Raw genomic sequence first — 144,179 nt, 5'->3', positions numbered from 1 at the left:
TGTATATTTATTTATTTATTAACAGTTTCTTATATAGCGCAGCATATTCCGTTGCGCTTTACATGTATAATAATAATGCCATGACACCACAGGCTGCTCCCCCTGTATAATATAAAAGTAATGCCATGACACCACAGGCTGCTCCCTCTGTATAATAATAATGCAATGACACCACAGGCTGCTCCCCCTGTATAATAATTTGTGTCATTGCATTACTATTGTTATATTATACAGCGGGAGCAGCCTGTGCTGTCATTGCATTATTATTATACAGCGGGAGCAGCCTGTGTTGTCATTGCATTATTATTATACAGCAAGAGCAGCCTGTGGTGTCATTGCATTATTATTATACAGCGGCCCTTTGAGGGTGACCAAACTGCTGATGCGGCCCCCGATGAATTTGAGTTTGACACCCCTGCTTTAGACATTAGGAAATCTACAAATCCGTGATCCCTGAACACCTTATATAGGGAGAGATTTATCAAACCTTGGGGAGAGAGATACGGTGGAGAGAGATAAAGTGCCAACCAATCACATTCTGTCACTTTGTAGGCTTATGAAAATTACCATCAGAAGCGGATTGGTTATGACTTTACCTCTCTCCACTTTATCTCTTTCCACAATTTGCTTAATCTCTGCTGAGGCCTGAAATTGCAATTTCACTAAATACAAATCACAGCGACTCATTGAACTTCAATTCATAACTGTTCATCCTGATGATGTTTATAATATGAACAATTAAAATAACATGTAGTGCATCTCTATATATTAAATGCTAAATCCTCAACTCTGAGGTGAAGTACTGCCAGTGACCACTAGAGGCCACTCGACTGACCAAATTATTCCTTAACAGAATGAGAAAGCAAAATGATCTGTTTCAAACTTGCAGGATATTGAGAGATGGGAGGGCATGTGGTCGGTAGATCATCAGTAATTAGGTTGACCACTATTGGTCAATGGGCCATGGGTGGACACCTCAAAAAGGTTGACATACCTAAGATCGATATGGCTAAAAGGTTGACACAAGCAGTATGTAATTAGGTCGACCTCTATTGGTCAACGGACATAGGTTGACACATGAAAGATGCTGACATACCTTAGGTTGAAATGATTAAAAGGTCTACATAAACAATATGTTGTCATGAGTTGTGTTTTTTCATACTTTACCATCCAAGTGGATGTAGTTAGATTCTAATAGTGTGCCGACCGTATCGACCATGTTGATCTTTTCCGTGTGTTGACCTATTTTCTGTTGACCTTTCTACCCACACCCAGAAAGGGAGATGTGATGACAAGGCCAGAAAGCTTCAAAAGTGATAAAATGGAGAGTGATAAACAACCAACCAATTAGCTCCTAACATTTTTGAAACACAGTCTGTGACACGACAGGTAGGAGCTGATTGGCTGGCTGTTTATCACTCTCCATTTTATCATTTTGACTGGAGGTAGGAGCAGATAGGGACTGGGGGTGTGTACGCATGGAGTGGCTTGGTCGCTGAGCGATTCTTGCTTAATATCGCTCAGCAATTTATCACTCAGCCACCGTATCGATAAAGTGTCTCGTTTCTACCTGCGACCAGCCTTTTTATTTCAAAAGTCAAAATGAAAAAGTCATCATCACAAATCACAAGAACATGCTTGGTGATCAGCAAACACTACCGGGCTGCAGTGTGCTTCTAGCGATTTCTCACCCAGTACACTCAGAAAATCGTATTTGTGCGTATGAGAGATATAATGAGTTTACACAGTGTTTGCAGATTGTGAAGCAATATCCCCCCTTTGCTAGTGTAACACAGTTGTATCATTTCCTGCTCTTTGTCTCCTTCTTTTCGCTTCCTATTTCTCCAGCAATGTCTTTATTGCTAAATTTCAAGATATCCGGTTAATAGATCTACAGTAATGATAGTCAGTCAGTAGGCCGTCATCAAATAGTCGACACGCAAAATGTTGTCAAGGTGAAACGGTGTTTAACCCTTTGAGTGCCAAGTGAATTTGTCAAAATAGGTGTGAACATTGGCAAGCAAACCTTGTTACTCATCATAATGAGCCGTAATGTTACCTGATATAGGAAATAAAACTTTATGAACCTAACCTTTGTTTATTTGAATTTATATAACACATGTGAGCGACGATGGCATTTTTATCAGATTTCTTTTCTTACAGAGATGTTGACACTCAAAGGGTTAAAGTTAGCAGGTTAAAAGTGTCAACTCAAAAGGTTGACGTAACTATGGCCGACATTTTTTTTCCCCAACGTTTCCACTGATGCGTTTTTAAATATGGTGAAATATGCAAATTAATCAAACAGACGTCAAAGGAGCTATCAAAAGCTGTTATTCAAAAGAGGGGTGTTGCACCCCTTAAATAAACATAAAGTCAACAAAAAGAAGGAAATGAACTACAACTAGTTGAAATAAAATAGCATCTATTAAATGCACAATTAAAAGATTTTTATATCCGTGTTTAAGCTGTACAGATGAGTCCCAATGTGTGGGCATGTAATAACTGCATATGCTCTAATGCAGGGGTGGCCGGACTTTTACAATCCGGGATCTACTTTTTCTACACTTACTTACCGGGGATCTACCGGCATCTAACCCTGTGTAAAATATACCCCTCCAAATGCAATACGTCCCTTACACATTATGCAACACGGAATGAGACAAACTTCACATTACAGTATGCCACACATGATGAGCTAAAATTCACATTCTGACACAGGGAATGAGGCCGAAATTCACATTCTGACACAGGGAATGAGGCCGAAATTCCCTATCTGACACAGGGAATGAGGCCGAAATTCCCATTCTGACACATGGAATGAGGCCGAAATTCCCATTCTGACACAGGGAATGAGGCCCAAATTCCCTATCTGACACAGGGAATGAGGCCGAAATTCACATTCTGACACAGGGAATGAGGCCGAAATTCCCTATCTGACACAGGGAATGAGGCCGAAATTCACATTCTGACATAGGGAATGAGACGAAATTCCCTATCTGACACAGGGAATGAGGCCGAAATTCCCTATCTGACACAGGGAATGAGGCCGAAATTCCCTATCTGACACAGGGAATGAGGCCGAAATTCCCTATCTGACACAGGGAATGAGGCCGAAATTCCCTATCTGACACAGGGAATGAGGCCGAAATTCCCTATCTGACACAGGGAATGAGGCCGAAATTCCCTATCTGACACAGGGAATGAGGCCGAAATTCCCATTCTGACACAGGGAATGAGGCCGAAATTCCCATTCTGACACAGGGAATGAGACGAAATTTCCTATCTGACACAGGGAATGAGGCCGAAATTCCCTATCTGACACAGGGAATGAGGCCGAAATTCCCTGTCTGACACAGGGAATGAGACGAAATTCCCTATCTGACACAGGGAATGAGGCCGAAATTCCCTATCTGACACAGGGAATGAGGCCGAAATTCCCATTCTGACACAGGGAATGAGGCCTAAATTCCCATTCTGACACAGGGAATGAGACGAAATTCCCTATCTGACACAGGGAATGAGGCCAAAATTCCCTATCTGACACAGGGAATGAGACGAAATTCCCTATCTGACACAGGGAATGAGACGAAATTCCCTATCTGACACAGGGAATGAGGCCGAAATTCACATTCTGACACAGGGAATGAGGCCGAAATTCACATTCTGACACAGGGAATGAGGCCGAAATTCATATTCTGACACAGGGAATGAGGCCGAAATTCACATTCTGACACAGGGAATGAGGCCGAAATTCACATTCTGACACCGGGAATGAGGCCGAAATTCACATTCTGACACCGGGAATGAGGCCGAAATTCACATTCTGACACCGGGAATGAGGCCGAAATTCACATTCTGACACCGGGAATGAGGCCGAAATTCACATTCTGACACAGGTTATGAGGCCGAAATTCACATTCTGACACAGGTTATGAGGCCGAAATTCACATTCTGACACAGAGAATGAGGCAGAAATTCACGTTCCGACACAGGGAATGAGGGGAAATCATTCTGACACAGGGAATGGCACAAACTTCAAATTATGCGACAAGGAATGGCGCAAACTTCACAATATGCAACATGGAATGGCGCGAAATTCTTTTATGTGGCCGGAGGAAGATGAGCTCTGTTTACAAATGTAAGTTCATCAGAGTTGCTGCCTGTGATGGAGTTGTGTGCCCTCTTAAAAAAAAAAATATATATATATATATATATATATATATATATATATCTGTGTGAGGACTGGCACTCCGCCCGGCTGTTCAGGGGTTACTTTGCCTGGGTGCCTTCCTGGCTCGCTCAGCAGAGGAACAGAAGATAGCAGTTAGGTATGGCGGCACTCACAGGACGTCACAAGAGAAATAAATCCACACAGGGACCCGCTGACGTGGTTCAACGTTTCAGTCTATAATGACTTTTTTCAAGAATACGAGGTATGCCTCTGTTCTTGAAAAAAGTCATTATAGACTGAAACGTTGAACCACGTCAGCGGGTCCCTGTGTGGATTTATTTCTCTTGTGACGTCCTGTGAGTGCCGCCATACCTAACTGCTATATATATATATATATATATATATATATTTTTTTTTTTTTTTGAGGGAGCACGCAACTCCATCACAGGCAGCAACTCTGATGAACTTACATTTGTAAGCATCCCCCCACTTGCAGTGCACTTAACTTACTGTGATTTGGGTGCAGATTCTCTGCAGACACTGCGTTCTGCGCTCCGAGTCCTGCCGCTGCTGAGCCTCCAGTCCCTGCTGCCATTGTGTTCTGCGCTCCCAGCCCTGTCCCACCGCAAACGCTGAGGCACCAGTCCCTGCTGCAGCTATGCGCGCGGCGCTCCTAGCCCTGTCACACCGCCGCCGAGCCAATGAAGCTAAGCTTCCAGTCGGCTCAAACATGGGCTTCCTGCTTCTCACGTGCAGTGCGCGGGTGACGTCACACTTGCACCCGCGCACTGCATCCCTGGGAACGCTGAAGCCTCTGTTCTATGTCAGAGGCTTCAGCAACTTGTTTGTGTGCACAGGGAACTTGATTGCGATCTACCCGTGGGACCACCGCGATCGACGGGTAGATCGCGATCGACCTTTTGGCCACCCCTGCTCTAATGTATGCGATTATTAACGCAAAGGACTGCTCTTCCGATAAGATCTTTGGGATGCGGCTCCGGTGCTAGAATTGGTAGTATCACAGGTATGTAGCGCGTGACCTAAGATCACAAGAGAAGCACCGGGGCCACTTAATGTGTCTGTCACTGAATCAGTAACAAGCGTCTACACCAAGCGTGTTTACAGAGGATACAAACAGCTAACACACATATCATTACTGTATGTAATCAGTCTGACACGCATGTGAGAGGAGAAAGTGATGTTGCAATGCATTTTTTTGCAAACGAAAAAAGGGAAATGAACAGAAGAGCTGCAGATGAGAGCTGATGAGACTGCTGCCATCCCACATACACTGTGCTGGGCGCGTGAGGGTGATATGTGAGTATAGTGTGGTATTATTATGTATTTATAGTGTTTATATACAGTGCTAGCAGAATGGACGCATGTATGTATAACAGCGGTATCATTGCCATATGTTACATGGCTGCTAACGAGCTGTTTGCCCTGGTAAAGGATTGTGCTGATATCAGGACAAGTACAGTACGGATGGTGTAGTGCAGTGGTGGCCAACCCGAGGCTCTCGAGCCTCATGCGGCTCTCCCCCTTGTAAAGTGCGGCTCCTGCTCCCACTGCTGCCCGCCGCCAACCGTCCGTCCCAGTCCCCACTGCTCCCGGTTCCCTGAATCCCTTCTCCTTCTGAGGGGAGGAGAGCGCGCATTGCGCATCTCTCCTACCCCTTACTGTGCATCCTTGTGACTGGGCCGTGGCCAGCAGCCAATCAGTAGCCGGCCAGCGAGCTTTGATTGGTGGACGGACCAGTCACAGGGAAGTGAGGAGGGAAGGAGACGTGCACTGTGCTGTGCTTGTGTGCTCTCCTCCCCTCCCCTCGGTGACATGACAGGAGTCAGACTGCAGGGGGACGCCAGACTGTCCTCTCCCTGCCCGGCAGCAGCTGCAACAATGGTAAGTGCTGCTGCTGGGATATTTGCACTGTGGGGGCATAGCAGTTTGTGGCACTGTGGGGGCATACCAGCTTTCTGGCACCGTAGGGGCATACCCGGCACCGTGTGGTGCATACCTGGCACCATGGGGGCATATGTATATATGGCACTGCATTATTGGAGGCATATTTGTATCACACCCACCCAAGGGGTCAAAATAGACCACCCCTTTTTTTGGCGCATGCGCCTTCGGCGCGCGCATGATGTCGGCTCTTTAGCTTGACTACCGATACTTTTCGGCTCTTTATCTCTGACCGGTTGGCCACCCCTGGTGTAGTGTTTAGCATTACTGCCTCATAGTGCTGAGGCCATGGGTTCCATTCCCACCATGGCCCTAACTGTGCAGAGTTTGTATATTCTCCCCATACGTTGGTGGGTTTTCCTCTGGGTACTCCCACAATCTAAAAATGTACTGGTAGGTTAACTGACCCCTGAGAGAAATGAACCCTAGTGTGTAAGTGTGTGTAGACTAGATTCAAGTGGTTCTTATCTGTCATCATCTTCTATATGTAACACAGGGATTTCACTCTGTGCTTCTACTGTATTAATATAATCATCGCTCCAGACTTAGATTAAACGGGAATAAGGACGCTGGCGCAGCTGTGCACGTTCCAGAAAAGGGGGTTTGGCTTCATGGAAATGTCTGCAATTTCGAAGCCACGCTCCTGTGTGAGAGCTCCTGCCCATGCCCCATGCCCCTACATATCCTGTGAATAGACGCAGTGCCCATGCGCACAGCCTCTATTCACTGCTGTTACAAGAGGACTTCCAACTTCTTGTCCCGGGCAGTACCCAGAAGTGGAAGTGCTCTGTCGCCTGTATCCACTTGACAGCCCTGTGCATGGTATAGTGCAGTGGTTTCCAAACTGTTCACCGCGGCTCCCTGGGGAAGCAGGTGTATGAGGAATAACATATAGGGCAGGATGTACTAAAGAAAAAATGCAGTAAAAACTCTGGATTCTGGGTTTTTACTGCATTTTTAAATGTACTAAAGCCTCTCCTGGCATGGCTTTGCATGCAGAGGCTTTGCGCTGCTTGTCGCATATGCCAGGCAGTACATATGCGTTGAGCGGTAGGATGTACTGGCTGGTACATCCCACCGTTAGTGTTGTATTATTGTATCGGTAATTATGTTGGCTTAAGGTTGCCTTGAAAAAGTCGAAAGACCCAAAGGGGTGCCTTGGACTGAAAAAGTTTGGGAACTACTGCTCTAGTGATTCCCTTAGTGACACCCCTTCCTCAACACTAAGGGGGTTATTCTAGTTCACTCTTTCTGACAAATTCCTTCTTAGATGGACAAAACCATGTGCACTGCAGGTGGGGCAGATGTTACTTGTGCAGAGAGAGTTAGATTTGGGTGGGGTTTTACTTCAAAGTGAGATCTATATTGCAGGGTAAAAATAAAGCAGTCGGTATTTACCCTGCACAGAAAAAAAATAACTCACCCAAATCTAATTATCTCTGCACATTTTACATCTGCCCCCCTGCAGTGCACATGGTTTTGTCCATCTAAGAAGGATTTTGTCAGAGTGAACTAGACTAAGGCCCAAAGTGTCCTCATACACTGTGGCTTCATCACACCAAAAAGCCCTACTTAGTCACCCAAAGGGCTAGATGTACTAAACTTGAAAAGTGATAAAATGACGAGTGATAATGTGTCAGCTATTCAGCTCCCAACTGTCATGTTACCCAACTGCGTAACTACCATAGGTGCAAGTGATGCAGCTGCTATGGGGCCCAGAGCTGAAGGGGGCCCATCTTTACTGTCTAAGTAATATGTTTATAATACATTTGTCACCATCAGTTGTTAAATAGGGGGCCCTTACGAACCTTTGCTATGGGGCCTACGAATATCTGTGGTTTATCACTCTGTTTGCATAAAGGGTTGTGGCCTTACCTCCCTCAATTAGGCCACACCCTCAAAATTAGATGGGCCTACCACAGCTCTCTACACACCTGTTTCCACCTTACTGGTGATACTGGCAAACTGGGGTAGCATTCGTTCTGCATGCGCTACTTAGTGCTCTGCCAAGGAAAGGAGAACAGTGCTTATAGGTAATATCCATTCAAATAAAGTGAAAATGTTTAGAAAATATAAATGAGTCTGACTAAAGTAATAAAAAAGAAAAGGAACTAAAAATAGCAAACAGCATTCGGAGGATACAGCTGTGTCCTCATACACTGTACATGTTGTGTCATAATTGTGCATTACTACTAGCTGTATACAACGTCACTTTCTAGATACGTGCAGCTCTGTCTAAGCTCTGTAAGGATCTTTGTAAGGCTATTTATATGCCTGTCCCAAGCATGTTACATTGCCTTCATCATCTCTGATGAGAGGCTGTTCCATTGATCCACTTATCTCTCTGTAAAGTCATTTTTACTTAAATGTCCCGCGGACCTCCCTCCCCCCAGTGTCGTGTTCTAACATATCTCTTCCTTTAAAGAATGTTTCCCTCCTGAACCTTATTCATACCCTTGATATATTTGAAAAGTTCTATCATGTCACCCTTCCCTTCTCTGCTCTAAAGTATACTTGATAAGGGGCCAGATTATCTAAGCTTCAAAAGTGACAAAATGGAGAGTGATAAACAGCCAGCCAATCAGCTACTACCTGCCATGTCACAGACTGTGTTTGAAAAATGTCAGACAGAAGCTGATTGGCTGGCTATTTACTCTCCATTTGATCAATATTGAAGCTTAGAGAATCTGGCCCAAGATCTTTTAGTCTTTCCTGGTACGTTTTGTGATGTAGGCCATGCACCATTTAGTTGCCCTTTTTGTACACTCCCTAATGTATTCATATCCTTCTGGAGATATGGCCTCCAGAACTGGACACAGTACTCTAGGTGACGTCGTACCAATGACCTATACAGTGGCATTATTACTTCTTTCTGCAGCTGATTCTTTAGCATCAAACTGTAGTTACCACATTCTTGACTATTCCTCACATCTACCTACAGTAGCTCCTTAATCATTTGTTTTACACCTTCGGGTGTGTATACCCCAGTGTTTTTCAACCACTGTTCCGTGGCACACTAGTGTGCCTTGAGCTGTTCTCAAGTGTGCCCCCAGATCTAGAGATGCCCAAACCAGTTTACAGCCACCACCAGTTTAACTGTTATTTACTGGTCTCAGTACTTGTGTATTATCTGGGCGCCCGATTTTTTCATCGCATGCCACTACTTAAGGCATGCGATGTGATTTTTAATTGTAAACACTCGATTTTTAATTGTATAGTCACCCATGGGTGATTTCATACCCCCACTATCCAACTCCGCATGGAGTTGACTTTATTTAGTGTGGCGAGAGCAGCGAGCCACCGAGCCCGAAGCGTGGCGAGCGGACGCGGATAACTTTACATGTATTCTGCGTCCCCTCGCGGGGCTCGGTGCGCTCGCCACGCTTCGGGCTCGGTGGCTCGCTGCGCTAGCCACACTATATAAAATAAACTCCATGCGTAGTTGGATAGTGGGGGTATGAAATCACCAATGGGTGACTATACAATTAAAAATCGGGTCTTTACAATGAAAAATTGCATTGCATGAATGGTATGCCACTATATTGCATGCGATGCGATGAGATGCAATACAATAAAGAAATCGGGCGCCCAGATATTACACAAGTACCCTGGTCTCTTCTTTTCATGTAAAGGGCCAATGTATTTTATTTTTGTTACCTGTGGGGACCAGTGGGATTGTTTTTTATACAGTATGTGGGCCAATAGGTTTTTTTTTTTTTCTCTGTGGGAGTCAATGTGTTTTGCCCTGTGGGGATCACATGGTGTGCCTTGGCTATTTTAAAATCAATTTTAGTGTGCCGCAAGGTAAAAGGGTAAAGAATCACTGGTCTACCCTGTTCATTTATCTTTGTGTCATCTGCAAAAAAGGCATACTTTTACTTTAATACCATGTGCAATGTCATCAACAAAGATATTAAATAGCACCTGTGTACACATCCCTTTGGCACCCCACTGGTAAAATTTCAATCCATAGTATGAATTCCATTTACTACAACTGTCTGTTTCCTATTGGCAACCATATTCGTATCCATTTAACAGTTTTATAATCCAATCTCAAGCTTTTGAGTTTATTTCGCAGTGGGACAGTGTCAAATGCCTTACTAAAGTCTACATATTCTACATCTATGGCTCCCCCTTGATCTATTAGATCAGCTGTGCAGTCAAAATAGGAAATAAGATGTGTTTGGCCTGATGTCTCCCTGATACAATCCATGCTGTTTGGGATTCTGTTGCTTGATTTAAGATATTCTACAGCTCTTTATGTTAATATGGTTTTCATTACTTTCCATACTACTGATGTAAGACTAACTGGTCTGTAGTTACATGCTTCGTCCTTGCTTCTACTTTTGTGCAATGGAACTACATATGCTCTTTTCCAGTCCTCTGGAATTGCACCTGTATCTAGTGACTGTTTCATTAATTCTGTTAATTGTGCTATCAGCGCATCGTTAAGCTCTGTTGGTATCTTTGGATGTATCCCATCTGACATCGTATATTTATCCAGTTTCAGAATTGAGAGTTCTGTTAGGACCTTCTGCTCTGTAAATATACTTTCATCTACCTTATTTTTATAATTCTCCTTGCAACTTTTCTGTGGCCCCTTCCCCTCTCCTTCTGTAGCGAATACTGAGCAAAACATAACTATTTAGGTGACCTGCTATTGCCGTGTCTCGCTCCACCACACCCTTACTCTCTGTCTTAAGTGCTATTAATTCTTCTCTTCTCATTTCACTTTTTTATTTTATTTATTATTTTGCCCCCTTCATCCTCTGGTTTGGCCATTTTTTCCTCTGCTTTTGCATGCTTGATCACCTTCTTAGGCTACTTCCATCTGGCAAGATACACCTCTTTGTCATTATTATTTCCTAAAGTCCATCTTTTTCGCTGTCACACTAGTTAATAGTTTTTTTTTTTTGTTAACCACAATCACTTTCTTTTCCTGGTGCTTTTACTAACCCTTTTCATACAATAGTCTTCTTGTATTGAGCGTTTTAGTTTTAATTTATATTCTGTAGGTAATTGTGACTGTATCAGCATAAAGAAATGTGATGCTACGGTGTTTCCAAGGCAAACAGTATACCATTATTTGGTATGCACATACAGTAGCATATGATATGCAGCATTCCTATATTTTCTGTGTACTTACGACAGTATATGCAAACCAAGTTATACATATAAAGTTGTTTGGCTGAAAATGACATACTGAATATAGGCATGCTATATATCATTTTAATTACAATACGCTGCTTGTGCTTCCAATTTGCATCACGATGCACATACTGTAGGATGAATTTAACAGAGGAAATAAAAATAACAAAATGACATGAACTGTATAGTACATGACCTATTTTGACAGTTTAAATAATATTTTGCATTTATAAGGTTGTTATTTTTAACTGTAAGAATTCCTCACATTAATTACACATATAAGCAAACATGTTAATAATGTTGATGTGTTATTATGATGTTTATCCCTAAAGATATAATCAACATTTTAAATTTTTTTATTTCTTAATTGCGTTATTGAGGAGGATTTTTACTATCACTTTTCCTTCACTTACTTACAGGATACACATTTTGCTGTTCTTTGAGTATCTCTGGTCGGCATTTTGCCTCTCACATAAATACTATAGTATTTTATATACCGGTATGTATTTCAAGTCAACATGGTTAAAATGTCGACACAGTCACAATGCCAAAATCTAACATGTCGACACTAGAATTTCAGTATAACTTGTTTGTAAAAAAAAACATTCTGATGTTGACATGTTAATTTACATTTTATTTGTGTCTGACTACAGGGATAAATGTAATAGGTTGGGAGTTTGTCTGAGAAGGGCATATTTTTAAAGCAGCAATAGTCTACAAGGCAAAACCAGGCTGGTTAGTGATTGCCGCTTTAAAAATATGTCCATATTTGGAAAAAACACCAGAACCGAACGGCTTTTAACACCCTACTACATTTACTCCAGGACACTGCAGTATAAACCGAGATTCCCATTAGAACTGTTTACATTTATGAAGATACAAATTCAGGAATCAATCTTGAAGATTATAAATTATATTATCACAGGTATGTAGCGCGTGACCTAAGATCACAAGAGAAGCACCGGGCCACTTAATGTGTCTGTCACTGAATCAGTAACAAGCGTCTACACCAAGTGTGTTTACAGAGAATACAAACAGCTAACACACATATCATTACTGTATGTAATCAGTCTGACACGCATGTGAGAGGAGAAAGGACGCCTCGGATCAGTGATGTTGTCATTTGTTTTTTGGAAATGAAAAAAGGGAATTGAGCAGAAGAGCTGCAGATGAGAGCTGATAAGGCTGCTGCCGTCACACATACACCGTGCTGGGCGCGGGAGGCTGATCTGTGAGTACAATGGGGAATCATTATGTATTTATAGTGTTTATATATATAGGGGGTTATTCTAAATCAATCGGTCCACCGGCCCTTCACATGGGGGACCGATTGTTTGCGACCGCGCACAGGTTTTTTATATGCATGTGCAGCCGCTGTGTGTAAGAGCCCATAGAGATCGCACACAGAAGTATTATGGGCGGGGAGCTTGGAGGAGCGTGGGGAGGGGGGCTGGGGAATCTGCCTATGGGAACACCCAGAGTTTGAACGCTGGGCGTTCCCATGGTAATTCCCAGATGATGGTGGGCGCAGAGCGGGCAGCTGCCTGCCCTGTCCTCGCACAGGGCGCCAGCAGATCAGAAACACCATTGAGGTGTCAGATCTACGAGGGGTAAAGAAATCATTTGATGGTCGCCAATCACCAAATGATTTCTCCCCGCAGCCAAGGCTGCGAATGGATGATTATGCAAATCGACCATTCGCATGCCTGCAGGGGTTCAAGGGGGGCAGGCATCCGTGCAGATGGCGGGCGGCTTCTGGGGGACTCGCAAGTCTGCAAAATCTTGCAAGTTAACCAGAATAAGGACCATAGTGTTGGCAGAACTGACACATATACGTATAACTGCGATCATTGCCATATGCGATGTGGCTGCTAACGAGATCTCTGCCTTGGTGACACACACAGGCATACCTCCTGACATTGAGGTGTTGAAGATTGTGTCGCTCTTGTGGCACAGCTGCGCATGTGCACTCTGCAAAAGCGGGATTGACTTATATGGAAGGGGCGTGCCCTTGCAGGATACTGCAACTGCCAGTCATGTCACTGTCACTATGGGGGCATGTCCAGCACTGTGTAAGCATCTATTCACTCCCTGAATAGATGCTGTTCGAATCCCATAGGACAATGCTGGCCTCGGACAGGATGCAGGACAGTTACAAAACACAGGACTGTCCCATACAATTCATTCCCCTAGCAGCCGGGCAGCTCCGGCTTCCTCCGTGGACTGAAGAGATGCCGTGCGCATGCAAAGCTGAGCATTGGTGAACTCTAGCTCCTCTCAATTGCCCCCTCACCCCTGGTACATCACCACACATGGGAGGGACAGCGGGACAGTCTCCAATTAGCATGACTGTCTTGCTGTAATTGGTAGAGCTGGGAGATATGAATGTGATGTGCGACATTTGTACATCTGTGCCGAGCAGACCCTAACTAATTTGTTGCCTTAGGCAGGATTTTGGCTTGTAGACCCTCTAGGACAACCACCAGTTTCGTTTCTGGTCCAACACACATCAAAGCGCCCAACAGCACAGATCACAGCAGCATCACCCATCACCCCTCACCCACAGCAATACTCCTCCACAGAGCCTTCTCTAAGCATTTTGATGCCCTGTGCCAGCAAGGCCCCCCATACTGTATTTTATGTCACTTATTCATGTTATGCCACAGTGATAGCCCTTTTCCTTATACACATTACATCCATCCCATTCCCACCGCTGTACACTGTCAAGGTGAGCCGGCCCTAGGTTTGCATGCCCTTTGATATTCCAAATGTCCTAGGCTTTTCCCAGTTTGCCTGTGTCTAGGGCCAGCTGGGTATCCGGTCAATAGGTTTACAGTCTCTAGTCTAGATAGTTAATCGGTCAACACCATAAAGCTGACATGCACAAGGTCAACTTAACAAAAGAGCGACATGCACTAGATTGACACCAACAAAAGGTCAACATGGCAATGGTCCCCATATGAAAAGGTCGACATGAGTTTTTCATGAATTTATATAACCTTGTTCTACTTCCACAATGACTATGATTGGGAGCGGTAGAGTGTGCTGGGTGCAGAGATAGCAGACCTGGTCCTTAGCATGGTGTGAGAAAAAAACTATGTGAGGGTACGCAGGGCCGGCTCTACCATTAGGCAGCTTTAGGCAGCTGCCTAGGGCACCGTGATCTGGGGGGAAAGCCACCAAGTCTACTAATTAAAAAAATAAAGGAAAACTTCTAAGACCTTACCTCCATACTTTCCCTTGAGACCCACTTTCCTACTTTGCTGCCACCTCATCCTTGTGGGTGGCAAAGGGAAGTGTGCAGAGGGTCTCCAGGGACAGCAGGAGACTTGCCCACCTTCCTGGGGGGCTGGGAGGACCACATGCATTTTTCTTTGGTGGGGGGGGGGACTAGGTTAAAGTTTTGCCTAGGGTGCTGAGAAGCCTTACACTGGCCCTGTGGGTTCGTGCTACACTAATTGGGGCTCCTCGGGCTCAGATGTTGACATTGACACAAAAAGGGAAAAACTCCTGTCGACCCATTCACGTGTCACCCATTTCTATGTAAACCTATTTCTTGTGTCAACCTTTTGTCACTGTCAACCATGTGTATGCCTTTTGACTGTCTATCTAGACACTGTTGACCGTTTAACCTGGTATTTGCATTAGACTATACAGATTACAGAACAGCATAAAAACAAAGATTCCAATCAATTTGCATTATACAAAAATGTCCCTCAATGCAGCTTTCTTCCTCTGCAACGCAGCAGCTGTGAATAGGACATATCCCCCCCCCCCCCCCCCCACACACACACACACACAAACCCTAATTTTACCATAGGTTGGGGAACAATCATATATGTTGCCAGAGAGTCCCACAGATTCTGGACTGTGCCATGTGAATAATTTTGGCTGTATCCATAATCATGTACGTCTCCCAACATTGGGACCCCCCTCAACTGCCCCTACTCCCCATAAAGGGGCATGTCCCCCCCCCAAAAAAAAAGGAGTGAGGCTTCATTGCAATTGTGAGGTCAAGCCCTGTTTTTGATGTTGTGGGGGCAATACCAGCGTTCTGTGCTACTCTGCCCCCACCGCAGGACACGGGTGGGATTCCAGACAGTCCCAAAAAACAAGGCTGTCCTGTGAAAATGCAAACAATTGGGAAGTAGGTCCATAATAAATGTGCAGAATTGACAGGTTTATCACAGAGGTACTTTAGGAGTGTTCTCAGCACCTTCTTTCATTGTTCACAGACTTTATCCAAGATAAAGGTTACCTGGGGAAAGCTTCAGCATGTGGGTCTATCCTGTGCTTATTACCCTGTCCCTGCTCTGGCAAGGTAAGTGTCCGCAGCTAGTGCAATCTGTTGCAAATGCAGGATTTCAAGATGGGAGTTTCCAAATGCAGTTCAATATCTCCCACTCAGCGGAATTTAGGAGCTAGTGTGGTAGTCTGGGGGAGAGGTAGAAGAACCTAATAATGACCCTGGACATTTATATACATATTCAGTATTGAATCCCGGCGTTCAGAATCCCGACGCCGGAATCCCGACAGCCGAAATGCCGACAAGGGGGGGACGTGGATCGCCCCCCCTTGCGGGCTCGCTGCGCTCGCCACGCAGCGGGCCCGGTGCCTCGCTACGCTCGGCACACTAATTTATTCTCCCTCCAGGGGCGTCGTGGACACCCACGGAGGGAGAATGTGTCGGCATTTCGGCGGTCGGGATTCCGGCGTCGGGATTCTGAACGCCGGGATCCCGACCGCCGGGATTGTAACTGCATCCCTTATATACACCTAGGTCTTTTTATACACTGAATGCTGTATGGGATACAGTATTTATATTTAACACAATATATGGTCTATACTATAGACCATATATTGTGTTAGATATAAATACTTTTTCCTGATCACTTATGTTTGATACAGCCTATACTATAGACTCTATAGTATAGGATGTCTCAAACATATTTAAATAATATAAATAAGATAAGTGGTCCGGAAAAAGTTAAACATACTCCCACCGCATGGTAAGGCTCCCGTTTCTTCTTCTTGGTAGCTGCTCTCTGGTCCAGTGCACTGATTGAGCACTGAGTTAACCTTTCCATCTTTTTCCTAAAACACTGCAGGGTTTAACCTCATTTACACTTTCCATTATTCATGCGGACATTGCGACTATCTTTGTTGCATGTACATTTGTGTTTGCACAAATTGTAATATATATATTTAAAAATAGGCGCATGGCTCCATTAGAAAGATCTATAGTCTGCACCATAGCAATATTCTGCTATGTAAATGACCTCCAGCACGCTACAGTATGTGCTGTCTGTATTATACCACTGATCAACTCAAACAGTTCTCTAAACTAATGGTTGTCCATAGAGTATTGTATATTCATAAATACTAGTTATTTAATGGTAGGATAAATAATTGTACGCCCATAAGGCCAGGGGATCTGTACTGAGATAAGACACCTAGAACCCCGTTAGTTTTCCTTTGTATAAACACTCATCAGTAGAATTGTCATGTACACAAATACCCAGAGGAAAAGTCAGAAATATGGATAAGAGATATACTGTACATGCTGTTTATTTTTATTTTACCGCCTAAAAATTGCACACTCCCTTTACTAAAATGCCACCTCTACTAAGAATTGCACATTCCCGTTACTAAAAAGTCACCAAAAATCATCACCCTGGGTTTGTGTTTCAACAGGTGGGTGGAACATGGGTGCAACACCCCCCCCCCCCCCCCCCCCACACACACACACACACACACCTTCTTGTGAGATCCAGTAAGCATACTAGTGCCAGAATCCTGACTGTTGGCATCTTGATCATAAGTATGATGTCTGGGGATGTAAGGGTTAGACACTAAAGGGGGATGACTAGGGTTAGACACTAAAGGTGGGATGGGTTAGGAGGGGTAGGTGAGGAGGACTAGTATATGTACCTATGATCCTGACCACTGGCATCCCAAGCACCAAATTACCGTGTAATAGATACTGATAATATAGTGTTCAGTGTAACGTTAAACCGTTTATTGTTACTACTTAATTACCAAGGAACTGTTTGTGAAAATCCAGAGTTCCTGAAATATAAGAAGAAACCATTTTCTTTATTTATAAATAGGGGGGGATTGGGGGACACTAGCCATTGGGTAATCCCACCAGGATAGAGAGTGTCAGGGAGGGGGATTACACAGTTGTTGGGCCATATATATAATCTGTGAATGTAAGTATCATATAATATATGTCTCCACAGATACAACATGTCAGGAATCTCCTGGTTATTCTCTCCTGGTGAACAGAAGTGTCAGTGTAGAGGAAGGTCTGTGTGTCACCATCAGTTGTTCTTTTGTTGCTGAAAATGTGAAAAGCTTCAGTAATGCCATTGGATTCTGGAGATTTGGCAATAAAGTAATCACGGCCTCTAAATTAGCCACGAAAGAAGGAAAACAAAAGTTCCAGATTACAGGAGATCCGAATAAGGGGGGATGCACACTGGTAATATCTGATGCCAGTAGAGGAGACACAGGGTGGTATTTCTTCAGGATTGAAGCTGGTAAAATAAAATATACCTATTCGAAAACCGGTATATATGTGAATGTAACAGGTAAGGTTTACTTTTATTTACACTCTATACATTAAAAAGACAATATAGAATTAATATTCAGCTTAACGCTTACCCCAGAAAGCCATACATACCCCCTCTCCCGGATCAGCTGAGAGACCCTTGAAAATTCAGTGCCTTCGACCGTCCCATTGTCGACCTAATGCTTGTGTTGACATTCCGACCCTGTCCACATTGGGCCTGTCGATCTATTTCATGTGTTGACCTTTAGTTATAGAAGCAGTTGGGATTCTGGCAGCCAGCTACCCAACCATTGGGATTTTATCGGAATAGCAACATCCCATGTGAAATTGACCTCCTATCTAAAGGCCCATACACACTGGGCGACTTTCAGCTCAAAGCCGCCCAGTGTGTATGGCCCGGCGATGAGCGCTGCTGCGCGCTCCTGCAACAGCGCCGGGAAAGCCGTTCATCTGCTGGTTACACCAGCAGATGAGCGGCTTTCAGGATGGCTTTGCATAGCGTTCCACTATACAACGCCGTCCTCCCCCCCCCCTCCACCAGCGCCGGGCAGGGGGAAATCCTCTCATTTTGTATGCACTGAGCGGCTTTCCCCGCAGCGATGATTGGCATAATCGCTGTCCATACACGCTGGGCATAGTCACCCAGTGTGTATGGACCTTTAGTAAATTTCCCCCAGATGATCTACGGTCATACTGCACCTGCTTTGATATTTACTAGCCATGGCCTTCAAATTTGATCTGCAGTGATTTCTGAAACCCAATGTTGAACTGGGACATGAAGGGCACAAGGGAATGCTGGGTAGTCAGTCTCCGGAACGGCGTGTGGCAAGCCAAAACAATGTTTTGTCTGACCCAGTGTTTTCCAAACTTTTTTTTTTTAAACCTGGCGCTCTAGAGTATGATAATTTTTTTTGAGCACCTCTAGGCCAAATGTTTCTTATTGGGAAATAAATGAAAACAATATAACATTAAGAAAGTTAGGGTGAGGCACATGATTTGTTCACATATTTTTATGATTGTCAGCCATTAACTCTGGCTTCGGAACACCAATCCAAGGTTCCTGGGCACCGGTGGCACACAGTTTGGAAACCACTGGCATATCCATTAGAAAATGCATGGGCTGGTCCAATTGATAAATATATAAAAAATATAGGTACTGCTTTCCTAGCACGGCGCTCGTCTCATTGATTGTATGCCTTAAGTTTAAGGTACTTAAGGCATACAATCAACGCAATGGACCCGATTTTTTAATCTCATGGATCTTATGCATCCATTTGATGCATGAGATCCATGAGATCCATTAGATAAAAAATTGTGAGCACCCAATATCCATTGTTAACGCCACCAGCACTATCAACGCCAACCCAAAGAGTGGCGAGCGCAGCGAGCCCTCTAGGGGCGGCGGTAAGCGTCCTCCGATCTTTTCATACCCCCACTATCCACGTCGCGTCGGCGTGGAGTTGATTTTATATAGTGTGGCGAGCGCAGCGAACCGCCGAGCCTGAAGCGTGGCGAGGGGATGCGGACTACTTTACATGTATTCCGCGTCCCCTCGCGGGACTCGCTGCGCTTGCCACGCTTCGGGCCGACGTGGATAGTGGGGGTATGAAAAGGTCGGAGGACGCGTACCACCACCCCTCGCGGGCTCGCTGCGCACGCCACGCTTTGGGTTGGCGTCAATAGTGGGGTTAACAATGGGGGGGATGATTTCACCCATCAGGGGGGGTTAGCAATTAAACTTGGGGTTTTGGGGCCTTTTTACATTGATTCCAATGTAAAAATCTCGTCGATTGCGTCATCTCATGCATCTTATGCCGCACAAACACATAAGATGCATGAGATGCTTGAGATATCAGCCCCACACATACAATCTAGATCGTGGGTGCCGTGCTAGGAAAGCAGTACCAAAATATATTGTAAATACTAGTAGTGCATGTGTAGTAGTGAAATAAGTATACGGAACATGGCAGTCAGCATGTTTGCAGAGATATGTGCATGCGCAGTAGACTGACTGACACTACTGATGCGTGGACAGTCTGGAGCTTGTATATTGAGGGTATTCAATCTGTTACCATCAGCATTGAAGGGTGCCAGATCTGAATTTAAAAAAAAGAAACAAAAAACACTTTTTTGGCAGAAACAGCCGCATGGCCAATTTTGCCAATCCTTGGACTTTTCAACACTCAACAGTTGGTACATTGATTTCCGACTGTCGAGTTACTGTCAGATTGGACGAAAACGGTACGGAATTTCGACTGTCGGGATGTTCCAACAATCTGAATCCTAGATTGAATACCCCCTTATGTCTCTTTTTTAAAAAAACTTTTTCTATCTTCAGGTGAATATACAGTACATTATATTATCTGTAAATCAAATCAGAAATGGAAAATAACTTATACTCACTGTTTGCAATCTGTAAATCAGATCTTACATGGATGCCAGAAATCTCCAGTTCTGAGAAGATCATTTTGGGCCAGGAGGTGACGCTCACTTGTTCCTTTCCTGTGGACTGCCCTGGAACGATTCCACTTTTCCAATGGTCAAGGAGTGATCAGGATAGAATTTGGACATACTCATCAACTGTGACATTTACCCCATCACAGGGTGATCACAATGTATCTGTAACCTGTAAGGTGACCCTCCCAGCTGTGATGTCTTCTGTCCAGAGAACTATCACCCTAGATGTTTACTGTAAGTACATACATATACATTCTCATATACACAGTGGTGTAGATGGGTGCCATGGTGCCCGGAGCAAGGGCATGTTTTGTGCCCCCCCCCCATTTGAAGTAGGCGGGGCTCTTGTGTGGCAAAAAGGGGGCATGGCCTAACATTATACCACACACCGTAATGCCCATTGCACATTTTAGCGATTTGTAATACCCATTACACATAAAGTCACATGCCGTAATGCCAATTACACAGGTCACACATGATGCCCATTACATACTATATAACAAACCGTAATGCCCATTACACATCTGACACATAAGTGCCACTTACCTACATGCTCATTGCAAGGAACTCTATGCCCGATGCCAGGGGCTTCATGCTCAATGTCAAGGGGCTTCATGCTCAATGCCAAGAGAACTAAAACAGCTCGTTGCCAAAAGGGACTGAAATAGCTCATTGCCAAGGGGGACTAAATTAGCTTGTTGTCAAGGGGGACTAAATTTGCTCAATGCCAAGGGAGGCTTAATTTGCTCATTGCCAAGGGGGACTAAATGTGCTCATTGCCAAGGGGGACTAAATGTGCTCATTGCCAAGGGGGACTAAATTTGCTCGTTGCCAAGTGGGACTAAATTTGCTCGTTGCCAAGGGGGACTAAATGTGCTCATTGCCAAATGGGATTAAATTTGCTCATTGCCAAGGGGGGACTAACTTTGCTCAATAGGCGCTTGCGGTCTAACTGTCATCAATGCTGCTTCTGATTGGCTGCTGGACTGCAAGCGCCTATTGGCTAGCGGTCCAGCGGGAGACTTAATAGCAGCAAACAGGGCAGCTGAGCTCAGCCGGGCAGAGCAGGGAGCGAGCGGGGGAGCGGGCTGCACAGCTCTGGCACCCTTTGATGTCTCGGCGCCTGGATCTTGTGCTCCGCCAGCTACGCCCTCCCTACGCCCCTGCATATACAGTATATCTTTTTTTACCTTTGAACTGATTAATTTGTACCATTGGGGCCAACGTTGTGAATGACAGATAATTTTTTATTATTTCCATTGGTCAAACCATGGTAACATCCATTCCAGGATCACTAATAATAGGAATGACCATCAATTACCATGCATTAAGAATGAAGCCCTATATGGTACAAGTTCATCTACTATGGGGTAAATATACTAAGGTAGGAGTTCTATTGAAGATGGGAGGTTGCCCAAAGCAACCAATCAGATTCTATCTATTATCTTCTACAAGCTGCTAAATAAAATTGCAGAATCTGATTGATTACTATGGGCAACATACCATCTTCAATATTCTCCCGTTTTAGTGAATTTAGCCCTATTAGTCTGTTTTTATTTATGTGAGGAATATGGGTTTGCGTTGTGTGTCTATAATACGAAGGACTTCTATATTCTGTGGAGGGAGCCTGGTTAGGAGAAGGGGTTTAATTTTCAAAGCTATTCAATAAAACAGCCTTTTCCCCCCATGCATAATACTGGGTCAATGGGCGCTAAGCCGCTGATTCCCATTGAAAGTGTTTTAGTAAGTTACAATATTTTTCTATGTCTAATTGCTGTTATTATTACTCCAATAGCTCCCAGGTGTTGGAAATAGTCCTTGTGCTATCAGCAGGGGACCTGGTTTGTATTTTATCCACAAGTACATCTACGGTTTTGGGAACAGTGACCTGTGACGAGTTTGTACTGGCGGTGGTCAAACTATATGAAATATACACTGTCAGCCTTAAACACTGTTAACCTGCCATCTGTCAAACGTTTGTACCTCTCATGCTTGTTGACAATTTGGTGTGAACTTAGTGACCGTTGACCATAGTCAACAGTCATTAGCCCATCACAGTCCAGCAGTCTCCTCCCTCTCCCTGCCTTATGCACCACTAAGCCAATATATCACCCCAAATTGCACCACAGACCCAAATTCCACCAAATTTCAGCCATTTTGAACTCATTTTTGTGGGCATCTAATGTTGCTCTCTCTTTGAATGCCTACCAGTGCAGTTCCCATTTAAGAGACAATTTTTATTTTTAGTAAATGTTTTTTTGTACTGAATATTAAACCAATACCATATCAATATATATGTTTTGGTCCAGTAACCGGAAACGGTTTAATTTTTGGGGGTGATTTCATGAGCAATGGCTCTATTTGTCCCAATTAAGAAACTTTTAATGACATTTGTTGATTTAATAAAATGATATTAAATTGCTCAGTAGAAGACTACCCACCAGCTCATAAACAGGTTTTAAAACAATAAAGGTATAATTAAATTTTTAACTTTTTTTTGGTAAATAAACATAAAATAATCAGATGACAGCTAAAAATCGACAATATAACTATTTTCTCCACTAAATATAAACATTACCAACCAACCAAATGATTACCGCCGCTCACAGGCACCATGAAGATTTTTTCCAAATACAATATAATACAAAAGTCATATATGGGGCTGGATGTAATGCTGCCCAAGTTTGGCAGACGTGCTGGACGCTGGCCGGACTCAGACATTTTATTTAAAGGGGCCATGATAACTTAGAAGGCGTAGTCTTGCCTTGTAAGTGATTGCCCTTTAAAAACTGTCCAAGTTTGTCCGGCAGCCTGCACTGCCTTCGAACTTGGGCAGCATTTCCACCAATGATGGTTTTTATCAAGTTCACTGCTATCTTTGCTTTCATTTATCTTTTTAATAAAAAAATATTGTATAATAAATGTCAAACCCTTATATTGGAAATAAAACTGATTTGTCAAATGAAATGGAAAGCACAAACCGACAAGCGATAGTTTATTTTACAAAACCATTCTCTGTGACCCTGTCATTGACTAATATAGAATAATACATCAAATCTCTAACTATAGTGTATACTCTGTTTGTGTTACAGATCCACCATCTGTCAATATTACAGGAGAGATCAATGGTAATTCTAGATTTCATAAATATAAAAGATTATAAATTTGAAGCATCAATTGAAAAGACAGAACACAGGGACATTTGCTAAGGCTGTAGTCAGATGTTTTGTGGTCTTGTGACCTCATTCATTAAATAACATAACACTGTGTGATGTCACTAATACAATCGGCTATTACTAAAGTTGATACAATGTAATGACTGAGATGCATACAGGATTTTTTAAACAATTATTTTAACTATGTTATTAGACATTAACTGTTATTAAAATTAAGTAATTATTTACTTACATTTCCTTGCCCATTCCAACAGATTTGTAGACTGTACACTTGTGTCTGAACATTAACCTCGCTTACAGTTGAGGTCTTTCGCTATTCTCCCCATTCAATAATTATCTACCGTATCCCCAAGGATGAAAGAAAGTTTTATCCTCTTTGGCGCACTAATAAATCATTTACTATCCAAGTGGTCATACTGTGAGAATATAATAGTGTGCCGAGCATAGTGAGGCACCATGCCCAAATCATGGTAATAGAAGCGAGTCATGCGAGGGGACGTGATACACTAATACGGTGTCCATGTCGGCTGCATTCGACATAGACACCAAAAAAAAAACATGAAAAACTCATAATGACAACCTTTTTTATGTGCCGACTTAGTGGCTGTTGACCTATAGTGGTTGTCCTAATTACTGCTGACCCTATGACTCATATCCTAAATCAACATTTAGCCCTTATTAAGAACAGCTAAAATATAAAAGCTTAATCAGTGACATTAAAATATCAGGTAACTGTATAAAGAGATGAATTAAGAGACTTTAACTAAACCACATTGACCCATTGTGTGTATCTTTGTTGTTTTGGCGGAACAACCTCCCGCCACCCATCAGGCTTTCTGATTCCCTTACCTCCTTCAAGCGCTCCCTCAAAACCCACTTTTTTCGACTAGCCTATCCCTCCTCCTAACCTCTTTTGATCCTCCTATCCTGCCTCCGTTCCTACTTATCCTATTGTATTTCGTTCGTCCACCCACCTATTTTTTGTATGTTAACTCTTATGAGTAGGGTCCTCCTTCCTCACGTACTCACCCTACCTCTTTACCTCACCTGTCCTCCTGTCCTGTTCTTCCCTTCCTCTACTTCATCTTCAGTCTCCTCGACAATTTTGACACCTACTTCAGAACTGATGCTGATTTTATTTCTACCAGCTATACCCCTATTTATACTGTATTTTTCAACACACCCTGTACGTTACCTTGTAATTTGTTTTTTGTTTGCTATGTACGGAGCTGCGGACACTTTGCGGCGCCTTATAAATAAACGTACTACTACTACTACTTTTATATTAGCATTTATGTTATATAGGGTGTTACTTGATTCAATGCTGGCAATCCAGTTCAGTAAAAATATTTTAATATATTATACCTAATAGTTATTAATACGAGGACTACATTACACATCAAGTGCTATTGTGGCAGCTTTTTCTCCGGCAATAATCTCATAAGTGTCATTTGTATACAAACTGTACTGTATGTACAGTATATTGAGCTAGATTCTGAGCACAGAAGAATGGGATGCAGGCAATGGTATAGTGAATGCTGGCATCCCTAAGATTGGTGACCAGAATCCGGACTACCAACTGAAGACCAATGCTAGAATCCTGACTACCCCGGGAGACTGGCGCCAGAATCCCTGCTAGCATCGGGAGACAAGTGCCAGAATCCTGACATCAACTATAGGCAGATTACGGTCAGACAGCCAGGAGAAGGGGGGGTTTAGGCACTAGCGGGGACTTAGGGTTAGGCTGTCAGTGGATGGGTAGGAATTTCTGTTAGGCTGTGGGGTGGGAGGGTTAGGCACTTAGAAGGGGGTTAGGGTTAGGCTGCACGATGGAGGAGGGGTTAGGTTTATGATTGGGAAGTGGTCCTAATGATAACAGATAACAGTTAGAGTTAGATACCGGGGGTTTGGGGTTATGGATAGGCAGAAGAAACTTTACCTAACAGAATCTGTGCCCGAAGTGACATCTCATTATCATCAAGACCTAGAAGCTGAGCGAGCCGCTGGAGCCACCCAAACCAGGTAAGTGACCATTGGGCCACCAGTCCAGCGATGTTAAGTTGACATTCTGTCATGTCGACATGTCGTTCATGCAGATATGACAAAGGCCCATATGATGCATTTCATGTTGAAATTCTTACAACGACATATATATGCATATAGGCATAATAACTGTCAACCTAACATACCATGCCCATCTGAGTAACTAGGCACACACCCCCTCTGAATCACTAGGCACACACCCCTCTGAGTCACTAGGCACACACCCCTCTGAGTCACTAGGCAGACACCCCTCTGAGTCACTAGGCACACACCCCTCTGAATCACTAGGCACACACCTCTCTGAGGGGCAGATTTATTAAGCTTGGAGAAGAGATAAACTGGAAATAAAGCTGAGAAAAGGTAAAAGGAGATAAAGCACCAGCCAATCAACTCCCAACTGTCTTTTTCAAACACAGCTGATTGGCTGGTGCTTTATCTCCTTTTACCTTTTCTCCGCTTTATCTCCAGTTTATATCTTCTCCAAGCTTAATAAATCTGTCCCTAAGTCACTAGCCGGACACCCTGTGATACTTCTCCTGTACAATGAGAATTGGGAATAGGCAATACATAAATTATATATCATTCCCCTGTAATGTGAGGTCTCCTCTTATATAATTGCACATTTGATATACTTTTATATAATCATAGTTTTGCTTTCCTAGGAAAAAAGGACAAGATAACAGAAGCTGTGGATGTGCTGGAAGGAGACTCGCTGAGAATACTCTGCTCAGTAGACAGTAACCCCGCAGCTAATGTGACCTGGATAAAGGGAAAAGTCCTTGCTACCAGTAATGTGAGCGGAACAGCTAATGTGACCTGGAAGAAGGGAGGAGACCGTGTCACCAGTAATGTGACCAGAACAGCTAATGTGACCTGGAAGAAGGGAGGAGACCGTGTCACCAGTAATGTGACCAGAACAGCTAATGTGACCTGGAAGAAGGGAGGAGACCGTGTCACCAGTAATGTGACCGGACAAGGGCTGGAGCTCAGTCTGCCAGACATAACAGCTGGTGACGCTGATACATATTACTGCATAGCAGACAATGAATATTGGAGAGTGAATAACAGTGTCACTATAACGATACAATGTAGGTTTTGGTACATAATAATGAAACCATGCCCCCTCCTGGTGGCCATGCCCCCTTTGTTTTTAACCAGGACCCGAATGTCCTGTTTCTGCCCCTGTGTGTACATTATATATATGATAGAATTTTTTCAACACTTTGTGAACATACTAAACAGTTTTAACCCTTGAAGTGCCAAAATCCACAAAAACCCCAGCTCTGTGAGAGATATGCTAAATATCGGCTATAAATGCCGGCGTTGCTCATATTTATTTTATAAATTCAAATAAAAAACGTTGTGCAAAAAAAGATGACATTTCCAATATAAGGTAACAATACAGGTCATTATGATGAATAAAAATGTTTGCTGGGAAATTTTCCCACGTATTTTGACAAATTCACTTGGCACTCAAAGGGTTAATCTATCAATGACATCAAATTATTCCATGCAGGGATATTTCTGCCTTCTGTGCTACTATATCAACTTAATCAACTTTAAGAAAAATAAAAATGAAGAGTTAACACAAAAAATAATTTAATCACATTTTCCGCCAATGTTGTCTCATTACAGATCCGCCAAGAAAACCAGAAATCACAATGTCTTCCTCTACGGGTATGAGGCTGTCATTTTACTGCTGACGTAGGGAATAATTTACAGTAGCATGGATTATTAATTTGCTAAATTGCAATTCACTGCAAGTAGACAGCCGCCACCCACACCTAAAGAGAAAATGCCCGCGCAAATCAAAAAATTTATTGTGATACTATTGCAGATCGCTTGTGGCTTTTCTGACACTCCCATAAAAAATATCAGATTACCACCCCCCAAACGGCAGCTTCCTATCAAGAGATTGGGGCAGATGTATTAAGCCTTAACAAGAGATAAATGCAAGGGTGATAAGGAGAGATAAACGTCCAGCCAATCACCTGCTAACTGCCATGTTACAGGCTGTGTTTGAAAAAAGTCAGTAAGGAGCTGATTGGCTGGACGTTAATCTCTCCTTATCACCCTTGCATTTATCTCTTGTTAAGGCTTAATACATCTGCCCCGTTGTGTTTACAATACATATGCAGTTTCTTCTGCTATTTAGCCCTTGCCCATGTGCAATGCATACAGAACACACACGCGATAGTATTTCGATAATCACTCTATTTGCAAATTTGCTGATTAGCTATCTATACTGAATAATAAACTAAACTCCCAAATCATTTGTTCTGTACATTTTGCCAGTGTTACTAAGGCCCTTATTCAGATCTGATCGCAGTACAAATTTGTTCTCAGAATGGTCAAAACCATTTGCACTGCAGGTGTGGCAGATGTAACAGGTGTAGAGAGAGTTAGATGTGGGTGGGTGTGTTGAAACTGAAATCTAAATTGCAGTGTAGAAATAAGGCAGTCAGTATTTACCCTGCACAGAAACAAAATTACTCACACAAATCTAACTCTCTCTATACATGTTACATCTGCCCCACCTGCAGTGCACATAGTTTTGCCCATTTTGAGAAAGAATTTGTACTGCAATTAGATCTGAATAAGGGCCTAAACCCTGTGCCATTTACCAATGAAATAGACACAAACAATAGATGTGACATTTGAATCGTAGATGATGATGATAAATTGGCAATGGCATTTAAATAAGGAACATGACAAATGTACAAATATAGACAACCAAATATTTTAGTTTCCAAATAAAGAAACCATCCTGCCAGCAGCTAAATTTACTACACTTTCTAAAAACATAAAGAGTTGATGTAGCGCATAGCAACCAATCAGATTCTGTCGGTCATTTCCCTATGGCATCCTAGAAAATGATAGACAGAATCTGATTGGTTACTATGGGCTTTTGTGCCAAGTGTGACACATAGCACCATGGGATCTATTTACTAAGCCCCGGATAGAGATAAAGTGGACGGAGATAAAGTATCAACCAACTAACTCCAAACTGACATTTTTAAAACAGCTTCTGACATGGCAGTTAGGAGCTGATTAGCCTGTACTTTATCTCCAACCACTTTATCTCCATTTAAGGCTTAGTAGATATCCGGTCAACAGTAATAAATTTAACAATCAATAATTCGACCACTATTGGTCGATAAGTAATAGGTTGACACACGAAAAGGGTCAACATGGTAGGTCAATGCAAGGGTCAACAAAAGGTCAAAGCAAGCAATACAGATGCAGCCGCTCTCATCATAGCGGCTCCCGGCGTGCCGATCGCCACCCGCCAGCTCTGACCACCATCACTATCAGCCGAATGGGGTGCGCGCACATCGAAACGCTCATGCGCCCCATTCTCGGCAATATCCGCTAGATCTCACCATCTCCAGATACCAGCGGATGGGGCACTGGCAGAAACACAGAGACTGGCTCCATCTGTAGGTCGATATGTTCCTTAAAAATGTTTCTCAAAAGGTTGATCAAAGTGTAAAATATGGTGAAAAACCCAGAAGACTAAAACCAGATATGGGGGCAGGAAATACCTTTCCTTCCTTGACAAGACCCAAGGTCTGAGTTACCAAGCCCAGATGGTTCAATTCAAGATTTTTATTGTCAATCAGTAGGTTCTTAAAGTCCATTTCCAAACTCCTTATTCCATATACAGTACACCTGCAGATGTTTTTTTTTTAACTCGTTTACATATGTTTACTTAATCAGTAGATTTTCTTGTGGTTCTAGGTAGAAGAGTTGAAGCAGGTCTGTCTGTGACCATAAATGAAGGAGAATCTCTAACTCTAAACTGCACTGCGGACAGTAACCCAGCAGCTACTGTCAGCTGGATAAAGGGAGAATTTAATGCAGACTTGAATAACCTGATTGGAAGCCGATCATTGGGACCAGTGATCAATATATCCGCCCCAGATGCAGACATTTACAGATGCTTTGCATGGAACATACATGGTGTCATTGAAAATCGTATCCAATTCAACGGCAATCAAGGTACTGCATGGTACAACTATTGTAAAGAGTACATAGTGAATACCCAAATGTACGCCCCAAAGTGGATTCTTTTATCATTTAGTGTTAGGACCACCATATCACAGATGTCTTGAAGTGGTTCGTGGCTTACTATTTGCAAGTATATGTACAATCCCTGAAATCCCTACATTACTGCTATCGGTACTCTTTACCTAGAATGGCGCCCACGATTTTGATCTTGGTCATCGCAAGGTAAAAAATTGCGTCGGTCGCATCGCATGCGGCCAAAAAATCGCATGTGATTCGACCGACGCGATTACCGTGATTTTACATAGGGAACAATGTTAAATGGACCACAGACCCCAAATAGCCACCCTGAAGTGTGAAATTGCCCCCCCAATTGTTAATGCCACCCCACGATCAACGTCAACCCGAAGCGTGGCGAGCGCAGCGAGCCCGCGAGGGGCGGCGGTAAGCGTCCTCCGACCTGTTCATACTCTCACTATCCCCGTCGGTGTGGAGTTGAGAATAGAAAGTGTGGCGAGCGGACGCGGATACCTTCACAAGTATCCGCGTCCCCTCGCGGGCTTCACAGGTATTCGCGGCCCCTCGCGGGCTCGCTACGCTCGCCACACTTTGGGCTCGGTGGCTCGATGCACTCGCTACACTTTCTATTCTCAACTCCACGCCGACGTGGATAGTGGGGGTATGAAAAGGTCAGAGGACGCGTACCGCTGCGCTCGCCACGCTTCGGGTTGACGTTGATGGTGGGGTGACGTTAACAATTGGGGGGGGCATTTCACACTTCAGGGTGGCTATTTGGGGTCTGTGGCCCATTTAACATTTTTTGGCAGCATGCGATGCGACCGACGCGATTTACATTTTAACATGGATTTCTATGTGAAATCGCGGGCATCGTATCGGTCGCATCGCTTGCCATTATAATGGCATGCGATGTACATGCGATGCCCGCGATGGGCGCCCTTCTAGGTAAAGAGTGCCCTACTATCATATACAGTAGAAAGTAAATCTCATTAATGATCAATTATAGTTTGCTTGGGCAATTTGTGTTTTTTTTTCTTTGTTGGTCTAGAATAGTCCCTCCCTTGCAAGCACCTGTAATGGACCCATAAATTGAATTGAGTAAGTTGACATTTTTGTGTAGTACTCTCACACACAATCTAAATATAGCTCTGCACATGCTCAATAAAAGCCCTGGTGGCCATCATGGTACAGTGAATGAACCATTCCTTAGGAGTGACAACGCTGTGCCTGTGCACTCAACTTTCAATACCCCCCCCCCAATGGGACATGGGATGGGCTAATGTATGTGTCCCAATCAGTGGTAGCTGATTGGAATACAGCAGTGTTGCTGATCCCCGGGGAAGGCAGCCATATATTCCATGTAACATTACATGTGTATTTATATGTATTAACTAGTAAGCCCACTCTAAGCAAATGTAGTTTAACTTGTTAGATATAGTTTCACTTGCTGCCAACAGATGGCAGTGTAAGCCCACTCGAAGCAAATGCTTTAAAAGCTAGATGCAGTTTCAATTGTTGTCAACAGATGGCAGTGTTTCGGTGACACACGGACACCAGACATACATATAGATGATATTCACCCCCCCCCCCCCCATCATTTTGTTTTAATGAAATTTTTTTTAATAAAACAAAAGTAATAACTTGCTATGACATTCTTTGCAAAGTAATGTTTGCTGGCCCTTATATGAGAATATAGAAAAAAAAATACTCACAAAAGTATAATCAGGCACAACTAATTTAGAAAATTGATAATAATTAAAATTAAAAATTCTAATACCTAAAAGTCTAATAAAAATCCAAAGTAATAAAACAACTATACAAAAGAGAGCGCACTGTGTTGATCTTATTTAGAATTTATTCTTATTAAATTCAATATAAGAGAATTTAATTAAATTCTCTTATATTGGGTTTACTAAGAATAAATTCTAAATAAGATCAACACAGTGCGCTTTCTTTTGTATAGTTGTTTTATATGAGAATAGGCAGTATTTTAATTAGCGGAATTTTTAAAAAGTCCAGAGTAAATTTGAATAATTTTTTTTTCCCTGTAAATACCAAAATATATTTATGTCTAAAGAGCAAACTAATCCCAAAAAAGTAAAGACTGTGTTCCTTATTACAAAAAGAAAACTGTAAAATAAAAAAAAATCACACAAATAAGTTATTCAATATATTTTCAAAAACAACCATTATGTTGTTAACAATAATATTATGTTAAAAAAAACAAAAAAAACGAAAGTAGTTAGAAAAGAAAATAAATGGTAAGGGAAAAGCGAGAGAAATGTTAAAAAAGAAGGAAAAGGAGAATTGAGGGGAAAGTACAGGACAAGGCGTTCATGAGCAGAAATATACCACCAGGGCAAAAAGATAGCGATACTAGTCAAGAGCGCTGAATAGATCTCGGAGATGAGGTATAAAATCTGATCCAAAAGTAAACCGAATTTTGGCTTTGACCATATGAATGGATTAAGTGAAGGACTTTTTTCCAGCACTTGGCTAAGGAGCATCTACAGTAGCAGTTTGGAACAAATGAATAATACATTTACTGAACCGTTACACAGGTAGCCCCATCAAAACCAACCAACCAACCAAGGACTCAGAGGAACTGATGTTTGTAAAATATCCATTCAAAGGGTTCTTGACTTCACCTCAGTAAGGGGTAATCTTAGGACTAGTTAAACAAATGTGTGAAAATCACTAACCTGACCACATACACATCAACAAAAGGGAAAGGAGGAAGAAGAGAACATTTACTGTATGTAATCTGGTCTGAACTAAGAACCATCTGGAGTAGAGTTTGAAGAAGTTCTATTTAACCAAAGAGGAGCTAGATGACCCTGCCACATTCTTTCTTACGATACTCCATGAGTCCTCACCAAAGGGAGGCCCCAAATACTTAATACAATTATAAACATGATTGAGAACAAATTCTGAAATATATGATTGGGGGAATGTTTTATAAAATTGAGATACCATTTATTATAGGAGAGGAAAAACACAATCTGTCAAAAGGCTTAAAGTGTCTAAAGATTAAAGCTCTGAGGAAGGACGTTAGTTTCTGAGAGACAGAATTTTGTCTATGTGATCATTCGAACCTGGTGTTGTACAATACACGTTTTCTCATGAGACCTTAATTCTAGTGTGTTACCTGCAGTGCTGTCCACATGTCTCAAGCTGACATCTTCCGATGGGTTCTAGAGTATATTTGTTGCTCTGGGTTTCGACTGACAATGGGATCCACAGTACTGTTACGTTTCACAGTCTCTCATGCTTCAATATCATTTCCATAGCAAACTTACAGGTTGTATATTTCTCTGCAACTTTAAGCTTGATAAACCCCATTATGGATGTAGCTCAGTTATGTCGATCTGCTTCTTGTCTCGAGAAAAAATATTGATTTAGAATACATTTCCTAATAATAGACAGCATGAAGTCATGCAGTATGATTATCTATGTCTAGGCTTAGTTCTGCTAATAATTAGGATATATTATGTGTCATAATTCATGTACTGTAATATATTTTTCAGGTACTAAAACAGGGACAGAGATTACTGGCACCTATCCCAGAGGTATGTTTTTGTTTTCTTTTTGGGGGTTTATGTTAATGCTCATTTGTGTTGACACCCAACTAAATAATATTTCACAAATAGGGGTAATGGATAAGTTTGGTTTATTCCATGACTGTCAGAGATTCACTGTACTTCATCTTCACTGTAATGGGTACAGGTGACTCCAATCATGTATTCTAGAGACAAGTTCAGGTAGAGAGTATTTTGTCCCTCCTGGAATGGGTCATATTTGGTGGTACGATCTAATAGAAACCCTCTTCCCCCAAGGCTTTATCTAGCCCTGCCCTGAATGGGGTGTTTGATCCCCCAAGTAAATTGCAGATTCCTGATTTATAACAGCAGCTTCCCGAAATATTAATATCACGTTGCCCTAATTTAGGTTGTAGAAGCCGTAATCTTTTTAGCCAATTTATTTTTGTTTAGAATAAGTAGGAGGTATGGGAGCAGCAGGATCTTCCACATTTATATACAGACTTCATGCCTCATGACCCTAATTTGGGCATTTTTTTAGGCCAGGCAGCTGAGGGGGTTTGATCTATTTTGTCCAAATTGTCCAAAAAATTTTGAACAAAAATAATTTAATTTATTAATTTCAGTAGGCACGTTTTTGAAATGATGTAAAACACAACCCAAAATAAAAACAATGCTGTTAATAATTGATGTAAAAATGTTTTTCAATTTAAAGCGCTGCTTGTTATCTTTCTTTGAAAGGCGCAGAATACACGATCCGTGATATAATGATTGGAGTTGTGTGCGGAATTGGCATTATCGTTATTGTTCTTATAATTACAAAATTCATTAAAAGGTAAATCTTAGTAATATTTGTATGTGTGTACTATACAAGTAAGATTATTATATACCATAAATGCTCGTGTTGTTCATCATTCGTTGCGTACACACTGGTCAATATTGTAAACAATATCGCTCAGAAGAGCCAAAATTAGTGAAATCATTAAAATATTGCATTGTGTGTAGGCATCTTAAGTCAGGCTGTGCATGTCCAGATAGTATCAGAGTTGTGATTGAGGCGCACAGGGCACAAACAGAATTGTTCAACTTATACCCCTTTCACACTGCACTTTTAAAACGGTATATTGCAGTTTTTTTCACATTTCAACACGTTTAAGGCTGCAGTGGGAAAGCACCAGAGTTGATTTACCGATTAAAGATAATCGGTATTTCAAAACGTTTAAAAAGCCGAGTCCTACGCGTTTAATTTTTTATGCAGTGAGAATGGCTCTGAAACGGTATTTAGCAAAAAACAACATATTACAGACCTGTGATAGGCTGTCCCCTGCATTCTGTCTTGAAACGTGTTGAGGGGATTAAAACGGGTTGACTGATGTGAATGGTATTTAAATGGTATTTAAAACAGTAATCTACTGCAATGTCAAGGCTCAGACCCGTTTTAAATACCATTGTAAAATACTCTGAACCTTCCAAGAGACTAGTGCAGATCTTGGAGCAATCAATTATTTGCCTAAAGACATGTTGTGGTATGACAGATCTATAATTAAAAACTTGCTGTGTGGGGGCTTGATGAGGATCCAATGCGGGTGCCCACTGGTCATTCATCGAGTCTACTGATCCCTTTGAACCAGGTGAAAAGGATCATGGCCACATCGTTCCATGTGTATGCATGATGAACAATGTGGCCATGTCCCGGCACCGGCATCTCCCACTCCCCCACAGCACCTCTGGCACTGGCAGATGAAGAAGGAGGCTGCCAGTGATCAGGAGACTTTAAAACTCATATTTAAATGTATAGGGCAGTCACTGAGTGGCTCAGAGAGCTCTCTCAGCCAATTAGCAGCTGCCCTTTCAAATGAATTGGAGATTTGAAATCTCCTGACTACCACCAGCCTCTCTCTCTGTCTGCCAGTGGCGGGGGTGTGGAGGATGGCTGACGGAGTGGAAGCAGAGGCGAGAGCAGGCGGGGGGAGCCCAAACACCCCTGATCATGGCTAAACAGAACGATTGAGTACACCCTATAATCATTTACACAATTGTTCTGTTTGTGTCCATGATCAGGGTGTTCTGGATTGAAATTGGATAGACATAATGGGTGAAATTTAATAGGATGAGAGATTCAGAAAGTGTTTTTTTTTTAAAGCGGCAATCATTTACACTTCAAAATGAAACTGGTTTTGCAGTGTAAATGATTGCCGCTTTAAAAAAACTGGAGATTTCTTACCAAATCTCTCACTTTCTGAATCTCTCATCCTATAAAATTTCCCTCCATATTTGATCTGATATCTATCCGTGTGACCACCTAAAATAGGATGTGAACATATATTGCACATGCATTAGGTTGACATGAACAAAATGTCAAAAGACAAAAGGTTGACAGTGGTTATAGTCAACATGGACAAAACGTTGACAGGATTAAAAGGTCACCATGACAATAGTTGACCCAAAAATGGTTGACTCAACTTTTTTGTTGTCTTAGGTCAAAACTTGTAAATTCCATTTGATGTTACCACCATCAGTAGAAATGTGTACCCCCATGGAGTCGCTTTGCTCACCACGCTCCGGACAAGCTGGCTCACTCCACTACCGCTGAGCTCGTCGCAGGTTACTATTCCCTATAGATATCTACATGGATAGTAAATCAAGAAAATGTTGTGAAAACCCCACTTGTACCTGTTGACCTTAAACGCTATTGACCTTCAATCTGTCAACCATTTGTACCTCTTGAACTTTCTACCTGTTTAACTAATGCATGTTGTTTGTATGGTTTTGATCTGTTATCTATCATCTGGGTGCGCCAAGTGGTATTTCAATGTTTATGGGCACAGACATTGGGTGTCTTAATGCTTGGTCATTCGTATGCACCCACGGATGTACACCATGGAAGGGCCTACTAGGGGTATTTGCATAAAGTCATAGACGGGTGACCGGAAAAAGATACAGACAAAGACCATGGTGCATCTGACCCAGAATTAGGACCCAGTGTGTATTGGACTGAATTTGGTGCATTATTTATATCAATTATGGAAATTAGAATCAACTTCAAAGATAATCTAAAAAACATGTATTTGTCTTAGTTGATTAATATAAAAAAAATCCTTTCACTATAGAGTTATTGAATATGAGTATTGAATTTGTTCATTGTTAATCAATGCAAGGTCACTTACACCAGATATACTGTAGGGACTCTATATACTTTTTACGTACTACAGGGATGAAGAAAATCCCTGAAAAGTGCAATTCTTAGCGATGTTCACCATGTGGCAGCAAAGTACAACAATACCCTTCTTTGTTATTTCAAGGAAAACACAACAAAACCTTGGAGTATTTAAGGAACTTACAAATTGAAACTAGATTCACTCTAAGTAATTGTGTTTCTTCTAAACCGCTCAAACCACTTTCTAGTATAAAAATAGCGACACATACTGTACCTATCAGTTTCCTGAACTCAAATTTTAGTTATCCCTTACCCTCCATTCTTTCCATAGGGTAATGGGGTAATATGGTATTTTGTTCATGCTTCTACCAGTATGGGTCACTGAGTCGACAAATAATAGGTCGGCATACATTAGGTCGACCACTGAAGGTCGACATTGCTTAGGTTGACACACTATATTGGTCAACATGCTTAAGGACAGCATGGATGTCGTCACAAACATTATGTCGACAGTGGCTAGGTCAACAGTCAAAAGGTCGACATAGGTTATTCACTTTGTTGTCCCAAATGTTGACATGGTCGACACGGACACCGTATCGGTGCACCACGTCCCCTCGCATGGCTCGCTGCGCTCCCTATGCTTCGGGCTCGGTGCCTCGCTATGCTCAGCACACTATGATATTCTCCCACCACACCCTGATGGTAGGGCATGAAATACCACCTGTCGGCACATATTGGCTGAAAATAAACGTGAAAAACTCATGCAGACCTTTGACTGTCGAGCTAGCCACTGTCGACCTATGGCTTGTATCGACCTTCCATCCATGTCGACCTTAAGCATGTCAACATTTTTCTGGTGTTGACCTAAACCATGTATGTCGACCTTCATAGTGTCAAACTAGCGACTGTATCCCTACCAAATAAATTTTCCCTTATATCGTTATGGTTAGAAGATGATATTCTTACACTTGAAGCCTTGGCAGAAAAGGATTTTTGTTGCACGGAATTTAAAATGAATGAAAAATTAAATGTTTAGATCTACAATGTCTAGGTCTACAGTCATATGGTCGGCCACTATAGGTCAACAGTCAAAAGGTTGACAGGGTCCAATGGTCGACATTAAAAAGGTCGACAGGGTCCAAAGGTCAACAATCAATAGGTCAAAAGGGTCAAAAGGTCGACATTCTAATTGTCAACATGGAAAAGGTCAACATGAGGTTTTCGTGCTTTTTTTGTCTATGTCGACATAGGTCAACATGGGCACTCGCATGGCTTGCTACACTAGCTATGCTTCGGGCTCGGTGTCTCGCTGCGCTCTTCAAGTAGGGCATGAAATACCACCTGCCGGCACAAAATTTTGTTAAAAAACGTTCATGTCGACCTATTGACTGTTAACATTTGGACCCTGTCAACATTTTGACTGTTGACCTTTAGACACTGTCAACCATATGAATTTCAATCTAGAGTCAATCTTCCATGAGTCCAGATGCCAAATTAAATATACAAATAAACAAAAATTGCCTTTTATCCGCAATGCATCTTAGTCTGGTTAGATTTAATAAAGGTTAACGTGAATGATAATAGAAACTGTGATTGTCTGTTCTAATGCATCAGTGCTGTTATTGGTAGGAGGAAGGTACCTAATAAAACAACGTATCAGCCCACTGAGGATCCACCTGCCACCGAGGAGCCAACAGAGGATCCCAACCATTTGTATATGAATTTTGATGACATTAAGGAAAGAGCCAAGGTGAGCAGAGCAATGGAAATGCCCATTATTAACCAACATGTTCTGTAACAATGAGTATCGAGGACAAAAAAGGCACTATTCAATCCCGGAGGCTATTTCTGAAGGGGAAATAAAGCCCACCGCCTATTCAATGCTGCCGTTTCCGACAACAGTGAAGGTGGATTTCGATAAAACAGATCTGACTTTAAAACAAGTCGGACCTGTTTTATCAGAAATGGCTGTGGATTGTCGAATTCACAGCCGTTTCTCTAAAATCCACAGCCGTTTTCACCAACATGTCCACTTTTTGCCACTCGAGAAGCGGAACATTGAATTCTACCGGACGAGTTGCAGCGGAAGCTGACCAAAAAAGGTCTGGGATTCCGACTGTCAGGACGTTCCGACAGTCGGAATCGCACATTGAATACCCCCCACAGTATGTCATGAGGAAATAGCAGTAGTAAAGCAAATATATGTATAAAACATAAGTTTCAAAGTATATTCAGAAAAAAATAAAAAGAGTAAAAAGGGACAGTTTCTTCTAAATGAAATAATAAAATTATACAATGCAAAAAAATGGAATTCCATAATGCATAGTTCTGTGGTGCTCACATGGGGGGGGGATGGGGGGGTTTGATGGAGGAGGGCAGGGGCTTTCGCATGAGAACACCCTGCATTTCCGGGGCATGCACACGAAAACACTGGGTGCTCCCAGGACCAAAATGACATATAAATATATACACGTATCTTAGACATATAAAATCAAACAATAGTGATGCCACTGGAAATAAGGATTTTGGTTTGGGTTCGCTGGACTATTCTGCTCCTGATGAAGATGGGAGGATTTGATCCCAGGAAAACGTGTGTGGATGGGCTATATTTCTTGAGCTATTCACCACTGAAGTTCTATCGTATTGGTTTCTGGACATTGCGGACCTTTGCTTTTCTCGATTAAGAACTCTTACAATACTTCCGGAGGATCTCCGTGGCAGCAATTGACTCGTACGATCATCCTGGTCTACCCAACACCCCTATTTGTGAGCCTGTTGGAAAACATCTTCTGCTCCATAACTATATATCGCGACTCTGTTGGTCACCTGGTAAATTTCTGCTGCATCAAGGTACTGGAGATGTCCTAGTTCAGTTACCCCAAACCAAAATCCGTATACAGTATTCAGTGATATCACTATTGTTTGCTTTTATGTCTAAGATGCATGTATGTATTTATATGTAATTTGATGCATTATGGAATATTGTATAATATTTACATTGTATAAATTACATTGTTTCTTTTACAAGAGAAACCATTCCTTTTAACTCCTTCTTAAGTTTTTCTTAACCATTTAAGGTCCAATGTCTAGTTAAACTCAACAGGTTGCCATCGATGGCAATTCTGCAACAGGCCATCGATAGTGCTAAACTATGCAATGGATGACCATCAATATTTTTACATATCGATGGTCATCCATTGTGTTTGATTGATTGGCCTGTGGGCCAATCAAAACACGGGGGTGGGGCTTTGCGGGTGTCCGGGGGCGGAGCTATAGATATATATATTAAAAAAAACATCGTATTGCTGTTCCATCAATTGAGGGAAACCATCTGGTTCTCCCCCACCGATGGCAAAAGTATTCGACATTGGCCATGAACCATCGATGATTTCGAATCATCGATGGTCGATGGCCATCCCTACAATGTAGACCATTTTTGAATAAAAAAAAAATGATCATTTTAATTAATTTAAAACAGACTGTTTGAATTGCAAAAATAATTTGGACTGCAAAGGGTTAATATAAATATTTTCAGCCAGCAATGGTACATACCTGTTTTTATTTTTTTTGCTGTATATTGTTGGGGACTGACAACCCTCATACCAGCTGCAGTTATTAGCACACATCTCTTCCCTTCTATTCGCCAAAGTTCTATCCAGTAGAAGGTTAGCGAGTGACAAAACCATTAGTAGCCTGGATTGGTTGTGCACATTCCTCAATGACGGGTGGTATAATATCACTGTGTGGTTCTACTGATAATATCATGTGTCGATAGAAAATGTACATACGTTCAGTACATTTTTATTGCAGAACAACCTCACGCATGCGTATTCTGAGCCGTATTGATGTAAAGTCGATCATTTCGGCCTGCAATTTCGCAACCGTGCAATCAGATCTGAATAACCCCCATAATTTCCGTTTTGATGCCCTTAATTTACATTTGAACTTATGCACCATACCACCTATCTGACAGAAATATATATACATTTATCAACATTTTGAATGCTAACATTGGTATTGTCTGCGTTTACCAGCGAAATGTCTGTATAGTATGCAATTTTACATTCAACTTTTAAATGTTCAATGTTTTTATTAAGTGGGTAACTGCAAATGTAACAGAAATAATAATAAAAAATATTGAATTATAAGTATTAGCGATGTAGACAAGGCACGTTAATACATAGGATCCGTAGAGCATTGCTGTACTAGATTTCATATGAAGAGGGCCTACCATGTATATACTTTATATAATCCGATCTCAAACAGATTCTGTGATCAAGATGATCAGGTATGGCCAGGGCCAGCTCTACCATTAGGCAGCTTTAGGCAGCTACCTAGGGAGCCGGGATCTGGGGGGCACCATCAAGTCTGTCTATAAAAAAATCAAGAATGTCTATTAGGATACTTGTTGTACTTAATGCAGATGGTTGCTGTGGAACTTCTAAGACCTCACCTCCATTCTTTTCCTCGAGGCATACTTTACTCCTTGTACTCTGTGTTATGGGTGGCAAAAGGAGGCCTCCAGGGAAAGCAAGGGACTTGCCCACCTTCCTAGGTGGCTTGGAGGACCACCCAATTTTTTGGAAGACTCCGTGTCATTCTGGAATGTTGGACAAGTATGGCTTAAGGGGTTAAAACATGGGTATAGGTGGCAGTATATGGGGGAGGGCCAGTAGGTTGAAGTTTTGTCTAGGGTGCTGAGAAGCCTGACACCGGCCCTGGGTATGGCAAGGACCACAAAAGGCATTTGAAGGCCACATACAGAACGTCTGAGGACAGTTTAGTGATCCCACCATAGAGTGTAAAAGACAAAATGAACCAGATGCACCAAGCTTCAAAAAGTGATTAAGTGGAGAGTGATAAACAACCAACCAATCAGCAACTAACTGTCACTTTCAAATCCAGCCTATAACATGGCAGGTAGAATCTAGAATTTTATCACTTTGTGAAGCTTGATACATCTGACCCAATGCTTCTTAGTTTACGTTATTTTATGTACTGAATTATTTGAATCTTTTAACATTTTTTTTGTTCAGTAGATGAAAGATTCCAATGTACAGCTGGATAGAAATAGCATCCCAGCCGGCCAAGAAGAGCTGCATTACTCCACCTTTGACTTTAGCACTGCACCCTCCGGAGTGTCCTCAAGGGAACCGGAAACAGAATATGCTGAGATAAAAAAAAGCCAGGGATCCCCCACTCATGATCCTTCTGAGCCTCTATAACAACGGAATCTCTGGGTGATTGGTTACCCATCATCCTAAACATCCGTCGCACATTATGTATGACATCACAAAATGATGCGTGTGCTTTAATACAACGGAGTTACTATGTTCTCAAAGTGTTTATGCTGCATAGAAATATCCTTGTATCATGTGATAAATGCAACAAGGTCTGAAAATTCAAACACAAATCAATTTAAATAATAAGGGGTACATTTATTAAAGCTTCTAAAAATGAAAAAAGGTGGAAAATAGATTCTGTCTATTATTTCTCATTTAGATCCTAGAAAATAATAGGCAGAATCGAATTAGTTGCTAGGGGAAACATCACTTCTTTATATTTTTAGAAGCTTTAAGGCGGTATTCAGAAAGTCCCGACAGTTGGAATCTTGGCCCGTTTTCGCTCCACTCGACAGATATTCAACAGGCAGAATTAAATGTTCTGGCTATCTAGTGTCAAAAAGTGGACGTGTCAGCGAAAATGGCCGCAGATTGTCAAAAAACTATCTGCGTCCGTTTCCGGCAAAACAGATCCGACTTGTTTTAAAGTCGGACCTGTTTTGTCGGAATCCACCTTCAATGCTGGCAGAAACGGAAGAATTGAATAGGTGGTGGGGGGGGGGGGGGGGGGGCGCTATTTCCCCGGTGGAAACAGCAGCCAAGTTTGAATACCCCCCTTAGTACATTTACCCCTAAGGCTGTAAAGCAGAGAAAATTAATTTGTCCTGTTAAGAATACTTTATTACAGTCTTATTCCCAAGACCAAAACCAGATAGTAAATTATTCATTTTGATTATTTATATGGCACCACCACTGTAAGACAACAATACCAACCACTGTGCAACCATTCTGTCCCAGTAAACATACTATAGGTTTATGGAAACATTTAGTTCCTAGAAACGTCCATTTTTCCACAAAAAAAAAAAATATATATATATATATATATATATATATATTAGGGGTAAATTTACTAAGATGGGAGTTCTGTAAAGATGGGATGTTGCCCATAGCAACCTATCAGTTTCCATCTGTTATCTTATAGAAAGTGCTAAATGAATAAGAATTTGATTGGTTGCTAAGGGAAACATCCCATCTTTATAGAACTCCTACTGTATCTTAGTAAATTTACCCTTCAGACTCAATATGCAGAATATATCCTTATTCTTTAAAATTTACAAAAAACAAACCTTTAAGCAAAATTGTTAATATAATTCAAAAATAATGCAATAAAAGTAAAAAATAAAATGCCATAGTAGCTCTTCAAGGTTGCCTCACTCAACCTCCCCCATCCCCACAGAAACTATTTTTGAATGTTGGCACCTGTACATTTTAATTTATTACTGTACTTTTTATTATTTTTATTATTATTATTATTAATATTGTGATTAGTATGTTCTTAATACTTTGCCTCTCAATTTTAAGAGCACAGTTGTTTCATTATGTATTGTAATCTCTTATACTGTATATTTGGCTACATCTGTCACTCAAAGTGTGTCTGGAGCTGTAACGCTGGGTTGTGGACTTCCATCTTAATTTATGATTGTCATCACCTGTTTTAAACAGGGTAATTGATAAAGAAAGGTGTTTAAGCACAGTTGATGTTAATCCATAAATTAAGAAGAAAGTCCAGAAACAGAGCAATGTGTCCCTCCTGGAGAGGGTCATGTTGGGAGGTATGCACCTCCCTCCCTCCCTCCCCCCCCCATTCACGGCATCCCCAGGATTAAATGGCACATGCAAAACACTGACATGGCTATGGTCGACAATGAAAAAGGTAGAAAAGATTATTTTTTTCACTTTTTCAATGTTTTCATATTCATTCTCATGTGTCGACATGGACACCAATGAAGTGCCACACTTATGTCAACATTTACATGTGTTGACCTTTCTGAGTTGATTTTTTCTTGTGGCGATTCGCGGCACCCCCCGCGACCCCCCTCCTGCGATTTGCAGCACACCCCCCGCAATTCGCGGCACCCCCGGTGACTCATGCGATTCGTGGCCCCACCCCGTGACACCCCCCCCCTCCTGCGATTCGCGGCACCCCGCGACCCCCTCTCCCACGATTCGCGCCAACCCCCCGGGCCCCCCCTCCTGCGGTTCACGGTACCCCCCACGACCCCCGCTATCGCGATTCCCCACCCCTGACCCCCCCTCCTGTCATTGCGGCAACCCCCCGCCCCCGCGACCCACCCTCCCGCGATTCACTGCAACCCCCCGCGCTTCCCCCCCTCCCACAATTCGCGGCACCCACACCCCCCCCCCCCCCCGCAATTCACGGCATCCACCCACGACCCCTCCTCCCCTGATTTGCGGACACCCCTCACCTCCTCCCCCCCCCCACCCCCGCGCACGATTCACGGCAACCCCAGGATTAAATGGCACATGCAAAACACTGGCACGGCTATGGTCGACAATGAAAAAGGTTGACATGAGTTTTTGAAGATTTATTTTTCTTTTTTTGAATGTTTTCATATTCATTCTCATGTGTCGACATGGACACTGATGAAGTGCCACACTTATGTCAACATTTACATGTGTTGAAATTTCTGTGTTGATTTTTTCCTGTGGCGATTCGCGGCACCCCCCGCGACCCCCCTCCCGCGATTTGCAGCACACCCCCCCTGAGTTTCGCGGCACCCCCGGTGACTCCCGCGATTCGCGGCCCCACCCCGTGACACCCCCCTTCTGCGATTCGTGGCACCCCACGACCCCCCCTCCCACGATTCGCGCCAACCCCCAGGGCCCCCCTCCCGCGGTTCACGGTGCCCCCCACGACCCCCCCTACCGCGATTCCCCACCCCTGACCCCCCCTCCTGTCATTGCGGCAACCCCCCGCCCCCATGACCCACCCTCCTGCGATTCACTGCAACCCCCCGCACCCCCCTTCCACAATTCGCTGCACCCACACCCCCCCCCGCGACCCCCCCCTCCCGCAATTCACGGCATCCACCCACGACCCCTCCTCCCGTGATTCGCGGACACCCCTCACCTCCTCCCTCCCCGCCCCGCGCGCGATTCACGGCAACCCCAGGATTAAATGGCACATGCAAAACACTGGCACGGCTATGGTCGACAATAAAAAAGGTTGACATGAGTTTTTGAAGATTTATTTTTCTTTTTTTGAATGTTTTCATATTCATTCTCATGTGTCGACATGGACACCGATGAAGTGCCACACTTATGTCAACATTTACATGTGTTGAACTTTCTGTGTTGATTTTTTCTTGTAGCAATTTTTTTCCAGTGACAACTATGAACTATGTGCACGTCAACCTACACATCATCAACCAATTGTTTGTATAATATATAACACCTGTTCTGTTTTACTGTAGGTGTTTTAAGTCAGACCTTTTTCTGCTACTATTACTGTTTATGTAAATGCATTCTGAATGACAGCAACATCCTACCATCCTTCTACAAGAATATATAACCAACTAGGTGATTCATCGCGCCCCGTGCCTCCCCCTCCCGCAATTCACGGACCCCCAACGCACCCCCCCCCCGCGATTCGCAACCCCCCCTCGCGCAATTCACGCCCCCTCCCACGCTTTGCGGACCCCCGCCCTCTCCCGCGATTCGCCGACACCTGCGCCCCTCCCTCCCTTGATTCACGGCACCCCCCGCGCCCCTCCCGCAATTCACGGCACCCCTAAGCCCCTCTTTAGTCCCCCGTATACTCACACACCCCTATCACTACCCAGCCTCCTGCTCTCCTGAACCGTAACTTCCACCACTGGGGAGTCGCTGATGCTGTTTTGCCCACATGCCCCTATCATGCCTCATAGCCCAGCCTCCTGCTCTCATGCACCCGAACTCCCACCCAGTAGGAGGAGACACTGACTAAGGGCCACCATCCTGTACTCCTGTACTGCCACACTGTACCCTCACCCACTGGCAGAAGCTGCACAGTATCTCCCACCCTCCTCTTTAGTCCCCCTTATGCCCACACACCCCTATCACTACCCAGCCTCCTGTTTTCCTGTGTCTTGACCTCCGCCAGTGAGGAGCCGCTGACTCAGAAACACCCTACTATACTATTGCACACACACACACCTAAACAACATGCACACACAGCCCCCCCCCCCCCACACCCACAAATGTCACTGTACCATCCACACTATCAATGTACATCTTACTCTGTAACCGCTTTTTAATTAAACAAAACAATACACACCCCCTTCCACATCATATGCTCTCTATTTAACACATTTCACCTTTAACTCAAGTTGCAATACAGGCCATCTTTCATACAATTCTAACCATCTTTCTCATATGCAAATGTTCACAAATTAAGGGGGCGCAGCCCCTTACGACGGTGTGAAGAGCGCCCGTAGGGCGCGATGAATCACCTAGTAATGACAATATAAGACCAATACAGAAGGTATATATTTGTATTCAAACAAAACTGACTTTTTTGGAATTTTGGCCAATTAGTCATTGTCCAATTTTATAGTCCATTTTTTTTTTTTGCAACAGAGGTTACCTATTTACCAGCGTATAGATATTTTAGAAGTTGCAGAGATCCATTGCAGGCGAAGTTCCATAAAATAAAAATGCCCATTTTAAATAAAATATAAAGTAAATTAGTTTTATAAAATTTACTATGTCAGCCACAAATCATATGTAACTATATTGTAGAAATTGTCTAAAAATACTGTAGGTATCCGGTCAACAGATGGACAATGTCTAGATGACGTCGTTGACTAACAATGGCCGGCCATAACTAGTTAGGTGCCTAAAAATGGTTGGCCATTAGTGATTAAACAATACACTAGATCGACATTGACAGACGGTTGACACAAGCAAAAGGTTGACATGAACATACAGTAGATGACAATGACAAGGTTGATTCTTTTTTTTAAACCAACTTTTTCATACTTTACTATCCCAGTTGACATAGAGGGAGAATAAAATATGTCAACAAACAGGAAACAAAAAAAATGTGAAAAACTTGTTTTGTCCTTTTCACTGTCGACCACGTCCTGTCGACCTCTTGCTTGTGTCAATATTCTGTAACTGTCGATATTAGGCATCTACCTGGTCACGGTTGACCATTAGTGATTAAACAATAAATTGCCAATCTAAACATTGATGATATACCATAACCAATACTGTATATACTGTAACAAGGCTACTATTATGAACCGGAAATCTAAAGGTGCCCATACACGCACCGATCCCGGGGGTGCGATCTGTGCTTTGAGGTGAGCGCTCCCGTGGCACCTCATCGCACAGTACAAAAAGTATGTGCTGCCCATACTTTTTGTACTTGCTTTTCATTGCATTGCATGCACAACGCATGCACAAGGCATGCGATGTGATGCGTGCTATTTAAGCCCAGAATGCACGCCCGCATCGGGACGTGTATGGGCACCTTAAGTGCTGTTTTGTCCACAACTCGATGGCTCAAACCGGTTGCTAAAAAAGTGAGCAGCAAAAGATGTACTTGTTTCCTATCTGGGCGCCCAGGTTTTCTACGTACGGCACCGTAATGAAATCGGATCGCATCGCATCGTACACATACACGATATTGAACGATGCGATGCGATCCGATTCGATTTCCCATAGGAAACAATGTGAAATGGCTCAATTTAGCCAAATTATCATAGGAACAATAGTAAATGGGCCAAAAACACCCCTGAACATTGAAATGTCCCCCCAAAAGTAGTTGACGCCACCCCGCCATCAACGTGAACCCGAAGCGTGGTGAGCGCAGCGAGCCCGCGAGGGGCGGCGGTACGCGTCCTCCGACCTTTTCATGCCCTACTATCTACTAGGGCGTGGAGTGAGAATAGAATAGTGTGGCGAGCGCAGCGAGCCACCGAGCCCGAAGCGTGGCGAGCGCAGCGAGCCCCGCGAGGGGACGCGGATACCTTCACAGTTATACGCGTCCCCTCGCGGGCTTCCCAGGTGTCCATGGCGACGCGGACACCTGGGAAGCCCGCGAAGGGACGCGTTTACCTGTGAAGGTATCCGCGTCCCCTCGCAGGGCTCGCTGCGCTCGCCACGCTTCGGGCTCGGTGGCTCGCTGTGCTCGCCACACTATTCTATTCTCACTCCACGCCCTAGTGGATAGTAGGGCATAAAAAGGTCGGAGGACGCGTACCGCCGCCCCTCGCGGGCTCGCTGCGCTCGCCACGCTTCGGGTTCACGTTGATGGCGGGGTGGCGTCAACTACTTTTGGGGGGACATTCCACTGCTCTGTGGGTTTTTTGGGGGTTTCTGGCCCATTTACCATTCTTCCCTATGCTGATTTGGCTAAATTGATCCATTTAACATTGTTTCCTATGGGAAATCGAATCGGATCGCATCGCATCGCATCGTTCAATATCGTGTGTGTGTACGATGCGATGCGATCAGATTTCTCTACGGAGAATAGCATGGTGCACAATTAACTTAGCGGGCGCCCAGATAGGAAACAAGTACCGCAAAAGATTTATGTCGATTTTCATTGAAATCCGCAGATATATCTAGAAATGTGCATGAATGTGGCCATTTCTGGTATATATTCTGTAACAAATAGGGATATACTAGTAGTAATGTGTAACCTTTAATAAAATGACAAAGCTTTTGGTGCGTTTCATCTCAAGAAGTTGTCAAAGAGCAATTATGGTGCATAGGGTACAATTAATTGTTATTGCAAGGTACGCAAGCCAAATGACAAACATTCCTTCTTCCCCGTGTAACTCTTTCTCAATATGCATATGTTAGTACTTATTATATATTTTTTCTGTGCCGGCTTTAATCTAATAATAATTATGTGTAAATATTGTTTCTGAAGTGTCCAGAATTCTTTTTATGCACTGACGGACAATATGATTGGGTGGTGCGATCAGGTACCAACCACAGCAATTATAGCATGCACTAAAAGACATTAAGGTCAGGACCCCCAAATGCCACATACACTCCTAGACATAGATCAGAGCCCCCCACCTGCAGCGTACACTGACATATATGGAGATCAGAGCCCCCACATGATGGGCGTACTCTGTCGATGGGTGTGGTCATATGTGCAGACCCCGCTGTGAGCGCCTTTGGCAAACTTTTCATTCTCTGCGGTGCTCACTGCCTGATTGACAGACAGGGGGTGTGGCCACAAAAACAGCGGGCGCCCATAGTGATGGAACACAGGCATTTCCCTGCCTGCTCAGGGCAGGTGGATGATGTCTGTGCAGCAAAAAGTAAGTCCTGCGCTTCTTTTTGGCTTGGAATAGAGGAAAAATTATTCAATGGTAAGTAACCATCAAATTATTTTTCATCTGTGCGGGCCCTTGCAAGTGGATGTGAAAGCGTACACATCCATTTGCAGTGTAGCGGGGGATTCAGGCGGTGGGGGGGGGGCTGCATTTGGCGGGATTGCGTTAACCTGCTCTCTAGGATACAAATAAGCACATCTCAGCGAGCAGGTCTGAATTACCCCCATAGAGGGAAGAGCATTACATATTTACCCTGGTTTCTTATTACCCTGCCAATAATCTTTCAGGCAGAAATGCAGTCTCCCTGAGCACAAATGGAAGATTGCAATGCAGCCAGTAATACTGTGTAGATGCCGTGATAACCCCACAGGAAGGAGGTGGAGCCTCACCGAGGAGGTGGGAGCAGAGAGTTAGGACTGACTTATCTGAGAGGTCAGTGTGTAAATGCTCCTCCCCAGCTTGCTCTGCCCCCAAGCTGCATCTCTAACCCTGAGCTGTCCATGGTGCTGAAAAGGGCTTCTATGCCAAGCTATGGGCTGCTGTTGGGGCCACTCTATAGGTTTATAAAGAACTCTTCTCATGGAATACAAAGTTTGCAGTTCATTATGCTTTTATTGGATGCTTGGGAATTACACATGTGCTTCATTAATATAGAAATATCTTATTGCATTTTTCTCCACTGTATGGTAATATAGCTATATTCAGCCCTTCCACGGTGCATGTAATAAGCCAAGTTTAAGAATCTAGATTGATGTTCTGTAGAGATATGTTTTCAATAAATGAACAACTGCTGCTGTTCTTCTATCATACTCCAGCAAAACCACACAAATGCCAAAATACAAAACATACTATATACCGTACATACAGTAGCACATGGAAATGGACAATTACCAGCACTGTTGGAGAAGTGTAGAAGTGTATAAATAGGTTGCTCTTAATTGCGCATGAAATGGAAAGCCGGTGTTAGTCCCGGTGTTGCCACTGGACCTTCTGGATCTTCTATTGTCCTCCTCTGATCTAAATCCTGCTTGTCTCCATCCAATGTATCCGGGGCCTTTCTGAAGATTTTTTAGCTTTGATCATTCTTTAAAAATGTATAACAATATATACCGTCATTTATCTCTCTTCTGTGGGAAAACTCGGTGCAATATTGAGCCTGCCCATCCACTTGAGATGTATGAAGGGTCTACATGAAGAATTGAGCAATTGAGCTATACAGATCAAGATTAGAGCTAGAGAAGTGGATACGTCCATCCCTCTTTTAGGGATGTGTGGTATCATACTTTGAGTGAGCGCCGGTGGAATGAACACCCAATTTGTATTTTATACAAGACTTGTGTTGTTTAAATTTCTGGTGTGGGGTCACCAGTGGCGTGTACATTCCATAGGCTGCCATTGGTTGTGCAATTGACATTAATCTCATACTGTATAGTAATAATTTTACAATTGACCATATCGACATTTAGCAAGTTGACAATGTTGTAATTCCAAAATAGTTGAAATGCTAACAATGTAATTTATTTGTTATTCTATTCCTAACCCTACCCATAACTAATTTTATCCCAAACATAACCCTAACGGCAACGATAATGCTATCCCAAACCCCAACATTGATCCTGAACGTAATGGTAAACTTAACAACAATAGCAATCTTAACCAGGACAGTGACCCTAACATAACTCTAGAGTTAACCTTAACGCTTGCCCCAGCAATAAACCGTAACGCTAATCCAAAAAGTAACCATTAACTGAATGTTAACCCTAAACCAAGCAGACATGTCTACATCATGCAATGACGGCATTTTCTACAGTATGTCGACATTTCATCAATATTGCCATTTTGCAGGGGTTGTCATATATGATGTCATCATTTTTACCTGTCAACATTATGAATGTTGGAATTCTTTTTTTTTAAATATACTTTTTATTTGGATTTTCAAATATTACATAGCATTTAAACGATCAATAAGATGCGAAATAGTCAAAATAAATATCAACAAAATGATTGTTAAGTTGACAGTGACATCTAAAATATTAAGGATTTTCTCTAATCAGACCTAACAAGGTGCTTATTAATAACATAGATTAAACACACATTAAGCTCAATGCAATAGCTTTGCCTAGGGATAATACAAGTAGGGGGAGTAAGACAGGGAAAGTGGAGGAGGAAGGTGGGGTAAGAGGGGGGAGGGGTCAAGGTAGGCATACATTCAGCTGTTAATATAAGGACAATCAGCAGTTTACATTAATGTGATTAAGACATAATGTAGGCATATTAAAATAGGATTCTATGAAAGGTCGGTGAAAACAGCGGTGAAATGGTGTCATTCTTTTGGGGCACTTCTGTGAGAGAGGTAATGTAATTAGTCCACATCTTAGTTCCTATAAGTCTCGGAGAATCACTACATTTCCCTTATTAATATGTAGTTGCTTTGTCTAGGGACAAACTGCTGATGAAGGAAAATTGCGGTTCAATCCTGCTGTATTAAAGTCATGTGATTCGTAGGCCTTAAGGATAGTAGGGATTGATCAAGGTTTTGCTTCTATGTATGGGCTGACCTTGGACCAGTGATGAGTTTCGAAGTAGCTTAGTATGGTGTGTTTTGAATTATCATCCAAAGGAATTAACAAAATCGTCAAAGATATCAGCCTTCATTGCATAGTAATAGTTGTGTAGATATCGTTTTTCTGTCCTTTTAGGTTCTTAAAAAAAAAAAAGGAAAGTATTTAATATAGAAGCAAACATAAAAAAATGATAACGTATAATAATAGTATAGAATTAATATTCAAATTAAAGTGTCCTAATAACAACATAGAGAGGATCCTTGTTTTAGAAACATAACATGTATATGGAAATATTGGGTTTCAATAAAAACATGGGTACTTGTTTAGTTTCACGGCACCCGATATATCGGATGTGAAATCGGCCAATATATCAGATGCGATATCGGCTGATATATCAATGCGATCCGATGCAATTTATTACCTTTTCATAACCCCACTATCTACTATGCATGGAGTTGATTTTTTATAGTATGGCGAGCGCAGTAATCCGCGTACGCTCGCCGCGCTTCGGGCTTCGGGCTCGGTTGCTCACTGCGTTCGCCACACTATATAAAATCAACTCCATACATAGTCGATAGTGGAGTAATGAACAGGTAAAAAATTGCATCGGATCGCATCAATATATCATCCGATACTGCATCCGATATACCGGGCGATATCACATCCGATATATCGGGCGCCGTGAAACTAAATAAGTACCAAAACATGAAACACCTAAAAAAATATATATTTTGTTGAGCGTGGAAAACCTTTATGGATTTGGATGTGTAATCAGGTACTGACGAGGGTCACATGACAACATTGTACAGTACAATAGATTATCCCCAAAGAAACGTCAGCTATGATAGAGAATAAGAGACTGTTAGGGCAGGACCATCTTCTAACTAGCAGAGATAGATAAGAAGACGAGGGAGACCGATTTATTTTACAGTTTACAAATATTTGTTATTAAATGATTTGACTCCTATAATGGAAATGAATCCTTCAGTTTTATTGTATTCGCCAATATGTATAAAAATATATGTAAGTACAGTACAGTACATGATGTTTGACTACAAGGATTTAACATTGTGCTCTCTAATTTCATTTATTGGAAGTGTTAGAATTTGTACACTGATATTGATATTCTATAATATTAATCATTTATATAAATATATAGTATAAAAGGACTATAATACTGTTCCAATCATTACGACTATATTATACTATATATTGTTTCATTATCTATTTATGCTCTTTTTGCATCAAATTATTTATATTTCCATTATGTTTTTATTGCAAACTCTTTGATATTAATTGTTGCGATTTCATGTTTTGTGAAAAGGTGTATTATTTAGTGAGATATATTTTCTACTATTTGGCCTTATTATGTAAAGATTTACTTGAAATAACAAAGTTTCCCAAATATAACTGAATGATAGAATGTCACTGATTATTAACCAATGGCTGCAGCTCACATGGGCCTCTCCCACCAGCCTGGGTAAGTAGTACCCAGCCTCTGAGCACCCCTCTATATAGGATCAATGGTATTTAGGGCCTTATTCCGATCCATTCACAGCCAGCGTTCATTCACACGGAGACCGATACCTGGCGCATGTGTATACACCGTGTGCGTGCCGTCATGGCGAACAAACTGCAAGCACCCAACATTGTAGGCGGTGGGCAGGGGGGGGGGGGGCATAGGGCGGCAGGCAGGGGTACTCGCCCATGGGAATGCCCAACGGTTCATGTGTGTTCCCATTGAATCACTGGGTGACTTGGGCGCCGGGGGTGGGTAGCACCACATCTTTCAATTGCCACCGATCATCTAAAGATGTGGGAGTTTGCCTCAGGTCTGCGAATGGATGTTTATGTAAAACATCCCTTCGCAAGCCGTGTGAACGTGCACTGCGTGCGACTGGAGGGCGGGTTCTGGTGGACTCGCAAGGGTGCGAATTCGCATCTGAGCAAGTCAACCAGAACAACCCCCTTAATGTAACAAATACATTTCTCTCCTGGATAATTATCCAAATCACCTTCTCTTTTATAGCTTTCCACTTTCTATATATCTTATTTATTATATTCCAAATACTCTCTACAATTATAAATGTAGTTTTTTAGTTTTGCACACATATAAAATCCAACATAAGCATTCTAATATGCAAATAATGATACTAGTTTTACAATTCTTCATATATTTAATTCTGAGCTCCTTTGGAACCATCAGTACTATAATCCCCCCCCCCCCCCCCCCACCCCCCCAGAAAAATTCTGCAGTAAAATGTTTTTACAGAATGTTTACTACATAGAACCCCAGGAAGTGAGCAAGTCGTGTACAAGTGAGTTAGTGTCGCAGCCTCTGGTCTCATCTTACTGTGCTGGGAACAGAATTGAATTTGAACCTGAGCAGACAACTAAAGCGGCCTACACATAGGGCGACGCTGCTGAGCAATCTGAGCAATGTAAATCACTCTGATTGCTCAGCAAGATCGCTCAGCACGCTGCTGCACAGCCATGTATCAGCGCTGTGTGCTGAGCAATCTTTCAGGGCCAGTGTTCTCCGCTAAGAACACTGACAGGAGGTATTACTAGATTTATCCAGCAAGTTGGATATTAATTCCTGGGTGATAACAAGTCAGATCACTTAGAAAAGGCTCTGAAATCGCCCCGTGTGTAGGCCCCATAAGGAAGTATCTCAATGTTGCAAAATCGGGGAGATGGCTACATTGTATTACTAAAGATTCATTGTAATCCAGTCTGAGATGATGCCTGTACATAAGAATATTCACATGATGTATAACACTGGGTAATACTGTAGTAATATGAAATATACAGTATATATATTATCATACCTGATAAGTAGGTTCTGCTCCTTCAGTTTCTTCATGTCCGGGTACTGGAAAACATAAATCACATTCAGGAAAAGTTTGGTATAAGACACCCAGCAGCTATAACAGCTGATAATCAATAATCACCAATAGTCCTAATTAGAGATGTGTGGTTTATTTCTAGAAATCTTTACATCAGTCCTTATATGGGGGGGGGGGGGGGGGGTTTCCCACAATTGTCCTGACCACTGGGTGGAGGGAGTGTGAGTGTAGGGCTTCGGTAATATCCTGACTGGAGGGGGGGGAGTAGGTGCCCACGAATGTACTGACTGCGAAAGGGGGGTTGGTTAGCTGAGCTCCAATATCCTAACCATGGGGGCAGGGGTTCAGGCTCTGGTTATATCCTGACTGCAAGGGGGTGAGGGTCTACAGCAATATCCTGAGGGGGGTAAGGGAGTGGGTACTGTAATATGCTGAACGCAGGTTGGTTTATGGGGGACTGGTAATATCCTGAGTGCAGGGGAGTGGGGCTGACAACCTCCAGTGCTGTGGATTGTTTGATGAAAGGGGGCCCCAAACTGGTGCCTTTCTTAGAGCCCCATGAGGTAAAAATCCGCCTCTGTCCCTGATGATGTATTTTGGATGGCACGGCAGCAAGTTATCCATTATTTGACACATAATATATTTATATATGCACACACCAAACACAAACACACACACAAACACACATAAATACATACATACATACATACATACATACATACATACATACATACATACATACACACACAAATAAAGAGATAAAGAAATCCTGGAATATAAAATGTCTATGATTACAAATCATCATCATTCACCTAATTGTCTTTTCTCAAAGTATCTCTTTAGAAAGCAGAACAGTCCCAGAGAAATCAGGATCAGGATAATGACGTTACCAGCTACAATCCCAGCAATGACTTTAGAATCCACATTCTTGCAATCTAAAACAGAAAAGAGTCATTGCATAAACACAATCACTGTATATAAGGTTATGGTGTGAGAGGTGTAAATTAATCTCAGTTGCCTGGAGACAAGTTGGAGATGGATGCCCCACCCCCAAATATGGTGTGTGTCAACATTCACCTGTGCGTATCATCTCAGAGTCCAGCAGCATTGCTTGCTGCAGCGCAGGCTGAGTGGTACCAGGCAGGAGCCATCCTGTCCTCTATTGCAGGTGTTAGCAGGGCTCCTGGTATAGGTGTGCCCCACATTTGCTGTTTTATATGCAGGTGCCCTTTCAGGGCTTGGAGCCCAGAGGCTGCAGTCTCCATTGCATCTGGGAGTTACGCCCCTGTATGGTGTAGTAGAGAAGCTTCCGCCTGTTATTTTTTTACTAGCGCACTCAGACTCCAGTGCGCATGTTCATATCATGGGAAAAATAGCCACCACACTATTTTCCTGCGATATTTGCAGCCATCTTGCTGCTGAACTCTGCCAATATATTTACTGTTGACCATACACACTTGCTGATATTGTTCACGATACTTCTTCTTCTCTTGAAGCCTGCCCATCTCCACTTCAGGGAGATGGGCAGGGTTAAGGTGGAAGCACGGAGGTGGGGGCGAGCATCAGGGACCACCGCTGAGGTGGTGGGGACCGTCAGGGAGCTCCGTTGCAAGGGACCCAGTAAATGAAAAACTAGAAGAATATAGTCCTCATATAAGCATTTACAATGAAGGAAACACACTGGAACCTGAAACTAAAGGCTGAAGGTAATTACCAAGTCTAGGTGAGAACTAAATGGCATCAGTTTTCATGAGATCTTAAGATTGTGAATACTGCAAGAGTCCAGTTGTGCTGTGCTTATGGTAATACCCACGTCCTCCAGGTAGATCAAAGTAGTGTTCTCCTGCTCGGGCCAACACATTTCAACTATGTACTGTAGTACATACCTGCCTTTTATGCCTTGAAAAAGACTTCAGTACGTAGTTGAAACGCGTTGGCCCGAGACAGTAAAGATATAGATTGCTGTGCAATGTACGAGACATGGGAGACACAGGGTTACATATTGCTCAGTGCACAGTTCCTAGGCAGCCATTTGCAGAGCCATTTTGAACATGCTACTCACAGCAGCAGAGGGGCTTAACAAGCCATCTTCCTCACAGCACACAGCAGAATGAATCCTAAGGCTGTTGGGGGGGGGGAGCAGTGTTTCATGGCCCTGGCTGGAGCTGCAGCTGGGACGGGGGGTGAGAGAGAGCCAGCATGAAGGGAGAGGGGGGTAGTCAGGAAGAGTCCGTGAGTGTGTGAGGGTGGGGGCCAGGAGAAGGAGCTTGGGCCCTCCCTGGGCTGGATTCCACCGTTTCTGGCCTGAGACAGAGCCATACTTCCTCTCCCATGGGTTTCCTCCTCAGGTCATGCTACTGTAGGTGTTCGTGGCCAGGCGTAGTCCTGCTGTCTTGTATGCCAGGGGTGCCGCACCATGCTGCTGGGGGCCGTGGCCTGTGCCGTGGGCCATCCTCCTCCCTTCTGTCTTATCCCTTCTCTGCCTGGGGTCCTCTGGGCCAATGAGGTGGGCCGCAGCATCCTGCTGTTGCCGCTGAGGGGCCGCTGCCTCATCCTGCATGGGGGGGCGCAGCCACATCCTTGCGCCAGGGGCCTCTTCCGACCTCACAACCTCACCTTCTGCCACTCTCTCTGGTGCCCCTTCTCCGCTTCTCTGCTGGGCCAGAATGGGGCTCCAGGGGATGGAAGCCAGGAGCACCGCAAGCGTGCAACCATCTCCAGCCCCCACCGGAAGTCAAGGATGTTAATATGGGATGTTGCCCATAGCAACCAATCTGATTCTACCTATTAGCTTCCAAATAGTGCTTCTATATAATAAGTTGAAGAGAGAGTGTGTGTGTGGGTGTGTGTGTGCGCGTGAGTGCATGTCTGTTGCATTGCGGGCACACACTATAGCACTCAGCAGGGCCGGCGCTAGCCGCTCAGCAGAGCCTGCAAAGCAGGGAGGCGCTGCGCTGGAGAGGCGCCCTCCCTGCCCTGCTCCTTAGTGCTGCTGCTACCGCGCCTGTCAAACTGTATAACAGCGCAAGCAACATCTGCGCTCTTTATTCCGTCCCCCCCATCTTCCGGAGAGCTGAGCAGCTGCCTCTCTCCTACCCTACACACAGGGACCGGCGGCTCCCCCTCTCTGTCATGGATTCATGGCCGTTGCCACCTGTGCACTTTATTCCGCCCCCCCACCGCCAGGTAAAACTGAGCAGCAGCCAGGTCTCTCTCCCTCCCTACAGGCATCGGCGGCTCCCGCATCCGGAATTAACAGTACATGATGCTTGTGTCAGGGATCCCTGAGCCTTCAGCCTGGTGGAATATAGGTAGGCGCCCACTTTACTTTTTAAAGTACAAACACACACACACATATACATCCATAAAGAAAGACAGTGGCATTTACATTAGTTAGTGCAAAAAAAAGATTTTTAGTGTCAAAACATCACCAGAAAACCATTTTGTTTCACTACTGTCTTTCTTTATGGGTGTATTTTATCTTTATTGATGGCACCACGGGCCTGCTACAATGTATTTATTTATATATATATATAGCATTCTGCCATTGAATACACTAGAGGTTACTTCCTGGTCACACACCATTATTTGACCTGGATGTTGATATCTGCCACTGAGTGGGTGTACTCAGTGCAATTGGGACAAAAACTTTGTTTATTTGTATGGGCCAGCCATAACAAGAGCGCTGTTAACTGGTGAAATATATATTCCTGCAAAAAAACTGTTTTCTGTACCCATTCATTTTGAGATACTGCATAAAGTGCACTTGTACCTTTGTCAACCAAGTCATCGAATGCCCCTGATGAAGTCACGTAGTTGACGAAACGCGTTGGGCCAGCTGTTGTATTGGAAAAATTGTACATTACGTTAATGGTTATCTTCAAAATGACTATATGCATTTGTGTATTTTATATGAGCCGAATTGTTAAGGCTTTTATTGAATACATTTTTTAAAAAAGTGAGGAATAAGTTGTGTACCTTCACCTATAAGCGCACTCTGTTCCCTTTTCTTTATCTCTATCTGTCTTAAGTCCCGGCTAACAGGGGACTTTCAGAGTTGCTGCTAGCCACCACTAAGGCGCGGACGGTTAGGTATTCTCCATTTTTTCATATATATATATATATATATATATATATATATATATATATATATATATATATATACTAGCTGACCCGCCTGGCATTGCCCGGGAAAACCTTGGGGTTTCTTTATTTCCAAAATAGCTGAAAAATGTCATCTTACAGTATGCTGTGACAAAGACCTAAGATTGTAATTTGTTATCGATTTTACCATAATGTTAGAATGTGTTTGCATTGATACTCAATGACGGCAATGAGGTGTGGTGTTGTTGTTTGAAACACAACGCTCCTGAGTTGATAACTTGTATGTGTTGATGAATTCCACATCCACTCCTGAGATTTAGCACCTACTGTATGACATATCCTCCAACATCTGAGGGTCAGAAATGGGTACAAAATCAGAAAGGGACGTGGCCACACCTCCATTTCTATACTTTCAATGGTACAGTTTGTAGGGTGTGTAATTACAGGCGCTGAGTGCGTGGGGACTGGGGTGGGCGTTACTTACCGCACCATAATTAATGAAAAATGTAATGTAATGCACCACTGGGAATGGGTGCAATGGGCCAAATTCTTCCCTTCACCCGCCGGGCCAATCCACTGATCCAGCCATCACAATCATCAATGGATGCATTGATAAGGTTTGGAGTGTAAGAAGTTGAACAATAAGACTGAGAAAAAGAATTGCCATGTTATAAAGTGTACAATTTACTCAATAAATCGTGAAAAAAAATGTAAGTGTACATACAGTAGAAGTACAATCAAGAAATGAAAGTAGGATTAAAAAATAAGTTCTGATTCAAACTGATAATTGTTTGGATGGGGTGGAACAAATCTATAGGTGGGGGTATAGATATTGTGGGCATAATTGGTGTTTGTTACACCTACAGGGGGCCCTCAATTGATGGGATTTTCACTACAGTGTCACGATCACAGTGTCACCATAGGGGGATTCCCAATTGGGGTCCAGGTGGTCTTTTAGGGACCCTTTACAATCTTGTACGTCTCTTCTCCTTGAGCTTACGGTCTCCCTTAATGATAGTCAATCACTGAGGGAGACCGTAGGCTCCAGGAGAAGAGACCAACGGGATTGTAAAGGGGTCCCTAAAAGACCACCTGAACCCCAATTGGAAATCCCCCTACGGTGACACTGTAGTGAAAATTTCTCATCAACTGGGGACCCCCTGTAGGTGTACCAAACACCAATTATGCCCACAATATCCATACCCCCTCCACCTATAGATTTGTTTCGCAACCCACCGCCATCCTAACAATTATCAGTTTGAATCAGAATTTATTTTTTAACCCTACATTCATTTCTTGATTGTACTTCTATGTACACATATTTTTTTCACGATTTATTGAGTAAATTGTACACTATAACGTGACAAATCTTCATCTCAGTCTTATTCTTCAACTTCTTACACTCATAACATTCAAACAAATGCATGCAGCGCTCATGCCCATCGACCAAACATTATCTATGAACCAAAAGAGTCTGAGAAACCCTTAAGGCAGAGCAGTGCCTGATATCCAACTGACTAACAGGGTGAGTGCAGTGTACCCACTTTGTATTGATCAATGGGTGCATTGGCCAGGACAAAGATTTCTCAGTGCAACTGGCCAGGGATCGCAGTGACAGGCTGGAGGACTGGAGAGACGGATATGGGGAACAAAGTAGAAACGGTACATTAGGTACAGTTTTTATTTGCCGGTGCAGACTGTTAAATAAACGGCAAATTATTTTTTATGTGTTCTGTGTGTTTGTGTGTGTTGTACTGTTTTTGTGTGTGTTGTAGTGTATGTTGTTGTGTGTGTTGTATGTATCTGTCCAATGCGTAAGTGTGTGAGGTGTGCTACGTATATTCAGTATGTGTGTGTTGTGTCTTTGTGTATATGTGCAATGTTTAAGTGTGTGTTTTGTGTGTGTTGTACTGTTTTTTGGGTGTGTGTGGTGAATGTGGGTGTGTGTTGTGCTGTTAGAGGTATGTTATGTGTGTGTATCTGCCCTATGTGTAAGTGCGTAAGGTGCGCTATGTATAAATCTGTGTGTAGTGTGCTGTGTGTATCTGTGCAATGTTTAAGTGTGTGTGTTCTGTGTATTGTACTGTTTTTGGGTGTGTGTTGTAGTGAATGTGGGTGTGTGTTGTACTGTGAGTGTTGTGTTGTGTGTATCTGCCGAATGTGTAAGTTTGTGAGGTGTGCTACGTATATATGTGTGTGTAGTGTGCTTTGCGTATCCTGGCAATGTTTAAGTGTGTGTTTGTTGTACTGTTTTTGGGTGTGTGTTGTAGTGTGCATGGATTTGTATTGTACTGCATGTGGTGTGTTGTGTGTGTGTGTGTATCTGTCCAATGTGTAAGTGTGTGAGGTGTTCTACGTATAAATGTGTGTGTTGTGTGCTATGTGTGCGTATGTGGTGTACTGTGTGTGCGTGTACAATGTGTGTGTTATGTGTGGTCTATGTATATGCTCAATTATTTCCTAATTGTTTAAAGCCTTCACCATAATGTTAGAATGTGTCTGTCATACTCAATGTCAGCAATGAAATCAGGAGTTGTGTGTAACTTCCTCAGAGGAATTCACACAGACGAAACATGTTGGGAAGCTTTTAATCTACCTCACCTTCTGCACATGAGCTAAGCACTTTATCTTTCTTACTTAATGTTTGACCAATAGACGCCTTTTATTCAGCGTATGCATAGTGTTTTTTAAAAAGAATCCACGGACGTTATTTTTTTTTTTATTCAGATTTTTTTAACTTTTTTTTCTTATAACCCTGAATTTTATTACATGCATTGTGAACTTGTTATCCCTCTTAATGTGTAAACCCCCTCATTGAATAAATTCTTTGTATTATTATATACTAGCTGACCCGCCCGGCGTTGCCCGGGAAAACCTTGGGGTTTCTTTATTTCCAAAATTGCTGAAAAATGTCATCGGTACTCTTTATCTAGATGGGCGCCAGCGATTGAAATCGCGGGCGTCGGGGGTAAAAATCGCGGTCATCGCGGGCATCGCGGGTAAATCGCGGGTACATAAAAATCTGCTACCCGCGATGACCGCGATTTTCCCATAGGGAACAATGTTAAAAAGGCTGATTGAGCGCGATTTTCATGTAAAATGCCTCAATGCCCGCGATTTGGCTATAGGAAACAATGTTAAATGGGCCACAGAGCCCAAATAAGCACAATTAACCCTTAAATGTCCCCCCAAATTTTTAACGCCACCCCACGATCCACGCCAACCCGAAGCGTGACGAGCGCAGCGAGCCCGCGAGGGGCGGCGGTACGCGTCCTCCGACCTTTTCATGCCCTACTATCCACTAGGGCGTGGAGTGAGAATAGAATAGTGTGGCGAGCGTAGCGAGCCACCGAGCCCGAAGCGTGGCGAGCGCAGCGAGCCCCGTGAGGGGACGCGGATACCTTCACAGGTAGACGCGTCCCCTCGCGGGCTTCACAGGTGACCGCGTCGCCACGGACACCTGTGAAGCCCGCGAGGGGACGCGTATAACTGTGAAGGTATCCGCGTCCCCTCGCGGGGCTCGCTGCGCTCGCCACGCTTCGGGCTCGGTGGCTCGCTGCGCTCGCCACACTATTCTATTCTCACTCCACGCCCTAGTGGATAGTAGGGCATGAAAAGGTGGGAGGACGCGTACCGCCGCCCCTCGCGGGCTCGCTGCGCTCTCCACGCTTCGGGTTGGCGTGGATCGTGGGGTGGCGTTAAAAATTTGGGGGGACATTTAAGGGTTAATTGTGCTTATTTGGGCTCTGTGGCCCATTTAACATTGATTCCTATGGCCAAATCGGGTCCATTGAGGCATTTAACAGTAAAATCGTGTCCATCGGGCCTTTTAACATTGATTCCTATGGCAAATCGGGAGCATCGCGTCGCGGGCATCGCGGGTACATTTATGGACGGCCGCGACGCGACCGACGCGATTTCCATGTTTAACATGGGTTTCAATGGGAAATCGCGGGCATCGCGTCGGTCGCGTCGCGGCCAGACATAAATGTACCCGCGATCACCACGACGGGCGCCCTTCTAGGTAAAGAGTACCATGTCATCTTACAGTATGCTGTGACAAAGACCTAAGATTGTAATTTGTTATAGATTCCACCATAATGTTAGAATGTGTTTGCATTAATACTCAATGATGGCAATGAAATCAGGTGTGGTGTTGTTGTTTGAAACACAACGCTCCTGAGTTGATAACTTGTATGTGCTGATGAATTCCACATCCACTCATGATATATAGCACCTATGACATACCCTCCAACATCTGAGGGTCAGAAATCGGTACAAAATCAGAAAGGGACATGTCCACACCTCCATTTCTATACTTTAAATGGTACAGTTTCTAGGGTGTGTAATTACAGGCACTGAGTGCGAAGGGACCGGGGTGGGCGTTACTTACCGCGCCATAATTAATTAAAAATTCACTGCTCCCTGCCACTGCCACTCCCCTCACCGAACCTGCCTGCAGCAGTCTCTGAGGTCTGGGGATCTGTAAAGCACATGCACCGAGCATCTCTACCAAACAGTGGGGCAGCCCCTGAGTGTGGGAGCAGGTCCGCGGGCCTGGCCACATGATGTCATGATGCGACGCACACTATCCGCACCACTGTAATGCACCACTGGGAATGGGTGCAATGGGCCAAATTCTTCCCTACACCCGCCGGGCCAATCCACTGATCCAGCCATCACAATCATCAATGGATGCATTGATAAGGTTTGGAGTTTAAGAAGTTGAAGAATAAGACTGAGAAAAAGAATTGCCATGTTACAAAGTGTACAATTTACTCAATAAATCGTGAAAATAATGTAAGTGTACATAGAAGTACAATCAAGAAATGAAAGTAGGATTAAAAAATAAGTTCTGATTCAAACTGATAATTGTTTGGATGGGTTGGGTTGTGAAACAAATCTATAGGTGGGGGTATGGATATTGTGGGCATAATTGGTGTTTGTTACACCTACAGGGGGCCCTCAATTGATGGGATTTTCACTACAGTGTCACGGTCACAGTGTCACCATAGGGGGATTCCCAATTGGGGTCCAGGTGGTCTTTTAGGGACCCTTTACAATCCTCTAGGTCTCTTCTCCTTGAGCTTACAGTCTCCCTTAATGATAGTCAATCACTAAGGGAGACCGTAGGCTCCAGGAGAAGAGACCAACGGGATTGTAAAGGGGTCCCTAAAAGACCACCTGAAGCCCAATTGGAAATCCCCCTACAGTGACATTGTAGTGAGAATTTCTCATCAACTGGGGACCCCCTGTAGGTGTACCAAACACCAATTATGCCCACAATATCCATACCCCTCCACCTATAGATTTGTTTCGCAACCCACCGCCATCCAAACAATTATCAGTTTGAATCAGAATTTATTTTTTAATCCTACTTTCATTTCTTGATTGTACTGTACTTCTATGTACACATATTTTTTTCACGATTTATTGAGTAAATTGTACACTATAACGTGACAAATCTTTATCTCAGTCTTATTCTTCAACTTCTTACACTCATAACATTCAAACAAATGCATGCAGCGCTCATGCCCATCGACCAAACATTATCTATGAACCAAAAGAGTCTGGGAAACCCTTAAGGCAGAGCAGTGCCTAATATCCAACTGACTAACAGGGTGAGTGCAGTGTACCCACTTTGTATTGATCAATGGGTGCATTGGCCAGGACAAAGCTTTCTCAGTGCAACTGGCCAGGGAGAACAGTGACAGGCTGGAGGACTGGAGAGACGGATATGGGGCATAAAGTAGAAATGGTACATTAGGTACAGTTTTTATTTGCCGGTACAGACGGTTAAATAAACTGCAAATTATTTTTTATGTGTTCTGTGTGTTTGTGTGTGTTGTACTGTTTTTGTGTGTGTTGTAGTGTATGTGGTTGTGTGTGTTGTATTGTATGTATCTGTCCAATGCGTAAGTGTGTGAGGTGTGCTACGTATATACATTATGTGTGTGTTGTGTCTTTGTGTATCTGTGCAATGTTTAAGTGTGTGTTTTGTGTGTGTCGTACTGTTTTTTGGGTGTGTGTGGTGAATGTGGGTGTGTGTTGTGCTGTTAGAGGTATGTTATGTAAGGTGTGCTATGTATAAATCTGTGTGTGTGTAGTGTGCTGTGTGTATCTGTGCAATGTGTGTTTTGTGTATTGTACTGTTTTTGGGTGCGTGTTGTAGTGAATGTGTGTTGTACTGTGAGTGTTGTGTTGTGTGTATCTGCCGAATGTGTACGTTTGTGATGTGTGCTACGTATATATGTGTGTGTAGTGTGCTTTGCGTAACCTGGCAATGTTTAAGTGTGTGTGTTCTGTGTGTTTGTTGTACTGTTTTTGGGTGTGTGTTGTAGTGTGTATGGATTTGTATTGTACTGCATGTGGTGTGTTGTGCGTGTGTGTGTATCTGTCCAATGTGTGTGTGAGGTGCTCTACGTATAAATGTGTGTGTTGTGTGCTATGTGTGTGTATGTGGTGTACTGTGTGTGTGCGTGTGTACAATGTGTATGTGTGTGTGTGTTAGGGTTACCACCTAGTCCCTTTAATTCCGGACACATATTAATTACACAGGTTCTGTGGCTGGCTGACTTCCAGACTCCACTTCACCTGATTTTAAACTGCCACAGAACCTGTGTAACTAACATGTGTCCGGAATTAAAGGGACTAGGTGGTAACCCTAGTGTGTGTGTGTGTGTGTGTGTGTGTGTGTTGTGTGGTCTATGTATATCCTCAATTATTTCCTAATTGTTTAAAGCCTTCACCATTATGTTAGAATGTGTCATTCATACTCAGTGACAGCAATGAAATCAGGTGTGGAGTTGTTCCTTCGCAAACGGTTTCCCAGATCATCGATCTTTTCCCCAGAACATCAATGAAGGAAAATTACAACTTGGTGTTTTTTAAATTTCTAAGTAAAATTTCCCAAAAACGGCTTCGAGGTGCACACCACCGGGTCCAGAGGTATCTTGTTGCTGAATTTGGTGTCTCTGAGTGCCACGGTGTGTCCGCAATGCGACGGACACGCACACACACACACACACCCGCACACAGACTCTTCAACTTATTATATAGATTTATTCATAGTCCTAATTTATAACAAAAGTCGCCGAGTTCAGAGAGTAACCCTCACCATATCCTACCTCTCTTAGACGGCCCACCACCGTTTTTTCTCAAAAATTGAGCTGACACCCCGACTTTTTAGGGGGTATTTTTGTTATTTGGGACAACCCACTACACATTTTTTCGCACTGTCTTTTTATATCTTGGCGCTAAATCCCTTCTCTTTTTTATCCACATATAAATATATATATATATATATATATATATATATATTTATACGTCAGCTATATGCCCACTAGTGTATACAGCTCTCACGTTTAATGTGGCTCCCCCTTTGTCACTGGATATGCAATCCCTTGTCGCCACCCTGGCTTTTGTTTGTAGGTACCCGCACTCTTGCCTGGTGGCAGTGTCTTAACACCCCCTCCCCCTGCTCTCCCCTACTGCCCACAACTATTTCTCCTCTTTTTCCTGCTCTCCCAACCAGAGGCTGTTTCTGTATGTCTGCGCCATGTGTCAGTGTATATTTGTGTCAGTATCTGTATGTCAGGATGTCAGTGTCCATGTGTCAGCATGTATGTGTCAGTATGTTAGTGGCTGTCCGAGTCATCGTCTGTGTATCGGAATCTATGTGTCTTTATGTCAGTGTCCGTGTGTCAGCATATATGTCTGTGTCAGCGTCTGTGTGTTAGTGTGTCTGTGTGTCCAGTGGCGTAACTTGGGGTCCGCAGCCCCAGCGATGGCGGGGGGGGGGGGAGCAGGCTCCACCAGGGAGCAGGTTAACTTGTACACAGCATTGTACATTTGCCACCTTGGGTCCCGGAATACACAGCAGCGCTGCGCGCAAGCTGGAAGGGCAATGGGCATTGTGGAAGGGGGAGCGCTCTCTGGCTGTCTGCGTGAGGACACAGTGACAGGTTCACTGAGCGTCCTCACACAGACAGCCAGACTCGCCAGAGAGCACTCCCCCTTCCACCATGCTGTCCTTCCAGCTTGCGTGCAGCGCTGCTGTGTGCAGCGATACGGCGATTGTACAATGCTGTACAGTTTTTCCTCCTGCCTCGCCGCCCCTGGCCACAGCGATCAGATAGGCTGTCTGATCACTGTGGCCAGGAACAGCGTGGCAGGTGGAAAACTCGGTAAGGACCTGGTAGGATGCGGTAAGGAGGGGAGAGGGGGAGAGATATCGCACTCACCTCCGCTGGCTATTAGCCGGGGAATGTGTGACACATGTCAGTGTCCAGCTTCCCCTGATCCCCACAGGGGAAGCTGGACACTTTGCCTACTCCGCTCGATCCTGGGTGGCTGCTGGAATTTTTTTTTTAAATGAGGGGGGGGCGCCAGAATTTATTTTGGCTGGGGGGAGAAAAATTGCTAGTTACGCCACTGTGTGTGTCCACATCTGCGTATCACTGTCTGTCAGCTCCTGCACCACAAAGATTACTGAGCTTGGCCTACACCCCTGCTCCTGCCTGCATGTAATTGCTGACTATCAGCTCCCAATCAGCACCTACTGCTCAGTCCATACTTGGAGGTGCTGAATGCAGGTTAACTTCAGTGGGGGGTTTGGTTCTCGGCTCTGACTTGGCATGTCCTGTGTGCCCAGACCTCCCACCTCATTGAACATTCTATATCTCTCTCTCCACCATATCAAGAGGGGCCCACACAACTTCTAGAAAGTGTCACTACTATGGTGGGCATTGTGTTCATAGGTTATTACTGTGTAGCATCATATGAAAAATGGGTACTACTGTGTGTGGTAATAATGTGAAAAATGTAGACTGCTATGTGGTGTGAAAGAGATTGCGCTACTGTGTGGTGTAATATGAAATGTTGGTACTAATGTGGCCATTCTACTTGTGAGAGCAAGCACTTTTTCTGGCGTGCGTGCCGAGAGGTATTTGAGGGCGCAATTTTTTTTTTATTTTGTACGAATGCAAACACATTCTAGCATTATGGTGAAGGCTTTCAACAATTGGGAATAATTGGGGAAATACATAGACCACACATCACACACTCACGTACACATTGTACACACACACCCACACACATCACACACACAGTACACCATATAAGCACACACAGCACACTAAACACACATATACTGTATACGTAGCACACAACACACATTTACACATTGGACAGATACACACAACACACACATACATGACACACCACAAGCAGCACAACACACACCCATATACACTACAACACACTCAAAAACAGTACAACACAAACAATCACACAGAACACACACACTTATACCCTTTTTACACCAAAAAACCTGGATCCGACATGGCATTTGGAACACGGATCCAAGCCAAGTCGGATCGGTGATTTGCACCGTTAACACTGTTGTGCCTACCTGCAGTGTAGACGGAGGTGGCGCTTGAAGATGACATCATCTCCAAGCGCTGGGACCGCGATCACCCCTGCCAGGACCGCCGATCATCACCCTGGAGGCAAGCCCAGCACCAAAGTAAGCTGCTGGGCTGCCCCCAGCAACCGTGCAATCTGCGAGGTGAATGGATGCCGCACACAGACATCCATTCACCTCCTCCCTGACTCCGCTGCGGTCTGCAGAGTACAGCAGACAGCAGCGGAGGCTGTGTGTGACCCCCGTCCAACATCCATACTGACCACAGAATGCTGCGGTCTGGAGGTTGGGCTTCCCCCATTGATGTAAACAGGAGCCGGGTCAGATGAATGTGACAGTTAGCAGGTGGGAAGAATGTGACATGTAGTGTGACATAGAGGTGCATGTCCCTGCGTCACCCCACCATCTCTGTCCTTGCATCACCCCGCCATCTCTGTCCCTGTGTCACCCTACCATCTCTGTCCACGCGTCACCCCACCATGTGAATTTTGGCTCAATCTGGTTGGCATAATGTGAATTTTTGCTCAATCCGTGTGGCATAAAGTGAATTTTGGCACTTTCTGTGTAGCATAATGTGAATTTTGGCTCAATCCGGGAGGCATGATGTGAATTTGGGTTTATTCCAGGTGGCATGATGTGAATTTTGCCTCAATCCATGTTGCATAATAAGAATTTTGGCTCTTTCCGGGTGGTATAATGTGAATTTTTTTGCTCATTCTGTGTTGCATAAGGGGAATTTTAGCTCTTTCCGCCTGGCAAAATAATTAAGGGGCAAGTGTAACGGGGTCTACTACTGTTTTGCATAATGTGTAAAAGTGGCATACAGCATGGTACACTACACTCAAGGACATGCCCCCTTTTGAGTGGCGGCATCCTCTTTTTCTGGAGTGTGCACATAACTTCAAAATTTCCACTTCGCCCATTGCACACACATATTTATACGTAGCGCACCTCACACACTTACACATTGGACAGATACAACACAACACACTAAACCACAGTGCACACACCCACATACACTTCAACACACACAAAAACAGTACAACGCACACAAAGACACAAAAATAAATGCATCATAGGTGCTAAATCTCAGGAGTGGATGTGGAATTCATCAACACACACAAGCTATCAAGTCAGAAGTGGTGTGTTTCAAACAACAACACCACCCCTGATTTCATTGCTGGCATTGAGTATCAATGCAAACACATTCTAACATTATGGTGGAGGTTTTAATAAATTACAAACTTGAGCCATAAACGCAGCATAAGACAAAATTATACAGCAATTTTGAAGAAGAAAAAAACAACCAAGGTTGTCCCGGGCAACGCCGGGCGGGTCAGCTAGTAATAAATAAGAAGTAGAATCTTATTGGTTGCTATGGGCAACATCCCATATTTAATAGAATATTCTATCACCTGTATTATGTTTTCGCTACACACTTACCAACTGTAAGGGGTAAATATACTAAGATGGGAGATCTTAGTATATTAACCCTTTACAGTTGGTAAGTGTGTAGCAAAAACATAATACAGGTGATAGAATATTGATAGCAGTTAAGATAATAAGGTATCACTATCTCTTGGGTTAAGTACTGCACAGATGTACAGTACTGTGTCACTCCAATAACACAGTGACAGGCGTGGGCACACACATAGATGTGATGTTAATGAGGCTGATCAATCAGTGCTAAATAAATAAGAAGCATAATCTGATTGGTTGATATGGACCTATAAAAGTAGCAGTTTTCTTTGTGATGATCACTTCCAGCACCACATCATTCTTTATGTATACACACACATTTACCTGAAGTAGGGAAGACTCTGGAGGATTTATCTGAAAGACAAACATATCAAACATAAATGGACTCTGTCTATTAAAGCATTGTTACTTTAGGGGATCACAAACCATTTGCAAACAGCTATTGAGGCCAGCAAACAAGCAGTGTATTGTATGCCACCTCGTATTCCCATGTGCTGGAGACAGCTGGAATATGGATGCTACAGTAAATGCATTCATGATGTTTTCCTTAATGTCATCCAATGTATCAATAAATACATGGACAATGCCATTAAGGACCACACCCTCAAACCTCTGTGTAAAAGTTACCACTAAGAACATATTGCTGTCACCATGACTATGACCATATCTTGTCCTCTTGTTGAGGCCCTCAGTGAAGAGGCCTTTTTGCTAACAGCTTTCCCACATAACATGATACCCATATTTGGCCGGGCAGCCCATCAGCTGACTGCACACAAATCTGGCCAGTATAGAAATATAAATTTTTATGTGACAATAAAAAAAGCTATCCTTTTATGTATTTATACATTTGATACATTTATTATCACTTGTTTCCATAAGGCCACCATTTTAGGCAGCATAGTCAGAGACTATTTGTTCATTAACATCAGGTAACGCCCCATTGGAGGTTTTCCTATAAATATTGTCTGGAACAACACCTGACAGGTCATGTTGGGAGATAATTTGAAATAATAGAAGAGATGTACATTGGTGTAATTTGGTTGATTGCCTTATGTATGAGTAACATTATTTTATATTGAATACTGTAGAATACAGGTAACCTGTAGAATACAGAGTGGAAACGCAGTCAATGAATGTCTAACTAGGAAGATAAGCCTCGTAGATGCCTACAGAATGGATTGCAGTGTTGAGAGTCTCTTCTTGGTAAGACCAGTAAGGAGACTATTGCAATAATCAATGCGTGATATAACGAAAACTTAAGGAGCGGTTAGATAGGTAGGATAAGAACCAAGAGAGGGCAGTGTCTAAAAGACCAAGGGAGTGTAGTGTTTGTGTGAGTAGAGAATGGTCAACAATGTCAAAAACACCTGCGAGATCTAGAAGAATAAGTGAGAAATGGCCTTTAAACTTATCAGTGACCAGATCATTCACAACTTTAGTCAGTGCTGTCTCTGTGGATTGTTTGGAACAAAAGCCTGACTGAAGTGGGTCCAATAAGTTGTGTGAATTAAGAAAGTGTGCGAGGCGTGTGTAGGCAAGTCTCTCAAGTAGTTTGAAGGTGCATGGAAGCTGAGAGATGGGACTGTAATTTGGGAGAGCGTTAGGGCCAGAATTTTGTTTTGTTTTTAAAATGGGAGTTGTCTCTGCATTGCACTGCACTGAAAGAAATATACCAGTAGAGATAGAGAAATATTGCAGATGATAAATAAGGTTGGGATGAGCACAGCAGGTAGAGATTTACTAACTGAAAGGGTACATGTTTAAGAGAAAAGGTAGTAGAGTAGAATGATGAAAATGATCAAATGAAGAGAGATTGCCAGAGGATTCAGGTAAAGAATTGAGCAGGTCACTGGCTAAGGAAGAGCGTACCATTATATACTGGTTTCTATCAATCTTGTCCTTGAATTAGGAAGCAGGATCTTGCACCTTGATACTGGCAGGTGAGTTGGGTGAGTGAGTATTGAGAAGTGCGTTAAATGTATTCAAAAGTTGTTTGGGGTTTGCAGCTTGTGCAGAGATGAGAGTTTGGAAATATGTTTGTTTGGTAGTGTTCAGGGCATTACAATGAGAGTGGTAGACAGTCTTATACTGTGTGTGTGGAAGTTACCTGGACTATGAGATTTACACCAAGTGTATGACCAAAGTGTATGAAATACAGCACAGTACAATTCTGTACTTTGGTTCATGTAATCAGGGTGGATTGGGAACTAAAAGTGGCCCTGGAAATATTTCTATAAGTGGGCTTAAATGGGCAGCACCAAATGAAATGTAGGCGGGACAACACCAAAATAGGTGGGATTAATTCATTACTACCCTAGTATAAATGCTAATTACTCCTCACCTTTTTTAAGGTGAAGTACTGCCAGTGACCCCTAGAGGCCACTGAACATACCAAATTACTCTTTAATAGAAAGTGAAAGCAAAATGATCTGTTTCAAACTTGCTAGATATGGAGACAGAGAGCTGTGAAGACCACACACAGTGGAGGTACAGATGGAGCGCCTCTCAGTCAGCTCAGGGAATCGCCAGTTTTGGTGCCGGCTGGCAGAGAGGTGCTTCATCTGATGGGGATGCACGAGCGTGTGAGACACTCCACGGCAGGGAGTGGAATTCCTGCCCATCTCTGCTTCAAGAAGACGGGCAGGGTTAGGGGGAGTGCGGGCAGCTACGGGGAGGATGGGGGAGCAGTGGAGAGAAGGCAGAGGGCTCCATCTGAACGGAGTGTGTGAGTGTCTTGTGTGCACGTGCCTCCTTCTGGCGGATGGCGAAACGCAGCAGTTGACAATAGAATTGCCAGGAGCAGCTCTAATAATTGCTGCTCCATCTTTAGGAGCAGGTAGGGACTATGCTTGACAGGCTATTAACTAGTTTCACATAATACCCCACCTCACCCCAGTGAGACTGACCACAGACCGCAATACTTTCAAACAACTCTTTACTATAATCCCCTGAATATCACAACCATCCCCACCCCTCCCCCAGTGGAGCCCAGAAAACACCCCAGAAATTGTTGCACCCCCAGAAACCACCCAATAGTCCCTTTACACTTGTCAGCGTGGTATTATTTCAGTGGTCAGTATTATTTATAAAAATATAAGTATTACAGGTACCTGTTTTTTTGGTGATTTGGATGCGGGTATCATTGGACCCTTGCGTGTTCCTTGCTGAGCACCAGTAGACACCTGACTCCGACGATGTTATTTTTACCAGTGACCACATCACTCCTTCACCAATCGTAGTGTTTGATCCGGTGACTTCCTGCTTTATCCATCTCAGAACAGCTGCTGGGTTACTGTCCGCAGAGCAGTTTAGTGTTAAACCTCCATCATCATTTGTAATCATGGACTGGTTAGCTTCAAGCTGTCCACCTAGACACAGAACCAAACTGGCTTTATAATGAATGGACAAAATAGTTTGGTTGTTTAGTTTCACGGCGGCAGCATGGCCGCCGGCTACTTCCTGGTTGTGCGCTTGCCAAACTATCTAACTATCTAAAATAAATGTAACTCCAAGCCAACATGGATAGTTCGTACCCCCACTATCCACGTTGGCATTGAGCTGATCTTAGATAGTGTGGCGAGCGTGGCGAGCCACCGAGCCCGCAGCGTGGGCGAGCGAAGCGAGCCCCGCAACTTGACTCAGATGCATGGCCTTGCTGCCGCGAAACTAAACAAGTACCAATAGTTTTATTCTGTTGTACCCATAGCAATAGATAGAAAATTTTGTAGGGCCTGATTCTACTCAAAAAATTGCTGCGATGCAGGGGGGGGGGGGGGGTAGATGTAACATGTGCAGAGAACCTTAGATATGAGTGGGGTGTGTTCAAACTGACATCTAATTTGCAGTGTAAAAATAAAGCGGTCTAACATCTGTGTACTACGTCTCTTTTCATGAATATCTGCCCCAAACCCTTTAATCCGTATATTTTTAGTAACCATACAGATGAAGCCGCGATTATTCATCCCGCCATCGCGCCTGAGCATCCCCCTTGGCGCACCATTTGTGCGAGTGTCTCACACACACATGAGTCTCATTCTCGGCGAGCCTTGGCAAACAGCGCCCCAAGATGGGATGCTTTCGGGATAAACGAGCGTGGCTCTATCTATATATGTGCCTAATGGGAAATTCACCACCGCCCAAGGGTAAACGTTATAGTTATACCCCTTTCACACAGAAAATTAATTTCCCGGGTGAAGCAGTTCCACCAAGGAATTTCATTAAAAACACAGGTCATTTCTTGAGTGTGAAAGGGTCGATCCGGATCATGAACTCTGGGTCTCCGACCCTGCAAAAGGCTCCCGGAGTTTAAGATCCGGATTGACCCTTTCACACAGGCGAAAACTCTGAGTAAGGAAAACCCAGTGTAATAGAGGAAATCTCAAGGTCTAAATTTTAAATCCGGAGATTTCCTCTCCTGTGTGAAGGGGAATCTGACAGCGGCAGAGGAATAACCTGGTGCTTGAAAAGCGAGGTAATTGCCAGGGTATTTGGCCGTTGCTGTCTGAATGCGGTATTAGGAATAGATACCTTTGGAGGTCAGGAAGAGATACTTGTGTTTCACTAATAGCCAGGGAAGTTTTAATGTATCAGTTTTGTCTGGCTGAGAGCTACAAGTTGTTACCATTCAGGAAGGTGGAACATCAAAAGCTGTTTTTGCAATCCTATAATCCAGGGGTTCCCAAACTTTTTTGAATCACGGTGCCCTAGAGCATCAAAATGTTTTCAAGGCACCCAAATGTTTCTTATTGAGAAATTCAGGAAAAAATATAAAAGTAAGTGTATTGTGTTTTTATGTCACAGTTATGTATACTGATGAAACTGTAAATCGTCATTATATTTTGCAATGAATTCATCATAAAGCAGAAGTAAAACATTTCTCTGCAGGATTGTGTGTTTTTGAGCAAAGTGCAACTGTTTAAGTGTAATAATAATGTATGCCACTTAGCCAGTTACAGTATTTCACCTCCAACAGTCCATTTTCCCGAGTTCCATTTGAATAAATATAAAACCACCTTGACTTTATTGATGTGATTATTGGGGCAGGTTCCAAGTCAGTGGCAAGTGGACAAAAATAAACTGGAGACTGTATGAACCAAATTGGGCTCCAGTTTATGAATGGACCACACTTTCCATGAAATGGATGTTTTTGTTTCTGTGTTCCGTCAGTTCCATTTTGGAGGCAGAACGGTTCCGCCTCTGTCCGCTCACCTTGCCCCGCTATCTGTCCTTTTCTGCAGCCTTCTTTGCTATAAAGGGACAGCCAGGCAGAGTGGTGGGAAACCTGGCAGTCTCTATCAGCGCAGGTCCACCCATCCACTACTCTGCGGCACAGCTATTTCAAATGATGCACCGAGCCTGGCTCATGACTCGAGAGCTAATTGGAGTTAGCAGCACTGCAGCCAATCAGGAGCCATGCTCCGATTGGCTCAAACCCCCTCGCATTGAACAAGAAACCCCTGGCACTGAGCATGTAAACCCTGGCATTGAGCAAGAAAACCCTAGTAATGAGCAAGAAAACCCTAGCATTGAGCATGTAGGTAAGTGGCACTTATGTGGCATAATATGTAAGTTGCATTACAGTGTGTGACATAACAGGGGCGGATTGGGATGTAAAACCAGCCCGGGAAATTTATGGAAGCAGCCCTGGGGGCGTGGTCTGCTGAGGGGGTGGAGTCTGTCAAGAGGGGGCGGATCCCTACTAATAGAATCTGATTCAGAGTTGCATGCAATTGTGGTCTTCCTTGTATTTTTTGATGCAGTTGCGTATGCGACTTTATGCTAATGCTGCTACGCTGCTACCATTGGCTGCATTATTGAAACTTTCACCAGCCCTATCCTAGGTGCAGATCATCCATATCAGTATAGCCTCCAATGCGTGCAAATCAGCTTCTCTGTATGCCACTACTATCAGCAACTTGCCCATATCACTCTGATAACACGCCCATGCTGTGAATAGCTGACCCCCTATAACCCCAAGGAAAGCATAACACAGTTATAATAGACTTGTTGGTGTCACAACGGCTCACACATATATATAATCTACGGACTGCTGCACTATGGTCTGATTGAAGTGTTCAAATGAAGACTCAAATCATGGTGCATCAAAACCATGATTTGGTTCATTCAGACTGGAGACAAGACCAATTGGAGACTTCAATCAGACTGGAATGCCGCAGTTCGTGGAATATATATATATATATATATATATATATATATATATATATAGATACAGAAGTACCAACACACTTGCCATTCCTAGGAATGGGGTGCAAACAGCACCCACATCCCAGGGTGGGGTGCGGTGGCCTGTGACCACACACTCTAGTAAATACAAACACAGGGGGCCCAGCACTCACTACAACAAACTAACTCACCTTAACATTCAAATAATCAATAAATAAATAATGGGGTTTTAGTTCATGAATATATATATATATATATATATATATATGTTCGGTCCGGCATTCAGTACACAGAAGTCAATGGTAGACTGCGTGCCCTGCCAAGGGACAAATAGCCAACGTGGTAACCAAACGATCCAGAGACCCCAGGATACAGACCGGCACTGCAGCAATTTTCAAATAATCATTTATTCAGCTCAACGTTTCGGGGGTTGAGCCCCGTTTTCAAGAGCAACACATACGCAACGTTGAGCTGAATAAATGATTATTTGAAAATTGCTGCAGTGCCGGTCTGTATCCTGGGGTCTCTGGATCGTTTGGTTACCACGTTGGATATATATATATGCATGCTCATTACGTAACCTCCCCATACATATATATTAGAGCAAAGCTTTAACCTGGTCATATGTTTGGCTCTAAAAAAAAATAGTATGTATAGTGACACCGCATAATTCCCACAGCAGTTGCCGACAGTAGTGACACTGCATAATTCCCACAGCAGTTGCCGACAGTAGTGACACCGCATAATGCCCACACCAGTTGCCGACAGTAGTGACACCGCATAATGCCCACACCAGTTGCCGACAGTAGTGACACCGCATAATACCCACACCAGTTGTCGACAGTAGTGACACCGCATAATACCCACACCAGTTGCCGACATGTGTTGCACCGCATAATTCCCACACCAGTTGTCGACAGTAGTGGCACCGCATAATACCCACACCAGTTGCCGACAGTAGTGACACCGCATAATGCCCACACCAGTTGCCGACAGTAGTGACACCGCATAATACCCACAGCAGTTGCCGACAGTAGTGACACCGCATAATTCCCACACCAGTTGCCGACAGTAGTGACACCGCATAATTCCCACACCAGTTGTCATCAGTAGTGGCACCGCATAATTCCCACACCAGTTGCCGACAGTAGTGACACCGCATAATTCCCACAGCAGTTGCCGACAGTAGTGACACCGCATAATGCCCACACCAGTTGCCGACAGTAGTGACACCGCATAATACCCACAGCAGTTGCCGACAGTAGTGACACCGCATAATACCCACACCAGTTGCCGACAGTAGTGGCACCGCATAATTCCCACACCAGTTGTCGACAGTAGTGGCACCGCATAATGCCCACACCAGTTGCCGACAGTAGTGACACCGCATAATACCCACAGCAGTTGCTGACAGTAGTGACACCGCATAATGCCCACACCAGTTGCCGACAGTAGTGACACCGCATAATGCCCACACCAGTTGCCGACAGTAGTGACACCGCATAATACCCACAGCAGTTGCCGACAGTAGTGACACCGCATAATACCCACAGCAGTTGCCGACAGTAGTGACACCGCATAATACCCACACCAGTTGCCGACAGTAGTGACACCGCATAATTCCCACACCAGTTGTCGACAGTAGTGGCACCGCATAATACCCACAGCAGTTGCTGACAGTAGTGACACCGCATAATGCCCACACCAGTTGCCGACAGTAGTGACACCGCATAATACCCACAGCAGTTGCCGACAGTAGTGACACCGCATAATTCCCACACCAGTTGCCGACAGTAGTGACACCGCATAATTCCCACACCAGTTGCCGACAGTAGTGACACCGCATAATGCCCACAGCAGTTGCCGACAGTAGTGACACCGCATAATTCCCACACCAGTTGTCGACAGTAGTGACACCGCATAATTCCCACACCAGTTGCAGACAGTAGTGACACCGCATAATGCCCACACCAGTTGCCGACAGTAGTGACATCGCATAATGCCCACACGAGTTGCCGACAGTAGTGACACCGCATAATTCCCACACCAGTTGCCGACAGTAGTGACGCCGCATAATGCCCACACGAGTTGCCGACAGTAGTGACACCGCATAATGCCCACACGAGTTGCCGACAGTAGTGACACTGCATAATGCCCACACGAGTTGCCGACAGTAGTGACACCGCATAATGCCCACACGAGTTGCCGACAGTAGTGACACTGCATAACGCCCACACGAGTTGCCGACAGTAGTGACACTGCATAATGCCCGACATGACTAGTGCTGCATAATGCCAGCACCAACATTTTATTTACCTTAAAAACTGGCTGGCAGTGGATCAATTCTTTCAAATGCTTTCATTGCCTGTGCTCCCCGTGTAGCTCCGCCCCCTTCAACTCGTGTAGCTCCGCCCCTTTAGATCGGCTGACATCAAAGGGGGTTGGGACAGAGCCAGGAGGGAGCTCAGCTCTGCCTGAGTACAGCAGCGGGGATGGACAGCAGGGAGGGCGCATCTCATGGCAGGTGCCTCCCTGCACGCAGGTACACAGTGGTGCACATGCACAGTGACAGAACCGCGGGAGGGCTGGTGCGCATGTGCGGCCGCACGCAGCTGCTCCCGCGGCCATCTGCACTCTGCAGTAAGAGAGCTGTTGCTGGCTGCGGCCATATTTGTTTTGGGAAAACTGCTGCGGCCGCGGCCGCTAGCTGCAAAGATGACGGCCGTGCGGTCCGCGGCCCAGCCAGGGTAGTAAGCAGCCTCTTTATGTCTATTTTGGGCCGGCCCACCGGGAAAATGCCCGGTTTCCCGGCAGGCCAATCCGCCCCTGTGACATAATGTGTAATGGGCATTACGGTGTGCATAATCCCCTGTCCCACAAACCCATGCCCTAATTTTTTGCTGTGCACCTTAGGTGCCCACTGTTCCATTTATTTTAGGTGTTGGGTTGTTTTGCACTGTGGGGCATAATTTGAAATAGGGGTGTTACTATGTTGCCCACAATCTTCATTTCATGGATATGTGGGAAACACCCTAGCACCCACCCCGGCTGTGACATATGGGGGGGGAGGCATGGTAAGTGAGTTTCACCACCTTACCAGCACCACTTTAAGCACTGGCAGTAATTGGGTATCAAACATGAGGTCGCACAGAACTAACCCATCTCAAGAGACCAGAAGTGGCTGCAACATAGTCCAGATTCGAATAAATGAGATACACCAACTGCCACTCAACCAATTGACACCAACTGACACTCTAAATGCTTATTGTTCTATGTTACAGGAACTGGTCAAAACACTACGCTACTTGTTTCCTAGCACGGCCACAATCGTGGGCATCGCGGGTAATTTTTAGTGGTCTGCGATGCGACCGACGCGATGCCCACGATTTCCCATTGAAATGCATTGAAAAAAGTCAAAATCGTGTCGGTCGCATCGCAGGCGGCTAAAAAACCATTAAACTGTCCCAACGCGATGCCCCCGATTTCCCATAGGGAACGATGTTAAATGCCTCAATTTACCCAAATCATCATAGGGAACAATGGTAAATGGCCCAGAAACCCCCAAAAACACCCCTGAACAGTGAAATGGCCCCCGAAAATTAGTTAACGCCACCCCACGATCAACGTGAACCCGAAGCGTGGCGAGCGCAGCGAGCCCGCGATGGGCGGCGGTACGCGTCCTCCGACCTTTTCATACCCCCACTATCCACGTCGGCGTGGAGTTGAGAATAGAATAGTGTGGCGAGCGCAGCGAGCCACTGAGCCCAAAGTGTGGCGAGCCCCGCGAGGGGACGCGGACAGCTGTGAAGCCCGCGAAGGGACGCGTTTACCTGTGAAGGTATCCTCTTTCGCTCGCCACGCTTCGGGCTCGGTGGCTCGCTGCGCTCGCCACACTATTCTATTCTCAACTCCACGCCGACGTGGATAGTGGGGGTATGAAAAGGTCGGAGGACGCGTACCGCCGCCCCTCGCGGGCTCGCTGCGCTCGCCACACTTCGGGTTCACGTTGATCGTGGGGTGGCGTTAACTAATTTTGGGGGGCCATTTCACTGTTCAGGGGTGTTTTGGGGGGTTTCTGGGCCATTTACCATTGTTCCCTATGATGATTTGGGTAAATTGAGGCATTTAACATTGTTCCCTATGGGAAATCGGGGGCATCGCGTCGGTCGCATCGCATGCGATTTTTTTGCCCGCATGCGATGCGACCGACGCAATTTTTTTACCTGCGATGCCCAAGATCATGATCGGTGTGGCCGTGCTAGGAAACAAGTACCAACACTACTATAGCAGGATGGAGCCACAATTCTCAATATACCTTTGGAGGAGGAGATGGTGACATCTGGATTTCCAGGTGGATCTGTAATGAAATGACATTGGAATGTTTACAAATTGTTTTTGATCATTTGGAAAAAAAAAAAAAGTATGAGGAAGAGACAGTAAGTACAGTACGGTGACTAGCTGGGCGGTTTCTAGATGATTCAGCTTCCAGTGCAAACAGTTACAAATCCCCCTCCCCCCATAGATAAACTGGAACTGCAGAAATTGCTTTTTGTAAAAGGACCAAAACCACATTATGTACTTAGGGTTGATTCAGGTTGGTTTGGAAAGCACATTTGGTTTACCAATGGACAAAACTATGCTGTACTGCAGGTGGGGCAGATGTAACATGCAGAGAGAGTTCGATTTGGGTGGGGGTTGTACTTCAAACTGATATCTATATTGCAGTGTAAAAATAAATCAGTCAGTATTTACCCTGCACAGAAACAAAATAACTCACCGAAATCTAATAAGGCATCCATACATTTCTTGAGTTTGAACCTGAACACAAACCTTAACCCCTTCCCGACATTTGACGTACATGTACGTCATGGTCGGGAAGTACTTCCCGACATTTGACGTACATGTACGTCATGGCTTCTAACTGTCACTGCGTCTATAGACGCGGTGACAGTTAAGAGATGTCTGCTGTCCCTGAAAGCAGACATCCCCCCTCGCCGCCCAGGGGGGGCAGGGGTGCCCCCCCCGGTCGGCGATCGCTGTGATTGGCTGTTCAAATCTGAACAGTCAATCACAGCGCTTCCTGTGTTACCGGCGGCTAAGCCGCTCGGTAACACAGAAAACGGTGGTGATCGGTGCAGCACCGATCACCACCGAGCGGCAGCACCCCCCTCCCACCCGCCGGGCACTCACCCGGCAGCAGCAGCAGCTCCCCCGGCTCCACCGCTACGTCCGGAGCGCACGCTGCGCTCCCCTTCTCCCCCCTCCCCCCCGCAGCAGCAGCAGCAGCAGCAGCAGCAGCATCATGCTGCTGCTGGAAAAGTTAAAAATAAAATAAAATAAAAAATAATGTGCAAATGTGTATATATATATATATATATATATATATATATATACACACACATATATATATATATATATATGTGTGTGTATATATATGTATATATATGTATATATATATATATATATATATATATACACACATATATATATATATATATATATATATATATATATATATGTGTGTGTGTGTGTGTGTGTGTGTGTGTGCGTATACCGCACCGATCACCAACGATCGCCAGCCCCCCCCCCCCTCCCACCCGGCAGCCCCCCTCCCTCCCACCCACCCGGCTGCCGCAGCGCCAGCACCCCTCCCACCCCCCCGCCAGCCGCAGCGCCAGCCCCCCTCCCAAAGCTGGTGACCAAAATGGGGTCACTTGTGGGGGGGTTCCACTGTATTGGTGCTTCGGGGGTCTTGCTAATGCGACATAGCACCCGCCATTCATTCCACCACCAAAAATCACTCCTTCCCTTCTGAGTCCTGCCATGCACCCAACTGGTATTTTTTGGTCACATGTGAGGCATTGCCGTACCCGGGAGAAATTGGGGCACAGATTTTGGGGTGCTTTGTCTCCTTCATTCCTTGTGAAAATTAAAAATTTTGAGCCAGAACTGCATTTTTGTGTAAAAAATTAAATTTTTTTACACAAAAATGCAGATCTGGCTCAAAATTTTGCATTTTCACAAGGAATGAAGGAGACAAAGCACCCCAAAATCTGTGCCCCAATTTCTCCCGGGTACGGCAATGCCTCACATGTGACCAAAAAATACCAGTTGGGTGCATGGCAGGACTCAGAAGGGAAGGAGTGATTTTTGGATTTTGCAGCACAGATTCTGGTTGAATGACCCCCGAAACACCCATACAGTGGAACCCCCCCACAAGTGACCCCATTTTGCAAACTACACCCCTCAGGGAATTCATCTAGGGGTATAGAGTACATTTCAAACCCCCAGGGGTTTCACCAATTTTGATACAACTGAGCTGTGAAAATGAAAAATTATTTTTTTTCATTTTCACTGCCCAGTTGTACCACAATTGGTGAAACCCCTGGGGGTTTGAAATGTACACTATACCCCTAGATGAATTCCCTGAGGGGTGTAGTTTGCAAAATGGGGTCACTTGTGGGGGGGTTCCTAACTTTTAGCATCTTATGGTGCCTAGAAACCTACATGGTGCCTAAAAAATAATCTCATAAAAAGGAGGCTCCAAAATCAAGTAGGTGCTCCTTCTATTATGAAGCCGGTGGTTTGGTCACCGTGCACACTAGGGCCACATATAGGATATTTATGAAAACCAAAGAATTGGGGGAATCAATTTTTAGTCACATTTCTCTAGTAAAATCTACTGTGTTCCTTAGAAAAATGTATTAAAATTGAAAATCCGAAAAAAAAATGAAATTTTGAAATTTCACCTACACTTTGTTTTAATTCCTGTGAAACACCTAAAGGGTTAACAAACTTCCAAAATGCTGTTTTGAATACTGTGAGGGGTGCAGTTTTTGAAATTTATGGGGGTGTCTCACATACAAGTCCCTCAAAGTCACATCAGAACTAAACTGGTCCCTAAAAAAATCGGTGTTTGAAATTTTCTTGAAAATTTGAGAATTTGCTAGTCATATTTGAAGCCTCCTAGTGTCCAAAAAAATGAAAAGGAGGTTGAAATAATAATTGCAACATAAAGTAGACATATGGTCTTTGTTAGTTATTAACTATTTTGAGTGGTATGATTATTTGTCTCACAAGCAGAAAATGTGACATTTTGCATATTGCTAAATTTTCCATTTTTTCACGATATTTTGGTATTTTTCACAAAAAAACACAGACTGTATCGACCCAAATTTACCACTAACTTGAAGTACAATGTGTCACGAGAAAACAATCTCAAAATCCCTGGGATAAGTAAAAGCAAAAAAAAGTTATCCCCACTTAAGTGAGACATGTCAGATTTGAAAAAAAGGGCTCTGTCATGAAGGCACAAACTGGCTCTGTCATGAAGGGGTTAACCTAACTTATCTAAAATAAAACACGCAGATGCAATAAGGACTCGGACACCTTAGCATTAGATTTAATGGTCATACCTGTAGTTATTAATTACTTGGTATGACCCCTCATCGTAAAGGGCTGGCCATAAGGCACCACGTGATGTCCAGCTCTAGCCACATAACATAGCGGGAGACTTAAACGCCCCAACTATTAAATATGGTGACGACTGAGACGCCCCATCTGACTAAAGCATAACCTGACACTGGAAAGTCTCACCACCCCATATCTGGCCGGTGTGGGCACTCCCATAAAGGAGTGTCCAAATTGTACCCCGACAAAGGCAGGACACACCCACCGTCTTTCAAGGGGCAGTGCCTTCCAACGCCCTCTTATGCCACAATGACCTCTGGACCGTTACGGCTTACCGCCTAGTTTTAGAGAAATGTTAAATGTACCAAAATCAATTTGGATGCCTGACAGGCAGGGGAGGGTTGGTGGTGCTGAAACTTCTGAAAGACAAAGTAGCTCCTGCAGGATCCTACCTATATACCACTCTCCTAAGGTCACGCCCTGTTTCTCCCTGATAGGCTACCAGCAAAAATTGCAACTGTAACCAAACGTTATACAAATAGCAGTCATCAACTTCTACTGCAAAAATAAAAATATAATCCTCTTAACTCCGCTTTGGCATAGGCAGCCCTCACTTAATGTTCTCTCTGCACGCAGGGCTGGTGCTAGGATGTTCAACGCCCTCCTGCAAACTTTAAATTTGCTATAATGCTTAACACTCTGAAAAAAAGACGCGTTCTGACAAGGAAGGGGCGTGAACACACAATAGTACTCCCATTTCAAAATGTGGCACTCAATAGAATCAGAATCAGCTGTATTGGCCAGGTATATTTGCGTATACTAGAAGATTTATGTGGATTGCTGTGCAACAGCCGGTTAGGTAACAGTTAAACAGTGACAGTACAGATATACATAACACATACAGGTATACGCTAGATGTATCATAAACACTCAGAGGGTACTCACCATACCTCCTTCCCCACACGTGTTCTCCACCACTCCCCTTCCTTTTGGTTTCTGTTGTTTTTTGCAGAGTGTAACTCACTTACTTTTTGTATTTTGTGTCACCTCACCTACACCAATTTTCCTTAATCCCCCCACTGGGACATAATAGACAGGCACCCTAATCATCATGAAAGACTTCACTCTTCTACTATCACAAGTTACCAATACTTCATTTACTATCATGATCCAATCACACCCTAAACCTAATCCTCACCCACACCTTAGTGTGGGATAACACTTATATGCATCAACACCAATTACATAATCCCTGTATTAACACACAAGGATGTAAGTACACCGTATTACGGTGACACTATTGAATTTTATTCCTAGTACTGTAATCTAGTACAAATCTAGCACCATTCCTACCACCACCCCTAATCCCTACCCTAACCCTAGCCCTAACCCTAACCCTAACCCTCATCCCAACCCTAACCCTAACCCTTACCCTAACCCTAACTCTAACCCTTATTTGTATCACTATTATTCAATCACACTCTTAACCTTATCCTCACCCACACCCCAGTGTGGGGCAACACCTATACACTTTAACACCCATTACATAATTTGTGTATTTAAAACACAAACATACTAATACACCTGACAACGGTGACACTACTGAATTTTATCTCCAGTATTGGAATGGAGTGTTAATTAACACTTATACATTTTCCTTAAACCAATTATTTTTCAGCAAATGTCCGAATTATTGTCTTTAAGGAATAGATTCTCGACTAAAATAATTTATTTTAAGACATATACAAACCATTAATTAATCATTTCCTATTTTCCTCAGCAATTAGATTATATCAATTGCGTTATTATCACCAGCATCTGTATACATAAACATTAGACCTAGATTTAGTGGTCTTACTAGCATCAATTAATAAATAAGAAAATATTTAAAGTGGCGGTTTGAGCATAATAAAATCGCTCAGTGTGTATGCAGGAATTGATAAAAAAGTTGTTACAGACAGCAGTTTTTCCGATATTATTACAACCTGCTTATTTCTAATTTCAGCTGTGATCTTTCTTTTCACCAGATGGGCATATTACATGCCCTTTCTTTACCAAGAGTTATTCCCAAAAATAATAAAAAATAAAAAATAATAAAAAATAATTAAAAACAACATAAAATAGTTCTACTTACCTGTGAATGAAACAATCCAGAAATCCCCCGGTGTGTACATAATGGATACGATCAGGGAACACACCCATCAGTAACCAATGGGAGGAGACTCCCACACGCCAGCAAAGGTCATTGGACGACTTTTACATTTGAATTTAGAATTTAAACCCCATCAAGGCAGCAGAGCGGCTTGCCTTGAAAAAGCGGGGAGCGAAACGCGCGCGCCGGCAGCACGGCCGTGTGGGTGTACTTTTGTGTGCACTGTCTCTAACTCATTTACTAATTGTGTGTTTAGCATCTACTAATGTTAGCCCTTTTCAGGGCTGTAATGTCAAGACTATATCATATGTGAATCTCTCTAGCACGTATCTATAACAGAAGCGGAGGTATATGCTGTACCGCAACTGTCAAACTCTCACTGTCAACTCACGGGCAGGCACGCAGATTACTAGCGCTGCCTTACCCGGTGGCAGCTCTGACAGCTCTGCCTCGCAGATATTGACTCTACCTAAGCACTCATTTAAACAGAAGCGGGTATACATACTGTACCGCAAGTGTTAAACTTTCAATGTCAACTCACGGGCAGGCACGCAGGTTACTAGCGCTGCCTTACCCGGTGACAGCTCTGACAGCTCTGCCTCGCAGATATTGACTCTATCTAAGCACTCATTTAAACAGAAGCGGGTATACAGACTGTACCGCAAGTGTTAAACTCTCACTGTCAACTCACGGGCAGGCACGCAGACTACTAGCGCTGCCTTACCCGGTGACGGCTCTGACAGCTCTGCCTCGCAGCTATCGATTCCATCTAAGCACAATGTGTGACAATTTCCAGCATTTTACTTAAAACAGAAGCGGGTATACAGGGTGTCCCGCAATTGCTAGTGTTTCAGTGTATAATTACGGGCAGGCACGCGAATTTACAACGCTGCTTAAACCCGCTGACAGCTCTGGTTCAACACTTACCAATCAATCAGAATAAGGTTCAATTGTATCAATAAAGTATTTGTACCAGTGTCATACTGTCCATATACACACGCTGCTTCAGACGCTGTTGTATCAGTGCTGTTGCCTTACTGCGAAACTACAAGCAGACACGCTTATTGTCAGTACTGTTTTACTCACTGAAGGCTTGTTCCACAGAATTGTCTTGCCATTTCATGCTAACTGATTGAGATACAATTATATGATTGAAGGCAATTAAAGCCCAGTATTGTATCAATTTAATATCAACATCACACAACTGTGTGATAGGCATGAGAAATCGACACTCAAGTGTCGACATATCTATGACTAGCAATTAACAATTAACCTGGTGCTATGAGACAGGCGTCATTACAGTGACAAATCCACTAACATATGTGAAGAAAATTCGACTTCAACTTAGTGCTAGAGGTATTCCACACAATATGCTGATTGATTGAGACATAATTAGATGATTGAAGGCAATTAAAGCCCAAAATTGTGTCAATTTAGTATTTACACGAGCCAACTGTGTGTTGAGCTTGACAAATCGACATCCAAGTGTCGACACACCTAAAATCAACAGCAATTAACTTGTTATTTTGAGACAAGCGACATTACAGTGATTATTCCACTAACATATGTTAAGAATATTTGAATTTAATTCAGTGCTAGAAGCATTCCATGAAAAAACAGCTACAAGTGCAATAAGAGGTTCTCGACCCACATTTGTAGCAGAGATTGTTTTCCAGAATACGCTAACACAAAATTATAATTAAAGAGACACATTGAAAACACACAAGCAAGTCCCCACATGTTCTGTTTTTAACACGCACTATCTTGCACTTTGTTTGTCAATTTTTGTGTTTTGGTTTTATATTTCGCAGTTTTTTAAATAAATAAATTAAAGGTTAATTTTTATTGACTCTAATTAATTCTCTTTGGTGCACCACAAACAAGACACACGTTCTCTTTCTCTATATTCTGATACATCATTTTGTGTCAGTGGTAGCACACCCCTAAGAAGTACTACAATATCAATCAATTATTTCAATAAGAGGGGGCCTTCATTCATATCTAAAATACATAACTACCAATCCTGTGCGGAAGACTACCCAACTCTGTCTTATACGCTAGATGTACCCTGGTGAACATAGACATATGGAACATATATTCACTGAGCTGCATAGTGCCTAGGCAGCCATCAGCGGTGCCAGTGGCCATTGCAGCAGCCAGATAGGTAACAGATAAGCAGAGACAGTACAGTGATCACACAGTGCCTAGGCAACCATCAGTGGCACCATTGGTCTTTGCAGCAGCAAGGTAGGTAACAGATAAGCAGAGACAGTACAGTGATCACACAGGTAACACAAACCCTCTGAGTTGCACAGTGCCTAGGCAACCATCAGTGGCACCATTGGTCATTGCAGCAGCCAGGTAGGTAACAGATAAGCAGAGACAGTACAGTGATCACACAGGTAACACAAACCCTCTAAGTTGCACAGCGCCTAGGCAACCATCAGTGGCACCATTGGTCATTGCAGCAGCCAGGTAGGTAACAGATAAGCAGAGACAGTACAGTGATCACACAGGTAACACAAACCCTCTAAGTTGCACAGCGCCTAGGCAACCATCAGTGGCACCATTGGTCATTGCAGCAGCCAAGTAGGTAACAGATAAGCAGAGACAGTACAGTGATCACACAGCGCCTAGGCAACCATCAGTGGCACCATTGGTCATTGCAGCAGCCAGGTAGGTAACAGATAAGCAGAGACAGTACAGTGATCACACAGGTAACACAAACCCTCTAAGTTGCACAGCGCCTAGGCAGCCATCAGTGGTGCCAGTGGCCATTGCAGCAGCCAGATAGGTAACAGATAAGCAGAGACAGTACAGTGATCACACAGTGCCTAGGCAACCATCAGTGGCACCATTGGTCTTTGCAGCAGCCAGGTAGGTAACAGATAAGCAGAGACAGTACAGCTATAGATTGCTGTGGGGTTACATATGGTTGAGTGCACAGTTCCTAGGCAAACATTTCTGGCACCATCTTGATCATGCTATTTACAGCTCAACAGGCCATCTTCCTTACAGCACACAGCAGGATGTAAGTGGGGGCAAAGTGTCAGGGACATGGCTGGAGCTCCAGCTTGGGGGGGGGGGGAGAGAGCCAGTGTGTACGGAGAGGGGGGTAGTCAGAAAGATTCAGTGAGGCTGTGGGGTCGGGGGCCAGGAGTTGGAGCTTGGGCCACCGTTTCTGGCCTAATGCCGAGCCATACCTCCTCTCACGTGGGCTTCCTTGGCAGGGCACACTGAATGTTCGTGGCCAGGGGTTTTGCTGTCCTGTATGTGGGGGGGGGGGGGTGGCGCCACACCATCCGCCTCCCTCCTTCATCTTACCCCTCCTCTGCCTGTGGTCCTCTGGGCCGATGGGTTGGTATGCAGCTTCCTGCTGTTGCCACTGGGGGGCGCTGTCTCATCCTGCTCCAGGGGTCAGAGCCACATCCTTACTGGGGGCCACAGCCACATCCTCACTGGGGGCTTCAGCCTTGCCGGGGGTCGCATCCTTGCCGGGAGCCACATCAGTGATGATCGTCATCAGTGGCCGCAGCCGCATCCTGCGCATCTTGTGCCAGGGGCCATGGCCGGGGCCTCCTCCGACTTCACCTCCTGCCACTCTCCCTGGCATGCCGTCTCCACTTCTCTTGTTCTCTGGGGGGCCAGGGATGGGGGCTCTGGGGGATGGAAGCCATGAGCATGGCATGCTTGAGACCATACACAGACCCCACCTTATTTCTTAGCACAATCTTACTCACTTTACACAGCACCAGTGTCGTAACTAGACATTTTGGTGCCCTGTGCCAGACAGGGAAGTGGTAACTCCCTATTACCACAGCTAAAACAGAGAGCGTTTCTTCATGTGTAAGGGACGTGGCCACATAATAGTACCAAAAACACAGTAATGCCCATTACACATTATGCCAGATGCCATTGTGCCCATTACACAATATGCCTCACAGTAATGCCTATTACATAGTATGCTACACATTGTGATGCACCTTACACAATATGCAGCACACCGTTATGTCTATTACGCATTATGCCACACACCGCAGTGCCCCTTACACACTATGCTGTACACTTTTATGCCCATATGATATTATGCCCTACATCATGCTATGCATAATGCCCCAAGTACTCTTGCTTATAGACATTATGGGGGAAATTTACCAATATGAAAAACCTAGTTTTTCGTATTGGTATTTTCCCTACGACTGCATACGACTGTTTAAGTCGTATGCAAAGTCGTGTTCCGGAGGATCAGTTACAAAGCAGTCATATACGACTGCTTTGTAACCCTCCGATGTCGTAGGAATTCGTATTAGCAGCCGTATATACGGCTGCTAATACGAATTATTTGTAGGCAGTCTGCACGGATCAGTCAGATCCGTGCAGGCTGCAAGGTGTAAAAAAAATAATAAAAAAAAAATAATAAAAAAAAAAAACGACGTGGGGTCCCCCCCACAGCCGAAACCAGCACCAGACTGACAGAGCCTGGAGCTGGTAATTAAAAATCAGGGAACCCGACAAATAGGGGTTCCCTGATTTTTAACAACCAGCCCCAGGCTCCTGCTCTGGGGCTGGTTCCCAAAATACGGGGGACAAAATGACTAGGGGTCCCCCGTATTTTAAGAACCAGCCCCAGGCAAAACCAGCCAGCAGGGTAATGCCACAGCCGGGGGGAGACTTTTTATGCAAGTCCCCCCGGCCAAAGCATTAACCCTACCGACCAGTCAGCCTGGCCAGGGGCCCTGGGGGAGTGGGGACCCCCCCAATAAAGGGGTCCCCCCCTCCAGGACTTACCTGACCAGGCTGAAGCCTGGTGCTGTCCTCGATGCCCCTGGGCGGTGGGCATCGAGCTGATAGCGGTGTAAAAAATAGAACAAACGATTGTTTTTTACTGTGGCACTACAAGTGCCAGCAAGCCTCCCCAGCAAGCTGGGACTTGGAGAACCACAAGTCCCAGCCTGCTGGGCATTAAAGGGCCCGCTGGGTCTTGTAGTGCCACAGTAAAAAAAATAGTTAAATAAAACACACTGACACCCATTTTAAATAAAAGTTTAATACACACATTACACACATACTGATACTTACCTATCTTGATCCCGTTGGTAGGTCGCTGGCTCCGGTGTCGGCGGCTCCGTGTCGGCGACTCCGTGTCGGCGGCTCCGTGTCGGCGGCTCCGGGGACGGCGTCCTGTCCGAGGATAATCCATGTTGGACCTGTGGAAGGAAATCCTACTCACCCAGGTCCTGCATGGATGGTCTTCTTTCTTCATCTGTCGACATCCAGGTCTTCTGACAGCTGCTGGCGACTTCCAGCAGCTGTCGGCATCTTTCGCTACGCTCCCCGGCTTTCAGAGCCGGAGAGAACCTTCCTCTTCGGCGTCTGGGCTCAGAATGAATTCTGGCCAATCAGCAGCCGCCTAGCCGCCTAGCGGCCAATCAGGAAAGACCTTTCCTGATTGGCCGCTAGGCGGCTCCTGATTGGCCAGAATTCATTCTGAGCCCAGACGCCGAAGAGGAAGGTTCTCTCCGGCTCTGAAAGCCGGGGAGCGTTGCGGAAGATGCCGAGAGCTGCTGGAAGTCGCCAGCAGCTGTCATAAGACCTGGATGTCGACAGATGAAGAAAGAAGACCATCCATGCAGGACCTGGGTGAGTAGGATTTCCTTCCACAGGTCCAACATGGATTATCCTCGGACAGGACGCCGTCCCCGGAGCCGCCGACACGGAGCCGCCGACACCGGAGCCAGCGACCTACCAACGGGATCAAGATAGGTAAGTATCAGTATGTGTGTAATGTGTGTATTAAACTTTTATTTAAAATGGGTGTCAGTGTGTTTTATTTAACTATTTTTTTTTACTGTGGCACTACAAGACCCAGCGGGCCCTTTAATGCACAGCAGGCTGGGACTTGTGGTTCTCCAAGTCCCAGCTTGCTGGGGAGGCTTGCTGGCACTTGTAGTGCCACAGTAAAAAACAATCGTTTGTTCTATTTTTTACACCGCTATCAGCTCGATGCCCACCGCCCAGGGGCATCGAGGACAGCACCAGGCTTCAGCCTGGTCAGGTAAGTCCTGGAGGGGGGGACCCCTTTATTGGGGGGGTCCCCACTCCCCCAGGGCCCCTGGCCAGGCTGACTGGTCGGTAGGGTTAATGCTTTGGCCGGGGGGACTTGCATAAAAAGTCTCCCCCCGGCTGTGGCATTACCCTGCTGGCTGGTTTTGCCTGGGGCTGGTTCTTTAAATACGGGGGACCCCTAGTCATTTTGTCCCCCGTATTTTGGGAACCAGCCCCAGAGCAGGAGCCTGGGGCTGGTTGTTAAAAATCAGGGAACCCCTATTTGTCGGGTTCCCTGATTTTTAATTACCGGCTCCAGGCTCTGTCAGCCTGGTGCTGGTTTCGGCTGTGGGGGGGACCCCACGCCGTTTTTTTTTAAATTTATTTAATTTTTCTATTTTTTTACACTGAAGCCTGCACGGATCTGACTGATCCGTGCAGGCTAAACGCTAATACGACATGAAAATGGTGTTCTATTTTCCTGTCGTATTTGCGTGGGTGTTTTACACCACTAAGCAGCCGTATTATCAGTACGGCTGCTTAGTAAATCAGAAACCACCATTCTTTTGAATGGTGATTTCTGTCGTATTCTATCGATGGTGTAGACATTCGTATTTGTAAATACAAATACGAATGTTCCATCTTTAGGAATACGAATTGTTGTATTTTTGGGATTGTAAATCCCGAAAATACAAATTCGTAAAAAAAAGGTGTATTTCTCCCTACGAATACACCTTTTTTCTACGAATCCATTTTGGTAAATGTCCCCCTAAGTCACCAAAGTACCCCTTACAAAATGCCACCAGTAGAGCCTATTAAACATTTTGCCAACTGTAGTGCCCCTTACACAATGCCCAGAGTAGTGCCCATTGCAGTATGCCCCCAGTACTGCTAACTGTGTAATCCAGTCCAGTCTAGCCCTGAGCCCAGCATCTGGCATTCTGCCATTGCCGCTTCTTCACAGTAGTGCACCTTGCACAAAATGTCCATAGTAGTAGTGCTGCTTACACATATAGGGGGAAATTTACCAATATGAAAAACCTAGTTTTTCGTATTGGTATTTCCCCTACGGCTGCATACGACTGTTTTAGTCGTATGCAAAGTCGTGTTCCGGAGGGGAAATTACAAAGCAGTCATATACGACTGCTTTGTAACCCTCCGATGGTGTAATGATTCGTATTAGCGGCCGTATATACGGCTGCTAATACAAATTATTTCTAGCAGTCTGCACGGATCAGTAAGATCTGTGCAGGCTGCAGAGTGTAAAAAAAAAATACAAAAATTAAATAAATAAAAAAAAAAACGGCGTGGGGTCCCCCCCACAGCCGTAACCAGCACCAGGCTGACGGAGCCTGGAGCCGGTAATTAAAAATCAGGGAACCCGACAAATAGGGGTTCCCCGATTTTTAACAACCAGCCCCAGGCTCCTGCTCTGGGGCTGGTTCCCAAAATACGGGGGACAAAATGAGTAGGGGTCCTCCGTATTTTAAGAACCAGCCCCAGGCAAAACCAGCCAGCAGGGTAATGCCACAGCCGGGGGGAGACTTTTTATACAAGTCCCCCCGGCCAAAGCATTCATCCCTGTGACCGGTCAGCCTGGTCCCCCCCCTCCAGGACTTACCTGACCAGGCTGAAGCCTGGTACTGTCCCCGATGCCCCTGGGCGGTGGGCATCGGGCTGATTCAAGTGTAAAAAAAATAATAATCTATTGTTTTATACTGTGGCACTACAAGTGCCAGCAAGCCTCCCCAGCAAGCTGGGACTTGGAGAACCACAAGTCCCAGCCTGCTGGGCATTAAAGGGCCCGCTGGCACTTGTAGTTCCACAGTTAAAAAAATAGTTAAATAAACACACTGACACAATGAAAATAAAAGTTTAATACACACATTACATACATACTGATACTTACCTTTCTTGATCCCGTAGGTAGCCCTGGTCCTGATGTCCTGTGTCGTCCTCCAGGTCCATGTCGGCTGTCTGCGTCGTCCTCCAGGTCCATGTCGACGGTCCGTGTCATCCTCCAGGTCCATGGCGGTGTCCGAGTCCGAAGAAATCCATGTTGGAGCTGTGGAAGGAAATCCTACTCACCTGGTCCTGCGCTGAAGAAGTCTTCTCTTGATCCGACGTAATCCAGGTAATGTTGAAGCTGTCGCCGGTCCCATGTAGCTCCGTCCCCTTTCCAGGCCCTGCTTCCACTCATGCAGTCAAAGGAGGTTGGGAGCTGGGAGGGAGCTTCATGCTGCCGGCGCCGCTGACTGTCATGCAGTGTGACAGGTGCAGCAGCAACCATAGAGGACAGCAGGGGATGTAGAGCAGGCAGTGTGCCTTTACTGTGCCTCTATTGCCCAGCGCCTACCTGCTCTGCATCCTTTGCTGAGAGGGTAACGCCGGCGCTGTGTTACATGTGCCCCACCTGCATTGCACATGGTTTTGTCCATTACCAAACCAAATGTGCTTTGCAAGCCAACCTGAATCACACACTAAATTAGGGTTACCAACTAATCCCTTTAATCCGGGACACATATTAATTACACAGGTTCTGTGGCAGTTTAAAACCAGGTGAAATGGAGTCTTGAGGTGTGGCAGTTTAAATCCAGATGAAAGCCAGCCACAGAACCTGTGTAATTAGTATGTGTCCCGAATTAAAGGGATGAGTTGGTAACCCTACCCTTAATGCACAACTGACTGAAACACTTTAGAATCTTGGACCAACAATCATTTTGATTTAGATGTGAGCGGATCACTGTGTTTTGGATTTGGTTTTAAATCATTAATGTGTTTTATTTTTAGTTTTGTAAAACCACCCTCAATTGTTTTGGGTTCAGTATTGAGCAAGGCGGGTCTGAGCCTAATTTTTTCGGTAAGCAAACATAGATTTTAGCAACCCTTATGGTGGATATTGTGGGTGGAGCTACAATGCGGGTGGAGTACTAATTTGATATAAAAAATAGGGACAGTGAACACTGGAGGTGTGCAGCAAAAATTTAGGGCATGGCAACATTATAGTACCAATTCATACTACATTACACAATAGTGCCCCTTAAGGTGCCCAAACACTAGTCCAATTTGGGCCAACAAATTATCCCAAATCGGATGTGTTTGAAGTCCCCCTCAGGTCTGATGCACAGCCCCCTGGACCTGAGCCGGAGGTCGGAGCTACGAGGTCGGACCTACTGCCCTTTCACATGTCTCCTGGTGGCGGGAATGGGATTGCAAGCGATACATCTAGGGTGGCCAATCCCGGGATCGGGATCGGCGGGATCCCGAGATTTGGCCCTAAAAATGCCGGGATTTGAATCCCGGGATTGGATCCTCCAATCCCGGGATTGCGGGATTGTCCTGCGCATGCGCAAATCTAATGTCGGGCAGCGCTGAGACCAGCTCAGACGCTGCCCGGCTTCTCCCAAACCCCGGTGCGCTGCTCTGCGGCTGCATGCAGCGTGACCTGATGTCAGAGGTCACGCTGCGCAGCCTGTCTGCGGCTCCGTGCCCGCCCACCGCCCGGTACCCGTGCCGCCTTCACTGCCGCCCGGCTACTCCAAGTCCGCCTCCAGTCCACCGCTGCCTGGCTCCCGCACATCTGCAGGCCTCCAGACCACCCGCACACGGCCCCCAATGAAAAGCCGGCCTCTGAACATCACTGCCCGGCTCCCGCAGCAATGGCCGGGTGAGTTAGACTGGGTTTGGGGGGGGGGGGGACTAAAGTTTGTCATTCTATTGACAAACTCAATCCCGGGTATCCCGGGAATCCCGGGATTAGGCATTTTTCAATCCCGAATCCCGGGATTGAAAAATAGCCCCAGGATTGGCATCCCTAGATACATCTCATGACTAGAGCCCCCTAGACATACTGCACCAGCTATAGCGCCTTAGATACACTGCCCAATTACACCTTTTGACACACACATAATGCCCATTACACATTGTGCCACACACCATAATTCTCATCACATATTGTGCCACACACTGTGATCCCCATTACACATTCTGCTGCACATCTTGATGCCCAGTAACATTATGGACCTTATTCAGGTCCGTTTGGATCCCCGTGTGTTCGCACAAGGGACCGATGATGTGTATTTCTGTGCATATGCAGACGCAGGGTTTGTGTGGCCATGTTGTACATGGTGTTTGCCAGGCACAAGCACCCAAGTTTGTGGGAGGGGGGCATGGGGCAGTGTGCCAGGGGATTTCCACATGGAAACGCACAGCATTTCATGGGCATTCCCATGAGAATGCTGGGCATTCCCATGCCAATAGCCCAGTGACATGGGTGCAGGGGACATGGCAACTGATGTCACCGGATACAAGCTCCCTCCCTACTTCCTTGCCAAGCGTGCACATATATCTAAGTGACATGAGAGTCACTTAGATATGCGTGCACCTTTAACATCATTTAACATGGTTGAATGATGTGGGTGGTTCCCCCTTAGCCTGCGAATGGATGTTTATGTTATGCAGGCAGTGCGGGTGAACCCGCGGTGCAATGGGGGGAGTCGGGTGGCCTGGCATTCGCCGGGCAGGGTTCGCAGCCTTCCGAATCAACCAGAATAAGCCCCTATGTCACATACCATGATGCTCATTACATATTTTGTTACACAACGTGATGCCAATACACATTTTGTCACACACCCTGATGTGCATTACATATTATGCCACATAAGTGCCACTTACCTACATGCTCATTGCTAGGCATTTCTTTCTCAATGCCAAGGGCTTTATTTTTGCCAAGGGGGTTTCATGCTCATTGCCAAGGGGGATTACATGCTTGTTGGCAATTGGGAGCAAAATGCTTATTGTCAAGGAGGAGTGAAATGCTGCCACTCGGGGTAATGAGGAAAGCTGCCAGCTGCGCAGAATTTAAAGTGGTGACAGCCTGGCAGAGAGCAGTGGGCTGTTTGGCTGTATTCAGAGCAGGACCGTGGCTATTACTAAATCATGAGCCAATTGGAGCTCGTGGTCTGGCAGCCAATAAGGAGCAGCCTAGTTGTTTCTATGATCCCAGTGTCTGCTAAAAAAATGGATGCTCCTCATAACATTTCTGTCAGATGTCAGCAACAATAAGATTTGAAAATTAAATGTTGCAGCAAGTTATGAGCAAACAAAATATGAATCCTTGATTTGACAAGGAGGAACAGCATGTGTAAGGGAATTTATATACTCACATTGAACATTCAACTTTATAGACTTCTCTGTAGATGACGTAACCTTTGGTAGGGTCACCTTACAGGTAAAAGGTTTGTTGTGATCACTCGGAGATGGAGTAAATGTCAGAGTTGAGACGTTACACATTTCCTGACCATCCTTTATCCATTTGAAAGCTGGTGACAGTCCAGGGCAGGTCACAGGAAAGGAACAGGTTAGTGACACCTGCTGACCTGCAGTTATCTTCCCAGGTTTGAGGATTTCTGGCTTTTGGGAAAAATCTAAATGGTAGATTGGAACAGAGAGAAAAAAAAACGATTTACTATTTTAGTTTATAATTCACAAGAAAGCAATAAATAATTTCCTTCTCTTGTAAAATAAATTATTATAAATTATTATAAACTGCTGTAGTTTTTTTTTCCATTGTTACAGTCTGTTGCACTCTTTTTCACATTGTTGTACCTCATGTGATTGTAATCTATTATGCATTAGCATACCTTCCAACTGTCCCACTTATCGCGGGAACGTCCCATTTTTTTGGGACATTCCCGCATCCCTCCCGTGGCCGGCAGCATCTATTCCTACAGCCAGTGGGGCTGGGGGCATAGCCAGCAGCTCACGGATCTGCTGGGCATGCCCCCACAGCGGCGAAAAAGGGCCTTGCATAGGCCAGGCATAGGCCACACCCCCTTACATCCACTGTTATAGGCCACGCTCCCAAAATTTCCGGGTCCTCCGGAGTAAAATTTGGGAGGTATGCTTTAGGATTAATGACCTTTTTTTTTATCACTGCTAACTTCTTTTACTACTCTCAGGAGGAGACTTGTATAAATTTGAAAGCACATGTGTCATTTTTAATAATAATTAAAAACATTAAGAGTGCCCCAACAAAAAGAATCTTCTTTCTTTCTTTGTTGAGTCATTGGGCAGGGCCATCTTAATAGCAGTGTGGGCCCCTGGTCAAAGCAATGCACTGGGGCCATTACCCATTCTCCCCTTCTAGGGGTAGGGGGTGCTATCAGCAGCAGCTTTGATGTCCCACGGGTGGCAGGGGGTGCTCTATCTTCCATTCAACATGTAGGACCTGGAGCAGTAACTTCTGCTAATTACTCCTTTACTGCACAGGTGGTGGGAGGGAGAACACTAACGTGTGGAAAGCGGCACTGAGCTGAATGAAGGGTTCCTTGTAAATGACTTCCAGGGAGGTAGGGGGTGTTTTATACGCAGGGGAGGGTTGGATAATGGAGTGGGCTTAATATTCGTCATTTTCCGGTGGAAGGGCAGCTTGTTTGACTGCAGATATCATATCTCCATTATCTGGAAATAGATTTCTTAGCCTACAATAGTATAAAAACCTAGAGTCCCAACTTTCAGGAGGTGCTGGGAACTTGGGGATCAGAGATCAAGAGCCAGAGCAATCCATTGACAAAAATTTAAAACTGTACACCAGACGTTTTGAGCTAGAGCAGGGACCGGCTGCTGGAAGGCTGATATCTCTGGTTCTGGGCATGATAGAGACAAGCCGCTAGTATCGACAGAAAGGGGAGAGTCCCAGCTTTTGGATTTTTTTTTTTCAGAAAAACTCTAAGTCAGAGAGAACCTGAGAAATATGACTGGGAATTGCAATTAACAGGTTGGATGTGGACAGCTGCTTTGAAGTTGGATATCTCCAGTTTCCCAGGGCCGATTTTCAAAATTCTGGTATCCCTGGAAAAAGGGGATCCTCAGCTAACAGCATATTAGCATACACTTGGGGACCCTGGGCAAGTGCCCATTAAGCCCATACGAAAAGACGACCCTGTCGTTGGGTCTTATTCAATACCTCGCCGTTTAACCCCCATGCCGGCCACTCACCCTATTCAACATCCCGGGGGAATCCTTGCTGTCAGAGGACGGCAAGAATTCCCCCAAACGGCGAGGTTGGAGTCCTCTGCATTTAGCCATGAGCCTTGCTGTTTAGGTGGCTGCACATGCTGCTTACACGTCTCTGTAAATACCCAGCGAGGTGGAAACGGCGTGTGCAGGGGGGTCAGTTGAATACTGCCCAATATATGACTCCTGGGAACACCACCAGTAAAGTAATTAACTGGGAATGTGCTCAGGTTTATCCTTATGGCCTCTTCTCTATCCTTATCCAGCTTGATCTGTCGGCTGCCTTTGACACTGTTGACCACCCTCTCCTGCTCAACACCCTCCGCTCCTTTGGCATCACTGGCACGGTCTTCTCCTGGTTCACCTCATACCTCTCCGATCGCTCCTTCTCCGTCTCCACTCCGAGCTCCTCCTCTCCTACTACCCCCCAGCCAGTCGGTGTTCCCAAAGGGTCAGTCCTTGGCCCTCTCCTCTTCTCCCTCTACACCACCTCTCTGGGCACCCTCATCAGCTCCTATGGTTTTCATTACCACCTTTATGCTGATGATACCCTAATCTATCTCTCCTCCCCCGACTTATCCCCATCACTCCTGTCCAAGGTCTCTGAATGCCTCACGGCCATCTCAGCCTGGATGACCCAACGCTTCCTGAAACTAAACATGGCTAAAACTGAACTTCTAATCTTCCATCCCCCGAACATCCCCTCTTCTCCCACTATCTCCATCAGCATTGGTGAAACCGAGATCACGTCCACCGACCAAACGCGCTGCCTCGGTGTCATCATTGACTCCTCCCTCTCTTTCACCCCCCACATTCGTGCTCTCTCACAGTCTTGCCGCTTTCACCTACGCAACATCTCACGCATCAGACCATTCCTCTCCACTGACGCGACCAAAATTCTCATTCACTCTCTTGTCATCTCCCGCCTTGACTACTGCAACATCCTTCTCTCTGGGCTACCTTTCACCCGCCTCGCACCTCTCCAATCCATTCTTAATGCTGCTGCTAGGCTCATCTTCCTCTCCCGCCTCTCTACCTCCGCCTCCCCCCTCTGTTTATCTCTTCACTGGCTCCCCATTCCTTTCCGAGTTCTCTTTAAACTCCTCACCACCACCTACAAGGCTCTCTCCTCCTCCACAGCTCCCTACCTCTCTTCACTGATCTCTATCCACACTCCCTCCTGTCCTCTTCGCTCCATCGCTGACCGCCGACTGACCTCTCACCTAATCACCTCCTCCCACTCCCGTGTCCAAGATTTCTCTCGCGCTGCCCCCCTGCACTGGAACAACCTCCCGCCACCCATCAGGCTATCTGATTCCCTTACCTCCTTCAAGCGCTCCCTCAAAACCCACTTTTTTCGACTAGCCTATCCCTCCTCCTAACCTCTTTTGATCCTCCTATCCTGCCTCCGTTCCCCTCCGTTCCTACTTATCCTATTGTATTTCGTTCGTCCACCCACCTATTTTTAGTATGTTAACTCTTATGAGCAGGGCCCTCCTTCCTCACGTACTCACCCTACCTCATTACCTCACCTGTGCTCCTGTCCTGTTCTTCCCTTCCTCTACTTCATCTTCAGTCTCCTTGACAATTTTGACACCTACTTCTGAACTGTTGCTGATTTTAGTTCTACCAGCTATACCCCTATTTATACTGTATCTTTCAACACACCCTGTACGTTACCTTGTAATTTGTTTTTTCGTTTGCTATGTACGGCGCTGCGGACACTTTGCGGCGCCTTATAAATAAACGTACTACTACTACTACTACTATGGATCATCACATGGGGAGATTTGCTGAGCATTCTGAGCGATGCTAGATTGCTTTGAAAACTTAGCAAGATTGCTCAGTACCCAGCGATTTGTCAACGATGTGTCAGCGATGTGTCAGGGTCAGTGTTCTCCGGTGAGAGTGAGACTGGCCCTGACCGGCGAGTAAGGAGATTTAACAATATTAATCATCAGGTGATAACAATGGGTGGGGTCACACATAGCTATCGCTCTCTTGTTAGATCACTTAGAATATGCCCTGCAATCTCCCCATTTGTAGGCCTCATTAGTTATATTGGTCACATAAAAACATTATTCTTAGGCCTGAGTCTGTGCTAAATCACAGCTTCTCTAGTATATTATACACTAGCTGACCCGCCCGGCGTTGCCCGGGAAAACCTTGGGGTTTCTTTATTTCCAAAATTGCTGAAAAATGTCATCTTACAATATGCTGTGCCAAAGACCTAAGATTGTAATTTGTTATAGATTCCACCATAATGTTAGAATGTGTTTGCATTGATACTCAATGACGGCAATGAATTCAGGTGTGGTGTTGTTGTTTGAAACACAACGCTCCTGAGTTGATAACTTGTATGTGTTGATGAATTCCACATCCACTCCTGAGATTTAGCACCTACTGTATGACATTTCCTCCAACATCTGAGGGTCAGAAATCGGTACAAAATCAGAAAGGGACGTGGCCACACCTCCATTTCTATACTTTCAAATTGTACAGTTTCTAGGGTGTGTAATTACAGGCGCTGAGTGCGAAGGGACTGGGGTGGGCGTTACTTACCCCGCCATAATTAATTAAAAATTCACTGCTCCCTGCCACTGCCACTCCCCTCACCGAACCTGCAGCAGTCTCTGAGGCCTGGGGATCTGTAAAGCACATGCACCGGGCATCTCTACCAAACAGTGGGGCAGCCCCTGAGTGTGGGAGCAGGTCCACAGGCCTGGCCACATGATGTCATGACGCGACGCACGCTACCCGCACCAATGTAATGCCCCACTGGGAATGGGTGCAATGGGCTAAATTCTTCCCTACACCCGCCGAGCCAATCCACTGATCCAGCCATCACAATCATCAATGGGTGCATTGATAAGGTTTGAGTGTAAGAAGTTGAAGAATAAGACTGAGAAAAATAATTGCCATGTTACAAAGTGTACAATTTACCCAATAAAACGTGAAAAAAATGTAAGTGTACATAGAAGTACAATCAAGAAATGAAAGTAGGATGAAAAAATAAGTTCTGTTTCAAACTTATAATTGTTTGGATGGGGGTGGGTTGTGATACAAATCTATAGGTGGGGGTATGGATATTGTGGGCATAATTGGTGTTTGTTACACCTACATGGGGCCCTCAATTGATGGGATTTTCACTACAGTGTCACGGTCACATTGTCACCATAGGGGGATTCCCAATTGGGGTCCAGGTGGTCTTTTAGGGACCCTTTACAATCCTGTAGATCTCTTCTCCTTGAGCTTAAGGTCTCCCTTAATGATAGTCAATCACTGAGGGAGACCATAGGCTCCAGGAGAAGCGACCAACGGAATTGTAAAGGGGTCCCTAAAAGACCACCTGAACCCCAATTGGAAATCCCCCTACGGTGACACTGTAGTGAACATTTCTCATCATCTGGGTACCCCCTGTAGGTGTACCAAACACCAATTATGCCCACAATATCCATACCCCCTCCACCTATAGATTTGTTTCGCAACCCACCGCCATCCAAACAATTATCAGTTTGAATCATAATTTATTTTTTAATCCTACTTTCTTTTCTTGATTGTACTTCTATGTACACATATTTTTTTCATGATTTATTGAGTAAATTGTACACTATAACGTGACAAATCTTCATCTCAGTCTTATTCTTCGACTTCTTACACTCATAACATTCAAACAAATGCATGCATCGCTCATGCCCATCGACCAAACATTATCTATGAACCAAAAGAGTCTGGGAAACCCTTAAGACAGAGCAGTGCCTGATATCCAACTGACTAACAGGGTGAGTGCAGTGTACCCACTTTGTATTGATCAATGGGTGCATTGGCCAGGAGAAAGATTTCTCAGTGCAACTGGAGGACTGGAGAGACGGATATGGGGAACAAAGTAGAAATATTACATTAGGTACAGTTTTTATTTGCCGGTACAGACTGTTAAATAAACGGCAAATTATTTTTTGTGTGTTTGTGTGTGTTGTACTGTTTTTGTGTGTGTTGTAATGTATGTGGTTGTGTGTTATATTGTATGTATCTGTCCAATGCGTAAGTGTGTGAGGTGTGCTATGTATATACAGTATGTGTGTGTTGTGTCTTTGTGTATCTGTGCAAAGTTTAAATGTGTGTTTTGTGTGTGTTGTACTGTTTTTTGGGTGTGTGTGGTGAATGTGGGAGTGTGTTGTGCTGTTAGAGGTATGTTATGTGTGTGTATCTGTGCAATGTTTAAGTGTGTGTTCTGTGTATTGTACTGTTTTTGGGTGTGTGTTGTAGTGAATGTTGGTGTGTGTTGTACTGTGAGTTGTGTGTTATGTGTGTTGTGTTGTGTGTATATCTGCTGAATGTGTAAGTTTGTGAGGTGCGCTACGTATATATGGCGGGGGGGCGCCTCCCCCCTCCCTGCCGGCCTCCCCACCCCCACCGTTAATGGGGGGGCGCCTCCCCCCCTCCCCACTCCGGCCGCCGGTGCCACCCCCCCTCCCCCATCGCCGCAGGCTTACCTGTCTGCGCGTCCCGGCTCCCCTCCTGGCTTCAATTAATAATTCTATGCAGACGGACCACGATAAAATGGCCGCCCCCATACCGCAAACAGTTTCAGAGAACTGTCTGCTTTATGGGGCGGCCATTTTATCGTGGTCCGTCTCCATAGAATTGATTGAAGCCAGGAGTTGTGTGTTTGTTGTACTGTTTTTGGGTGTGTGTTGTAGTGTGTATGGATTTGTGTTGTACTGCATGCGGTGTGTTTCCAGCGATTTCAGCCCCTATCTCCCCCGTGTGTACACAGCTTAAGTGTGTGAGGTGCTCTACGTATAAATGTGTGTGTTGTGTGCTATGTGTGTGTATGTGGTGGTCTGTGTGTGTATGTGTGTGTGCGTGTACAATGTGTACGTATGTGTGTGTTTTGTGTGGTCTATGTATATCCTCAATTAATTCCTAATTGTTTAAAGCCTTCACCATAATGTTAGAATGTGTCTGTCATACTCAATGACAGCAATGAAATCAGGTATGGAGTTGTTCCTTCGTCCACGGTTTCCCAGATCGTCGATCTTTTCCCCAGATCATCAATGAAGGAAAATTAAAACTTGGTGTTTTTTAAAATTCTAAGTAAAATTTCCCAAAAATGGCTTCGAGGTGCACACCACCGGGTCCAGAAGTATCTTGTTGCCAAATTTGGTGTCTCTGAGTGCCACGGTGTGTCCGCAATGCGACGGACACGCACACACACACACACACGCACACAGACTCTTCAAATTATTATATAGACTAGCTGACCCGCCCGGCGTTGCCTGGGAAACCCTTGGGGGTTTTTTTATTTCCAAAATTGCTGAAAAATGTCATCTTACAGTATGCTGTGCCAAAGACCTAAGATTGTAATTTGTTATAGATTCCACCATAATGTTAGAATGTGTTTGCATTGATACTCAATGACGGCAATGAAATCAGGTGTGGTGTTGTTGTTTGAAACACAACGCTCCTGAGTTGATAACTTGTATGTGTTGATGAATTCCACATCCACTCCTGAGATTTAGCACCTATGACATACCTTCCAACATCTGAGGGTCAGAAATTGGTACAAAATCAGAAAGGGACGTGGCCACACCTCCATTTCTATACTTTCAATGGTACAGTTTCTAGGGTGTGTAATTATAGGCGCTGAGTGCGTGGAGACCGGGGTTGGCATTACTTACCGTGCCATAATTAATTAAAAATTCACCGCTCCCTGCCAGTGCCGCTCCCCTCACCGATCCTGCCTGCAACAGTCTCTGAGGTCTGGAGATCTGTAAGGCACATTCACCGGGCATCTCTACCAAACAGTGGGGCAGCCACTGAGTGTGGGAGCAGGTCCGCGGGCCTGGCCACATTACATCATGACGCGATGCACGCTAACCGCACCACTGCAATGCACCACTGGGAATGGGTGCAATGGGCCAAATTCTTCCCTACACCCATGGGCCAATACACCGATCTAGCCATCGCAATCATAAATGGGTGCATTGATAAGGTTTGGAGTGTAATAAGTTGAGGAATAAGACTGAGATAAAGATTTGCCATGTTAAAGTGTACAATTTACTCGATAAATTGTGAAAAAATATAAGTGTACATAGAAGTACAATAAAAAAATGACATTAGGATTATAAAATAAGTTCTGATTCAAACTGATAATCGTTTGGATGGGGGTGGGTTTCTAAACAAATCTATAGGTGGGGGGGTATGGATATTGTGGGCATAATTGGTGTTTGGTACACCTACAAGGGGTCCTCAATTGATGGGATTTTCAGTACAGTGTCACGGTCCCAGTGTCACCATAGTGGAATTCCCAATTGGGGTCCAGGTGGTCTTTTAGGGACCCTTTACAATCCCGTAGGTCTCTTCTCCTTGAGCCTACGGTCTCCCTTAATGATAGTCAATCACTGAGGGAGACCGTAGGCTCCAGGAGAAGAGACCATCGGGATTGTAAAGGGACCCCTAAAAGACCACCTGAACCCCAATTGGAAATACCCCTATGGTGACACTGAAGTGAAAATTTCTCATCAACTGGGGACCCCCTGTGGGTGTATAAAACACTAATTATGCCCACAATATCCATACCCCCTCCACCTATAGATTAGTTTCGCAACCCACCCCATCCAAACAATTATCAGTTTGAATCAGAATTTATATTTTAATTCTACTTTCATTTCTTGATTGTACTTCTATGTACACATATTTATTTCACGATTTATTGGGTAAATTGTACACTATAACGTGACAAATCTTCATCTCAGTCTTATTCTTCAACTTCTTACACTCATAACTTCAAACAAATACATGCAGCGCTCATGCCCATCGACCAAACATTATCTATGAACCAAAAGAGTCTGGGAAACCTTTAAGGCAGAGCAGTGCCTAACATCCAACTGACTAACAGGGTGAGTGCAGTGTACCCACTTTGTATTGATCAACGGGTGCATTGGCCAGGACAAAGATTTCTCAGTGCAACTGGCGGGGTGCGCAGAGATGGATATGGGAAAAAAAAGAAAAGCTGGTACATTAGGTACAGTTTTTATTAGCCGGTACAGACTGTTAAATAAATGGCAAATTAATTTTTTATGTGTTTGTGTGTGTTACTGTTTTTGTGTGTGTGTTGTAGTGTATGTGGTTGTGTGTTGTGTTGTACTGTATGTATCTGTCCAATGCGTTAGTGTGTGAGGTGTGCTATGTATATACAGTATGTGTATGTGTGTGTTGTGCATTTGTGTATCTGTGCAGTGTTTAAGTATGTGTTTTGTGTGTTGTACTGTTTTTTGGGTGTGTGAGTGTGGTGAATGTGGGTGTGTGTTGTGCTGTTAGAGGTATGTTATGTGTGTGTTGTGTGTATCTGCCCAAGGTGTAAGTGCATAAGGTGTGTTACGTATAAATGTGTGTGTGTGTGTAGTGTGCTGTTTGTATCTGTGCAATGTTTGTGTGTGTTCTTTGTATTGTACTTTTTTTAGGTGCGTGTTGTAGTGAATGTGGGTGTGTGTTGGACCATGAGTGGTGTGTTATGTGTGTGTGTTGTGTTATGTGTATCTGCTGAATGTGAGGTGCGCTACTTATATATGTCAGGGTTGCCGACTTTTTCTGTCTCCTCTCCGGGAGAAGCCCGGAGAGGAGACTTCCAGCTGCAGGTCGGGGGGCGGGGCTTGAGCTTTACATCATTAAGCCCCGCCCCCAGGATGTTAAAACCCCCAATTCATGTATCTCCGTGGAGGGGGCGGAGCTAAAATAACGCAATTTTTAGCTCCGCCCCCTCCTCTGACACCAGCGGATTGACTATTTCAATCCAAAAGGTATGGGGAAGACGCCGCAATCGGGGGGTGGCATGGGGGTCCCCCGGAATCCGGGAGGGTTGCCCACCTTTCCGGGGGGGCGGGAGGAGGACCCGATTTTCGGGATCCTCCCGGTAATTCCGGGAGGGTCGGCAACCCTGATATATGTGCATGTAGTGTGCTGTGCGTATCCTGACAATGCTTAAGTGTGTGTGTTCTGTGTGTTTCTGTATCTGCACAATGTTTAAGTGTGTGTGTTCTGTGTGTTTGTTGTACTGATTTTGGGTGTGTGTTGTAGTGTATATGGGTTTGTGTTGTACTGCATGTGGTGTGTTATGTGTGTGTTTTGTTGTGTGTATCTGTCCAATGTGTAAGTGTGTGAGGTGCGCTACCTATATATATGTGTGTTGTGTGCATATGTGGTGTACTGTGTGTATGTGCGTGTACAATATGTACATGTGTGTGCGATGTGTGGTCTATGTATATCCTCAGTTATCCCTAATAATTGTTTAAACCCTTCACCATAATGTTAGAATGTGTCATTCATACTCAATGACAGCAATGATATCAGGTGTGGAGTTGTTCCTTCGACTACGGTTTCCTCGATCGTCAATCTTTTTCCCCAGATCATCAATGAAGGGAAATTTAAACTTGGTGTTTTTTAAATTTCTAAGTGAAATTTCCCCAAAACGGCTTCGAGGTGCACCCGCAATGCAACGGGGACACACACACACACACACACGCACTCTCACACACACACACACACACACAGACTCTTCAACTTATTATATAGATAAAGCAGGTTTTGAGGGTTTTAATTTTATGTTCACTTTTATATTGAGGCTACTGGAAATTAATGTTTCTTATTTATTTGCAACTATTTAACATGTCTGATTGAGCATTGATTTGGTCTGTGTTGTGATACAGTAATTGTTGCTTCTAAAGGTGGCCATACAATAGACAGAAAGTGATTGGGTGGGGCGGGTGTGACAGGGAAAGATATAGATAGACATATATATGAGAGATATTATGGAAATAATCCAAAAGAGGTTGAATATATAAAGTATATATATATATATATATATATATATATATACTAGCTGACCCGCCTGGCGTTGCCCGGGAAAACCTTGGGGTTTCTTTGTTTCCAAAATTGCTGAAAAATGTCATTTTACAGTATGCTGTGCCAAAGATCTAAGATTGTAATTTGTTATAGATTCCACCATAATGTTAGAATGTGTTTGCATTGATACTCAATGTTGGCAATGAAATCAGGTGTGGTGTTGTTGTTTGAAACACAACGCTCCTGAGTTGAAAACTTGTATGTGTTGATGAATTCCACATCCACTCCTGAGATTTAGCACCTACTGTATGACATATCCTCCAACATCTGAGGGTCAGAAATCGGTACAAAATCAGAAAGGGACATGTCCACACCTCAATTTCTATACTTTCAATGGTACAGTTTCTAGGGTGTGTAATTACAGGCGCTGAGAGCGTGGGGTCCGGGGTGGGCGTTACTTACCGCGCCATAATTAATTAAAAATTCACTGCTCACTGCCACTCCCCTCACCGAACCTGCCTGCAGCAGTCTCTGAGGTCTGGGGATCTGTAAAGCATATGCACCTAGCATCTCTACCAAACAGTGGGGCAGCCCCTGAGTGTGGGAGCAGGTCCGCGGGCCTGGCCACATGATGTCATGACGCAACGCACACTATCGGCACCACTGTAATGCACCACTGGGAATGGGTGCAATGGGCCAAATTCTTCCCTACACCCGCCGGGCCAATCCACTGATCCAGCCATCACAATCATCAATGGATGCATTGATAAGGTTTGGAGTTTAAGAAGTTGAAGAATAAGACTGAGAAAAAGAATTGCCATGTTACAAAGTGTACAATTTACTCAATAAATCGTGAAAAAATGTAAGTGTACATAGAAGTACAATCAAGAAATGAAAGTAGGATTAAAAAATAAGTTCTGATTCAAACTTATAATTGTTTGGATGGGGTGGGTTGTGAAACAAATCTATAGGTGGGGGTATGGATATTGTGGGCATAATTGGTGTTTGTTACACCTACAGGGGGCCCTCAATTGATGGCATATTCACTACAGTGTCACAGTCACAGTGTCACCATAGGGGGATTCCCAATTGGGGTCCAGGTGGTCTTTTAGGGACCCTTTACAATCCTGTAGGTCTCTTCTCCTTGAGCTTACAGTCTCCCTTAATGATAGTCAATCACTGAGGGAGACCGTAGGCTCCTGGAGAAGAGACCAACGGGATTGTAAATGGGTCCCTAAAAGACCACCTGAACCCCAATTGGAAATCCCCCTACGGCGACACTGTAGTGAGAATTTCTCATCAACTGGGGACCCCCTGTAGGTGTACCAAACACCAATTATGCCCACAATATCCATACCCCCTCCACCTATAGATTTGTTTCGCAACCCACCGCCATCCAAACAATTATCAGTTTGAATCAGAATTTATTTTTTAATCCTACTTTCATTTCTTGATTGTACTGTACTTCTATGTACACATATTTTTTTCACGATTTATTGAGTAAATTGTACACTATAACGTGACAAATCTTCATCTCAGTCTTATTCTTCAACTTCTTACACTCATAACATTCAAACAAATGCATTCTGCGCTCATGCTCATCGACCAAACATTATCTATGAGCCAAAAGAGTCTGGGAAACCCTTAAGGCAGAGCAGTGCCTGATATCCAACTGACTAACAGGGTGAGTGCAGTGTACCCACTTTGAATTGATCAATGGGTGCATTGGCCAGGACAAAGATTTCTCAGTGCAACTGGCCGGGGAGCGCAGTGACAGGCTGGAGGACTGGAGAGATGGATATGGTTAACAAAGTAGAAACGGTACATTAGGTACAGTTTTTATTTGCCGGTACAGACAGTTAAATAAACGGCAAATTATTTTTTATGTGTTCTGTGTGTTTGTGTGTGTTGTACTGTTTTTGTGTGTGTGTTGTAGTGTATGTGGTTGTGTGTGTTGTATTGTATGTATCTGTCCAATGCGTAAGTGTGTGAGGTGTGCTACGTATATACAGTATGTGTGTGTTGTGTCTTTGTGTATCTGTGCAATGTTTAAGTGTGTGTTTTGTGTGTGTCGTACTGTTTTTTGGGTGTGTGTGGTGAATGTGGGTGTGTGTTGTGCTGTTAGAGGTATGTTATGTGTGTGTGTTCTGTGTATCTGCCCTATGTGTAAGTGCGTAAGGTGTGCTATGTATAAATCTGTGTGTGTAGTGTGCTGTGTGTATCTGTGCAATGTTTAAGTGTGTGTTTTGTGTATTGTACTGTTTTTGGGTGTGTGTTGTAGTGAATGTGGGTGTGTGTTGTACTGTGAGTGTTGTGTTGTGTGTATCTGCCGAATGTGTAAGTTTGTGATGTGTGCTACGTATATATGTGTGTGCTTTGCGTATCCTGGCAATGTTTAAGTGTGTGTGTTCTGTGTGTTTGTTGTACTGTTTTTGGGTGTGTGTTGTAGTGTGTATGGATTTGTATTGTACTGCATGTGGTGTGTTGTGTGTGTGTGTGTGTATCTGTCCAATGTGTAAGTGTGTGAGGTGCTCTACGTATAAATGTGTGTGTTGTGTGCTATGTGTGCGTATGTGGTGTACTGTGTGTGCGTGTACAATGTGTATGTGTATGTTGTGTGATCTATGTATATCCTCAATTATTTCCTAATTGTTTAAAGCCTCCACCATAATGTTAGAATGTGTCATTCATACTCAATGACAGCAATGAAATCAGGTGTGGAGTTGTTCCTTTACAAACGGTTTCCCAGATCATCGAACTTTTCCCCAGAACATCAATGAAGGTAAATTACAACTTGGTGTTTTTTAAATTTCTAAGTGAAATTTCCCAAAAACGGCTTCGAGGTGCACACCACCGGGTCCAGAGGTATCTGGTTGCTGAATTTGGTGTCTCTGAGTGCCACGGTGTGTCCGCAATGCGACGGACACGCACACACACACACACGCACACAGATTCTTCAACTTATTATATAGATATCTAAGATATCTATATAATAAGTTGAAGAGTCTGTGTGCGTGTGTGTGTGTGTGTGCGTGTCCGACGCATTGCGGACACACCGTGTCACTCAGAGACACCAAATTCAGCAACAAGATACCTCTGGACCCGGTGGTGTGCACCTCGAAGCCGTTTTTGGGAAATTTCACTTAGAAATTTAAAAAACACCAAATTGTCATTTTCCTTCATTGATGTTCTGGGGAAAAGATCGATGATCTGGGAAACCGTTTGCGAAGGAACAACTCCACACCTGATTTCATTGCTGTCATTGAGTATGAATGACACATTCTAACATTATGGTGAAGGCTTTAAACAATTAGGAAATAATTGAGGATATACATAGACCACACAACACACACACACATTGTACATGCACACACACACACAGTACACCACATACGCACACATAGCACACAACACACACATTTATACGTAGAGCACATCACACACTTACATATTGTACAGATACACACACACACAACACACCACATGCAGTACAATACAAATCCATACACACTACAACACACACCAAAAAACAGTACAACAAACACACAGAACACACACACTTAAACATTGCCAGGATACGCAAAGCACACTACACACACATTTATACGTAGCACACATCACAAACTTACACATTCGGCAGATACACACAACACAACACTCACAGTACAACACACACCCACATTTACTACAACACACACCCAAAAACAGTACAATACACAAAACACACACTTAAACATTGCACAGATACACACAGCACACTACACACACAGATTTATACATAGCACACCTTACGCACTTACACATAGGGCAGATACACACAACTTACACACATAACATACCTCTAACAGCACAACACACACCCACATTCACCACACACACCCAAAAAACAGTACGACACACACAAAACACACACTTAAACATTGCACAGATACACAAAGACACAACACACACATACTGAATATACGTAGCACACCTCACACACTTACGCATTGGACAGATACATACAATACAACACACACAACCAAATACACTACAACACACACACAAAAACAGTACAACACACACAAACACACAGAACACATAAAAAATAATTTGCCGTTTATTTAACAGTCTGTACCGGCAAATAAAAACTGTACCTAATGTACCGTTTATACTTTGTTCCCCATATCCGTCTCTCCAGTCCTCCAGCCTGTCACTGCGCTCCCCGGCCAGTTGCACTGAGAAATCTTTGTCCTGGCCAATGCACCCATTGATCAATACAAAGTGGGTACACTGCACTCACCCTGTTAGTCAGTTGGATATTAGGCACTGCTCTGCCTTAAGGGTTTCCCAGACTCTTTTGGTTCATAGATAATGTTTGGTCGATGGGCATGAGCGCTGCATGCATTTGTTTGAATGTTATGAGTATAAGAAGTTGAAGAATAAGACTGAGATGAAGATTTGTCACGTTATAGTGTACAATTTACTCAATAAATCGTGAAAAAAATATGTGTACATAGAAGTACAGTACAATCAAGAAATGAAAGTAGGATTAAAAAATAAATTCTGATTCAAACTGATAATTGTTTGGATGGCGATGGGTTGCGAAACAAATCTATAGGTGGAGGGGGTATGGATATTGTGGGCATAATTGGTGTTTGGTACACCTACAGGGGGTCCCCAGTTGATGAGAAATTCTCACTACAGTGTCACCGTAGGGGGATTTCCAATTGGGGTTCAGGTGGTCTCTTAGTGACCCCTTTCCAATCCTGTTGGTCTCTTCTCCTGGAGCCTACGGTCTCCCTCAGTGATTGACTACCATTAAGGGAGACTGTAAGCTCCAGGAGAAGAGACCTACAGGATTGTAAAGGGTCCCTAAAAGACCACCTGGACCCCAATTGGGAATCCCCCTATGGTGACACTGTGACCGTGACACTGTAGTGAAAATCCCATCAATTGAGGGCCCCCTGTAGGTGTAACAAACACCAATTATGCCCACAATATCCATACCCCCACCTATAGAATTGTTTCACAACCCACCCCATCCAAACAATTATCAGTTTGAATCAGAACTTATTTTTTAATCCTACTTTCATTTCTTGATTGTACTTCTATGTACACTTACATTTTTTTCACGATTTATTGAGTAAATTGTACACTTTGTAACATGGCAATTCTTTTTCTCAGTCTTATTCTTCAACTTCTTAAACTCAAAACCTTATCAATGCATCCACTGATGATTGTGATGGCTGGATCAGTGGATTGGCCCGGCGGGTGTAGGGAAGAATTTGGCCCATTGCACCCATTCCCAGTGGTGCATTACAGTGGTGAGGATAGTGTGCGTCGCGTCATGACATCATGTGGCCAGGCCCGTGGACCTGCTCCCACACTCAGGGGCTGCCCCACTGTTTGGTAGAGATGCCCGGTGCATGTGCTTTACAGATCCCCAGACCTCAGAGACTGCTGCAGGCAGGTTCAGTGAGGGGAGTGGCAGTGGCAGGGAGCAGTGAATTTTTAATTAATTATGGCGCGGTAAGTAACGCCCACCCCGGACCCCACGCACTCAGCGCCTGTAATTACACACCCTAGAAACTGTACCATTGAAAGTATAGAAATTGAGGTGTGGACATGTCCCTTACTGATTTTGGACCTATTTCTGACCCTCAGATGTTGGAGGATATGTCATACAGTAGGTGCTAAATATCAGGAGTGGATGTGGAATTCATCAACACATACAAGTTTTCAACTCAGGAGCGTTGTGTTTCAAACAACACCACACCTGATTTCATTGCCATCATTAAGTATCAATGCAAACACATTCTAACATTATGGTGGAATCTATAACAAATTACAATCTTAGGTCTTTGTCACAGCATACTGTAAAATGAGATTTTTCAGCAATTTTGGAAATAAAGAAACATATATATATATATATATATATATATATATATATATATATATATATATATATATATATATATTACTTGCAGAGAGAAGTAGGCACTCACCAGCACTGAGAATTGTGCAAATAGCAGACAAAGTTTTATTTTCAATTCATCAGGACATCAATAATGGTTGACCATTATTGATGTCCTGATGAATTGAAAATAAAACTTTGTCTGCTATTTGCACAATTCTCAGTGCTGGTGAGTGCCTACTTCTCTCTGCAAGTATTATTATTGGGATGGATAATCCTTTAAAGTGGAGCACCACCCTGTATCTTCATTAAATGGACTGAGTGCGGTGCCTCCTCCAGTGTATATATATATATATATATATATATATATATATATATATATATATATATACAGTATAATCCCCGGTGGCGGCACTCCAACAAGAAATAAAACACACCAAGGCTGTGCGGTTAGAGCCAACGTTTCAAGTTCGTCCGGCCTTTTTATCAAAAAGAGAGTCTCTTTCTGCCCCTTGATAAAAAGGCCGGACGGCCTTGAAACATCAGCTCTAACCGCACAGCCTTGGTGTGTTTTATTTCTTGTTGGAGTGCCGCCGCCGGGGATTGTATGTATGAGCAGCTCTGTCGACTGCTCACGGAAGGCACCCCGGTCCTTTGACCTGTGTTTTATGCAGCCATTGCCACAGCGTAATCGTCAGAGTGCCGCCTCAAGGATTATATATATATATATATATATATATATATATATATATATATATATATATGGGTTCCCCAACCTGCGCACAAAGATGAAAGGAGCAGCACCTCTGAAGGAACCTCTGTTAGGTAGAATCCGGTAAAAGGTATGAAAAGAAAAGAAGGTTTCAGAGGGCGCTATATAAAGATATATTTATTTTGACAAAACTCAATGTCAAATTTAAAAAACATAAAAATACTTTAAAACATGACATAAAAGACACATATATGTGTATTACAAGAGTAAACAGTTTTGGTTATACATAGACACTTCACATGAACACTCCTTTGACAGATTTTTAATCGCTGTTAGTACTGTTCTTTGACTGTTTGTTAGTAGAAGTATAGTCGGTAAAGATGTAGAGCCCAACGCGTTTCGTCAGTACGACTTCCTCAGGGGCGAAAGCAAACCGATACTCGAATATTGAATACCAAACCAGTATTCCAGAATCTCACAAATCAGGAGTAAACAGCCGTGAAATAGAGTACTTCTATGAAGATAGTTAGCTCAAAATGAGCACAAAATATATGGCCTTTAGTCCAGCCAACAACCGTATATAAATGATGTGTCTCAGTTGGATCCCAAAGCTGAAGGCTTCAGTCTTAAAGAACATTTCAATAAACCCCATAATAAGGTGGAGGAGACTGAGTACTAATCTGCCTAGTAATGATGACATTCCTAAACAACTGCGTAAAATTATGCCGAAATCATGTTTTGATCCGCAGTCTTTTAATGAGACAATTAAGACATTTTATACCATCACAATTTTGAATTCCAAACTATGGCCAGAGGACATGTTCCTGTACAAATGAGCAAAGTTGAACGTAATGCTTTAAAAACTTTGTCCAGTGACAGGTCGCTAGTGTTCCGCCCGGCGGATAAGGGCAGAGCACTGGTGATCATGGATCTGGACAAATATAACACTCAGGTTATGACTCATCTGAATGATAATTTAACTTACTGATGTTTAAGGGGTGACCCTACAAAGCTGTTTTCTTTGGAGTTAAAAAATGTCCTTGATGTTGCTGTTGGGGCGGGGATTATCTCGGATGCGTTAAAAAATGCAATATTACCGTTATATCCTTTGGTACCTCAATTTTATTGTATTCCTAAGATCCACAAGTCTATTGTGGATCCCCCAGGCAGACCCATTGTGGCTGCTAGGGGTTCATTAATGCAACCGGTATCCATCTTTATTGATAGTGTGTTACAACCGTGCATCCGTGGGCACCCTAGATATCTCCTCGACACCATCAATTTATTGAAAAATGTATTTGATTTACCTAAATGTAATTCTGATGTATCGATGTTCACCATCGATGTTAGTGCTTTGTATACTTTGATCCCATATCCTATGGGGTTGGCAACCCTAAGACACTTTATTACTGATAATCCTTTATATCAGGGTCCGCAAGTTGATTTTATTATTGAATTAATGTCAATGATACTCACAAAAAAAAATTCATTTATGGTGACAAGTACTTTCTGCAGCTGATGGGGGCGGCGGTTGCCCCCTCATACGCAAACATTTTTATGTTTGAGTTTGAACAATAGATTTTTTTTTTTGACAACCCATCAGTTGCAGAGAGGATTGTGCACTATAATCGATATATATCGATTTGTTGATATTCTGGCATGGTCCGCCTGAGGATTTAATATCATTGATTACAGATCATAATGTGAGCGGTTGCTCCATAAAATTGACATATATGCACAGTAGGGAAGAGATACTTTTCTTGATGTCTCTATTAAACTGGATGAAGGCAAGATCTCTACATGTCTATTTACCAAATCGACTGATAGAAACAACCTATTATCTTACAATAGTTGTCATCCCAGAGCAACTATAAGGGGACTACCTTATTCCCAAATGTTAAGGATTAAGCGTATAGTTTCTGATCCACTGGTGGCTTCCACCCAGATGGATGATTATTACATTTTTACAGAGTGGGTATCCGGCATCGGAACTTGAAGCTACTAAAAAGAAGGTTATGGCTAGACCGCAATATGTTGTTATTGGGTAGCTACAAAGAGAATTCCATGGACAATAAATTGCCTTGGGTTACCATGTACAATCACTTAAGCCCTGATATAGTGAAAAGTACACGTAATCACTGATCGTTAATACAAGCTGATACCAGTGTGGGATTGACACATATATCGTTGTTACCAAGTTGAAAAAGGTCTAAAAACATCAGGGACATTTCTGGTTTAATCTGATGCATCACCAAAGTTGGTTAAGAAAAAGAACACTAGGGTGGGCTGTGCGAGGGGCACATGCACTACATTCACCTGGTTGTACCTTTCATCATCCACATACTGGTAAGTCCATTCCAATTCGTCATTTATTGACCTGTAATACGATGTTTACAGTATATCAGATTCTCTGCCCTTGTGGCCTTTCATATATAGGCAAAAGGGAACGCTCCTTTAAGGAGTGGATGACAGCCCATAGGTCATCCATCCGTAATGCACTATTGAAAGGCACAAGTGATCAGCCGGTATCCCGACATTTTTGGGAAAATAAACATGTCTTTAAGTTACAGAATGATTGACCACATTCCTCCTTCACCAAGGGGAGGCAATAGGGGACTACAATTGTTGAAATGCCAAGCCCGATGGATAGCTAAAATAGACACAGTATCCCCTAGAGGTTTAAATGAATATTCAGGTATTAATGTATTATTATAAATAAGATTTGTCTTTCCAATATGGAGTGAAATTTTCACCTTTGATGTATTATATATTTAGGGTTCCAGTGACTACTATATAGCTGCTAATGTATATGTTTATTGTTTGTTCGTCATTCTGTTTAGTGTTTTTTATTTTTCCTATTACTGTTTGATTAACCCTAGATTGGTATTCTGATTGTTCTAGGAGTATGTGTTTGAATTGACTGATGGGAGGGACACCTGAGTTGGTATACTTAGCCTGCTACAGGTGATCCTGTCTACACACTGTTACTTCAGGGGGGCGGTTTATTCTGGGCCATCCTCCTGATGCAAGGTACTGTACAACTGGCTTTCGATGGTGGATTAGCCGCACAAGTGATAGGCCTGGGGCTGTGGTGGCAGGGAGCCTGTAATCTTCCTGGCCTCAACCATGTAACCCCATATGGCAACGAGCATGAAATCCCAGGCATGGAGCAAGTAACCAATGGCATGGAGCAAGTAACCACTGGCAACGAGCATGTAATTTGGATACAAGAATTAGAAGACTCTTTTTGCGCTAATCAAGAGGGGTCGACTGTATAGAGTAGGGGGATATTACTCTTAATCCCCAAAAGACAATGTATATAAAAGTAATTTATACTCCTAACATAAGTGCTCCCTTTATGGACACACTAGATAATATATATATATATATATATATATATATATATATATATATATATATATATATATATATATGGAGAATACTTTCCTCCTATAGTTTTTCCAGTAGTTGGTTCTCAATAGGTTCCGACTTCTCCCAATCTTTTAAAGATTGGGAGAAGTCGGAACCCATTGAGAACCAACTATTGGAAAGTATTCTCCGTATATATATATATAAATATAAATATATATATATATATTATATATATATATATATATATATATGTATATATTATCTAGTGTGTCCATAAAAGTAAATAGCATGTAATACCTGGCAACAGGCATGTAGGTAAGTGGCACTTCAGGGAACAATATGCGTGTATGGGACATTTCTGTATGTGGGACATAAAATGATGGCAACAGCATAACTGTGTGGCATAATATCTTATGGGCATCACAGTTAGGGGTATTAAATGCCGCAGCGAGCGGCCGGCGAGGGGGTTAAACAGCGAGGATTGCTGAAAACCAGCGATCCTCGCTGTTTAACCCCCTGCGCCGGCCGCTCGCTCTATTCAACGTACTGGGGAAATCCTCGCCGTCACAGGACGGCGAGAATTCCCCAAAACAGTGAGACCCGCGGCTGCTGCAGAAAACTCGCCGTTTTTATCCGTGGTTCTCACTGCTTCTGGAGCCGCATCCGCCAATTCTCCCTCGCTCAAAAAACGGAGCGAGGGGGAATTGGCGGATGCGGAGGCTGTGTTGAATGCTGTCAGTGTGAGTGGTGACAGCGAGCAGGAAGACCTGCTCGCTGTCACCACTCGCAAACAGCATTGAATACCTGCCAGTGTGTGGAATAATACAGGCATTATGGCTTGTGGCATATATAGTAGGCATTATGGTGTGTGGCATAAAGTGAAATAAGCATTATTGTGTGTGGCATAATGTGTAATAGACATAACGATGTGTCACATAATGTTTTAGTGGCATTACAATAAGAAGGAAAATGACTGGGGGGGGGGGGGGGTTGCCAAAATATACCCTTGCTACAGGCACCATGTCATCTAGCTACTCCTCTGGGTAGGTTTACACAATTCCATCTAGAGGTGGCATTACATTTGTTTTAAAAATCTAAACCTCTTCATTTTTTATATAGATATCATCAGGCACGACCCCCCTGTAGATGCTAATCTGCTGCAGTTTGTTCAGTGACTGAACTGACAGTCACTTACGCTACTGAAAAAAAGATAAAAACATAAATATCTAATTCTCCTGCTATTTTGCTAGAGCAGAGGTTTCCATACTATTTTCTTCTGGGACCCCATCAGAAAATACAAAATTATTACAGGATACCAGCAAGTTACTGCAGAACGGATAACAGGTGTGGTCAGTGAAGTGACTGCTATTATGACAGGGAGGAAGTGGGTAATGGGGGGATTGAAAAGGGTGACAGAGGGATGGAAGAGGGAGGCAGTGGGTATGAAGGATCCAATGACTCTATAGTGCAGTCCTTGTGATTTCCGACTCCGATGCAACAAAATCTGATGAAAGGTGCCAAAATCGCACTGGTGGATGGCCAGCTTAACGCTCTCTGCACATTTTACATCTGTCCCACCTACAGTGCAGCATGGTTTTCCCCAGTTGCTTTTTTGTTTTACTTTCAAATGAGAATAAGGTCATTGTCCAATTGTAATAGCCTCTGAGTTTGTTGTCAGTGCAAGATGCAGGCAAAATACTTTTTTTTTTAAAGGGACACTCATTTACTAGGTGTGGTTTTGTGTTGTAAAGGGCTGCCCTTTAAATAAAACTCAGAGTTCAGCCGACATCACACACAACCGCTGAACTATTGGCTATTACATTTGGGCAATCATATCTCAATCTTATAACACATTTCATCCCTGTCTACACTAACTGACGAATGTCAATATATCACACCCAACCCTATTAGAGATACAGCCAGTAGCTAGGTGATATGGTGCCTGGAGCAAGAGTATATTACCCCCCCCCCCCCCCCCCCCAGTAATTTTTCCTTCTTATTGTAATGCCCCTTACACATTTTGCCACACACCGTTCTGCCCATTACACATTTTGCCCCACACAGTAATGACCAATGCACTTTATGCCACACAGCATAATAATGTACCTACTACTTATGCCACAAGCCGTAATGATTATTACATATTATACCACACACACCGTAATGCACATTACATATTATACCACACAGTGTAATGACCATTTCATATAATGCCACACACAGTTATGCCGCTGACACCATTTTATGTCCCACATACAAAAATGCCCCCTACACACATATTGCCCTCTGAAGTGCCGCTTACCTACATGGATGTAGCTCCCTGCCTGAGGTTTCACACTTGTTGTCATAAGGGTTACATGCTTGTTGCCAGTGGGATTACAGGCTCATTGCCAGCAGGGGTTGCATGCTTGTTGCTAGTGAAATTACATGCTCACTGCTAGGGCAAGGGATTACATGCTAGATGCCCATGGGAAGGATTACATGCTCATTGCCCACTGCTCAGGGGGATTACATGCTTGTTCCCCAGGGAGAGAATTACATGCTCATGGCATACTGCTTAAGGAGGATTACATGCTTGCTGCCTAGGGGGAGGATAACATGCTCATTGCCAATGGCCCAGGGAGAGATTACATGCTCGATGCTCAGGGGTAGGTATACCGCATGCCAGCACTTTCAGAATCTGCACTGCTCTCCCTGTCAGATGCTAGAAATGCAGGAGAACCTCTAGCATCTGTCTACCCTCTAAGGTGGAGGCCATTTCTGAAGGGGTGCAGGGTCTTTGACTGTATGTGGACAGAGACTCTGCACCCCCTCCCAGCTCTGCTCCCCTCAGCCAGCTTCTATTTTACTTAGTGCAGTGGAGGAGGAGGAGAGGGGGCTGGAGGCTTACGCTCTCTCCTCCTCAGCTCCTGGAGCACAAGCTGCACTGGAGCCAACCTCCCTACACCCATGGATAAGGGGTCTTAAAAAGCTTGTTGGTGCATAATAAACTCCCCTCCATTCCACCTCCCAGGACCCTGTCTGTAAAACCATCACATCCTGATGATATAACCTAGGCTCAGGGGAGGATGATGGAGATCGGCTTCTGTGCTGGGTGTGATAGTGGCGTATTCTCAGATGACATATTGGGGTAGAACTAATACACACTGCATGAGCATTTGGCTGAATTTCAGTATAAATGTAATATCAGTCATATTCATTCACAGAGGGTATACAGAAGCAGCGCTCACCTGTAACTGCCACATATAGTGGGGGTAGATAGGTATATCTCACTGCACTGCTTGGGGATTCTTCAAACCTGAAATAATAATTCCCGTTATCTTCTCTCCTGGCCCCAGTTATTGTCAGCGTGCAGTCTCCAGTATCCGGATCTCCGGTTAGACGGAAGTTTGGTTTTACCACAGGAGTATTTCTGTCATTAGAGGCTGCAGTCACATGGTCACTTCTCCTCCAGTATCCGGTGGAATTTGTGAATGTTCTCCGATGGTCAGCAGTAAAAGTACAGGGGATGGTGACACACAGATCCCTCTGTACAGTGACACTAGGACTCAGCTGGATGGAATAAGCAGGCCGATCCTGACATGTGGTACCTGTGGGGAGATGCACGGACTGATTACTCACATACTGATGTAATACACTGCAGGACAGCACAATATACACGCATACCTCCCAACTGTCCTGGTTATTCTTAAAACAGTCACAATATTTGTGACTATCTTGCATCCCACCCATGGGCAGCAGTGCCTTGCTTGGGGGGGGGGGCAGTTAGGAGTCCCCCCTGTCACTCGCTGCCCTGCTTAGCATCTAATCACTGCGAGAGAGGAGACCAGGGTGCATGGCCAGCAGCTCATAGAGAACTGGCCATGCCTCCACACTGGTAAAAATGGGACATCGCCTCGCAGGAAGCGTCACAATCATAGGCCAGAAGCCCTTATTTTGGCCTTTTTTGTCCCTCTAAGTGGCAAGCAAAAAGTTGGGAGCTACTGTATGTGCATAGTGGGAGATGTATCAGGCCCTGAAAGTCTAGATGTTACTCATATCAGCCTCTGTCATTGTACAGACTGTGCTGGATAATTGACACTTGAAAGCTGACTGGATAATCAAGAGGTGTGCGAAAAGTGTGACTCGGCCAAGCCTGGAAGATTAGCCAGAATCGCTCAGTGTGTACACAGCGGGCAACAGCGATGTGCATCCACTATTGCCCGGCCAAATAGGCTGTGCAGGCAAGGCAATGGTCACTAAGCTTCCTGTCACAGTGTACTTGGCCGGGCTGGGGGAAGGCAGGATGTAGTTACCCATCTTATCTCTGACGGCTGACTACATCTTGATTAAGGACTCGGCTTAGTGGAAATTGCAGAGCCGAGTCCCGCATGTATAACCCTTTCGACGGAGTGACTAACAATGGGGAGATAGAGATTCATTTCCATGGCCGCAGGATGATGACCAGCTGTCCAGCTGGCCGCACAGTCAGCCATAAGTCATCAGTATTAAAATGATATCTCTATATATTGCAGTTTTCTTTAAATACCTGCGCACTGAAAGATTGATTGCGATGAGCTGCGATCACACTGTGGGATCTGACTATATCCCAAGGTACAATATAACATATATTTTTGGAATAGTGCTGCGCTCAATCTTATATGTAGGTGTTAATTGAATAATGGATGTAACACAGTTGTTAATCTAAACTCATTTTTACTTGGAATTTTTCATTGATACAATGATGCACACAGTGTAGGAAATCCACCACTTTGCGTGCACTGGCCTTGGCCTCTGTACACGATATGTGTCCAAGATCTCCCTGTGTGTGTGCCTGCACAGTTCAATTTTGTCCAATGTTGGCTGCCAAATTGCAGCGTTTAAAAGAGTCTCAGTCTGTTCCTATATTCTGTGTGCGGCGTCCCGTCACACTGTGGTATAGTGATGCAAAATGAAACTTCGGGTACCCCTTTAGTTGTAATTCCGTCTTCTGCGGATTTTCGGAGGAGGGGGGGACTGGTGCAGCTTAGGGTGCCGGTTGTCTGCGCTGCTGCTACTTGGGCTTGCGGAGGTGCCGCGCGAGTGATATTGCACTCAATGCGTCACACGCCGCTGACACCCGTTCGCTGCAGGGACTTGGATTGCGGGGATCAGTGTGTCGGGTGGCAACGCCGCCGTCCGCACTGCCTCGTCTGACCGCCCGGGAAACCTCCTGCCTCTCTGGACCCTCTCTCGCTCCTACTTACCCTCTCCACGCTGATGGTGCCTCGTCGACGTTCTGCCGGTTTTAGTTCTTACGTCTGGGGATAATCTCAGCCCGTTTCTTTTTTGCTCGCTTGATTCAGTGTAATGTCTCCAACGCGTTTCAGCTATTGCCTTCTTCAAGGAGATGTATGCTGCTGGATCCCGGGTCTGTTTAAATCCCCTGGGTGGTTCCTATTGTCGTCTGCTGATAGGTCTACATGGATGTCAGTAACTCCTGATCATGTGTTTCTCCTTCAGCTTAATTGGTATTCATTATTCAGTTAATTGGAAATGCGATCCAATCTCCTTTGTCAGTGGTGTTCATTCTGACATATTTTTCTGTTTTTTAATCAGTTATCAATACTTGATATTCTTCATAGTTTTTATTCATAGTTTTTAGTAGTGGTGAGGCTATGATGTTTTCCTCCAATTATAGTAATTGCTGTTTTCCTCCAATTATCTATATCTCTATATAGTTATAGGGTCACTAGGTCGACTCAATTAAGGTCGAAATACATTGGGTCGAACACTGAAGGTTGACATTAGCATTAGAAATACATCAACATGACTAATGATGACAGAGTTGTAAGATCGACATAAGCATTAGGTCAACAATGGGAAGCTCGACAGTTAAAAGGTCAACATGAGTTTTTCACCTTTTTTGAGCCGACGTGCCGACAGGCGGTATTTCATACCCACCATCCGCTATTTTGTAGATGGAGAATAGAACAGTGTGCCATTCTGCACTGTTGGCGCTGGCTAACCCAGAAAATTTCCAGGCTACATCATCTTCTGATTCCCTGGGGACCGCAGCTCTGAATACCGCAGCCCCGAAATAAGCATAGTGCACTATACGCTTAAGCCCATCCCCCATACTCCCATTGGTCAAGGGCGGGATTAACTGTATAATGCATTATGCTGATTCCCTGGTGCAGCAGGGCAGCCGGGAAACAACGCTGATGCCAGGTATCCCTGCTGGTGTCTGTGGTGGTGATTCCCCCTGTGCCCCCAACCCCCCCTGTATTTTCCCCTGCACACCCTCCACGGCCCCTGGCCAAAATTCCAAAGATACCCCCAGGGATATTTTTTTTTATAGGGTAAACTCCACTGGGGCAGAAACTGATGTAAAAGTTCAAATATGATTTTAAAGTGCTGCATGATATGTGTTTGCTATATAAATAAATACAGCTAAACTATCAGCAAATACTTCACCCTACTTTTTTGTTTTTCATATATTCTATTACAATATACAGTATAATCACATGACAAGTGCACTGTAAAATGTCAGTATGTACTTACCTGGCCAGAGCAGGGGGAGGATGGGGATCACATGACAGGTGCACCGGCAGCCAGCACTGTATTATGTCAGTATGTACTTACCTGGCCAGAGCAGGGGAGGAGGGTGATCACATGACAGGTGCACCGGCTGCCGGCAATGTATTATGTCAGTATGTACTTACCTGGCCAGAGCAGGGGGAGGATGGTGATCACATGACAGGTGCACTGGCTGCCAGCACTGTATTATGTCAGTATGTACTTACCTGGCCAGAGCAGGGGGAGGATGGTGATCACATGACAGGTGCACCGGCTGCCAGCACTGTATTATGTCAGTATGTACTTACCTGGCCAGAGCAGGGGAGGAGGGTGATCACATGACAGGTGCACCGGCTGCCAGCACTGTATTATGTCAGTATGTACTTACCTGGCCAGAGCAGGGGAGGAGGGTGATCACATGACAGGTGCACCGGCTGCCGGCAATGTATTATGTCAGTATGTACTTACCTGGCCAGAGCAGGGGGAGGATGGTGATCACATGACAGGTGCACTGGCTGCCAGCACTGTATTATGTCAGTATGTACTTACCTGGCCAGAGCAGGGGGAGGATGGTGATCACATGACAGGTGCACTGGCTGCCAGCACTGTATTATGTCAGTATGTACTTACCTGGCCAGAGCAGGGGGAAGATGGTGATCACATGACAGGTGCACTGGCTGCCAGCACTGTATTATGTCATATGTACTTACCTGGCCAGAGCAGGGGGAGGATGGTGATCACATGACAGGTGCACTGGCTGCCATCACTGTATTATGTCAGTATGTATTTACCTGGCCAGAGCAGGGGGAGGATGGTGATCACATGACAGGTGCACCGGCTGCCAGCACTGTATTATGTCAGTATGTACTTACCTGGCCAGAGCAGGGGGAGGATGGTGATCACATGACAGGTGCTCCGGCTGCCAGCGCTGTATTATGTCAGTATGTACTTACCTGGCCAGAGCAGGGGGAGGATGGTGATCACATGACAGGTGCACTGGCTGCCAGCACTGTATTATGTCAGTATGTACTTACCTGGCCAGAGCAGGGGGAGGATGGTGATCACATGACAGGTGCACCGGCTGCCAGCACTGTATTATGTCAGTATGTACTTACCTGGTCAGAGCAGGGGGAGGATGGTGATCACATGACAGGTGCACCGGCTGCCAGCACTGTATTATGTCAGTATTTACTTACCTGGCCAGAGCAGGGGGAGGATGGTGATCACATGACAGGTGCACCGGCTGCCAGCACTGTATTATGTCAGTATGTACTTACCTGGCCAGAGCAGGGGGAGGATGGTGATCACATGACAGGTGCACCGGCTGCCAGCACTGTATTATGTCAGTATGTACTTACCTGGCCAGAGCAGGGGGAGGATGGTGATCACATGACAGGTGCACTGGCTGCCAGCACTGTATTATGTCAGTATGTACTTACCTGGCCAGAGCGGGGGGAGGATGGTAATCACATGACAGGTGCACTGGCTGCCAGCACTGTATTATGTCAGTATGTACTTACCTGACCAGAGCAGGGGGAGGATGGTGATCACATGACAGGTGCACTGGCTGCCAGCACTGTATTATGTCAGTATGTACTTACCTGGCCAGATCAGGGGGAGGATGGTGATCACATGACAGGTGCACTGGCTGCCAGCACTGTATTATGTCAGTATGTACTTACCTGGCCAGATCAGGGGGAGGATGGTGATCACATGACAGGAGCACCGGCTGCCAGCACTGTATTATGTCAGTATGTATTTACCTGGCCAGAGCAGGGGGAGGATGGTGATCACATGACAGGTGCACTGGCTGCCAGCACTGTATTATGTCAGTATGTACTTACCTGGCCAGATCAGGGGGAGGATGGTGATCACATGACAGGTGCACTGGCTGCCAGCACTGTATTATGTCAGTATGTACTTACCTGGCCAGAGCAGGGGGAGGATGGTGATTACATGACAGGTGCACCGGCTGCCAGCACTGTATTATGTCAGTGTGTACCTACCTGGCCAGAGGAGGGGGAGGATGGTGATCACATGACAGGTGCACCGGCTGCGAGCACTGTATGATGTCAGTATGTACTTACCTGGCCCTAGAAGGGAGAGGATGGTGATCACATGACAGGTGCACCAGCTGCCAGCACTGTATTATGTCAGTAGGCACTTACCTGGCCAGAGCATGGGGAGGATGGTGATCACATGACAGACGCACAGGCTGCCAGCACTGTATTATGTCAGTGTGTACTTACCTGGCCCTGGAAGGGAGAGGATGGTGATCACATGACAGGTGCACCGGCTGCCAGCACTGTATTATGTCAGTATGTACTTACCTGGCCCGAGCAGGGGGAGGATGGTGATCACATGACAGACGCACAGGCTGCCAACACTGTATTATGTCAGTGTGTACTTACCTGGCCAGAGCAGGGGGAGGATGGTGATCACATGACAGGTGAACTGGCTGCCAGCACTGTATTATGTCAGTATGTACTTACCTGGTCAGAACAGGGGGAGGAGGGTGATCACATGACAGGTGCACCGGCTGCCAGCTCTGTATTATGTCAGTATGTACTTACCTGGCCAGAGCAGGGGGAGGATGGTGATCACATGACAGGTGCACCGGCTGCCAGCTCTGTATTATGTCAGTATGTACTTACCTGGCCAGAGCAGGGGGAGGATGGTGATCACATGACAGGTGCACTGGCTGCCAGCACTGTATTATGTCAGTATGTACTTACCTGGTCAGAGCAGGGGGAGCATGGTGATCACATGACATGTGCACTGGCTGCCAGCACAGCAGCACTGAATTATGTCAGTATGTACTTACCTGGCCAGAGCAGGGGGAGGAGGGTGATCACATGACAGGTGCACTTGCTGCCAGCACTGAATTATGTCAGTATGTACTTACCTGACCAGAGCAGGGGGAGGATAATGATCACATGACAGGTGCACCGGCTGCCAGCACTGTATTATGTCAGTATGTACTTACCTGGCCAGAACGGGGGGAGGATGGTGATAACATGACAGGTGCACTGGCTGCCAGCACTGTATTATGTCAGTATGTACTTACCTGGCCAGAGCAGGGGGAGGATGGTGATCACATGACAGGTGCACTTGCTGCCAGCACTGAATTATGTCAGTATGTACTTACCTGGCCAGAGCAGGGGGAGGATGGTGATCACATGACAGGTGCACCGGCTGCCAGCACTGTATTATGTCAGTATGTACTTACCTGGCCAGAGCAGGGGGAGGAGGGTGATCACATGACAGGTGCACCTGCTGCTAGCGCTGTATTATGTCAGTATGTACTTACCTGGCCAGAGCAGGGGGAGGATGGTGATCACATGACAGGTGCACCGGCTGCCAGCACTGTATTATGTCAGTATGTACTTACCTGGCCAGAGCAGGAGGAGGACGGTGATCACATGACAGGTGCACTGGCTGCCAGCACTGTATTATGTCAGTATGTACTTACCTGGCCAGAGCAGGGGGAGGATGGTGATCACATGACAGACCCACACTCTGAAGCCTTTCCTCAGACACCTCATGATACTCAGCTGCATTCAGATTTATCTTGTAATCTCTGGAAACATGGAAGGTAAAACCTAAGAACTCTCCAACAGCACACACCTGCCATATACAGTACTCTATATATAGTCTATATATCTATATATAGTCTATTGTACAAACATTCTTCTGTAAAAATATCATACTAAGGGCGAGATTTACTAAGCTTGAAAATTGATAAACAGCCAGCCAATCAGCTCCTTCCTGTCATTTTTCAAACACAGCCTGTGACGGGATGCAGTTTAAATCCCGACGCTGGAATCCCGACCGCCGAAATCCCGACACTTTCTCCCTCCGTGGGTGTCCACGACACCCCTGGAGGGAGAATAAATTAACGTGCCGAGCATAGCGAGGCACCGGGCCCGCTGCGTGGCGAGCGCAGCGAGTCCGCAAGGGGGGGGGGGGGGGGGGGGGGCGATCCACGTCCCCCTTGTCGGGATTTCGGCGGTCGGGATTCCGGCGTCTGGATTTTGAACGCCGGGATCCCGACCGCCGGGATTTCATACTGAATCCCCTGTGACATGGCAGGCAGAATTTCATTGGCTGGCTGTTTATCACTCTCGATTTTATCACTTTTCAAGCTTAGTACATCTGGCCCTAAGGGTGGGATGCACTATTATAAACCATTATCAGGGGTTTTACCACATTTTGGTATGCAGGAAAACCCACACGCCGGGTTTTTGGTTGCATAGATACGGCCTCGCGGCTGAGGTACCTTTATCCTATCACACCATATGTCTTTACAGACATGGTCATGTGACTGCTTTAATCCAATCAAGAAGCACTATCCAAAAAACAAACTTTGACCCGCCCGCGTCAAAGCATTTGATTGGCTTTTATTATTCAACATTACCGATACTGGGACACCAGTAATGTCACACTGAAGAATTGGAGTATCTGCAACATGGCTGTTTATTTGGAGGTGGCAGCAAACAGACACTGTGGGCAAGATGTATTAAAATATGCGATGTATTAAAATACATCGCCACCCATTGCACCGATGTTGATTATATATGTACTAACATATACAATCAACATCGCAATGCGGTGACGGAGGCCTCCCATGCAGGGCTGGTGTAAGGCTTCTCAGCAAGCGAGGCAAAGCTTTAACCTACTGTATTGCGCCCCCCACCCCTGACATTCTGCCACCAATATCAACTTTCCAACCTATTAAGGCATACCTGCCTAACATTCCAAAATGGCAGGGAGGCTCCCAAAAATTGTGTGGTCCTCCCAGCACCACTCCGGGAAGGTGGGCAAGTCCCCTGCTTTCCCTAAAGGCCTAACTTTGCCACCCTCAACAGAGTACAAGGAGAAGGGTGCAGCAAATTAGGGAAATATGCTTCAAGGGAAAGTATGGAAGTGAGATTTTAGAAGTTTCAAAGCAGCCACCTGCATTAAGTACAACAAGGATCCTCAAAGACAGCATTGATTTTTTTGATAGGCAGACTTGGTGGTGCCCCCCATATCCCAGTGCCCTAGGCAGCTGCTTAAAGCTGCTTAATGGTAGAGCCGGCCCTGCCCCCATGATACCTGTAAGGTGATGTGCTGGTGGTCTGCGTTACTAGGTTGAGGAGTTTACCTTCCCGATCCAGGTTTCCTGGAGGAAGATATGCCAGGGGGAGGGGGTCAGCATCTGTGGCAGGTGTTGGTGGAGGCGGCAGGTTGCATCAGCTGGTGAAAAGAAGCCCATAGTCTTCTTTAGGGTATCACCATCCAAAGGTGGCGATACGCTGGGCGGCGAAAACACAGTGGCTGGAACTTGGTACATTTAGAAATGGGGTAAAACCCCCAAAACCGGGGTTTTACCACATTTTTCCCTTAGTACATCATGTCCTGTGTGAGGTATCATCCTCGGTCTGAAAGGTCAGGCAGCAGTCATCTGACAGCCACTGCAGTACAATCTTGGTAGCGGTAAGGCCGGTCCTACACAGGATTTGTGCGCTTTATTGCTTTGGATACTGTCAGGCGTTGGTTAACAGGCCACCGCTGACAGAAAAGTTTTACTGTGTGCAATAGCGCCACTAGTCATACAGACCACGCGGGAGGCCTCCAGCAGCCGCTCAAATATTGTTCTGGTCAAGTCGCAGTAGCCACTTATTTGCCATGAGGGGAGCAGTAAGGCAAGAGATAACTGTTATACCCCTTTTACACCAAAATTCCGTCTCCGACCGGATATTTGGAACATGGTTCCAAGCCAGGTCAGATCCGGGATTTTCTCTGTTTACACTGATGTGCCGACCCGCATTGTAACCAGCTGTGGTGCTGGGAGGTGAAATCATCTCCAAGCAATGCCAATTGACGCACCGGAGCCCAGGACCACCATGCTGGGGACAAGCCCAGCACCAAGGTAAGCTGCTGGCTGCCCTCAGCCTCTGTGCACCCCCCCCCCCAGCCTCTGTCCATGAGGTGAATGGATGCCTCTGACTGAGACGCGCATGCGTCTCACACGTACGCGCGTCTCAGTTTCCCGTCGTCGGGGGGACGGGAACCCTGTCCGTCTCCGCTTCAAGGATACGGACAGGGTTAGGGAAGGGGGACGGCAAGGCGGCGGGGACCCAGGGAGAGCCCCGTTGTAAGGCGACGCGTGGGCATCTCATGCGCGCGTGTCCCCTTACGGCGGCTGGTGGGGGATGGCAGCTGGCGAATCTTCCGCCATCCCCTGCAAGAGCGAGGGGCGCCGCATCTGTATATCTGTAAGATCGAAAGACAGTTCAAGGAGCGGATGGCATTGCATCAGTCGGCCATACGTGCCGCGTTACAAAAAGGCTCCAGTGACCAAACTTTAGCACTTTTTAGCACGTCATTTTGTACAAGCGGGACATTCCTTTGCCTGGTCAGTACAGCAGTGGAATCTTTAATATAGGAATTCAATTTGGGAACATATTTTTGCAGTGATATATCGATGTATTCAGAGAGCCTAGCAGTAAGAGAGTCTATACCCGAGATGATTGGTCGTCTGGGGGGCGCGCTAGGGGTTCTTATGTAATTTTGGCAGATGGTATATCATGGCAATTCTTGGTTGCTAATTAAACAGGTAATCATATTCATCCTTACATAGAACTCCAGTTTGCCTCCCCTCTTCTAAAGGTGGCCATACACACGCAGATTTATCTGCAGATCTGCCTGGTTAGAACAAAAACCTGGTTATGGATGAGAGCAAATGACAGTTGACCATTTGCTTGGAAATGCTGGAAAACTGACAAACTGTCACTGATCCATAACCATGTTTTTGTTCCAACCTGCCAGATCTGCAGATAAATCTTAATTGGGGAGTAATTTATAAGAGATAGGATCTGACAGAAGTCTTTCCATCTCTTTGATGTAATAATCTCTGGTCATAATGACCAGACTTCCCCCTTATCTGCTTGCTAAAATACTTGTTTATTATCCATCAGTTAATTCCATGTAGAAACTTTCTTTTGTGTAAGATTATTTTCTTTCATTTTTATATCCTCAGATATAGGGCTTTATTCTAGTTCACTCCTTCTGGCAAATTCCATCGTAGTTGGACAAAACCATGTGCACTGCAGGTGGGGTAGATGTTACTTGTGCAGAGAGAATTAGATTTGGGTGAGTTTTTACTTCAAATTCATATATTGCAGTGTAAAAATAAAGCAGCCAGTATTTTCCCTGCACAGAAACAAAATAACTCACACAAATCTAATTCTCTCTGCACATTTTACATCTGCCTGCCTGCAGTGCACATAGGGCCTTATTCTGGTCGATGCGTAATTTTCCGAATTCTTTCGGATGGTGTTTTTTAGCCGTCTGCGCATGCGTGGGCAACGCTATGCGCATGTGCCACGCAAGGTCTCCGTACTCGTTCTCACTAATACCGTACATAAAAGTGCACTGTATTCACTCGGGAAATATGGGCGTAATATGGGCGTCATTCGGAAGTACACAGGGGCGCACACATGCGGGCACCCTGGACTTATACTGTGCACTGGCAGCAGTCATTTAAAAAAAATATTTTTTTGCTTAATTAAAATAATGCAGCCCCCTCTGTAGCACTAGCAGCAGCCCCCTATGCATAAATCATCCCCCCAACATTTCATCCCCCCAGCATGTTTCCCCAGCAGCTCAGCTCAGCAGACACCACGGACACATCCGTGCTGTCTGAAATCACCAGCCTGTTTGAAAATGGCGCCGACCGCCGGGAACTATATATCCCCAGGTCTCGCGAGAATCCGACAGCGGGAAGATGACGTCCGGCCTCGATTTGAACTCAGAAAAATGGCGGCGACCATCGAACTCCCTGGATCCGGCCTCGGATCAGGTAAGTTCGTTGGGGTTCGGATCTCTAGGATCCGAACCTGCTCATCTCTAATACAAACCCAGTCCTTTTCAACTTAAACCATACTGTACACATTTATTGGGGATGCTGGTCTATATAGCGTTATATTGTTTAATGTTTCATTATTCTTAATACTTGTATGTTAAAAACCAAAGACAATCTTTTGGGACATGAGTGCCCCCAAACAGAGTTTTCCTTTTTTCTCTCTTGAAATTAACAGTCACATGTTAAAAACCACCTCAGGACAAATTTCCATATGTATATTGCCAATTTATTCGGTCAATTATCTCTCATGTTTTTCACAGACAATACTTTAATGCTTACATTGCTAAATGTTTTGTTTCTCATTATTCCAATGTTTTGTCATGTGCCGTCTTCATAATCTTTAAAAACCAATAAAAAAATTACACACGTAAAAAAAAAATGGAAATCCAACCTGCCATATTCAAGTGCGACGCAACTGTAGTTCTCTGGAACTCTTTTACCAACAAGCGCAGATATTTGTTTTGCAGTTTGAGGAAAATCTTATTGATATAGCATTAGCTAAAGTCAGGAATTTAGACCGATGAGAGCTTATCTAATATAGAGAAAGAAAACCGAAGACCACTGAATTCTTTTGTCCTTTTGTTACCCAGTATAACATTCAAAACTTGGAAATTGGCAGAACTTTAACTAAGCACTGGTCCGTCCTGAAAATGGATCCAGTATTAAAAGACCACCACCGTACAAAATATATTAGCACTCAGTCTGTTGCCCTTGGAACCCAAAGTTAGCCTGGCACCTTCCTTTTTTTTGTCTCACTCCTCACAGGGATTTTTTTGTTGTGGACGGTGTAAAATGTGTCCGCATGGACTTAAAGGTTTGAAAGATGTTAAAGGTAAAGAAGAGAAAATCTGGCATATAACAGGGTTAATCAACTGTAATACTACTTATCTAGTTTATCTTCTCATCTGTCCTTGTGGAAAGCGCTATATAGGGCAAACAAGAAGGGTACTTAAAGTACATATATTGGAACATTATTGAAATATCAAAAGCAGAGTGACCAATCACAGTGTGCCTCGCCATTTTCTTACTTGTCAAGGGGGAGACCCCCGAGGCATGCAATGTTTGGGTATAGAAGCAGTGAATCTGGATATTAGGGGCACAAACAGGGAGAGAGTAGTTTTGGATGTATCACCTAGGGACGTTATGCCCAGATGGACTTAATGAGGGCATGGAGATAACCCCATTTTTTAAATGATCTACCTGCCTGTTCCGCGCACATGGGCCCTTATTCAGATCTGATTGCAGTACGAATTTGTTCTCAAAATGGGCAAAACCATGTGCACTGCAGTTGGGGCAGATGTAACATCTGCAGAGAGAGTTAGATTTGGGTGGGGGGTGTACCTCAAACTGATATCTAGATTGCAGTGTAAAAATAAAGCAGCCAGTAGTTACCCTGCACCGAAACAATAAAACACCCAAATATAACTGTCTCTGCACATGTTACATCTGCCCCACCTGCAGTGCATATGGTTTTATCCATTAGAGAGTGATTGTGCCTTTCCGAGTGAATCAGAATAAACCCCATGGTTACAGTACCGACCTATATATCTGTCATTTTTTATTATGTATTTATATGTGTTTTTTGGGCATTTTGTGTTTATTTGGTACTTGTTTCCTAGCACGGCGCCCATCGCATCGCATACCATAAGGCATACGATGGTACGCGATGTGATGCGATGTGATACGATGTTAGCCGATGTTATACAATTTTAAATTGTATAACATCGATTTATATGCCATTGTATGTATCATAAGTACTGTGGATATTTCAAAATGAGAGGAGAGGTACTCATAAAGGAAAAGCCTGATGAAGGGGTACAGGATAAAAACAGGTTTGTTACCGTTGCCCTAGATCACTATGTAATCACTACAAATGCATATCACAGCCAGAGAGATCTGAAATTCAGATCTATAATCTATAACACATTGTACTCACAGATCAGGATCCGGTGTCTCTCTGCTCGGTGTCCTCTGACTGTATGAGATGTTGGCATTTCTCACGGGTACTTCTTCTGGTCACTACTGTATTTCCCTTTTCTATTTACAGATATTATCAGTGGCATATCTATAGAGGGTGCAGGGGATCCCCTCGCTGTGTACTCTGTGGTTTGGACCACTTTACATTTCTCAATCATGGTCCCTGTGGATGGAAAAGCCCCCCCCCCCCCCCATTCCCCCAAAATGCAAAAGTTTATGACGTGATCGCTAAGCACACATTGGACAATTGTGGAGTGAGAGAACATACAAACTCCAAGCATATTTATTCATGGGAAGGTCGAGTAGATCGTTCAGAATTGGACACTCCAGTATATATTTGTTATTAGAAATATATTATTAAATTAATGTAATTGTCTATTGTTTTATCAAAAGTATTTAATTTTAATGTTTATATGATTTGTTATTTGATATTAATGTATTATTACTATAAGGCGCCTAGAGAATTATGCTGCTTTATCTTATATCTATTACTTAACACTTAAGCCTAGAAATAACTCACACTGACACCTTAACTAATAAATAAGACACGGACACCAACTGCGTAAGTTTAAAGGTCATCTAGGATATTTATTTAAAGATGGTATGACCCTAATTGTTTAGGGATGGCTAGAAGAAGCACTTGAGACCAGCACCCTCAAACGCGGATGCCCCTCATGGCGGCGACCAGGTCGCCCCACTCGCTGGCATCACTCAAATAACTTGTGCGTACAGCCCGCTCCGCAGCGGCATGCCACGCCCCTCCTAGGGTCAGACGCGGGCACTTCCAGGAAGTGTCCAGCGCCCCACCGCGTTGAGTCGGGACTCGCCTACCTTCTTGGCAGAGGGGCGGGCCATACCCTACGGAGACCACCTGACACCACACTTGAGTGCTGGTCGAGAGCGCTCAACCGCCGATTGTAAATCAAACTAAATTCAAATTTGGTGAAGGCTCGAAAAGCCCATGTAGCACTTTTAAAAGGGGAGGGAGGGTGGGAATCCAGACTCAAAGAGGAAGTCCTTCCTGCCTGCTTGCCTATAAGTACCCCTCTCTAAGCTGACGCCCCCCAGCTACCCCATAGGGCAGATCTACCTGCCACTCATTATTTGCCTCAGGCCTTATCTTGACATTCAAAACTTTATTTAACTACTGCAAATTCACAGGCTCTTAATTACACTCAAACCTATGCGGCCCTCGTTACATCTAAGGCGCCTAGAGAATTATGCTGCTTTATCTTATATCTATTACTTAACACTTAAGCCTAGAAATAACTCACACTGACACCTTAACTAATAAATAAGACACGGACACCAACTGCGTAAGTTTAAAGGTCATCTAGGATATTTATTTAAAGATGGTATGACCCTAATTGTTTAGGGATGGCTAGAAGAAGCACTTGAGACCAGCACCCTCAAACGCGGATGCCCCTCATGGCGGCGACCAGGTCGCCCCACTCGCTGGCATCACTCAAATAACTTGTGCGTACAGCCCGCTCCGCAGCGGCATGCCACGCCCCTCCTAGGGTCAGACGCGGGCACTTCCAGGAAGTGTCCAGCGCCCCACCGCGTTGAGTCGGGACTCGCCTACCTTCTTGGCAGAGGGGCGGGCCATACCCTACGGAGACCACCTGACACCACACTTGAGTGCTGGTCGAGAGCGCTCAACCGCCACTGCCTTGGCACTCCTACCCCGCCGGGTTAAACTGTGCCACAAGGCCCGCCACCCTAAAACAACAACCTACGCCCTAACTACCCTAAACTAGTGAGAATGTCCTGCAGAAAAATTGCCATACCGGGGTCCGATAGGTGAACCCCGTCTGGCCTATATAACTTGGGGTTAGTTTTCACAATGGTGGGATGCCTGACTGCTTTACCACCCTTCGTCACTATGTACCTGGACACTGCGTGGTTCACTTTCTTTCTGGCCTTCTCAACAGCCTCTATGCTCCGACACCCCCGCCATGTGAAACGGGGCACTATGTCTGACCATACCAGTAATACCCCTGGCCAACGCTCCTGTATCCTCGCCATGTCCTTCTCAATTTGTATGGTCAATGCAATGCCTGTCCGCTTGACCAGGTCATTGCCTCCCAGGTGTATTACCAAAACATCAGGTACACCTTATCTCCTAGCTTTGGAGACTAGCAGGTCCCACAGGCCATCCCACTGAAAACCCCTAATGCCCAGCCAGTGCACCTCCTGTGCCCTAGACAGCACAGGTGCCGCGGCTGCCAATGGGTGCCTAGCAGCCCAATATATGTACGAGTGCCCCACTAACCAAACCCTGCCCAGAGTCCGTGAGGAAGGGGGAGGGGCTGAAAAAGAGAAAACCTAAGGTTAGCATATAACATTATACTGTAAGACACAACTGGAATGCATTGACTATAGACCCGAGTGAAGGGGAAAAATCTTAAAAAACCTCTGGCGGACTGTTGGGGGGAGCCAATTGTAATTAAGTCCCCTGCAGAGGAAAAAGTAAAAAAAATCCCTTCACACCGTCGATTCCGGGACGCTAAAGTCCCAAAACCGATTGTAAACAATATGTTTTCGGGTCAGCGCAACAGGCGCTATCTACAGCTTATCTAACCTTATATATTTCTTATAAGCGGCTGACTTCCACCTCCCCACCGCTTGAACTGAGGATGGTGGAAGCCCCGCTGCGGCTGCGCAAGTTGCCGCCCCGATTCTGAACAAATGCGTTCCATACTCTTTCTCGGGGAGACCCAATGCCGCGACACACCTCCGAAACACAGCCGCAAACTGGAATCGGGTAAGTGGCCCCACCTCTTTGTGTGCCAGGAACTGTGCCGCGGTGCCCGGTCCGCCCGAGACATACTCTTCAGCCAGGGATACAGGGCATATCGCCTTATTGCAGTGCGCTCTCAATGTAATCCAAGCGCCCTTACCCGCTTGGTCTGTCTTAGACCTCCCTATCTTGCAGAGTATCTTCCCCTCACGGAAAACTACATTTTTCTTGAGGAGCCCAGAAGGCGCGCGCTTGTTAGCTGCCACTAACTCGCTTACTCGAAAGGCCCCAAAAAATGCAAAGGAAAAAGCCACCTTGAAGAGCGCTGCCTCATAACTATTCTCTGCCACTCCATTCAGACACTGCATAAGGTCCCCCAGCATGCCCTCATCTACCGGGCGACGTGAGTCTGGAACCCCTGGCTGTGCCCTAGCCCACCCCTTTAGAGCCTTGGATAGTACAAAAGACCTGGTAGGGTCTGGCTTGCCTAGCAACTTGGAATGGAACGCTATCCCAGCCAAAGCCGCCGCCATAGCCGACTTTGACCTGCCGCTTTTATAATGTTCCCAGACGAAGGCTAGTAACCGGTCCTCGACCGACTTACCCTCTGCCTCCGGTGAAACCTGAAAGGCTGACCAATCCCTCCAAGCCGCCCCATAAGCTCTACGTGTGGACGGGGCCAAAGATAGCAGGGCCAGTGACTTCATGCCGACTCTATGACCTGCCATACAAGAGGGGGACATCTGAGCCCTGAGACAGCCGCCTCTGGTGCCAGCTCGCGAAATCTCTCGAACTGGAACCTCGAGAGTGCGTCTGCTATACTGTTGTCGACGCCCGGGACGTGTCGGGCCCTAAAGTGAATGTTGTGCTGCAGACAATGCAAAACTAGGTATCTTAGCAGGCGCAATGCTTCTGGCGATGTGGCCCTCTGGTTGTTAATCGCATGTACAACTCCCATGTTGTCGCACCAGAACACTATGTTCCTGTCCGCCAACTGGCTGGCCCACAGCTCGACTGCTACAATTATGGGAAAGAGCTCCAGCAGTAACAGATTTACCGTGAAACCACGGTCTATCCATGACTGTGGCCATGGTGCGCAGCACCATTCTCCCTGCAAGTAGGCCCCAAATCCCGTCGAGCCCGCAGCATCCGTGTATAGCTGTAGTTCCACACTGGAGGCTGGGTCCGCCGGCCACAGCAATTCCCTGTTAAACTGCTCCAAGAAACAGGACCAGACCGCTAGGTCACCCTTTATCTCCTGCCCTAGCCTGACTGTATGGTGAGGGTCTCTTACCCCCGCTGTGGCCCTCTCCAGCTTCCTGCAGAACACCCTCCCCATAGGAATGATGCGGCAAGCGAAATTGAAAGATCCCAGCAGCGACTGAATCAGCCGCAACTGGACCCTCCCCTTCCGCCGGCACTCCTCTATCAGCGCCTGCAGCTTTGCCACTTTATCCCCTGGCAGCCTGCAACATCCACCCTCAGAGTCTATTTCGATACCCAAATATGATATCACCCTGGTGGGACCCTCTGTCTTGTCAGCTGCTATGGGAACCCCCATGGCTGTCAATATATCTTTGGCCCTTTCCAGAATGCGCTCACATGTGTCGTCCTCTCCTGGTCCCACAAAAAGGAAATCATCCAAATAGTGAGCCACCCCTCTGCAGCTCGCACTCTCCTGTATGCACCAATGCAGGAAAGTGCTGAATCTCTCAAAGTAGGAACAGGAGACCGAACATCCCATGGGCAGGCATTTGTCAATATATATGCCCCCCTCTAACCTGAAACCCATAAAGCGGAATGAAGTGGGGTGTAGTGGGAGCAGCCGGAAAGCGGACTCAATGTCCAGTTTCGCCATTAGTGCCCCTTGACCAAAACCCTTAACTATCTCCAGAACTTCATCGAAGAGCTGGTAATGTACACTACACTGTGATTCCGGTATGGCGTCGTTGATCGACCTTCCGGGGGGGTAAGACAAGTGTTGTATTAACCTGTACTTCCCCGGCGTCTTCTTAGGGACTACGCCTAAAGGGGAGAAGCACATGTTGGGCAAGGGTTCGGCCGCAAAGGGGCCCGCCATCCTTCCCAGTTCTATCTCTGCATACACCTTTTGCCTCACAACCCCTGGGAAATCCCTGGCCGATTTCAGGTTTTTATGGGATCTCACTAAAACTGACTCGGGTATGGGTAACTGGAAACCAAACTTAAAACCCTTAAATAAAAACTGTGCCGCCTCCCTATCGGGGTACAAGGCTAGGCGGCGAGCCAACTCGTCCAGAACTATGGGGGAGGGTGCCTTACTTGTTGCTAGGCCCTGCCTCACCCTGTTCCTGGGCCCTTCCGGACTTGCAGGTTTTTCCCGAGTGTCCTGCCCCACACCAACGGCACTCGTGCCTGTAGCGGCATTTTGTCCCACTCTCACATTTCCCGTCGTTAAAGGCAAAACACCTGCCTTTGCCCGGGGTCTTCGCCCCGGGTTTCCCCCCGAGAAAGGGCTTCCTGCCTGTCTGCTCCGTGGATGGCTGGCCTTTCCCAATGACCTCCAGCCATATCTCTACATGTTTGCACCCCATTGGCATGGTTGTCGACCCCTCGTGAGCCCGACGAAACTTCTCGTCATAGTCCCGCCATGCCCCATTCCTGTAGCTGATGAATGTCTCGTTTACCAAAAATAAGTAGCGGAGAACATTCAAATGCTCATCTGGCCTGGTGCTCAGGTAGCACGAGGAAAAGATGAGGAAACCCCTGAGCCAATTGTGGAAGCTCTTGAATGCGAGCTCCCCATTGGCTGAGGACTTCTTGGCCTTGTCGAATTCCTTTTTCATATCGGCCGTCAAGGTGAAGAAATCCACAAACTTCCCCCTCTTGATCCTCTCTTTAACTCCCCTACGGAGCCCCCTGGCTATAGCTGTATTAGAGCAGTGGACCTTATCCCCAGCCGTATCTGTAACGGGGGGGGGTGGCGCCTCCCTTTGTTTGCGCTTTGTGCCTTTGACCCTCTTAGCCACGGCTCGCGCAACCAACTTTGCAAGCTTGCGCGGGCGCCCAGACTGCCCCTCATCCCCACTACTAGCTGTGGAGTGGTAAGATGATGATTCACATAACGAATTGTCAGTGTTCTCACCATCCGTGGATTCGGCCCCGTCCTCGGGATCAGGCCCTGCTTCTTGGGCCGGCTTCTCTGAAGGCCTGGGCCTTGCTGATCCGCCAGACTGCCCTTCATCACCGGAGGCGCCCCCGGCGTCCCTGTCGCTTGTGACCGCCATGGCGACCGGGGTAGATGACCTCTGACCCGACCCGGAAACTTGCAGGATTCCTTGCGTGGCTCCCTGCGCCGAGCTTGAGGCCCTCCCGGCCTGGTCTGAACCTGTAGACATGTCGGGAGACAAATGCAATGTATTACCCCCAGAGCCTGAGGTCGCAGAAAAAACAGCCTCTCCCCCGGGTGCCCTACCCCTTTCTGCACTCCCTGCAGGTGTATAGTGAGGGCGCGTAGGGGTGAAACTTGGCTGCTGCCCGTATGGGTGTGGCTGGACCCCACTCTGATAGGGATGCTGCAACCCTGATGCCCAGCTAGGGGTGGGCTGCTGCTGGAATGATGGCCAAGCCGCCCCATAAGGCCCCTGCCCCGCCCCACCTTGTTGGTGGAAATATGGGAAAGATGGCTGCTGTCCCCAGGTAGGCTGGTGTGACATTGGTTGCTGCACTGGTGTGTACCCTGTGTGGCCGGTGGATACCGCCGTCGGGAAAGGCCAGGCCCCCTGCTGGTGTGTGGTGCCCGCGGGCTGGTGAAACTGCTGGAAACCTGGGTAAAATGCTGTTTGACCTAAACCCTGGTGTCCATGTTGTAAAGGAGCTGAGTGAGGGAACATGCCCTGTGGCGCCTGGTTCTGCCCAGGGCCCTGGTGCCACGCTGCCTGCTGCCCCTGGTAAAACTGAGCCGTGGTAGGCCCCGTGCTATCCCCGCTGCCCCGGGTTAATGCTGGTGGCCCCCCAGAAAAAGCCCCCGTCTGCGGGACAAAACTGCCAGGCAGTATAGGCTCCCCCGTGTGTGCCAGGGAGGCCTGCAGCGTGACCAGTGGCGGCCCCCTTAGCAAAGCAGGGAGCCTCGCTGGGCCCCCTGTAATCACCTGCATGGGGCTGGAACTAGTTGTGTGTGGGGTAGATGGCCCCCCTCTGTCCCCATAAGGCAGCGCGTACACGGGGGCCCCAGGATCTGGAGGGGGTGTGCTCATCCCCCCTTGTCCCTCCTCGCGGTGGACCTGCACTCTGTGTACCCTAGCGCCCGGTGACCTAGTGTGGGCAGCCAGCGCCTCGGCCGAGGTGCCTGGCATGCCCCCGCGTGTTGGCGTGCTACCCGCCTCGCTAGACGCGGTCTGACGCTGTGTCCTGGCAGCCGCCGGGGACCGCGTGATCCCCGCGACTTGAGCTCCGCTGCTGGGACTGACTGCTGACAGGGGAACAATTCCGCGCTGCAGCGCCGGGGAGAGAGGGCGCGCAGCCTCGCGCTGGCGCTCTGTGGCCTCAGAGTACTGGGCCATGGCTGGTGTTTTACCACCCCCACGCCCTGCTACAGTGATCAGGGGGCGAGCTGCGTCTGCCAGCCAACGGGGGGGGGGGGAGCGCTGCGCTTGGGACGCCCTGACATCTTCAAGTAAAGCAACTAGCTGCAGAACAGAGAAAGTAGAAATACTTAGCTTCGTTTGTCCTTGCGCTTGGTCACACAGGATTGTCTCAGCAGAAATCCAGACTCAAAGAGGAAGTCCTTCCTGCCTGCTTGCCTATAAGTACCCCTCTCTAAGCTGACGCCCCCCAGCTACCCCATAGGGCAGATCTACCTGCCACTCATTATTTGCCTCAGGCCTTATCTTGACATTCAAAACTTTATTTAACTACTGCAAATTCACAGGCTCTTAATTACACTCGAGCCTATGCGGCCCTCGTTACATCTTAAAATAGGAAATTTTCCACCTCAGAGTGCTCTCTTAATTGATTGTTATTTATGTGATCATCAAACCTCATCTACTTGTATCCTATGGAGCAGGCTAAGGCCTTTATTCAGATCTGATCGCAGTACAAATTTGTTTGGAAATGGGCAAAACCATGTGCACTGCAGGTGGGGCAGATGTAACATGTGCAGAGAGAGTTAGATTTGGGTGAGTAATTTTGTTTCTGTGCAGGGTAAATACCGGCTGCATTACTTTTACACTGCAATTTAGATTTCGGTTTCAACACACCCCAACCAAATTTAACTCTCTCTGCACATGTTACATCTGCCCCACCTGCAGTGCACATGGTTTTGTCCATTTTCCAAACAAATTTGTACTGAGCTCAGATCTGAATAAGGGCCTAAGGCAGTGATTCTTGTTGATTTGCAAAAGCAAACTCCTTGTTTAATGGACAAAACCATGCTGCACTGCAGGTGGGGAAGATGTAAAATTTGCAGAGCGAGTTACATTTTTGTGGCATGTGTTCAAACTAAAATGAAATAGCAGTGTAAGAATAAAGCAGACAGGATTTACTCTGCAAAGAACCAAAGTAACTCTCCCAAATGTAACTCTCTGCACCTGTTACATCTGCCGCACCTGCAGTGCACATGGATTTGTCCATAAAGTAATGAGTTTGCTTTTGCGAGTAAACCAGAATCAGGACCTTAGAGTGTTAACGTGCATGAGCGGTGACACTTTTCAAATAAAAATTAAGTAAAAATATAAAATGATCATTTAGCAAAGAAACACATTCCCCGGAACTCTGATGTCAGCCAGTAAATAATATAAATTGCCTCCTACAGTATTTATTTACAGAATGCAGAAGTCTTAGTTACAGGCAATTTCACATGTACAGTATATTAAGAAATCCACCACTCTGCTAACAGGATGGTTCTAGCATTTAACATACATAAGCAAAAGACTGTAACCAGCCCTTCTGCATTTAGCTATAAATAGGAGATAGATTCTGTCAGTTTGCACCATAAATATGAACCCACCAGCCATAAAACTGTAGGACCCAATCATCCTGCCAAACAGCTCTGACCCATTAAGGCATGGTCTCTCTGAAGGTGTCCTGTGGTGTCTGGCACCAAGACATTAGCGTTTCAGTATGGGGAAAGGGTATTGGGGTTGTTAACCTGTGCACCAGTACCACATAATTTGAGGTATAATATATATGATGTATGTAATAGTCCACTATTTTTATGTATCAAGTGCCTGTGCACTAATAGACGCTGTGGAGGTGCTCCCCTGAGAGTAATATATGATGCAAGCAAAAGAGAAGAAAAGTACTCTCTTTTTTTGGGGGCACGCTTAGATTTTAAAACTTAACGTTTAATTATCAATTCATTAAAAAGGTTTATTTGGTGACATGACAGGACGAACACACATTAAACATATAACATTGCTGAGAACTCTATTTTGTAGGAGTTCTGTAATTATTGTGAGTTGGTCTTAGTCAGAAAATGTATTTACCAATCTAGAGAAGAATTTTGATTGGAAATTGCCAATCACACAAATAAGGAGGTACCACAGTATATGAAGTGGACCGCGAATATTTTTACTAAAAATACACCTCAAATAGTTAGTTTGTGATTATTTAGCCAGGCCTTTTCTTTTGCTAATATTTAGAAAGGATAAAGGCGAGAGTCCCTTCTGCTAACATAGAATTCAGAAATCAGACAGTTTTGCTTTAGAGAGTTTTTATCATATAGCCCATAGTGAATATATACATTTTTTGTGAGCAAAAGAAGAGAAAGAGGAGAAAAGAGGTAGACAAACTGGTGTCAGTACACCCCTGCAGTTTGTTTGTTACCACGGTGACTGCTGCTGATTGCTCTCACCGGGCTGGCTCAACCAGTCCTTACAATTGAGCGAGTCTGTCCGTGTGACAGTTGCAGATTAGGGTGTGAAGAAGTAAGGGTATGAAATATCTCAATGTTAGAGTGGGTGACTCCCTGGTTGGCAATGCCCTTGCAGAGAGGTCTACCCTCAATCAGTGAGATTTCTGCCCTGAAAGTGTATAGTTTTGAGAGCAGATTGGTTGCACTTTTGGGCATATGTGCGCGCTGCTTTCTCCCACTTGCTTTTCAGTATTGGTGGGCGATGAGCGGTGCACTTTACCCTTGAGTGCAGCTTGAAAAAGTCCCCACAGATGAGAAAAAAGAGTATGAGCAAGAAGTAAAAGAATGAATTTCACTGATAAGTCAAAAGGTCTAAGATATGGCTTTCAATGATCTCTCTCAAAAAGAAGAAAAAATAATATCTGGATTCCACTAAGTTGTGTACATATATATATCAATGTTCCGCTATGTAGATTCCTCAGGTTTGCACAGTATATCAAAAATCTAAATGATATTCAATACTCTCTCTTGCTGTAAGATAAACAATGATGTCTAATATTACTTCATATGGATAATTTATCTTCAAAGCTATTCCTAGAGATTTTTAGCAGAAAAGTCACAAATAATATGTATAAACAAATCACTGGGTCTTATAGTATAATTTCCAAAGCTCAATCTTGATACATGGCATATTATGCAGGCAGGGATATAAAGTGGGTAGCAATCAAAAAAATATATAATATCTGTTTTCTTTGAAGTCAGCCCCTCAATAGGGGAATAATCTCACTCGCTGTAAGATAAACAGTAATGTCTAAATTCACTCATATAACTGTAAAGTTATTCCTAGAGATTTTTAGCAGAAAAGTCACAGGTAATATGCATCAATAAATCACTGGGTTTTATAGTATAATTTCCAGCGCTTAATCTTAATACATAGCATATTATGCAGGCAAGGATATAAAGTAGATAGTAATCAAAAGAATATGAGCTTTTGTTGAAATCAGCCCCTTAATAGGGGTCTTACCACCACTCCAATTCCTGCCGGATTGTGATCAAAAAGAGTGCAGTCTGCGGAAAAAGAATCTCAGGATCTCCTTTCTCAAGGCCTGAAAACGGTGGTGAGGAGTCTGGTACCTCCCCAATAGTTAGAGGTGTAAGCTAGATGTGGGATAGACAGCTGTTTCGCGGAGGTCCCGCTTCCTCAGTATCCTGAGATTCTTTTTCCGCAGACTGCACTCTTTTTGATCACAATCCGGCAGGAATTGGAGTGGTGGTAAGACCCCTATTAAGGGGCTGATTTCAACAAAAGCTCATATTCTTTTGATTACTATCTACTTTATATCCTTGCCTGCATAATATGCTATGTATTAAGATTAAGCGCTGGAAATTATACTATAAAACCCAGTGATTTATTGATGCATATTACCTGTGACTTTTCTGCTAAAAATCTCTA

The 144,179-nt window shown here is 44.8% G+C and overlaps 1 protein-coding gene and 1 long non-coding RNA gene across 2 annotated transcripts; one reads left to right on the top strand and one right to left on the bottom strand.

The window, feature by feature from the left end:
* The first annotated feature begins 12,252 nt into the window (after window positions 1-12,252).
* LOC146042235 (uncharacterized) lies at window positions 12,253-17,625 on the top strand. The gene is made up of 3 exons (XR_014463802.1): window positions 12,253-12,515; window positions 15,520-15,605; window positions 17,527-17,625. It is a non-coding gene; the product is annotated as an uncharacterized LOC146042235 (long non-coding RNA).
* Window positions 17,626-50,654: 33,029 nt separating this feature from the next.
* On the bottom strand, window positions 50,655-126,810 carry LOC146041468 (sialic acid-binding Ig-like lectin 13). Its single transcript, XM_083161444.1, has 10 exons — window positions 126,738-126,810; window positions 119,959-120,318; window positions 96,053-96,313; window positions 79,596-79,637; window positions 72,208-72,465; window positions 69,422-69,451; window positions 57,863-57,928; window positions 54,903-55,025; window positions 54,073-54,116; window positions 50,655-51,379 (listed from the first exon to the last, which is right to left on the bottom strand). The coding sequence occupies exons 1-10, from the start codon at window positions 126,808-126,810 to the stop codon at window positions 51,329-51,331; spliced, it is 1,308 nt and encodes a 435-aa protein (XP_083017570.1). The 3' UTR covers window positions 50,655-51,328.
* Between the last annotated feature and the right edge of the window lie 17,369 nt (window positions 126,811-144,179).

Source organism: Crinia signifera, chromosome 19 (assembly GCF_055691185.1).
Source record: "Crinia signifera chromosome 19, ASM5569118v1, whole genome shotgun sequence".
NCBI classification, from domain to species: Eukaryota; Metazoa; Chordata; class Amphibia; order Anura; family Myobatrachidae; genus Crinia; species Crinia signifera.
This window is presented reverse-complemented; position numbering and strand designations above follow the sequence as displayed.

What these genes read in the sequence shown, in the direction of transcription:
- LOC146041468 (XM_083161444.1), bottom strand. Translation starts at nt 126,810, where the DNA reads ATGAGGTGTCTGAGGAAAGGCTTCAGAGTGTGGGTCTGTCATGTGATC. An exon ending in ACTATATGTGGCAGTTACAG is followed by an intron (nt 96,314 to 119,958) that starts GTGAGCGCTGCT and finishes TCTACCATTTAG; the next exon opens with ATTTTTCCCAAAAGCCAGAA. An exon ending in CTTTGAGAAAAGACAATTAG is followed by an intron (nt 54,117 to 54,902) that starts GTGAATGATGAT and finishes TATGTTTTCCAG; the next exon opens with TACCCGGACATGAAGAAACT.